The sequence below is a fragment of the Dermacentor silvarum genome, chromosome 6, assembly GCF_013339745.2.
Source record: "Dermacentor silvarum isolate Dsil-2018 chromosome 6, BIME_Dsil_1.4, whole genome shotgun sequence".
Taxonomy (NCBI): Eukaryota; Metazoa; Arthropoda; class Arachnida; order Ixodida; family Ixodidae; genus Dermacentor; species Dermacentor silvarum.
In genome coordinates this window covers 127,364,537-127,508,715 of record NC_051159.1, presented here as the reverse complement: position 1 = coordinate 127,508,715, position 144,179 = coordinate 127,364,537, and the positions used below count along the sequence as shown (strand labels likewise).

Sequence of the window (144,179 nt, the reverse complement as noted above, 5' to 3'; positions counted from 1 at the left end):
GCACGAGCGCGTTCGCGCGGTTGCACCGAGGGGCTCCAACCAACCAGCTGTGGAAGAAGACGACGACGCTCGAGCCCTTGCTGATGATGATAGTTTTCGGCGTACAGGCGACAGACGGACGAATCGGCTAGCTACAAACAGCTTGGCTGTAATATTCGCATTTAGGAATAGTGACTATTTGATTCGAAGACCGAATCTAATAGGACACTATTCGATTCGTTATTCGAAAGTACCAAATATTCGAACACCTCTAGCTGTTATGACCATTGCGGAGGGGATGAACGTTATCGCAATTTTGCTTTAATTTCATGTTCTATCGTGTACAGTCGACAACGTAAAGTATTCAAAAGCTATTCGAAAAATGTTCGCGTTTTCGAATAGCGATTCTTCGATTCGAGGACCGGATCAAATAGGACAATATGCGATTCGTTATTCGAAAGTTTCGAATATTCGCACACCCCTACTTGAAATGAAAAGTGGAACAATACCTGTTAAAAAAGCGTCATGGCTCCTTTCTTAACACGTATTTTCAAGGAAACGCAATGTTTCTGTAATTATAGTTTCTTGCACACGAAGAAGCATTTAGGATGCTAGGTCTTGGAAGGCGTTGGATTAAGAAATAACGGATAATTTCGAACCTTATAGAGAAATGGCAATGTAATACTGTTCTGAAATCTTGAAAATTAGCACGTTATCCGAGCGGTTTTTAAAAATTAGGAGTGAAAGTCGTCGCGGCCGGATGCAAGGCAGACGTGTATTGAAATAACTTCACACTCTCAGGGTAAATAAGTCGACTCCCATGTCCCCCCTCCAAAAGTGGAGGCAACGAAAGCAGACCAGAGGCGCGATGTTTACTATCTTCTCACTAACATTACTGACCGTCAACCGCTGTATCCTATTTCCCGGATATTAGGTGTAATGGTGAAGTACTTTAGCCTATTATTTCATCACTATGACCTCACGCGAGGCAAGCATCTCGCATCTCCTTGTACTTGCATGGATGCTCTTGTACCTCGGCGCCTTAGGACCTGAGCTGAGAAATGGGATTGTGAAGAAGCGGATCCCCGCCGTCAATGAACGCATCGTTACAAAAAAAAAAAAAAATTAGGTAGATCTAACGAACATAGTGGAACATGTGTAAAGTGAAGCTTCCGCGAAGCGGTTAAGAAAGGCTGTGAAACTGTTCCTCTTTTGCAACATGTGTTGCAGCATAGCGGTTACGTGCTAGTGATGCAAAACTATCGGTAAATTGACTATCGGTAATAGTATCGATAGTTTTTCTTGAAACTATCGATAGTGTAAAAAGACTATCGATAGTATTATGGATAGTGGTATCGATAGTGCAATCGGTAATGTTGCCATCGATAGTGCAGTCGGTGTTGCTATCGATAGTACCAACGGTAGTCGTTGTATGTCCTTGTATGTACACCCGTGAGCAAAAGTATACGGGGACCGTGGGGTCGCCGAAAAAAAAAACTGAATTTCTTCGTAATTAACATGTGTAAACTGAAATTGACGAGTGCACTGCAAAGTTTGCAATGCCAAGTTTGGGCTGCAGTCGTCAATTTCAAGTTGCATTCGCAGGCGGTTGAAAAAATCGGCTTCTTCACGCAATCCCTAGTCCGTTTACTTTTGCTCACGGGTGTACGTATGTACATTCGTGAGCAGACTTGTTTAGAGCGCTGGAGTTGTGTGCTGCGGAACAAATCATAGTGCACAACTGCTGTGTCAAGGGCAACGTGCTTGTTCCTTGTTTTTATGTATATGCAGCTTCGATTCAGTTCAAGCACTAACCTTGAAACCCAGCAAGCATACGCGTGCTGAAGTATTAATTCCACTTCAATTCAGCTCAGAAACAGGCGCCCCAAACGGTGCGTCTCGGGTCACTGTGACCAGCACAGCAAGGACATTTGCGACACTAACACTTTATCCTGCAGCAACTGTACGTAGGGTACATCTGCAGAGCTCGGTGAAGGGTAAACTGCGATAATGAAGATGCCTGTCATAGTTAACACCACCACCACCACCACGCACTCGGGGAACCAAGTTTATGCTGCAATGAGTTTGCGCGATTGATTTCATACTATCGATAGTACTATCGATAGTACTATCAAAATTACTACCGATAGCGCTATCGATAGTTTTTTTTACCATCGATAGTTCGATAGTGACTCAACTATCGATAGTATCGATAGTACCATCGATGGTTCTGCATCACTATTACGTGCCCACTCGGCAAATCACCACGACGTATATGTAAATATGAATTTGCTATATATAAAACATATACATTCATATATAAATATGAATTAGCTGTCCTGTGCGTAAGCAATTTCACAACACAACAGCAGGAGCCACGGACAGCGAAGTTAGGGAGGGTTCGTCCAGAAATTTTATTTTTATTGAGTAAATGATGTAATAGAAGAGGTTGATGCCTATAGGTGGCACCGGCTATATACTCTTTATTGTTTGGCAGAAGGAAAATATTGTCGAGTGACTGAGCCAGTGACGGACGTCAGAAATTGTTTCGAGGCATGCCACGAGATAGTTGCTGAACTGCTGGCTTCGAGTCCGAAAGTGTATGACGGCTTTGTGTATGGGCCCATTATTCAGTTTGCTGAGAGAAGCCGCAATAGCGGCGCTCTCTGCAATACACGAAGGGACTATAGGTAGTCCAAATGGCCAGATCATGGTAGCAAATTTGCAGCCGCACTGCTATCAGAATCCACGCTGATCGATCCACCCGTGTAGACATGGAGTTGGTTGGCCTAATTTGCTTGCAAGTCCAGGAATATTAAGGTTGCAAATGACGTCCTCAAGCATCCAGGGTGGATCTGTTTGTTGCCTTCGTTTCTGACTCTTTAGACTGAGTACTCCTAGAATATTCAGTGCAGCACAAAAGTAGGACATATCCCTGGTGCTGAGTCTTCTGAGAAGGGCTTTTCCGGGGAAAGACTGACCCAGCCGGAGAAATTGTGTTAACAGCACTCGAGAGGCCAGGAAACGAAGTTCGTTATTGTTGGACTTGTTTTCAAAACAACCAGTACATAATTCAACAAGGTGCAGAAGTGAAGCATCCTTCTAAAAAAATGACGCACACTACATTTACTGGCCGAAATTGGTGATTGAGCTTTATTTAAGCATATCTTTCACCCGACAACGGTACTTTACAAGTTAGTCAAGCTGTTGACACGATTGTAGGTAGAGCCCCTGGCTTATCATCATCATCCTATATTTATGCCCACTGCAGGACGAAGGCCTCTTCCTGCGATCTCCAATTACCCCTGTCTTGCGCTAGCTGATATTATCTTGCGCCTGCAAATTTCCTAACTTCATCACCCCACCCAGTTTTCTGCCCTGACATATATAAAAGGCTTAAACGAGCTACGAAACTTTAGGGAGACGATTGTCTTTCATGCGTATTTTCCGCGGTGTCACTTCAGCGTTCCTGTCACCTCAGAACTCTGAAAACAACGTTCTATTTATTCCGATCCGAGCGTATATTGACGGTCATCTCTTTTAATATTGTCTTCTTCAACCACCAAGTGTCAAAGTACTTTACCTGACTGCTCAACTTAACTATGGCTCCATAAATGGTATTAAATAAAATTAGCCTCCAGTGATACTAACGAATAAATTGGAGTGGGTGTTACAAGCATACCTTCACTCAGTTTACGAAGCATTGTATGCGCACGACTACTACGTTCACGACTAACCACGCCGTTATATAAGAAACAGCGGTCTGTTTTATTTCTAAGTGAAAAGTACGGACCGTTGAAAGCCAGGGTTTGCCTCCTGCATAAAGTGAGGGCCTGGTTAGATACAAGTTAAGAAAAAGTTTGATTGCAGATATTATGATAGGAACATTGCGGCACTTGTCAAACTGTGACACCGTGGTTGGAGCCGAAGCGCATGTATTTCATCGTAGTACTCCTTTGATTCAGCGCCACTATTTGCACAGGGTGCCTCTAAAGATGTTCTTGATATTAGCCGTACAAACTTAACATATGTATATATGTTTAAACCCTGTCAGACTGCAATACTGAAGAAGCATCGAAGTTTTTTTTAGAAAACCTCCTACTGCTGTCCAGTTGTAAAACAATATTTCCAAACCGATTAAACCTCATCGTACGCCCTCCAAAGTTCAGCCTCCCAAACGCCTCCGTGTTCGCTCACACGTATACACCTGGAACCAAAGTAGTTCATGATGTGAGTGCAAGTGAAAGACTCGTGCACCTTGCAGTCCCGCACGTCGCATTCAATACCTGATCAATAGCGACTCAGCTCGTGTCGCTGACCTAGCGGAATTTTTTTTCAGTGGCTTTTTCAACCTGCGCCTTCATCTCTCACCCCCCCCCCCCCCCCCTAACACACAGACACACACGCACCCCGCCTTCTCCGTGTGTGTATGTTCATTTTTTATGTGTGTGCGCCAACTTGCCAAACTGGGAAAAAAAAATCGTTTTAGAAAAAGTGAATTGGGTGGGGGGGGGGGGGGGGGGGATATACGCGAAGCATATTTCTCTCTCCTTTATTTTTTTACCGGTCTCAACAATAAGCAACCTGTTATTCGATCTATTGTGTAAAGGGCTTTTGATACTTGCACACTCCATGCATAAAAAATGTCCCCCCCGGCTACGTTCATAGCAAAAAAAAAAAATATGTGAGAGAGAGCGAACTTTAGCTGGGCGGTTTATTTTTTATGCGGCGAGAGACAGTTTTTTGTGCCTTATTTTTTTCTCAACGTCCAAAATGTTCCCTTTGAAGCGTCGGATCATGTCGTGCTCTTGCCGCTGCTACTTGAATGCCCTCCGCATCGGTGGTTTCGCGACTGTAACATTACTTGCGTTGTGCCTATATTATATCCACCCCACACATTCCTTCGTGCGACAAAAAGTGACGCGTGGTCTTGTTATTATTTTTTTTTCTTCTTTACTTTGAGTGAAGCTTCTCGGGCGCACCTGATTCCTTCCTCCCTCTCGGCACTTTTAATAAAGCCGGCTTATTTTATCCCGCCGTTTTTCTGATTTTTTTGTCTTTTCTTTCTTTTTTTTTTTCAGCCGACTAATTCGTTTCCATTTACCTGCCCGTCGTTGGGCTATATATCCTTAAGCGACGCTCCTATCGGCCGCGTATTTTCAGTGGCGGCAACCGTTCTTCGTGCCACCATGCGGTTGCGGTCTGCCGACAGTGTCAAAGAAATAAACTCAGCCCCATTATCTTGCAAATGAAGCCACCCTGGTATATATGGTATGGTGGCGCGAGCGGGTATTTGCGCCTTCACGAGCTGCCCGGCGTCTTTTGTGGTGTGAAACCACGCTTGAACACGCTTTCTTCTGCGGCCCGAGTGTGTTTTTCACGCGCGCGTTTCAGGAGTCGCAGGGTCGGTTGTTTGCAAGCGTTTTGACGCCACTTTGCATTGACGCTGAAGCGTTGTCGTAGACCGGAGTCGAAGTACACTCCAGCTTCCTTGCTGGAGGCCACGCTCTGTAATGGTATATGACGTAGGAACATGTGCATTAGAGGGATATCCCCAGGTATAGGCTTTGTTGTGCGCTGTTAGTGCTTAACATAGAGCAAATAAACAAAATTTAGTAATCGCAGATAAGGCGACATGCTTTAAAGAAAATTACAATGATAGAGTTTACAATGGTAGCTTACAGTGACAGTAGCAATTAATGATAGTTTAAGTGGCCATAGTCGGCAGCCATGACTTTCAAGGGTATTGGCTCCATGCAACGTACTTTAATCGCATGTATGCCAGTATAGAATATGTGGTTGCTAGCGGATATTTGAGAGCTTGAAATATACAACTATACAATAGAACACGAATTCGATAACAAGATCCGCGCTATATATTCAGAAATCTTGAATGTTCGCATAACTTCGTCGAAAAGAATGCGCTTGACATTGAAAGCAATCCCGCACAGCATGGCGCAGAATGTCAGAATTATCCTGCTTTTCTACACATGTGCGTAAAGTGCCTTTTGGAATGGTACATAGAATCCGAATGACAACATTCAGCGTATGTCAACTATACTTCTACCTGTACCGACGGAAACGTTAGCCGCACGACGCTGTTCGATATCGACCCACTCGTCGACGCTTACGTGTCGGCTTTTAAGCTCGTTGTGAGAGAACCGCGTCCGGGACTCCCGTACTAGTACTGTAGCGTTCGATTTGCACTCTGCTTTTGCAACTACAGTAAGCGAAGCTGTGCAACTATGCCATGTGTGATAACACTCCACTCACTTGTGCACATATACACACAAAATCGATCGAAAACTAGGCGGGCCGGAAGAGAACATGTAGATAAAGGGAGTGCAGGAATCACAAGATGCCCCTCCCCCCCCCCCCTCCAAAAAAAAAGAGCAACAACGACAAAGAGAGATAAAAAGTAAGAGAATAAGAGAATGCATTAGATCAAACCCAGCTGACGTTCGTTAGCTCTAATTGGCAACGCGTCGAGGTCCCTAATGGAGCCTTGCCGACGCCATGCTGTCTTTTTTTTTCTTCTCGCTTCTTCCTTGCCTTCCCTTTCCATCTCTGTGTTGCTGGCACAGACGCTTCAAATAGAGCTGGCATCTTCGTTCGATCACGCAAGCGTTGCTGTTGTTTCGGCATGCGCCTGCAGTTCCTGCATTTCTTTTTTTCTATTCCTACCGCTGTAGCCCGCTGTCTCCTGTCGACTTCAGTAACAAGGGGCAGCCATTCTCTCTCCCTGCTTCTCTGCGCGATCAAGCGGAGTTGGTTGTGGCACTCGTAATTAAAACTCGGAGTTCGTACAAAAACGCTTTCTGCATAAAATTTTCAGCTCTGATCTTTCCGCGCGATGCACTTGTGGCTACGCGTATGAGGAGGCCTGCAGCATCTTAGTTGACTGTCGGTGCCACTGATATTAAAAGACGCTGTTTGATACGCGACGCTAAAATCTAATGGTGCTGGACCGGAAGCCCTTCATGCCTCAGAAAAATAATATACTTTGATGGCCAACGGATACAATTGTTTACAAAGACGAGCCCTATGTAGGGGCCTTCCTGATATTTCTGGAAGCATGCTACATTATTGACAAACATTGAGTACAATGTGTGTAATCTAGTGTAAGTTCACAGCAGAATAAAATTATTACGCTGTCTTCCGTGTTGTTTTTTTATATATGTTTGCTTGCTCTCTTGCGTTTCCACTTTCTTCTTTGCCTACACTTACGCCGGCATCAGTTCCTGGTATTGCTGATGTGGTTGGCCTACATAATTTAAAAATGTAAAGGAAAAACAAGACTTAAATATGATCATGCCGTATATATATATATATATATATATATATATATATATATATATATATATATATATCGGGTGTTCAAAATTACGCTTTACGGATTTTTTTTTTCAAATCGCCTGTGGCAGGTAGCATAATTCTTATGGTTGAGCTGGGTTATTCAAAGAGCAGGACATTAGTAGCAGGAGATATCGAAACACATATTCAACTAATTAACAATATAAACTAATTAACTTCTTAGTTAATTACTTTACGACACATATTGCAATTTACGAATTGTAGCTGGTGAGTTGGCAAGACGCATCCACTTGAAATGAATTTCCAGGATGACACCAGTTTCGAGGTATTATTTCCCAAAGTGTGGGACGAAATAAATGGGCGTGCCAGTTCGTTTTGTGCATCAATGCATAAACAACATTTTGGTAAAAAAGTAAGTCGAACAACAGTGAATTTTTACGGCGAGTTTTATGGCGCATATCGCCAAACAGATGTCATTCTGGAAATTCATTCCAAGTACATGGATACGCCTGACAAGCTCACGGGCTACAATTCGTAAATTGCAATATATGTCTTAAATAATTAACTAAGAAGTTCATTAGTCAATTTTTGTTAATTACTTGAATATGTGCTTCGACTTATTGTACTGCTGATGTCCGCCTGTTAGAATAACCCAGCTCAACGGTAAGAATTATGCTACCTGCCACAGGCGATTTCTAAAAATTCCGTAAAGCTTAATTTTGAACACTCGGTATATACGGCGTGTTATTTTAAGTTTTACGGAGTTTTCAAAAATCGCCCTTTGAAGATAACATAATTCTAGTCCTTTAGCTCGATTAATCAGAAAGACGGACATTACTTGCTCGAAAAATCTAACACAGGTTCAACCAATTAACACAAGTTCACTAATAAACTTCTTAATTATACTTTACGACACATATTGCAATTTGCGGATTATAGCCAGTGAGATTGCAAGGCGTATCCACTTGGAATAAATTTCCAGAATGGCACCAGCGTGGGGAAATGCGCCATCAGACTCGCCGTAAACATGCACTGTTGCATGTTTACGGCGAGTCTGATATGCGAATATGCGTTCCACTTACTTCTTTTTTATGAAAATGCTCGTTTATGCATTGAAGCCCAAAAGTAACTGGAACACCCACGTATTTCGGCCCACACTTTGGGAAATAACTCGGAAGTGGTTTCATCTTGGAAGTTCATTTCGAGTGGGTACGTCTTGCAAGTTCACCGGCTGCAATTTATGTGCAGTATAGTAATTAATCCAGAAGATAATTAGTAATTTTTTGTAATTAGTCGAATATGCGTTTAAATTACTCGTGCTAGTAATGTCCGCCTATTCGAATAACCCAGCTCAAGGACAATAATTACGCTATCTACCACAAGCGATTATTAAAAATTCTGGTAAACCTAAAAATGATCCCACCTTATATTCTCACCGATTTCTGAACTTGGAGTTTATGCGTGGTGTTACTATACATCTGAATTAACACAGCAAGCTGGGCGAGTTGGTAACTGAACATGTTCTTATAGGGGTGGGCACAGCTACCCGGACAAAGGAAGTAGACGATACGAGCGCCGAGTGACAACTGGTGTATTTTTTCTAACAAGTGATTAAATATACACAGAATGGGATCATTTCACGCGTCAAAGTGGTGCAAGAGTCTCAATCTATCTTGCCACTCGAAAAATTAATTTCTTTATCATGCAGACAGATATAGGTCCGGCTGACGTATATGCGCCTGAATTAACATGCATGAAGTAGGATTCTACAATCTCTCGGTTAATTTGGCTTCCATTTTTTTACAGTATTTCAATTTCCTTTGTTCTTCGTCCAGATAGCACTGCCTACCCCTATATAACATGTTACTTACTACACTTGTACGTTTACTGCCCTATGAGCTATCCGCAATGGGTATTTACTAGCCTTCGGCTATTGGCCCAGCAGTTTTCTTGCAAATTACGTTGCATTTGTACCTTTGACACGCGGCGGGGACGTATATAGTCACCTATCCAGCTTGATTTAATCAGGTACACAATATATATATATATATATATATATATATATATATATATATATATTCTTGCATTTTGTATACATATCCTAAACTTTTTTTTCTTCCTCAAACCGTATCTGACTACCGTGTGCGGCTACCTGTGCCCCTGCTACATGGCGTTTCGAAGGGCATGCCATTAAATCATCAACATTATCAACAGCAACGTTTCAAGGACTGAGACATGTGCGCCATGTAGTCTGGATACCTGTGTTTACTCGTAGGTACACGTTATGGCGCCTCCTCGCAAGTTCGCTGAAGAAGCGAATCGTAGAGCTAGGCGCACGGCTGCAACCATACCTCTAAATGCCAGTAGCTCGCAGCTATAGCTGTAAAAAATTGAAGGCGCCTCTAAAGGTGATTGACGGCAGTTAGACGTTAATGGCGATTAGCAGTCTATCCTATGGTTGGTTTGTAATTGGTGATATGTTTATCGTTATGATGACTCTTACGAAGAGCGGCACGTACGCAGTGGCACGTATATCCAGTGACCAAAGCTAGCGTGAAAGGAAAGGGGTCAGATCCGCACATGGAAATGTACCAGAAAGCGAGTGAAGTACCGTAAGAATGCTAATCGCACTAAACAAAACAAAAAAATGTCCTCGAATAAGTTCCTGTGTCAAATAAGTTCTGTGGAACCCACCGCTGTAACTTGGTGTCTATGGCGTGGCGTCGTTGACCTCGAGGTCCTGGGTTCGATTACGACTGCGGCGGCTGCATTCCGGATGGAAGCGAAATGCAAGAACGCTCATGTACTTGCACGTATACTAGCTTTTAGGCGCACGATAAAGAATGCCGGGTGGTCAACATTAGTTTGGAGACCCCCTCACTACGGGGTGCCTCATAATCAAATCGTGGTTTTGGCACGCGAAACCCCAGAATATAATGTGCATTTTTTTTACGGTTCTGTGGAAATACGCAAGGCGGAACAAGTAGTAGTATAGTAAACAACTTTATTTCCTGAAACCGTTGGTTTCCTATGAGGAGATGGCTGTCAGGCCGTGCCTGGTCGCCACATCCTCAGCGCGTTTGATGGCCCGGAGCTGGGCGTCCAGGCTTGTATATAGTCATTAGGGTTCTGTCGCAGGCTTCACTCGTCGGTGACTGTCCTATAGGAGGTCTGGCGGGAGGGGGAGGGTCCTTGCTGGATCCCCAGATGATGTGGTCCAGGGTGGCAGTCTGTCTTGCAGAGGGTGCATGTTGACGTCAAGAGGGCGGGGTAGATGTGTCTATATAGATATACGGGGAAGAGAATAAGTGGGTTTGAAGTCGTCGCCAAGTTATTTGTTGTGCTTTGTTTAAGTTCGGGTGCGGGGGTGGTTTGGTTTGCCGTGTTAGTTTGTAGTGCTGAGTGATGTCGTGAAAGGTGAGGAGTGGATCGCGGTCGTCTGCTATAGGTGCGTACGTACCTATAGCATAAAATCGTATGGTGTAATGCACGTGGGCGTGTTGAGCCAATGCAGACTCTTCGGAAACAATACATCATTGGCGCAGTTCGTTCAAGATAACTTACTGAAACTTGCTCAGTGCACCGCGACAACTGGTACCTACCTACCTACTCTACCTACCTACCTACCTACCTACCTACCTACCTACCTACCCTACCTACCTACCTACCTACCCTGACCTACCTACCTCCTACCTACTACCTACCTACCTACCTTACTACATACCTACCTACCTACCTACCTACCTACCTACCGACCTACCTACCTACATACCTTACTACTACCTACCCTACCGACCTGTACCTTACCGATACATACTCCCTACCTACGCCTACCTACCTACCTACATACCTACTACTACCTACCTGCCTACCTACCTACCTACCTTACCGACACTACCTACCTACTACCTACCTACCTACTACTACTACCTACCTACCTCCTACCTCCCTACCTACCTACCACCTACTACTACCTACCTCCTACCTACCTAACTACTATAACTACCTACTACATACATACATACATACCTACCTACCTACTACCTACCTACATACATACATACCTACCTACATACATACCTACCTACACCTACATACATACCTACATACTACATACATACCTACCTACCTACCTACCTACCTACCTACCTACCTACCTACCTACACCTACCTACCTACCTACCTACCTACTACCTACCTACACCTACCTACCTACCTACCTACCTATACATACATACACATACATACATACATACATACATACATACATACATACATACATACTTTACATACACCTACATACATACATACATACATACATACATACATACATACATACATACATACATACTTACTTACATACATACATACATACATACATACATACATACATACATACATACATACATACATACATACATACATACATACATACATACATACATACATACATACATACATACATACACACATACACACGTACATGCGTACATACATACGTACATACATAGATACATACATACGTACAAATCAAGTTCATTAACCACAACCTTCTTGAAGCTTCTTTATGCCGAACGCCGGTGCACTCTACGCGCTGTCACTATCGCTTAAGAAAAACGAGACAGGAATGACGTTAATAAACAAATAGACAAGCGCAAAAAAAAAATGAAGACCGAGGGACGACCAGGAATGGTAATGACGAAAGCAGCGCAGGCCGCTTCAAAACGGGCGTGGCGGTGGGAAAAAAAGGAAAGGAAAAAGAAACACGAAATAAACAAACCGAGAAGGAAGAAAAAAAAATAAAAAGGTACTGGGAACAACGGGGAGGACACGGAGGGCGGCTGACTTACGGTCTCCCGTCCAATCGGGAAGCGCGTTTTTCCCGGGGCCTCTCTTTTGGGGACGCCTCCCCCGCGGCGTCAGCAGAGCTTGTTTTCGGTTATTACTTTACTCTTTTTTTTCTTGCGTGCGTATTTCCTGTTCCTCTAATTCCCCGCCTCCCTCGCCTCTGACTTAGCTCGGGGCTTGCATGCATGCCCGAAAACAATCTCCTCTGCTCGCCTCGCTGTCACGATCTCCCTCCCCAACTCCACCCCCACTTTCCCTCTTCGCGTTCTTCTTCTTGTGTGGTCTTTCTACGTTGTCTATGTAGTATTATGTTCAAACGAATGGCGCACGCCCGCGCGTTTTTCCTGTGCGCGTCTATGAGCTTCTGCGAGCTGTGCATGCCGTATACGTAAGACTGCGTCAGCCAGAGGCCGTTTTGTTTCTTATTTGCTCTGTTTTTGTTTATCGACCGTAGATCGGGTTGCCATTATCTCTGTCCCTTAGTTCTTCTAATGACGTTTTAATCCAGGCTGGAACGTTGCACCCGAGGAGGGGCTGTGGTGGACGCGGAGCGGGGGATAACGCCGAGAGATTGCTCGAGCGTCAGCTTTGAGAAGCCGATACGCAGACCAGGCGTGATTCTGACTCGGGGCGAAGAGGACTATCGCAACTGACGAAATGGTAGTGATTTTTCATGGGCCCCAGAGTTCCCCTTACACGCTTTGCTTCACATTTAGTTGGGATGAAATGGTGACAAATTCTAGAGATTGAGAGATACGGCGCAGGTTAGAAGAAGATAAGCGACGAAACAGCGATATAATTTTCGGTCAGTGCAGACAGCAGGCGTAATTATTGCCGAAAAAAAAAGGGTATTGCAGGTATCGTTTTGGCAGCAGGAGAAGACACGTGATTTGACAGAAAAGGACCGCGGAACGAAATGCCCGACGGCACTGCAGAGAAAGCGAATGCAAATGCAGCAGCACTATTAGTATATATACATGAGGCAAAATGAGAGAAAACACCGAATTGATTTTCAGGCATGCATCTGTTGCTCTTTGACATCTGCATTTGAATGGAATAAATGAGTTTGTAACGAGTAGTTTCCTGCAAAGTATATTTATCGTTGTTGAAGCTTGTTATGTTCGCCATCCATGGGGATCCGCAATGGGCTATCGAAGGCAAACTCGATAGGGTTTTCTCTAGTTATGTGACTTAACCGTGCGCCACAACCCCCTTCTCTGCCTAACCTAAAATCGTGGAAAGAAAAGTGATACAGAAAATCGTGAGAAATATCCGTTAAAAATTTTTCTTATCATCCTTCTTTCTTTGCTCGTTCGTGTGCATGTGCATCTGTCCATGATATGCAGTGGGAATTAAGACAATCACTGGAAGAACATTAGTCCATGTACATCAATCAACGTGTGTCTGAAAAGTTTCTATTGGGATCTTGGTCGGACCCTTGTCGTGGGCGCGGTATTCTAAAGGCTATCGTCAAATTCTTGCAAGACAATCCGTCCCTTTCCTCAGTGTAGAGTATAGCAGGCCAGAGCAAGATAGCTCAGGACGACCTCCCTGCCTTCGCATTAATAAATTTCTCTCTCTCTCTCTCTCTCCTTTCTGAAGAACATGGGTGTGGATTTGAGACTGAAAAAATACGTGCTGTTATAGTTTATGCTCAAAGCACCATTTTCGTAATCACCATTAACGCTTTTCTCATTTTGCTACAATTTCCCTTCCCCAATGTTAAGTGGCTGGCCAGAACTTTGATTGAGGCCGCCCTCTCAGCTTCTGTATCACAATAAATCTCTCTCTCTCTCTATTTTTGGCACAGTGCCGGTTTCTCGGAGCAGACACTGCATCAGCCGAATATTAAGTTTCATTTTGCCGCTATATTTAATGTCTTATTTCTAGATAAGTGCTGTCGTAAATAAGATGCTTATGTTCCGGATCCGCCTGCCTAAACAAACGCGAACGACACTGCACGTGAAACTATTTTCAGGAGTGCTCCCACGCGCGTGCTTCGTCTCCGTCCCTATATAGCCTTAATTCCTTTCATTGCCGCAGAAAGATGTCCGCCGAGTGTCGTCCAGCCTTCTCGCCGTTTCCTCTGTACTCGCATCTGCAAATTCGGAAGATTTGCCTTTATACTGTATATCCTGTGACTGGCAGCAGTATATACACGCAGGCTACCAACGCGTAAATATATACAGCGAGGACGCGGCAGGTCCTTGCTTGCCTCTCGGCGCCTGCGCCTGACACTTCCATTACGCCCCCACACGCAGAGTATACACTCAGCGTACGCAACGATCCCGGCCGGACGTTCCTTCGGCTCCGTGTGCAAAGCGCGCTAGACGTTGTTTAGAGAGCTATAGGCGCTGCCAGCGTGTTGTTATCGATCGGCCTGCCAACCCAGGGCCACCCGAGCCTACTGTGCGCCTCCTCTCTCCGGCGTGCAGCTTGAGCGCCCATCCCAGCTCGCGCGCGAGCTCGCGTTGGCTGCGGGAGGCGCGTGTATGTAGAGCGCGCACTGCTGCTGCTGCTGCTGCTGCTACACGTGGTTACTGGCCTACTGCAGTAGGCCTGTGCGTCAACGCGCGTTGGCAGCGGCGGCGGCGGCAGCGACGCTCTTCAGAGGCGCGCGCTCATATCGACCCCCTCTCGCCTCTGGCGGCAGTAGGTATAAATACGGCGGCATCGGGGCGCAGTAGGCCAACTGGTCTACTGCGACGACGACGACGAGGAGGCGAGACCCGGGCCCAGGGTTTAAAAGTCCCGGCGAAGAGCGACCGGAGAGAGACGCGCGATTGCGTGAGTCTGCGGCATCGCTGCGTAGTATAATACTTACATTCGCGCCCTTTGCTTCCACGTGTGTAGACGCGATAATGTTTTACGTGGCTTCGTTGACATATTATCCGTATTCGGAAGTAGCTTTCTTTTTTTTCTTCTTTTTTTTCTTTGTCTCAGCCTCACACTTACGTGTGACATTAAGTCATCCGCTACTTGTATTTTATTATTTTTTATTCACGTCGATCAGCACTTTTTTTTTCTTTTTTTGCAGTAATTTCCGTCACTCATAGCACCTCAGCCTAGAAGCTAAATGGAAGCATTTGCTTCCACCCCCTCCACCTGATCTTCCATCTAGGTATATCATAGGTATATCACATTTATATAGTATACTGTATTACATAGCCGGTGTTCCTATTTCTTTATGTCTACTATTATTATTTTTGTAGGTCTATTCAGCTCTGTTATTCCTTGATCCTGACAATCCCGCTTTCTCCTCCCGAGCGACACATATATCTCTGCGGAAAAAAACGAAAAGAAAAGAGGAAAAATGAAACGCGATGAATTCGTATTTTCGGTTTAACTGTGAGTCGACTTTCCTACGCCCGAGCCAGAGAAAATTCCTTTGTGCATGCTATCAAAACCCAAGTCGTATGAAAAGTAACTGCGGTGCGTCTTTCAAATGTTCTCATTTTATTTCTAATGCTGCACACTATACCGCGATTCTGTAACGCACATGCTTTCTGCCGAAATTTCGCGTTCTGTGGCGCCACATTCCTATTAGCAGGTGGCAGAAAAAGTGGCGAAGGAAAGCCGCACGTAAGCAGGAGTGGTGAATGGAGGAGGAGGAAACAACTTTATTGAGAGAGATTTCAGGACTTTGTAGATGGCCGCTTGTCTGCGGCGACCTCTTCCGCCCAGGCAATGATTCCTTTTTGTAGCTTTTCTTCTTGGGACCGTATTAGGGTCTCCCATGTCGTTTCTGAGGGAGCTGGCAGAAACTCTCTGGGTGGAGGAAGGCCCTCGCATTCCCAGAGCATGTGTATTTGGGTTGCTATGGCATTTTTGGCGCAGTTTTTGCATATTGGGTCAACCTTCCCATCTGTGAAGATCGCTAAGCGATGAGGACTGGTAAGGGTGTTAGTTTAAATTCGGCGGAGGATAGTAGAGAATGTAGTGATGCACTTCTTTAAGAAAGAAATCAAATGAACCACCCCCCCCCCCAAAAAAAAAAATAAAGCAAGAAAAACAATTCATATTAGCCGTTCTCTACTTTTTTGCCATTATTATTTAACTACCAGGCTTTACAGGATGAAAATACGTACGAGCGGTCCGGCTCATTTCATACGCATTGCTGATATAGCTGACGCCCTGGTGCACTATAGCTCGCTGTTCGAGCTGCCCCATATAGGTTCTCTGTCCAATGCAGAAAGAAGAGGCGAGGTAAAGTGAACTGGGTTCACATTTCAACGCGGTCCGTAAAGCGTTAACGATAAAATACACATACGTTGTCCTCGTGCAGCTGGGCTCAAATTCCGCCACGTTCGTCGACGTTTAGAATTCATGGCAACACGCAGACGGTAAAATGACGGCAGCGCGTAGCACCTTCCGATGGCAGTGCTTCCTTGACAACTGACGAGCAGTACGTTTTCAAAACCATAGCTTCACCTGTTTACGAAAAAGAGTAATTCCCCTTCTCCGACGTCTATATATTGAAGGCGTTCCTGCTTCAACAGGCGTTTGCTTTGAAGTCTCAGATGTACAGGTTAGACACCATGATCACAAATTTTCATGTTTTTATGCATTTTCTTGCCTTCCTTCTCCTGTAGGGCATTTCTGTCCCCGATCCCCTTTACTATTCAGAGATAACATATAGACACCTATATATAAGCTGGCGGAATTCTATGCACTTCATTTAAAAGCTTTCTCTCTATCTCTCCGATTTTGAGTCAAAAGTCGCGTTAGTCACGTAACCTAAAGACTTTTCCAGTCATCATCATCGTTAGCAGCAGCATCTTATGCCCACTGCAGGGCCGAACAAGTTTCCATTACTATATACGTCAGTTGACGCCGTCTTATGCGGGCAAATTGCCTAATCTTATCACACCATATTCCTCTGCCGTCGGCGACTGCGATTGCTTTTCTTTAGCACCCATTGCGTCGCTATAATATACCACCGGTTATCTGTCGCATTACATGGTCAGCACAACCCCATTTGTTCCTCTTAACGTCAACTAGAATATCGTTTACCTTCGTCTGCTTTCTATTTCACACCACCTTCTTCTCGTCTATAGTAATGTTATACGTCTATCGTTTTGTAATGCATTGATGCATGCCCATTCACATAGCAGCAAAGAAAGTTTGGGAAGAGGTGCTCATCATGTGGCTACGGGGTCAGCGTGGCCGTATGGGCCGGCTATTTCTCGGTTTGAGCGCCTCTTTCCGGGGCAAGAAGCTGTATCGCCTTGTTTTTATCAATTCAGTATTTCGCAGAAAAGTGAGTACGAAGACACGAGACTTTCTTGCGTGGTATACCCGCGCTAATTTATGCGGACCAATTTGACTGTGGCCTTGTCCTGGAGCAGCGCATGCGGTACCTCTTAGCGACGCTAGGGATCCTCTTTTTTTAAAGGTCTTACGTACACCATATTTTTAATTGAACTCAGTGAATTGTGCATTTAATACTTAATGTAACGGCAAGCATATTTTTTTTAAATAATGCGTTCTAAGGTGTCTTGATTACCAAGCACAATGTCGGTGGGCAGACAGTGAGCGTTTTCTTCTGGTATCATGGGGGCAGGCCTACTGTAACCAGGTTAGGAATCATGGCGTCTGGTTCGGGCTCACGTAAAGTATATAGGCAACATGTTTACTCATGCTGCATGATAGAATGCATTCTACCAACGCCGGGACGATGTTTCTATTGATGCTTGCCGTTTTTGAGCCTCCCGTGATCAAGAAAGAAGGAGGAAATAAGAGACGAAAGGCACAGACGTTCACCAAACTAACGTTGCAGTTGGCTACACTGTACTGGGGTGAGGGGGTAAGGGAAGAAAAGGTAAGGAGAAAGGAAACGAAGGTATATATGAGAAAGGTATGTCCACGTAAACGTGATGGGGGTGCGTCACGATGGTCAATATATTTTGAGCAGTCCAGACCCTTTAAAAGAAGAAAAAGAAACACACCAGGGCTTCTAAAGTAATTCGGACTGCTGAGGTTTGTCGCCAGGGGTCCAGCGATTCTGCTTTGCGTGAGGGGCCGGTTGTCGATTTGCTCGGCCGAGGTGCGAAGGGTTGTTCTTGGCAATACTGAAACGAGAACATTCACCTTGAAGTTGTGCAATTGTATCAAATATCCAGTTACAGCGAGGGCGTTGCATCCGCCCCCCCCCCCCCCCCTTTTTTTTGTTATCTGGGATCAATTTGGGCGATATTCGCATCGGTACACGGCCACCACTCCGAATCCGTTCAGATAGCACACGATACTGCTAAGCGCAATTGCGTTTTTATCTTGTTCTTCCATCGACTTCTTGTCGGAATCTGAAACGAAACTAACCTCACCATGGGCACACAATTGAATCTTTCGAGTGAACTTTTGAAGTTCATTCGCACTCGTGTATATGTCACTTTCAATATATGCTTCTATCCCGCTATGCAGCTGAGTAATATTTTGACAGCCGTGAACTCCTGTTTATTTAGCCTATCTGACTGTGTTCCAATGCTCGACAGATAGGTGGAAAGCGACCATCTTAAGTATCGTTCCAGTTCTGATGAAGCTGACAAACAAGACAGTTTCGCGAAGACAGCATCGAAATCGAAAACGATGCAGACGTACAAGATGGCAGCCGAACAGAATGCTTGGAAACTCGACGGGAGGGAAGCTCATCTGCGCGCAATAAAACACAGTCACACCTTCATATGCTCCTATTGTAATCTACGTTGTGTTTTTCATAGATTCGCACACGAAAAAAGTGTTTACAAATGACAATAAAATGTTTTTTTTTCTTTTTTTTGTCGACAAGAGGTGGCGTAAAGTCGAAGAGACGACTTCCAGAAGATAGATTTTGTTACTTGGGCTTGAAGATGTTTTCTTAGCTGTCAATGTAGGAGGTCTCCAATGCTGGAAAGAACTGGAGCACACCCTCTGTCTCCCCTCTCTGGTACCGTTTGGCCTCTTTCCTTTCGCGATTCTTTAATTGTCTCATTTAAAACAAAATTATTATTATTTTGATTTCCGAAATTTGCGGGAGCCTGTGGCACAAACTGCGTGACCACTGGTGCAAATTTGTGTCGACAAACTCATTCAGTTTGTCACACCGGAATCATCGAAGTGGCCTGAAAATTCTAATGAAATAGCTACTGCGTACACCCACCATGTTTATGAAGGTAAATAACACAATAAAATAAATTCTGGGATTTTGCGTTCCAAAACTACAATCTCATTATGAGGTACGCAAATAGCACAATGTCTCTTGTGATTCTAGACCTAGTGAATACGAAGATATTTGGACAGCTTAGTGCCTCGTGTGGATTGCTTATCCAAGGTGATAACTGAAATCGACATTAAAGAGAAGAGATAAATTACCTTCCACTATTAGGCTGCTAGTTTGAACCTATATGTATTTGTTTAACTCAAAATAATTTCTTATTGATAGACAAAATGAAAGGTGTGCTGTTATATATTTTTTAATTTCGCATCCAGACAGTGGCATCGACCACGTCACGCTGATTTGAGAAATTTAAGGGTATTTTTACTTGCTCTGTTCAGTTTCTTGTGCACGAAGAGTCGTCCAAGAGTTGCTAGCTTAGAGACGTAAATTTTCTTGATTTTGATTGAGATTTAATTATCGTTCACTGTAACTAACCTCGAGCATATGCTGGATAAATATATTACGTCACAGAGGGCCGGCGTAAGAATTTGGAGGCCCTATCATCGCCAGTCTGTCGTATTTACGTCATTTCTCCTTTTCCGAGCCTCTATTCAGTAAAACTAGCTTAGTTCCCAACATGGCATTCCAACTGCGCAATATAAAAAACTAGCAGACCTTAACATTTCTCTATGAGTATCCCTCGAGTGGAAGGAAAGGTTTTGATTAACTACGAACAGTGAGTAACTATAGACATTCAACCGACGAAAATCATATGACGCAAAGGTGCAGGCAGTGAATACTGCCGCTGGCGGTAAGCTATGGTTTTTTCTTCGTGGGCTCTTATCGGCCTAGCTGTTAATTTTTGGCATTTTTCCCAGCATGCTTGTAATCTATTCTTGTTTCCTCGTTGTATTGTTCTCATAGAAAATAATGAACATTCTAAAATTGTTCCAGCACGAGCACTCTGTCAAGAACTCTACGTTGACTTATATTGCTAGTATTCCACCACGGAATAATCCTATTACTGTTTTTGACGAAAATATTGTTTATGAGAAAGACATGAACAAAAGGAAATAACGAACAGTCCGCTACTGCTGACTGAAGTCCTGTGAAGCCGCCTTAAAGCTCATCGGGCACTCCAACTCAAAGCTCATATGTCATCGGGCACTCCAACTGCGCTTAATAAATGTTAGACGAGACGATTGTCGAAAACGGCGTGCAACGGCCAATGAACTGATTTTGTGGATGCTCTACACTACTAAAAACCACGATGGTCAATTCAAAAACTTGCGTTACGGCTCCCCTTATAGGCTATAGGGACAATGCCTTAACACCAAACTATAATCGTGTGCACAAATATATTTTCTGACGCTAGTTATCGCTGTAAACACTGGATATATATACATTAAATTTGGCCTTTTTCTGCTGCTCATATCTTGCTTACATAGCCTGCAAATCCTCGTCCTAAATAATACAAAATGCGGAAGTCCAAAACAAACGTCATTTCTCTAACACATTATCGTCAATTCTGGGAAAAAAAGTTATCTTCACACGGCACGATTTGATCTAAATCTTCTCTGCTGCGCATCTTGCCGCATTGCAGTCTCCTACACGGCCTCCATGTGCATCCCTTGGACAAACAGGGATCAATAGCGGAGCGATGGAAGAAGCTGAAAGTGTAGGCCGCGATTAAACGAGGGAAGAAGAAAACTGTGGGCTGTGTTCAATGTCCCTTAGACGAGACGCTGGAGGCGAGGGTGGTAGGTTTCCATGGCAACGAGGAAACGACTCGCAATCCCCGGCCACCCTCTAAGCCTGGGAAACTTTTATACACGGCTTAGTCCCTAGCTCGGCAACCACGGAATTCGTGCATCGTTTAGGTAACGCTACCAAATTAGCGTGTAAACAGTCGCCTCTATACGAACCTGCGCGAGGTTTATTTTTTTATATTAAGCAGATATGCTTAACGTAGAGAATTGTGAACAGTATTTAGGGCAGTAAAAGCCTATTAAGACTATTTAATGTGTATTTTTCTTTATCTGTCACTAAAGGTCTCGGATTCGATGCTCAGAAGTATGTTAAACATGTTTAAGAATGCCTTTGGTCACTGTGTGTCGTTTACTCGAAGCTAAATTTACAGTTGTGCGCATGTAGAAGTAAAATACTCTGTTTGTATTCTTGTTCATAGTCTTCGTACTCGAAAAGAGTCGTTATAGTAGAGCTATATAGAAAGAACAAACGCTCAGTTAAACCTCGAGTGTATTGGTCGTAAATAAGCAGTGATTGCATCGATAAACAACTACCCACTTGTTAGATCCCTTGAAGATAACCGTCTCGTCTTCTCGTTAAAAAAAGGGGGGGGGGGAGCAGCATTCAAATTACACTAACAGAAAAAGGCAATGAAATATTTGTTGTGAAGTTACCTTTGCCTCTTGCATTTGTGTCTAAAGGAGAAGTACTCTTTCGCGTCAAACTGAAAAAAAATCTTTCTGGCTTTTAATAGTACTGTCATCACACAATCTACGATGAACAACCTACAAATTGGCGCACTCCGTTTATCAGTGATAATAAAAATAGGAACATGGAGAACAATGTTTTTTTTTAGATTATTGCGCAAATTTTATTGCTGGTTTCGTACAAACTGACATCCTTTCCGTTTACATTTTCTTTTCCTAAACAGCGTTTACGAAAGGCAAGCACGTCCCGCAGTGTTCTTGGTGGAACCATATGAGGTCACTACCTTCGGCGCAGTCCTCTTCACTTAAAGTTTTGATTACTCCTTCGCTCGCAGATGCCAACGAGTCATCTTCCGCTTCAGCGAACTACATATATTGTCTCCAAGTGCATGGGCGCCTTGGCGCTTCGTTTGTGCATTTCGGGGCTTGGCGGCGGACCCGGGCCCGTACACCGCGGAAAAGGGCCGTCGCCATGGAAACGGGCGGCCACAGTCATCAACATAATTCGATGCTGGAGGCGTGGGCGGAGCGCTGTCTCCCCTTGTGACGGCCGAGCGCGCCATGCGGGGAAGCGAGAATGCGCAGGGGGCTCGAAAAAAAAAAAAAAAAGTCCTCCGTTTTTTTGTTTTTTTTTTTCCCCCTTACAGGCGTTGCGCGCCTCCCCAGTACTGGGATGATTGTGCTCGTGCGTCGTCCCCAAAAAAGAAAAAAGGAAAAACACCAAAAGAAACGAATAAACAAAAATTGCCTGAAAAAAAGCGTGGGTGGGCCTCGCCGCTCGTTTATGCTAGCTTCTGTTGGTAATAATGCGTGTCTGCACGGTCCCCGTTTGTCGTCCGGAGCATTTTTTATGACTCACTCGCGTGGGCGGGGTTGTCGGCTCTCAACTTTGACGGGATTATTTCGACCCCTTTCAGTGTTCTCGAGTTCATAGAATTTAATACTGAAAATACAGAGGGAAAATTCGGCGCGGCTGTGAGCTGAAGGTTAGGCCAGATAAGGAAATAAGAAATAATCTGTTTATTATGTTAATGATTAATCAAGCACCAAGCATTTTGTTCCTATAACTTTTATGATACGTTCAAGTTACGTTAGTTTGAGTGCTACTTAGGTGTACCTGTTAAGATTAGACCGTACTTTACATTGGTTCCATCAGTAATAGACCAGCACCGAACAACCTTATAAGAAAACTGCTAATTATATGTAACAGCGAGAAAGAATGCACGACAATCAAAGGGAAAAAAAGTTACAGACGATAAATTACTTTGACAAGATTCAATCAGTCCGAAGAAAGAGGCACTTGTTTGGGTAAGATATTTTACTGGAGCCGCATTTTGTGACGCTTATTTACCTTTTCCACTCCTTTTTGCCCTTCGTGATTGGCTGGAATGAAGCTGAGCCGCCGTTATCGCTGAAATCGGCCATTGGGCTGCGATGATGATAAGAAATAAGTACAAGCGGAGGAAAAGAATCCCCGCAGAATATTGCGATGGAGGCGTCATATTAAGAGAAAACTATCTAAAACTATTTGCATGATATACCGTGTGTATTTTTGTTAATGCTATGGACAATTTTTAAATATTGCCTGTTGCAGATAGCACAGCTGGATTGATTACTCGAAGAGACTGAAGTTACTTGCAAGAGAAATCAAAATACATAATTATCTAATGAAGAAAATAATACAAATTAGTTTTAATATTTTATAATTCATTACACAGTTCAACGACGCCGCGTGCTGTGTATAATTTACGAAGTGTAGCCAGTCAGTCACTGGGTTCAAGATATGCGCCGTCAAACTTGAGGTAAAAATGCACGTTGTTTCGCTTACTTTTTTTTTTTTTTAACAGAACACCGTTTCATGCAGTGAAGCACAAAAATAACTGAAACACCAGTGTATCTGGTCACAAACTTCGGGAATGAATATCTCTAAACTGGTGCCATCCTGAGAATTCGTTTGAAGAGGATACGCCTTGCGAACTTACCGGCTGCAATGCGTGAATTGCAAAGTGTGCCCTAACGTAAGTGGCTAAAAACCTAATGAATGAATTTTTGTTAATTAGTCGATTATGAGTTTTGTTTTCTGGTGCAATTAGTGTCCGCCTTTTTGAGTATACCAGCTCAAAGACTCGAATTGGGCTATCCACCACAGGCTATTTTTTAAATTTTTATGCAGTCTAAATAAACTCGCTATGTGCAGGTGCACTGCCAAAACGGCTCGTGGACAGCTCGCGAGGACTGAACGGCGTCTTCCTCGTCCCGGCGATCACTTGCTGTCCTACGCTGCGTAGCAATATGGCCCCTGAAGAATTTAGTAAAAAAAGAAAAAAAAAAGAGATAAAATGTGCTAATGCGGCTACGTCGCGTTAATACCTTTCTCTCGTAATTGCTTTCGGACGAGGAGGTGTGTGCGATTATCCGATACTGTGAACACGAACCGGATAGTATTCGCTATTCGATTTGTATTCGATTCGAGATTAGACCTTATTCCTGATTAGTAAATGGGCGTCTCTGCACTGCACATTTGCCGAACTAGAAGCGGCACCGGTTATGGTTCTAAAGTAGATGGATTCTGCAGGTTTCACATGGTGGGGTTTGTAACTTTCACATAGTTTCATAACAAGAGCCATGTCTGCACTCTCCATGCCATGAGACAAGCCAACTACGCTCATACGCGCCGATTGAAAGCCACTGACACTGTACCGCCATTAGTGGGGCAAACTGGATTGCGGGAAAGCTAACTTTACAATTGCGAAAAGGGACTATTCGAAGTCGTCAAATATTCGTTTCTGTTCGAACGTAACCACTTATTGGAGTCTCGGGGAGGAGAGAATGTGCAAACGGGGACAGTTCAAAATTATTTTTCTGCAGGGCAGCAGCGGAAGCGGCAGATAGACGTCAGTTTGCCAATGAGCGCATGGATCATCCAACTTCTGTACACTACGTTCCAGTATACCAGTAAATCAATAGGAATACCTAATCTCTAGGTAGCCTATGAATTTGTCGTCTCAATTTCGGCAAATTCATTCTTTGACTGGTCACTCTCGTCCCAGCTGCGTCTCCTTAAACAAACTTGCACAACACAATATACGTGTGGTCGCGTGCTGATCCCTTGTTTCAATCTGCAGTTGTCCCAGTTAACTAGGTAACAGAAAGCAGCCGTCTATATCTTACAAGCCTTTCAGCTGACCGGACGTCCAGTTGGGAACGGCATCACATGCATGTAAAATAACGTTAAAGAACATCCACGAGACGGACTCTGCGCAAAATTTACGTTTACCATTGTTCTGAAAAAAAAAAGGCAAAGAACCTGTTTGACATTCGATTTGATATTCGAAGGTCATTTTCCTCGAATATTCACACTCGATTCAGAAACCTCACTGTTCGAATACTCCCTACTGATAAATAATGGTACCGTTTCAGAAACAGGTTTCTGTCAATGCCGGTTTAGCTTCGGTAGGTTCCGACGCTGCATTTCGCGAGAAATTTTTTTCCTCGCATTCTAATTATTTTTTATCTATACGGCCAATTGTCCGAACCCTGTGATCGCTTGGTTGAAGCTTTGTGCGAGCGAATGACGAGTGAGAAAAAAAGTGAAGAAAAAGAAAGGAGTCAACTTATTTCATCTTACACATGCATAATCACTTGATAATGTATATGGGCGCCAGTAAAGGAACAGCGTGCTGCACGTTGTATACCATTCGTATACCGAAGCCGCTACTTCAGTAGCTTGGTTCGCAAAGCATAATCCGCAGTACACCTTGTCACCGGGTATAAATCTCAGGCACCGGGTGATGTTGGCCGCGTAGCGCGTGATTAAAGCGAAGATTTCATTACCTACTTTCCCGGGTTTGACGTGGTTTCCAATACTGTTGGGTCGATCGCTGTCTCCCTGCATATATTTGTGAATATAGACGCAAAGGCTATATGAAAGTACCAGCGAAGTGGCTTATATTTAAGCCTTGTATCCCTGTCCAAGCATGCCCACCTTTTTCCGGCTTAACAAGATATACCTTCCTGCATAAAACCTGAACATGTAATGTCGGCTCACAGGCATCTCTAAAGAGAATTGATCTGTTAATGAAATGGTGAATTAAATTTAACTGATTCTTCATTTACTTTACTTTCTTTCATTTAGCCACTCAGTATATATGTGGCGCTGGATGTCTGTGCCCGTCCATGAGCAATCCGCCAGAACGGTCGTGTCGCATTACGATTCCCTACATAAAATTCTTCAAACCAAACCAGTCGTTTCACAGCCTTAAATAAGCATCACCAATCCCCAAAGCTTCGCTCCACATAGATTCTAAAATTTTAATTGGCCCTGCATACCTCTTTATGCCGAGTGAGAGCAAAATTTTTGCAACATATCGCACATTTGTAGGCCTTACAACTCACGATAAATAACACTTTGAGTATGATAGATTATGTCCACTATGGCATATCCTCCTAAGACCCCTTGTACATTCCACATTGCCTTCAACTTTTTTTTTCTTTCGAAATTCACTCGCAAGTGATTGCGCAAGATATTGGTTCTGGGTATAGAGTACGGTGGATGTGTAGTTGTAAAGATGTGGTTTGCTCATATTCTTGCAATCCGCTATCAAGAAATTCGACACTAAATTTATCTAGACCTCTGTGTCGTCCCAGATGGTGGAAAGAGACGTTGAAGTGCATTTCTAAATCACTGAGATTGCGTTAAAATACCGGACGCGGCAGCAACATAACGATGTTGCTGCCGTGCCCCATTGGAATTTACCATTTGAAGCTCTGACAGCTTGTGGATATCAATGCGCGTGGTAATAAAATCGAAGTGCATGAAGACGCGTATAGTTCCATATTCATCTCTGCGTTTAGGCAATGAAATGCAGTTTTTACCATTGCAAATATGAGGAGATAGTTATTATTTCACGTACATGGAGCTTTTGGCATGTGACCGTGGTATTTAAATATTTAAAAAATGTTATTTTTTTTTTTTTACGTTCGTGACATAACAGTAGGCAATAAAAACCACCTTGAAGAGCGATTATGTTGCATAGCTGTATTCGAGTCTCAGGAGGATATATATAGTGAGCTCTCGTAAACGCGATCATTCAGGCTGGGGTGGACAAGCGTATATATACTGCTGAGATATACGCCTCTCTGAACGTCGCACGCGATGCTAAATTTAGCTCCGATTGCGTCATGCGTGGCGCGACAACATCGCTATCGGGGCACGCGCTAATGCATGATCTAGTAATGGCTTCTTTCCTCTACACAACCATATCAAAGTAAGCTGCGTGGATAGGTAAGGTTGGAAAGATATGAGCGATAATGCTATACGTATAACATGTTTTCGTTACATAGGTTTCAGCAAGTGAGCCCCTTTGAGCCTTCTTCAGGAGAAGCTCTGAACGGCCGAGCCCTGAGAAATGCTTGCCAACTGCAGCAAATATTCACAAGCGGTAATCGGAAAACGACTATCATAACCTGTAGTTCACGCTTGCTAAGATGTTCTTCAAGCCATTCGTGAAGATTAGCGCCTTCGTTCGCCCTTCGCTGGCTTCCTCTGGTGACAATCCAGTACCAAATATGCAGGTTATTTTATATCAGGCACGCGGTTTCGGTGGCGGTGTCGAAAACCCGTATACGGTTCCTTGATAACGTGTCGTCTATATAGCAGATGCAATCAACAGCCATTTCAACACAAGCGTTCCCACTAACACAGCTGATGAATCAGTGGGACCTTTTTAAAATTAACGTTCTCTCTTCTTCTATACCGGCGGACACGAATCACTGCACAAAGGAATCCATTATAATTCTTAAGCAAATTTCTCTGCATCGAAGCCCTTCATCATCATCCTACGTGCCCCATTGGAATTTACCTTTCTTTTCTTTTTTTCCTGCAGACATCTCAGACTGTAACGTTCGTATAGCGAAATGTCACGATGTCACGTTCTCCTGCTTTTTTCTCTTTTTCTTTATTCTTTCTTTATTTCTTTTTTTATTCACGCCAGCCGTTAGCATGACCACAGCTATAGAGAGTTCAAATAAAGACAAGCTGCATCATGGAAGGGGGTGTGTTGAATGAGCATTATCATCGCGGCGGTAAGACCACCTTCGTGCCCGGGGGCTGGAAGATTAATCTTCTATAAGACGATCCATCTTTCGAGTGCCACCTGCTCCTTTCGGAACCCCCTCTTCCAAAGCTTACCCTACGCTGTTTTTCTATCTGTCTCGTTGAGACGCGGCTTTATAGGCACCACTCCGCGCCAACCGTGGGCACTAATTTGCATCTCGCTGCCATGAACGTATATACCACGTGAGCGCGGCTGCCGTCGCCAAACCATAAGTTTGCAGATTAAGCTACTGGAAGCTCTGACAGCTTGTGGATATCAAAGCGCGCAGTAATAAAATTGAAGTGAAGAATAAAATTTAAACCGGTTGTGAGAGTGTTGGCGTTCCAAATACACTCTTGAATTATCTTTATATACATATATACAGCGGGATGTAAAAGAATACACTATAACGCCAATTGTTCGCGGATAGTTAAATATGTAAGGATAAAATTGCTTTATTGCTTCAATGCATTCAGTTCAGCTCATGTCTTTATTATGTATTTGTTGCAGTATTTATTGATTGTATATAGAAGCAAAAAACAATAACTTGATAATAGAATATTTAATGCTGTAGTTAGGTTACACGCTTGCACACGCCCATATGCAAATAGGTCTTATACCGCTTCAATGAGGACTGCGTGCAAGATTTCAGAAACATACCTGCGTGCCGTAATCTCATTGAGGGGCTACATGTTATACATTGTGTGGTTTATCCACAATTTGCCGCGTGCTATATTTGCCGTTCAGAAGATACTGGTTGCATTTGCCAAAGCAGAAACAGGGCAGGAAATGTCTCGGATTAATTCTGACTCGTTGACGTTCGTATGTGCACAAAAATGTTCTATGCAAGCTTTTTTTTTTAATTTGCAATCAGCCTCCATCAGATGAACGTGGCCGTTAAGAAAGAGAAATCTGCAACGTGCGTTCTCGGCAGTGCGTTCATGCCACCGTAGTTGATGCAGAACCAAACATAGTTTGCTGCCTCGCTACGTGTCTGCCCTCTGTTTTGCTACGATACCATGGAGTTTTAAAAATGGGGGACTCAAAGTTAGGGCACGCAGTCAAACAGGCGTACCAAAGAATGCAAAGAGAGTACAAAAGAACGTAAATGGCGTTCAAAGTCGTTTGGGTTTCTGCATACGTAAAGCCGCTTGGAGCCGGTATTTTTAAAAGTATATGTATACCTACTAAATTCTTCAGTGATTAAGTCGTTGTGGCAACTTCATGGAGATGAAATATAGTGAGATGCAATTGCACTGGCTAAAATTATTACTTATGCCTCTGTCAGTTAATGACTCGGTCGCTCATAAATGTGTACATAGTGTTCTTGCCGAAGAAAACGTTGTGTCACCTTCACGACATGCCAAACACATTATGCGCGTAAGCTGGAACAACACATGTATAGGAACATCGGCTTTCTATATCCACCTTGCCTTGACGCTGGCGGAAGTTTTTGACATTCGCATATAGGATGTATTCTATGGTAGCGAAACTTCCTTTCACACTTGTGGCTGTTCAATACATTCGATAACACCCGTCGCGGTTGCTTAGCGGCTTTGGCGTTTCGCTGCTAAGCAAGATGTCACGGGATCGAACTCCGATCACGGCGCCGCCGCATTTCGATAGGGGCGAAATGCAAAAACGCCAGTATACTGTGCATTGGATGCACTGTAAAAGATCCCAAGGGTCAAAATTAATCCGGCGTCCTTCACTAAGGCGTGCCTCATAATCATATCCTGGTTTTGGCACGTAAAACCCCAGAATTTCATTTCACATGCGATATCAGGTCCAGGCATCTACGTAGCCCTTACCGACGGACTTCAAGCCGGCTCTATCATGTTTGCTGAGACTGCCTCGATGTTATTCGAATGAAGTGCGGATTAATTGTGATGCAGATTAATTTTCACCACCTGTGGTTCTATAACACTCGCCTAAATTTAGGTATATGAGCGTTATTTTTTTTTTTTTTTTTTTGCTGATGCACGGCGGCTGCATTCCGCCTCCATCGGAATGCAGCCTCAGTGGTCGCGTTCGAACCCACGACCTCAAGCTCAGCAGTGCAACGCCATAGCCAATGGGCTATCCGTGGCTGGTTCCACGCAAATTCAAAACACTCATGTAAGGCACATAATGAATGGCGCATTTCAATAAGCAACGTGCAAGTTTCGACGATTTCTTATTGGCAGCTGTACAGCCAATGACTGATTAGTATTAAGTCTAAGGGTGATTTCTCAGGACCTAATGAAGTACATACTGCGTGGAGGCGATAAATATACTTCCAGAAAAGAAGAGCCACTAACTGTGACGGTACGAGAATTCCCGTTAGTTGCTGAACATGGCTTGTTGACGTGCATCGATTTTGTGCACAGCGAGCATGTATAACGGCAATCGTGGTATGGGATTGCGCTTGAATACAAATTGCTATGTCGCGCCACAGGTTAAGAAAATGTTATATGATTTATGCTTCACTCAAAATTCAGCACTCTTTCACAACGTAAAAGACAGGGGGTTTAAGAAGGGCCAGCAGTTAACGTCCGGTGTGATGTGAGCGTAAAAAGTGAGTGTGACTTGAAAATTTCAGTCTTTGCGTGGCCAAGTCTTCATTTGGCCGCTCGCAAGCCAGAGCTGGGTAAAGAATGACAGCGCTACGAAATGTACAGATAGGAGCACACCCTCAGTGCGTTGCGTTTATTAATTTTTTTCTTCCTTGCTTGCTTTGGGGAGGGCACCTACATCTCTCTGGGTCTTGGCATAGTGATTACGTAAGTTAATTTGACTGCTCTTTTGTGGCGGTAACAACATACATTCTCAAACAAAGGCATACATAACACTGAAACAATGCGCCAATTTGTACCATTCTGATCGGATCTTTTCGTTGTCTTCAAGTCTAATCTTCGAGAACTGCATAGGCTTTAGCCATCGTCAAGCCTTTAATTGGAGTACATGGCAAATTCAGTATGCGTGACATTTCGAAGGAGCCGGGGCACTATAGCATTATAGAAACTCAGCACTCATTTAAGCCCGTTTCTTTCAAAAACCTAAGTAGTGCCTTCGTTGCCTTCAGCTGCGATGTCTTCTGTCGAGTTCGTGACACTGACAGTGATGTCACGTATCACGAAAGAGTGACGGACTGTGACGGACGATGTGTGTGCTGTGCTATGTGCTCTCTGTCTTTCTCTCTCCTCCCTATCTTTCATTGTCCCTCATGCCGCTTCCATGTGTAGGGTAGCAAACCGGTTGTGCTAAACTTGTTAACCTACCTGCCTTTCCTTCTCCACTCTTTCCTTCCTTCCTTCAGCACTCATTTAAAAGAGGGTTACTTGTGGACATAAAAATCACAATATTTTTATTGCCACTATCTGTGCAATATATAGACGTCATAGGTATAGCTATAAATCTAACGTCTTCGCATGTTAAAGAATGTATCTGTTACACCGAGGTTTTTAAGTGAAGTTGGTCCGCGTGTAGATCAAAGCAATAACATGCAGCACATTTGCATACGACACACCTTTTTGCCAACCGCCGAACAGTGTATTGCTTTCAGCCTGCATCGAGCCCTAGATCGCTTGCTTTCACGAATCGCGCTCAGTTGAGCCACGAATATACCAGCATGCGCCCTAGTAAACTCATGTATAAACATAAACACCCGCTTCTGAAAATAGCTGCTCAAATAAAGCTGTTACGGCATCTAGGCTATAGACGGTGAAACTGTTCCATCTCCTGATATATTTTATTTCTACCGCTCGAATGGGCAGTTGAACTGTGCCCAAAAGAATGTTAACAAGTGTGATACATTCTGTAGGTTGAAGAATGTTGGATTGATTATGCTGCCATGAGGTACTGTATAAATAACAAAAGTGGTAAAAGCATGAACAATTTTTGTTGAGCGCGAAAGAGCTAAGGTGTAGGTAGCTGAAAAATTGCTGATATATCGTGCCAGAAAGCCCTGCCACTTATATTGCACTAATGATTGCCTCTCGAGTAACAGTCACCCTGCGCCCCTTTGACAACCGACAATGCTGAAACTTGGCGGCGGAAAATAGCATTTAGGGCGACAGAAGTTGCACGAGTGTCACCAAATCAATAACTTTTACTATATGGAGGAACGACATCGCTGGAAGCCAGTCATGATGCGCTGATGCCACTTCGGACATGCAAGATCTGTTCTCCTCGTTGCTTGGCCGGTATACGTCTGCAGAGTGCAGTGGGACAGTATGATGTGATCTCTAGATGCTATAGGTTTACGTATTACGAAGTAATCAAACAACTTGCCTTCGTTTACTGAGAAACTGTGGCTGGCTGCTGACTGTCATCGTGGAGTGAAAAAAGCGCCAAAAAGAAAAAGCAAGGCCGGGAGGCCAAGCGGATGCAGGCATATAGTTTTCTACGCTATACACAAATGGAACGACATGAATTGAAAGAAAGGAAACTGAGAATGATAATTGACCTGACACGCGAGGCGTGCATCACGCTTAGAAATAGTAATTGAGGCCAATCAACATCAGAAACTGCGGCAGTGAACCCGCGTTGCTTTATAGCAGCGACGCTTGAGGTCCTGCATGTTCCATGAAGCTTTTATTCGATCTGAAGATGGTATAGTGTGACCTGCCGGTCCAGTCAAGAAGCTCTTGTTGAAGAGCTACAAAAACTCCTGGCGATCGAGTCTGTTGTCCAAGGTAACGTGGATTTTATCGATACACCACACTTGCGTCAGACATACACTTCGCACCAATGGCGAGGCCTTTTCTTTTTACGTGGGAAGTCTGACCGAGCTTCAGGTATGGATGGATGGAAACAACTTCATTGAAATCCGGCGAAGTTTAACGACCCGGGCTCAGGTCTCCCATGAGGGGACTTCGAGTCCTTGCCTCCTCGCCGCCTCCCGGGCCCGCTGGACTGCCCACTCTTGTGTCTTGAGGTTGGAGCTGCGCAGAGCGGCGGCCCACTTCGACGCAAGAGCCTCCGGAGCTACTGCCATTTTCGCTGCTATAACAGGACACTCCCACAACATGTGTGAGAGTGTCGCTCTAGTTGCCTGACATAACTTGCAAATAGCACTCGGGTATTGCGTGGGGAAAATGTGCCGCTATCGCACCGGACTGGGGAAGATGTGTGTCTGCAGTTGTCGCCAGACGACTGACTGGCAACGCTTCATTTTGGGGTGAGGTGGGGGCAATATCCTCTTGCCTAACTGGTAGTGCTTGGTGATATCATTATATCTAACTAAGCATTCTCGCGTGTTTCGCACCAGGAGGTCCGAACTCGAAGAGGGTGTCTCAGACTGCGCGGTGGGTCAGTTCTCGCGCCGAGCGGTGTGCCACCTCATTCAAGTTAGGGGGGCCCTCGTCGGTTGGGGTGGCGACGTGCGCTGGGAACCACATGATCGCGGTGCTATCGAAGAGCTGTCTACCAGCTTTCCTTAGGACCTGAAGAGCTTCGGAGGAAATGCGCCCCCGCGCGTAGTTACGAACTGCGGATTGTGAGTCGCTAAGAACTACCTCGCAGAGGGGGTCGGTAAGCGCAAGCGCAATCGCAACCTCTTCCGCTGTATCTGGGTATTCCGTGCTGACACTACACGCGTGAGTAAGCCGGGAGTTAACGTCTATGACTACCGCCGTGAACTTCAGGTACAGCTTGCATTTACGTGGGTTCAGAAAAACTCTGTTACCTACAGCTCCACTCAAACAACTTAGTTTCGTGTTTTTGTAAGAACAGTGCCGCGACCCCCATATTCGACTACCTCATTCACTCGTATGCATTTGAAGGCATCGCTGGTACTATGGATATTCCGATGAAATCTTCACATACAGCGGCGGAAACAGCTGTGTAACTTCACTGATCGGGTGCGTCTTAGAGGAATGGCGCAATTTGGGACTCAAAGCCAGCCTGAAAATATATTTTGGCATAGTTTTCATGAGCATTTGGAATGAAGTTCTGCATCCGCTGCGGCATAATTCGAACTATACTGGCGCTCGATCATCGTACAAAGTGAACCACTTGGTTGTTCGTTTTTCAAAGACAAACACTGCGAGGTAAATTAGGTGGCTTGCTCTACATCCGCTCTCATTAGCCAAGTGGCATAGGTCAAATTTGACGTGCACCACGCTGCATTCTCTGGACCACGGTCCGCTGGATTAAAAAAAAAAAAAGGTTATGCAGCGGCCGTGTCTGGACCCTTCCACACCACTGTAATTTTCATACGGACACCTCAGACGCATGCAGGGCAGCTCTTCAAGTACAGGCTGCGGCTTGGAGTCGTCTTGACGAAAGTTCACTACAGTCTATTACGTCTTATTGATTGACAATGCTGCCTACAATGTATTCACGGGAGAATATACTATTGGTCCTCTCATGTGCTACAGTCTCTGCCTTCATATGCAAAACCGGTCCCTTTACGTTACATTATGACAATCAAATCTGGTCGGCTGCTGGTCGCAAAGACATCCTAGAACACCGACCTAGCCGTCCATCGGTTCACGTGTCTTTAATTGCGCTGCTATGTTTGGTTGCTTGCTCTCTTCTTTTTTTCGCAGACTCAACATGCGTCAGAGGATGAATGCAGTCTCTGCAGAAGCTGCCAAACTCATTGTCCAATTTGGTTTATAGTCGGTTCAAACGACGTTATACCGTCACACACAAGTCCAGATCATATATATGTGGAGCGTGCTTTCTGTTCTGCTGTGCTCATGCTGTGTATTCTGCTGTATACTAATGCTCTACAACTTCGGATGTCGTAGCACAGCTCACTGCCCCAACTGTCCGGAGATGATGGCAGATACAGAACACATCCTGTACTCATGCAACACTGCCATTACCTCTCCTTATTTCCCTTACCCTCCCCTCCTTCCTGGAGTGCTTGGCTTCACTCGGTCTCGGCGGATCAACAACGGGCCTTAGCGGAACAAGCGCTCTTCTTTACTGGGCCTTAGTGCTGGCCTTAAAGCTTTTTCCTCCTCCTCCTCCTCCTGCTGTGCTCGTGATGTGCTGTGCTCACGCTTGTCCTCCAGAGATCATGGATGTTTTAGAAGGCTTTCATTTGAATCTGCGTTTCGAAGAAGCGCTATCTCTCGGCAAAAACGTAGCGGGAGATAAAGCAGCAAAACGAGGCGAGGAAGCAAAACAAGCAGGATGTGACGGGCGCGCACCGGTTGTCAGGAGACCGCGGTGTTAGCCACGAGAGAACTCGGAAAAGGCGGGATTTCGCTCGCGCGTCGCTCCCACTCGGACCGCACTCCCGTGCATGCAGCCGGTTGCGCTGGCCGGCAGCGTGCGATAGATGAAGGGGAGACGAAAAAAAAAGTACATATCCCCGAAACGGTGCTTACATACGGTGGCGGCGCCCGCTTTCAAGCGCGCAAAGCGGCGCCCGTCCGCGTTGCTGCCGTCCAGCTCCGTTAGGAGATTTTGAAGGTGCTTTGGCTTGAATTTTTGCATTCAACGGTCTTTGTGGGAAACCGGTCGGGAGGGGAGAGTGGGCTGCATCGAGAGAGAGGCAGCCCCAGTGACATCATCGCTGGATAGAAAGGGTTGCGCCACGCTCTCTGTATGGTCGCGTATGTACGGCACCGTTCTGACGCGCATGCAAAAGTACTGCAGACAAACTAATTCCATCGAAAGCACGTCGCAAGCACGTAAAGAAAAGATAAAACTAGTGCGGCGAAGCTTTTCCTCCACTAATTTGTCTTTGTCCGCTGAACTTAAGTCCTGTGTATATACGTTAATGCTGCCTTTGCTTTCCCAACTTGCGTCTGTGGACTCATTTTTACGTCCTGCGTACGTTGAGCCTAGTTTGTGCGTTCGAGTGCGCACTTAACTTTGCAAGTCAATTGGGTACGCAGAGTCGATGAATCGGACCACACTTTCTCACATTTAAAGCTTCTGCCTCTAGTGACTGAAAGCCGCAGTACTTGCTTCATGTGTGCAACAATCTCTGTGCTCCGTTCATTTAACGGTTATAGGCGCACAATAAAGCACTGCCAAACTGTCAAATTTGTCACTTAACTCATGTTTCGTAATATATGCAGTCATACGGTAGGTGTATCTGCCGGCTATACGATAAAGCTATAAGTAACTGATGCAAAAAGTATACATATATATCCACAATAACACTTGACGAGATTCTACGTACCAATGCTGCAAGGTGTAGGCTGAGAGGTGTAGCGGGAAGGCCCTGATAAATTTGGCCACTTGGAGTCTATTACTGGCACGTAAATCTAAGTATGCGAGCAGTTTTGCATTTTGCCTCATTGGAATACGGCCACCGTTACCAGTAATCGATTTTTTGACATTGTACAGTATAGCTCTCATAAATAGATTGATTGATTCTGAGAGCCCTGCAGTATTGAGCAGCAGGGCGCCATATTGTATGCCGATAGTAAACGTCCTAAGGAAGCACTGGCCAATTTCTCGAGCCATATGAAGTTTCACTAGAGGTTAAGAAACTTGTCAAGCTCTTCACGTATAGAAGAGGGACCCTTCGAAAGCAACTAATGTTGCAGGGTTGGTAGCTAAGCCTTTTCTACTTAAGTATAATTCTTTCTTTTTTTTTTTCACGCGAGACCTATATACACAATGCCTTTTGTGAGTTTAGTGTAGACCAGTCACCGGTTTCTTTACGTCGATCAGGCGCAGTCCTGTGCCTAAATATACTCGTACATCGACTCTGCATTATAGAAGGCTCTCTTCCTTGTGCTCATTAAGACGTCAAAGGTTTCTCTCGTTTATCATTTGTAATACTTAAGATATGTCTCCAACCTGCGTAGGCTGCCATTGAGCAAGAAGAATGCAAGTTTAAGGCCACGTGTGTTTTTTGTTTGATCCCTTCCCAAACAAATAATTTCTACGCAAGAAGACGCTCTTCCTTCAAATGGGGCTTAATTATAAAAAGGACTTGCGCTTCGTATACCCAAGCGGCGGCCATCTTTGCGTCTTTGTTCAGGAGAGCTCCAGTCTAGCTGAGGATGACACCGCTGCCCGCACTGAAGAATTAACAAAGCAAAGATTTGTGCGAGGTATAGCTTGTCTCCGTAAAAGTTTACCTTTACCCGGCCTCTGCTTTTACTCATCACATCTAGTGGACCGAAAACAAAATCCCTGGCCTCTCGCAGCCGCACACATACTCCGACGACAAAGTCCGCAAAAAATGCATACCAAACGAGGCAAGAGGCGTTTCCACGGCAACACCCAGATCCCGGGAGGGGGAGGAGAGGGAGGGAAGGCTTCTTCCTCGTTCAAACCCTTTCCAGTCCGAAAGACTCGATTAGGCCTCAAAATGGCGCGCTGTGCGCTACAGTCGCAACAGGAGGCACATGGTACGTGGAGAGGCGGTGCCTGTTGCCGAGAGGTCGGCGCCCCATGCGTTAATTCCAGCGAACATTTGCAAATAGTAAAGACTTAACAAATGCTCATAGCCTCGTGCTTTCAGGGGTTTGGACGAGTAAGTAAATCTTGAGAAATTAAAAACTGCAGCAGGATGGCACTTGTGAGGTAGTTGATGACTTGAGATTGCTGAGGGGGGGGAGGGGGGGGGGGACAGTGCATACGTGGGACGACGGCAAACACGTGACGGCAACGCTGTCTCTCCTGTGTCTTTTAGCCGTCGTCCCGTGTTTGCGCTGCATCTTCGCCACATTGAAAAAAAAAAAAAGGTCCTGCGTGTTGTTGAGAATCATAATTAATTTCTCACTCAGTTGATGCATTTCTTCAGTGAACCTGTCTAAATTACACAAGAATCACGCGAGTCGTCACACCAGCAACCTGCCGGCAAGTAGCGCCGTTGGCGGGTGTTGATAAAGGCGTATTGCCTGACGGCCCTGTCACTGTGAACCACAGGCTTACTTCGAAGCCCACTGCGGTGGGCATCACAGGTGTTCTAGCAACCACAGGCGAAGTCTACGTGCACGTCACACTGACACAAAGAAGCTTTGCAGTCACGTTATTACTGGCCGACAATATTAGGCATTCCTTTTAGATGTAACTGGTGAAACATGTTGCATCTGCCACACAAGCAACGGCAGTGGGAAGTGGCTTCCTCCCAAAATTTCCCGAGTGCAGGTTTGGATTTCGCAGTAAGACTGCCACTCAAAGTGTCCGCACACTTGATAAGAACAAGTGAGGCGTCTTTCGAGTGGCATTATGCATGCAAAATAATCAGGCTGTGTTAAGCAAACGCCAACACTGTTTGGAAAACGGTGGAATCGGCAAAGAAGAAAGCATTGCTGAACCCTAAGCATGTTGCATCACCTAAAACACCTATGCAAAAATAATACAGGAAAGCTGTGAACACAACAGTTTTTGTCCTGCGCACAGCACCGTGTTTGTCAGTTGTCATTCCTTTATTCTCTTATTTTATGTATTTTGTAACGTCAACCCAGTTCGCATGCGCACTGGGTGTTCTCGGGGAAAAGCACAAATCCAGAACGCTTCGAATGTAAGAAAGAAAAGAAGTGAATGCGTCTGAAGAGCGCTCACGGGAAGTGTGTGGATGGTGGTACGTCTGCTCCATGCGTTTACCGGTGATACATCACTGTCGTTCGCGCATAGCTCCCCCCTTGGCCGCCCGGCATGGCCAGGCAGCCGAGACAGAAGCCGTGGCGGCATTTTTTTCTTCTCGCAACCGGGGGAAAACTCGCCGTCTGCGGCAGTAGCGCAGCCGGCATAAACAAGACACAAGTAAATAGCCACGGCTGCCGTGAGAGCTCCGCGCTCGCACACGCTGCGGGACATGGCAGTCGCCGGCGGAACCAATCAGGAGCCGCAGCTTGGGAATCAATGACGGCAGGCAACATGGCGTCGTCGGCTCCCGTGCGCTGCCGCCATCTGGTGGTGACTCGCGGAATTAGGCTACCGCATTTTCTCGCTTGCAACCAATGCACACATCGTCTGTTCTATCTACAAGCGCTGCGGAGAAGGGATATCTTGGCTGGAAACAGGAGGGGAGCTGTTGTCTAACACCTTTGGCGTTAAGTTTTGCGTTAAAATGAACCTTAGCGAGCGACGGATTAGAGTCATTCGGCTTATTGACCAATCTTTACAGATTTTTCGCAGCCTTCTTTCTTTTTTTCTCCTTCTCCTTTGGCATTACCGTTGACGAAATAGGCGGTATTGCCAGAGGAAACCAGATCACACTGTACGAAATGATTAATGCGATATTTGAAGCTTTCAGTAGCGTCTAATGAAAGAACATAGGAAAGAAGTCCGTATGCTGCGGAACAGTTCCGAAAGATAACCAGGGGTTGAAAGCACAAAAGCCTTTCGTGCGTAAGCGCTGTTTCGTATTGGCCGGCCGGCATCGCTAATAATATGTCCAACATCACGACGATTGGCTGGAATCTGCGTTTACGAACAGTTCTAGCATAAGAACTTTTTCGTTTTGTGTGTGTGTTTGTGCGAGTCAGGGTCAAGTGGCGCAGAGTGGCGTTTATTTCAAGTACACTTGACTTTCAATAAAAATTGACAGCTGGGCTTTCCATGTTTCACGTTATCTACATAGTAAGATGACAGCGAAAAAAAAAAAACATATCACCATGAGAGATTCCCAAGTTATGGGCTTTGTAACATGGCACAGCTAGGTGTGCCCTGCCACATAAGGTAGAGTTGTTGCTACATAATATAATGCTCTATTCTGTTCTTACCTAAACTACTGTTCATTAGTGTATGCGACCACTACAATTACAAACTTAAAATAGATATATGTACTACAAAAAAAATGATTCGTATTGTTTATGATATAGCATACGGGCATACAACCAGAAATTTGTTTAACGACCATAAAATTATAGATATATTCAATTTACATGCTTACGGATGCTGTGAAATTATAGGAAAGAACAAAAACAATCGCTAGACTCTATATAACAAGGTTAGCGTCTTTACAGCCTTTCAAATCGCCATATCCACCCCGCCAGAAAACAGCTTGGGTGTTGCCTACTGCACGGACAAATTACGGTTACGTGATGATTATTTACCAGTTACCAGTGCCTTTGAAATGAACTTACTAACTCGAACATTTCCCCTCACCAACGTTTCAAATGCACATCATGTTATCTACGGAGTTATGTTATTAGTCGCCCTGTGTCAGGAACAGTTACTTTATGCTGGGCTTTGGCCATAGACTCTGCATACAAACATGCATGCTGCAATTCTTAATTCGCTTGTCGAGGTAATGTTGCATCTTCGAGTGTTGTCCCTCTTTACTTATATTTTATTGGTTGCTGAAACGTTGCGAGATTTGGATGTCTTTCTGTGGGTGTGCTTGGCATGTACGAGGCCGAATGAAAGGCTTTGCGATGTTTTTCGATTATTGTTTGCAATTAGGAAAATATCTTTGTTAATTTGAGTGCAAAGTGTATGATGTTGCCTGCTGTTGCCTGTTGTAAAAGGTGGGAGACCCATGTCAAACGTTTCTCACTTTTTAGGCTCACGCCTTCCATCAACCTGTATCGATGAGAAATAAATATACTTACTATTATTATAAAGAACACGTATACGTTACAGTCCCCAAAGTTGTCACTGCATATTTTATTCTAGATACATAGTCAGTCCCAGGCAAGTTTCAGAGGTGCGAGAAACGTTTTAATACTATAGCAATACGCATGACACTCACCGAGCTTTGTTAGTGCCATTGCAAACTAAAGCTGCAATCGATAGCTCTGCCGACCCTGATAATGCTATCGCATTGCAGTCGCTCACCTGTGGCGTCATGACCTGTGAGTTTGTTTCCGGTCTATTGTGGATTAGAAGTCAAGACCAGTTTCACGTGAAAGCAAGGCCCTCACACACCGTGCTAAAAAAGCCCTGCGTATACACTATAGAAAAGGCGAACACCATCCGATTATTTCGCGCTAATGAACACTTAGCACTAATTTAATTCTCCTTTGTTGTATTTGTCCTTGCATTGTTTATTTGGCTGTATTTTTCTACTTAATTCTCAGTCCTGTACGATCACGATTACTCACCCTTTCATTATTATTGGCTTTCAGGGATGAGCATGATGTGTCCTCTAAACGCCTCATTTATTCTAGCCAACCGCGATAATTCTTTTGGAAAGAAGACGATCAGGTTCAGCTTACTCGTCATTGTCTTATCTATGACGCATGGCACAAACGCTTACTCACTGACGGTATAGTAGCAGCTGCCTCAAATATAAACACAACATCCCGTCTTAAGTGTGGGTGCCTGTCACACGTATGTACACATTTCCTGGTCGGCATCGTCTATAATGCTAATCTCACAATTACTAAACGAATGTTCGGTAACGTTTTTGTTATTTAACTGAATGACTTCGTACAGACACGGCACAATTCAATAATAGTCGGTTACACGGAGTGTACAATACGGATATTGCTATATTGATTCCATGTTCTCATGCAACAATTTAACCACATTTCTTTCTCAATGTATTTTTGTATCTAACTTTTTCGTAAATATTATGGTCTTAGTACTTAAAATTTACGAGGACTATAGTGAAAAGATAAAAAATATATATCTGAAGTTTTTCTCGCAAATAAACTTCTTAATGGAACTCAAGTGCAAATAGTGCAAATATGCAGAACCTTAAGAAAATGGGAAGGCCGTAGCAAAATTTCTGGATGCAAAGCCATCAGCCCTAAGCGCCATGAACTAATGAACGTCTTTTCTGCAAAATCAATGAACAGTTTTCCGTTGTGACGTTAATGGGCGTGACAAATTCGCGCCCATTAGAAACTAACAAAAGCATTTTACAAAAGTACTTATCTTTGCTGTCCAAATCATAAAGACAAGAAATCCTAATAACTGCACGTAGGCCCGTATTCACAAAAATGTCTTACGCTAGAATTGTTCATAACATTTCAGCCAACCCTGTTGCTAGACAAACTATTAGCGAAGGCGATCCGCCAATAGCAAAGAGAACTTACGAAGGAAATGTTTTACGAATTTGGGTAAGTGACCACCTCATGACCAAGTGCCATTCTCTTGATACAGAGCATGAAGAGACTAAAGGAAAGGTTTTGCATCACAAAGCGTACTGTGAGGCATAAAGAAACTAAGCAAATACCGGTTAGGCGTCTTTCAGATAAATAACCGTGAGCCCTTCATTTCGTGGTTTACCACAAGAGCTAACTCGCTTCATTGCATATTTCTTACCCTTATCGAACTTACAAGAACGTAGAACGGAAGGAAGCACAAACGCCAAGAATCGGCTTTTTGTTAACGTTCTAAGCAGGATACCTTCAAATGCATGTCCAAAATTGATTGCTTAAATAGCCGTTTCCTATGGAAACATAAAATGTGAGAAAACTTACTTGGTTAAATAGCCTCTGAGTTAAGCAGCGGAATAATTGACCTGCATTTGAAAGGGATGTTCGGGTTCGGCCCAGGCACATTGTTACGAATAAATTCACTAAGTATACCAAATACATTTTGGGTATTCCATCCACTGTAGCCAGCTCAATGTGCCCAAATGTACTTAACATTGCTTTGAAAGCTGCCGAAATGCCATTTTATTTTGAGAAGTACTTTATTTTTGGAAGGCGTCCCATGCTCGATTTTTCATGCATTCAATATATTATTACGCTAAAGCTTTCAAAAAGACTCGCCTGACATCCCAGGGGAAAACAATCTTCACTCAAAAACCACTTACAAAAGCAATCTTCCTCACCTGTCCTTAATACCCAATTTGCCTCAAAGAGTGTATATCTATTAGGTAATATTAAATGTAACCATGGAGACTACCCCACTGACCTTTCTGTCGTACTCTTATTCGTTCCTAACGAGAAACCCTTCACAACTAATGCGTTCATACGCACCTATCGTGCTTTTCACACCGTGTCACATTAACTGTATAAACCCCCAAAGTTCGTTAACGTGAACACAAACACAAGCTTAGTCTTTGTGTGTGTGTGTTCAGCCCCAATGGAGCGCGATCTCTGTGACCGACCAGGAATTAAACCAGCGACCCCGTGCTCATGTGGCAGGTTACACGACTGAGTTAAGTGGGCTGTTCAGCAACAGGCGAATCTACACATTTAACAGGGAGAAAGGGGGGGGGGGGCACAAAATATGGCTAAGTAACGTTTCACAACGGTTACACGTACATAGTCCCAAGTACTCATAAGGTTCTATAAACGAAAAAACCTGCTCATGTCAGACAATACTGAATGAAAATGTCAATTAGAAGAGAGTGCCCACTCAGGCATTGTCACCTTTTACAATCCTAAATGTTTAAACAGTCACACTTGAATAAATATTAATTTCAATTCCATTAGACACGCCGATAAAGACATGCGGTATATAGGTGCACGTTTCTGAGCTCAGTAGGTATAGGGTCTCGCGCAACTTCAGTTCGTGTTGAGCCTGGGCAGGTGCGCATTATAAATTGCCACTCAGGTTTAAGTAGCACTTAACTAACCGGGTTTCCTTACAGCGGTTTTTAAAAATAAATAAATTGGTGCAGGGTCTGGGACTTTGTATGTCAACGTCTGCGGCTAAGATGCACCGATGTGACAGGATTGCGTCGGTTCCTGTTTTGCCACAAGAAGTGACTTTGCTGAGTACATGTGCTGCGCATCAGGGCTAAGTTGTGTCCACTTCTCATTGTTTCTTCTTGCTTTTAATGTTTTTCTTAGTTTGTTTCATTGAGCCCCATGTTGTGTATATATACGTGTTATTTCTTTGAATGTAATAGTTGGAAATTAGCACTCGTCTATGTCCGGTTCCCTGTCCCCTGGGTCAATTTCACCCTTCTACTCTACTCGTAGTGTAGTATACCTCGTAAACTGGTGCAGAACGTGAATGTATAAAACAGAGCGCCTGTGACGACTAATAACTTGAGAGTGGACTTCTTGCAGCTGCGTTTCCGGCCACCAAAATTACATAGACACCACATTAGGCGTACAAGCCAAAAACGTACCGACGTCACAATAAACTGTGAAAGGAGAAACAGAACATAGTCTCGTTAGTCCTAACCTATTTAGCCTCTCAAACGTTCAGGGGAATACAATGCTTGAGTTATAAAATCAACACGGAATATTTGCATAGATGCACTAAGGCCAGGAAGCCGCATCACTTGGTAATGCCTATACAACTCTACAGTCTACTTTAATTAACTAAAACTGCAGATACTTGCAAATTTTATTCAGATCTATCAGTTTTTTCGCGGGCGTGCTTCTGTTTGGGGGACATTTGCACATGGTAGTATTAGATGATAACGAAATGACAACCTTCGGTTGCATAAACGTAGTTCTCGCAGCGAGTGATTAATACATTCTACACTTGTTTTTAGTTCCCCACAGGTAACAAAAATATCATAACTAAGCAGTGGGCCCTCGCGAAGACCTGTTTTTCATTCTAAGTTCGCTGAGCAACAGTCAAAAGAAACCACACGACGCCCCCAGCCACGGTCACGTTTATTGCCAATGCATCCTACCGGAAGCTCGCACACAGACCCTTGTAACGTGTTTAGCGGTCGCTAAAGGTAGCCGCAAGAGGCAAGGGAAAAGAAAGAATGCGGTTGTCGGTGCCCGTGTGTATTAAAGAAGAGGCAGAAAGGTAAACAAACAAACAACAAGCAGGCGATGAGGAAGAAGCATCCGAAAGCAACGCTAACAATGTTTGTTTACCCACTCATCTTCTTTATCATCTCGGGACACATCTTTGTTTGCTCTTATCATATGCACCGCAGCGGCAAGCTCTGACGATGCGAATAAGGTAGAGAATAAACAACAGATACAGACACCGCATAAGGAGGAAGGCGAGAGAGGAAGGGGGGGGGGGGGGTCAAAGGAAAGGCAAGAAGGATAAATGAAGTCAACAAGCCGAGGGCAAGGCGAGTAGAAGCAAATTGTTTGTTTTTCATGTCGGGGATCCTATTGTCGAGTTGCAGCACTGATAATTGCTTTCGAGTGAGGGCTCTTCGGGGGGCGGCTTCCAAATCGGATAAGCAAAACTAATTTGTAGACATGACGGTTTCGTCGTTATTCGTTATCGTCGTTTCTTTGTTGCTGCTTTTTTTTCTAATTCATGCGCACCCACTAGCTCTCCCGGCCGTCGGCCTCTTGTCCTTTCAGTCGTCGTAATGATGCCATGTCTCGATTGGAATCAGCAAGCGAGGACATACTATATAGACCTTAAGCGTAATTAATTTCATTAGTTTTGTTCAATGACTTTTTGAAATGTATAATTCATTATGCAGGACTTCTCTGTTGCAAGATACGCAGGAAGAATGTTTTAATTCCAGTGAGACAAAACGTATGGAACAAGAAACAGTCAATAATTTTTTGTTCTTTTGAGAGTTTATGCATCAATTATAAAGTATATTTCCAGCCACAGTTTGACGCACTAGTTGTTTAACACAGAAATCTTGCAGAATTGAAGTGCCGTCAGCTGAAACAAAACCGCGGAAGCTTCCTTATAGAATTTGCATAAAGTTCTCTTCTTGAGGAGGAAAAAATAGTAGCGTAAGAGAAACGAGGGCCAAACGGGAACAAAGGACTGGCGTTTACTAAGCAATAATATCTCTTGCTCGTAGTTTGAAGAAACTGGCACGGATCACGGGGCTTAATTGAAATTTTTCGCCTAGAGGTGCTGATGGTTGTACTTGCTGTTAAAAAAGAAACTCTGCTGACTGTAACATCAAGGTACTTCAAGCAACTACCAAACGTCTACAATCAGACACTGTAAACGAGAACAAATACACAATATACAAAGAGGAACAAACATAACAGAAAAGCAGCAAGTTATTCTTTAGAAATAAGTCCAGGCATATTTTTGTCATAAGCAAAGTGCCTAGAGCCTATTTTTACAGGGCGCATAATCTGTTCAAATATTTTTATGTGAAGCAAACGTTTATTTTCTCTTCGCTGAATAGACATATCGTCAGTCGTCACTGAAAGTAATCACTAAGGGAATATTGGTGAAAACAACTGGTGAGTCATGCTGTGTGATGTAAACTGTGATGATATCTGAGTTACGAAATATCAAGCCTATGATATTTAATGTTTCTTTTCATTTTCTTACAGTCTATTTCTTTTTCTTAAAAGCTGGCTCCATGTAATGTACCTACGTAGTGCGGTAAAGCTAGCTTTAAAAAGGTTAAAAATTGTTCGAGAAATTGTTCATAAACGAGTTTAGACTGTTTCACCTAACAATAAAAATATAACGGCAAAGATGGCATACGCTTAATAAATACGGCATCTCTGAATATTGATCAGTAAAATATATGCTCAGTCATCTTCGCCTTCTGCCGAAACTACCTACATTTCTACTATGTTCCAGTTCACCTTACACAACCTTTTTCGCACAAAGAGTCGAGTAAATTCTGCGCGCTGAAACATTATTCATGTACTTTAATGATTAAACAGCCGCCAATAGTACACAAAACCAAGAAACACTCCTATTCTTATATACACATACAAAGAAAACACGTTGTCCGTGTATTACAGAGTGTTTCTGAGAATTCGTTCGAAATTTCTCAGAACAGAGATGACGGGATAATAATTAAGTGGTTCCCTTGGGATTGCTTCTATTACTACGCCACATATCTTAAAATCAATCGAGGTGGTAATTATCCAAGTAAGTTTTAAAAGTAGACTAATATGCTTTTCAACCGACAAAGTCAGACGACAGGTCATAATGAAAGCCTTTAAGCTCGTCATCAGAGGAGTTTATAACTGGTTCCAGACATGCAAGAAGCTGGTGCTGCTAATTTCTACAACATTATTAATTCTTACCAAGTTCACGTAGTAAACCGAAAATGTCGGAGAATGGAATTGTCACACCCATAGCAGACACCAATGAGTGACGAGACAGTTTTAATTTCATCATTCGGCGAGCTTGAAGTGAGCGAGAGGACGATTTGATAAAGACGCTTGCTTCACGCTTGCACCACGACGAGGCGTGCGTAAACATTCACGTTACACATGAACGTCTGCTAAAGGCGTGACACTTGCACTCACTGGCAGTTCAGTTTAGATTTTATGGGTGAAATCGGCCGGAGTTCATTAAGATTCATAAATTAGCAGCCTCAGCTTTTTGCATCTCTGGAACCGGTTGGGAACTCTTTGGAAGATGGGCTTCCAGTTATGAACTCCTTGTATGCCAGTGTGCGTACAGTTTATTTGTTTGTACGCAGTCGTCTGCCATGCTGTACCGTAAAATAATGATTCGCTGACTGCTTAATGTTTGTAAGCAAATTTAATAATGAAACGAGTGCACAATCGATATCAATTCAGCGCGACAGGAGAAGGCGACGAGTCAGGCTTATGCGATTAGCCTATATCATGGTTATGTGCACCTTCTCCGACCGTTGGGCTCTTGTTATGAATGACTAACATGCGTGTTTATCATTATTTTTCGTTGTTTTGCAGGTAAGCTCAACTGCCACACTCCCAGGAATGCAGACGAATTCAACCGGTCTCCTGGCGGCGAGGCAACCTCCTTCCGACTCCCTAAAAAAATATTCATCACGTTTGCTGCTCCTTACTTTATTTAGGCGTAGAAAGGACATACTCGAAGTTGCTTAACATAAGGTCCCTGATGTTACTGCTTTTGAAGGCATAAAAAAAAGAAACGTGAAGCTTTGTCAGCACAACGAAGATGTGCTCTGCAGAAACGTGCTAACCAGGGACTGAAGCACACATTATTTTACTGCAAACAACATCTAGGAGCCTGCCAATAAGCCTTTTCCTTCAGGGGGGTAGCATTGCGTTCGATCGTTCTTTCCTTAGTGCATAGCACTTTTGTTCAGACGCGGCATAACGTGACGCAAGAAAAATAAAATAAAAAGAGATATCCTAACATAAGACCAACAATTTTGCGTCTTCAATCAAACCTCGCAATCTTACCTCGCTCGCAAAAGTGGAGGGCGCTGCTGCCAGCATGTTTCTTTACGATGCTTGCTAAGTCTCTTCGATTCGTCCAGGAGTTTTCTTGAGTTCTTTTTTTTTTCTTTTCCCGCTGGCACTGGTGTTTTCTCCGTGATATGCAGGAGTAGCCGAAGGTTATTAGATCAAGTGGGATTCTCTAAACTGATCCATGTGTCACCGACCCCTAACTGCTGTTTGCAGAAATTGAGTAAAAAATAGAGAGAAAAGAAAGAGATAAAGCAGTGGTGTTAACCAGAAAAGCGCCTGGTTGGCTGCCCTACACTGGAGGAGAGAAAAAAAAAAGAACAGGAAGAAGAGAGATAGGAAATTGATTTAGAAGGATTAGTCCTCGGAGTGTGGGTATATGGCCATCACTTTTTATTGAAAAGCCGCAGACACTTATTGCAAGAACTGCATGGTTGCATCTGGAAATAACGGTCTGCATTTTATTAATTTTTTTTTACTTTTCTTCACAAAAAGGCTCGATATAGTGAACAGTCAAAAGAAAACGCTGTAGCTAATCCCAGTGGCCTCGGCAGTACTATTGCAGATGATGGAAAAGCGTATATACCAGCATCAAGCGGCCACCTTACTAAAATGTAAGCCGTAAACCAACCGCACGACATAAGCTGAAGTTTAATGCTTACTGAACCGGAAGAATTCCTCCGTGGACTCACAATCAATGCAGCAGATATCCGCTATATCTATAGATTTGAAGCAAAAGTTATTTTTGAGCAGCTTGCCCTGGCGGCATAGATGCGTATATTTAAGTAAAAGCGCGGTGACTATTCGCGCGTAGAAATTGTAGAAGGGGCTTAGTGAAGTTATCGTCGATGAAACAACACTTATTACTGTTGGTCTGATCCTTTCGTAGCCCTTGACAGCTAATAGAATCCTCTCTCGAGCAACCCTCGTTTCTGGCTAGAGCTACAACAGGCTGCGCGAAGTGTCCGCTAGATTCCGAAGCAGCACACTTTGAACTGTTCACGGGGTCTTAAAGTTGCTAGACCCCATGAACAGGTGACGGAAGGTGTGAGGGTCACTCAAGCCCGTAGTCTTCAAAGAGAGACTTCCTCAACCCGAGAAAGACTAGGGGAAAGTGAGCAAGCATATCCGAGAAATTAAAGCGCGTGTGTCAAAATGGAGATGCGATTTTTGGGCTAAAAGCTATAGATATCGCGCAAGATCAAGCCTGTATCAGCGTATTCAGATTTGGAGCAATCTTCCGTGCTTCTGCAAGGTATTGGAGTCCTTTCACTTGTAATAAGGTTGTCAGTTTTGTAAGCGTCAAGCTTGGTACATAGTAGATCGCCATACAGCATCGCTAATACACTACAGTTTTAGATCTTTATCTTTAGTAAAAACTGTGAACAGTGTTATGCTGAACGCGCATTTTATAAGATGACTTTTGTGTTTGTGTGCGGAGGCATCCGAACTTACAACAGCGAGAACAGTCACATTTATTAAATAACGGACACAGAAGATGCAATAAAAAAATTAACAACAACAACAACGATGGAATTAATTGGTACAATTTGTTTGCCCTCCTCCTCGCACCCGCATTTTTCCTTTCTTCGTTTAAGCCACAAGCACTACTTCTTCGAATGGAATAAGGTTGCCAAGAAGCGCACTGAAACGGGCCCGGAATAACGGAACTATAGAATATGCTGGGCAAGTAACTGTCTTTCATGGCGTTCTCGCAACCTTATATGAGCGTTATATGAGCGCAATTTATATGAGCGCAACTTATATAAGCGCAACCTCATATGTGCGTTTTAAGTGTTCTGCTCTTCGTTTAAAATTCTATTTCGCTTTTTCATTGCCTTGCGCGCGTGCCTCCAATGGGCAGTATCACGAAAGAAAAAAAAATTATAATAAAGTGACCATAAAAATACGCCCGCGATGAAATTTTATTTCTCTAAACTTATGCTCGCTGAACTCAGGTGCTGTACTGGCTACCCGACGTGTTCCATTGTTAAACATGCGTGAGAGTTCCGCGCCGTGCTCGCAGAGAGAGAAGTTATGGGTGTGCATAACTTGGCGTGCGTCCGCAAGCCTCGAGACGCAACGACGCTGAATATATGTACATAAAGAGTAGCAGAATGCTAATGAAGCCATTGTCAGCTCTGTGCACACGCACGATTACGGAACGTGTGCTATGGGCGTGCGTGTAGGGCTGTTGTCTTTTGTTGCATCTGTCTGCACGCTTTGACACGTTTCGTGCATTTGAGATGAATGACGGGTTCACAACTTTACATCGTCTGGGAGACAACGGTGGTTGAGTGTTGAGACGCCCCACGCTTTGCAGTGCAAGTGAGAGTAGCTATTGCAATGTCTTGCTGGTTTCATTTTGCCTTCTTTGTTTTCTCCTACTAACTTGGGCAAATAAAAGGCACTGTATGTGCAATTTATGATATTAAAGAGTTTTTCCCGGTGATCAAGGAAGGCTCGGAATAAAGTTTAATATATACACGATAACTTCAAAAAAGATCTGACAATATGGTCATGGCCATGCATGCCTGAATAGTTAGATATGCGGAGTTACCATATTGGGAGGAATTGGAAATTAGCTTAAATATATTCGACGTAGATGTATTACAGGTAATTGCGCATGGGCCTATGTGTTTCCTGGGGATACCGTTGAGCGTTCAAGACGTTTCCGTTCCTGTAACGCGGTTGCACACACTGCCTTGCCGAGACAAACGGATAATGAATGAAGCATATATATATATATATATATATATATATATATATATATATATATATATATATATATCGTCAGCCTATATTTATGTCCACTGCAGGACGAAGGCCATGGGTCCCCAATTACCAGTCTTGCGCCAGCTGATTCCAACTTATATATATATATCACGAGCAAGAAAACGGAGGGGCTCGATTTTTGTTCATCACGCCCATAATAAGCCAGCGTGCAGTGCAGCTATGCACATCGCTTGGCAATGCAACACAACCTTAAGACAGCGTCGGCACGAACGAATCCCAACATCGCCAGCGTTACTCTGACCCTTAAATTTTCTGTTGAGTGCAACTTGAGTGGACGGTAAATAATTATGAGAAAACACCCTAGCGCATGAACCACGCCCCGCAGAACAGTTCTGCAGTAAGAGGCACGGTCCGTAGTTTATTCCGAGTTGAACTTAAAACATGCATTAAATCAAATAACTTAAGGAGCATAAAAGTTTAATCGGGCTACTAAATGGATGTCATGATAAATGTAATTTAGACGCAATCTTCGTCAGCACGCCGTCTACGCACCCATCGTAAATAGCGTCCCACGTCCTTTTTAAGAAAGAATAGTGTGATTGCATGACGGGTTCTCCTATCTCCATGAGAATTTCCCGTGCATATACAGGTGAAGGACTCACACGCCTCATTGAGTGGACGACGTCAAATACTACGTCCAAATTTTATGGGGGCAAAGATACTGTTGTTTACGTCCATCGCCAGCCATCAGGTTCTTGGGCCATATTTACAGAGTCAGAAGTTTGAAATACATACGTATTGTAGCACGATCAGAGCCCGGAACCATCACCCAGTGACTCGACATACTGACTACTGTGACATCGTTACTACAACATATTTACTACATAGCTACAAGACTAACGGGAAAAAGTGGGACAGGACAGGATTTCAACTGACAAGCTTTATTCAGAAAAAAGAACATGCAAGGAGGGCACCGTATGCTCAAAAAGAATGCGCAGACAAACGCAAAAGCGAATGTGTCTCGTAGGAGACAAACGCATGCGCAACGAAGCCGATAAGCGCCCACAAAACATTACAAAGCATTTACTGAGTTCATCTTAAGGTACGACACTTCTTTATGAGTGAGTACCAGTGATGGAGCGCTAACGCATTCATCAGCAGCTTTATAAATGCAAAACGCCTCACATATTTCTCTAATTGCCTGGCGAACCGGCTGAGCACACGCGTGTTACGAAAACGCGGGGAACAATTACATCTTCGGCAGTGGTCAGCTAAGTAGCCAGCGCCTGCATGCTAGAGCGTTTACCGCGGTCCGGTGCTCCCTAAGCCGATCATTCAGGCATCGGCCAGTCTAACCAATGTAGTACTTTCCGCATGAAAGTGGAATCTGGTATACCACCCCTACATTGCCGTTAACAAAGCGGGAGATATGTTCCTTAGTGCATGTACCTTTATTCCCGGCGTTGTTAACCAACCTGCACATTCTTGCGAGCTTTTGTGGCGCGGAAAAAACAACACCAACACCACACTTGTTCGCCACCTTTTAACAGCGAAGCTGTTCTAGCTAGCCGTAAGAGGTGGCGCCTGCTGTCGCAAAACCTCGCCGAGCTATGACGTCACTGCGTTGATTAGCAACCACTTCCCGGAGCGGCGTGTGCCTCGCCTCCTCTGCGTGCCAAGCATATGTTGCCTTTACATGGGACGTTAAGGAGAGGGAAAGAGAGCATGCGCGCGCCGCGCACAATCAACACCCCCTTTCTCGGGAGAGGGAAAGAGAATATGAGAGCGAGATAGAGAGAGAAAGAAATTGTAGTAGCACCAACGAGGCAACGCGCAGAGCTGCTGCCGACGCCGCCCGCGTTCTCCGTTTCCCGCGTTCGCGCCAGGGAAACGCGAGCGGCGTCGGCAGCAGCTCTGCAGGTTTCGACCAGCCACGCCCCGGCAAGTGTGGAGGCGCAGCTTGGCCGTGACGTCACCGGGGAGATTAAGCTCGGAGCCGCCCCGACGCAACTCTCGTTCACTCTGTGGTGAGTACATGTAGCCTTGACATGGGACGACCAAAGAAGATCCGGACACCCGAAGAAGCCGCTCATCTTGAAGCGCGCCGCGCGGCCAAGCGAGAATCTGCGCGTCGGCGGCGAGCCGATTCGGAATACCGTGCCTAGCAGCGCTTAGCATTTCCTAGCAAAACTTAGCTAAACCTAGTAAAACCTGGACTAAGCTAGGTCGATCACCAGCTCCGCTGTTTAGTCCAGCCTTGCACCACTAGTTTTTCGCGGTGGGACATCCCGTGTATGTAGGACACACTGTTGTACCTTGAGAAGAACTTGGTGAATGCTTTGTAATGACTTGTGGGCGCTTATCGGCTTCGTTGCGCATGTGATTGTCTCCTACGTGGCACATTCGTTTATGCGTTTGTATGCGCATTTTTTAACACGAAAGTGTTTTATTCCGGGGTCCACCAAGACTTCACTGACGTATTTCCGTCACGGAAATACGTCATAGAACATAATACAAAGAAAGAAACCAGAAGAAAAAGTTCCACAAACATGCAAAATTTGGGAATCGAACCCACGACCTCTCGGTCCGCGACGATAGATCGCCGAGCGTTTAACCCATTGCGCCACAAACGCATTCGCAGAGAGCTACACAGACGCGCCTTATATATCTAACACTCCTCCGTGTACCCGCGCTCTTGCTCGGGGCGGTGCCGCCGCCTATGAGCAGAAAAGAGAAGTACTGCATTATGACACTAAAGCCCGGGATACATGGAGCGAACTTTCTCGACGAACTTCACGCGTCAAGTAACGACGCGGCGACACGACGCAGGATGTTTGCTGTGTTGCAATACATGCGGCGAACGCCGCCGCGCGTTGGCCGCCGTGTTGGCGGCGGTCCCGGCCGCCCGCTTCGAACTGAATTTGGCGTTGTCCTTGTAGAATTCACTTAGTTGGAAGCAAATGACTGCGTAAACGGCTTTCGCTTAGTCTCAGGCCGCTTCGACGACAGAGTATTATGGATAACCTTGAGTAGTTTTCGAGATCGCTTCTCGTTTCGAACGCGTCTAAGCCTAGCGAAAGAAATATCCGATGCCAACGCCATCTATCGGGGAAGTCGGGAGATAGGCATGACGACAGCATGTGGCCTCTGAGATCAGAAGATTTCTGTTGAAGGTTGTTGTAGAGAGCTTGCACTGCTTGTCTGTTTCCTCGCAGATCAGCGGATATGGGATGTACAAATACAACGCGATTCCTGAGAGATCATACTAGGAACTACTCAATCGGTGCAGAGACATGCAGACACGGCAACACCAACGCGATTGCAGACGACGCGAAAAGGCGCGCGCGCGCGAAACACCAGCATGCATTGCGACCGGAACTAGTGCCTCCTGATTGGCTGTCGTCCACCGCTGCGCGCTAGACGCTTCCGGCGGCGGCGTTCGCCCGACGAAAATGTTTGGACAGGCAGATCGGCTGCGGACGGCAAATTTCTTGACGCCGGCCGTCGGACGTTCGCCGCCCGACGAAGTTCTTCGCTCGGACGCCGGTTATTCGCTCCATGTATTCCGGCCTTAACGCGCACCGACAGTGAACGCTTCGGTGGTCTCAGTACTACGACGCCTCGATGCCAGCATTCGAAGGGACGCTGGCATCAAGAAGCACTACCAACGCCACCTAGGTGGCGTTCACCGTACTCAGCACAGCGGAGCGTGGCCTCCGCAATTAGCTCTGAAAATGTTTCTGAAGTTGATCGCGGAGGCTGCAATTACGACGCGCTGTACGCGCTGATTTGACTCGGTGACGATTCAGTTACGTGCTTTGTCTTGCGCGTTGTATTAGTGTGTCAGTTACGTGCTTCGTCTTTCGCGTTGTGCTAGCGTGTGCAGCGTAGTGCAGCTTCCATATGCACGACGGTTGCTCATGGTCATCGACGTTGGTAGTCGTGATGGAGGAGACGTGCCACCAGGCGTCAGCGTGGGTGCATCAACGCCTAAGGGCGCTTTAGCCACAAAACACCAATAGACATTATATATCAATGTGCAATAAACATTACACTACTTCTGTGAAGACACGTTTCACTTTCGTGTTCTATACCGATTCCTATATAAGAGGGATCAACCACATTTTTTTTGAACATACGGTGCCCTCTTTGCATGTTTTTCTGAATAAAGCTTGTCAGTTGAAGTCTAGCGCTCTGTCCTGTTCCAACCTTTTTTCCGTTAGTCTTGTTCACGCTAATAACTATGTCACAGCATCTGCATCAACACCAACTAGCCCAACTTTCTTCCTTAATATTGGCTACGCCTTCACCAACTATAGCCACCGTCGCTGGCCGTTCTATTAAGTTCCGGTGGGTCTCGGAACAGTGTGGCCTGGGGTGAAAAGAAGCAGCTGATGAAGATGGCCGCAGCACGTCTCGCTATAAAGAGTTGGAGGAAGTTATACTACTTTACGTAAAAAATTCAGTGACGCATCAGTTAAGCGCGTCCCTCATAGAGTGAACTTTCACGACGAAGTTCGCTACATCACACCATATGTCAGTTCATGTGCCAATATACAGACGAACGTAGCTGCACCACAGTTCTTGTTGCTAGGCGTGAGGCAGCACTGTCATTGTCTTAGAAATTAACCCGAATAAAGCTTGGACGTGGTTGCACAGGAGGAAAAGGAACAATCTTCATGCAAGATGATAAATGTAATTCAGTGTTTAAATGTTAATCTGCACTTATTTGGATGCGAAAGGGTCAAATGACCCACTGAGCGAGAAAGCCGGCATGTGTAGTTTGTAGTAGTGGCTAAGATGGCTTTTCGCTTCGTGAAAGCCATCTTTATTTCGAGGTGTTATGCCTGCGCTGAAAAGAGCCGTCCTTGCGATCTCCTTTCACAGAAAAAGAATTCAGACAGAGCTCATTATTTGGTGGTGTTTATCGTCGTTAATGCGATCAGCATTCAAGTGGTGGTGCACATGTATATATCTGGTGGTGGAAGATTCATTATTCTTTTTCAGGATTCAAGATTCATTATGAAACTCATGTATGATTGTGAAAATGGTCTTGTGTGAGCTATGAATGTATGTGACGCCAAAACGTCACGTATGGGTCATGTGCTGCAGCCGGGCTCCTTTCTCGCGACTCCCTCTAGACAGGCTGCGTCACCTAGCGGCGCACGCGCGAAGTCCCCCTCATTTTGCGTTGCCTCCGAGATTGAGGCGGTGGCGGGCTGGTGCGTGATACAGCCGAGAATTAATCACATCTTGGCCAGCCCGTGATTACGACCGAGCGGACACAGCACCGGGATGCTGTGATCGGGAACCCAGGCTCAATACTTAACAGTATACCGAAGTGTTTCGAGTGCTTCTTTTTATTAGAAAGTAGGACGGAGTAAAGAGGCTACAAACACAATACCAAACCGAAAAGGGGCGAAGTAGGATACGAATGCCAGTTGCATTAAAGCTATTTTCCTTTGATGCAGTACATTTCATGTAATTAATCGTGGCGATTGACCAATCCCGATGATAACTGCAATCGGGCGGTGTGCGAGTTAGCCAACGACAAGGGGCAGAAAGAATGAAAAATGAAAACAATGTTATAAAAAATACGACCTATGGATCCAACCGCGACATAAAGGTGCCTTCTAATACATTCATTTCACTAGGAAACTTCCACATCAGTATCCACGACAGTTGCAAGCCACTATGTATCTGGAAGTTCGCCTGAAAGACGCATTTACTTAAAGTCACCTTGGACGAACCACAAACATCAACCCTTCCCCATTTCCCATTGTGACAACTGTGGTTCAATAGTAGCGGTAGAGCATATCGTATAAGATAACCAGCTTTAGATAAAATGAGCTGTATCTGTCAGAAATCATATAATTGTGAATCCTCGCGACGTAACAAAAGTTTTATATCTTTTCTTTCTTCGTAATTTTCTCGCGAATGAATTTTGTATTCCAACGACGACACCATCGGACACCGGCGGACACCGCAACGACCAGGGAAGTGGGCCCACGAATTTTATAGCAATGGTTGTAAAAAGTGGAAGCGACAAGCACTGCACGCCGGTTTTCAGGCAAGCGTACGGTATATCGCAGATCGGACATGCACACGGCCGGAATATGACGGGTGTTCCTGTTCCTTGGCAATGTTTTCACTCGTACTATTGACGTTTCGAATGTAAGCAGACATGTTATTAACGTGACCGTCGCGTAATGCTCAAGTTCTGTGCTTCAATGTGTCCTTCATTTGGCTTGAGTGCATGGTGGTCACGGCTACTCGTTCTCACGCTCAGAATTTGGTTAATAACGAGCGCTACTATATTCGTATAGCATTCTGATGCTTTCAAACACATCCTCTACATGGGCAGTTATCTATTTCTTGAACTTCAAGCCAGGAGTCAATGACGGCACGGTTGAGTTACAGGTAAAGGTGAGGCATTTGTACTCTCTGGTTGGGAATCCACAGCTTCATCACAGCCTCAATATCGAAAGAAAACGAGGACCTTACGGCCATGGTCACACGTTAGGTCATTTTGTCTACGGTCTTCACCGGGTTCTCAAGATCACTTCGCTGATTAAAGCTACTTTCTAAACTTTTTTTGGAGTCCTCAAATATCTCAGGCAGTATCTCAGGCTAGAAGTCCGGTCCCAGATGTGGATTAGAAGTATACATTCAAATGCAGGCTATAGGAGTACGGGCCCAAAGTATTTACGCTAAAGCTGCTCGTAAGAGCGGATTCCATCCACTTGTTATGTTGTAGATGTACCATCATCGAAGGCGGTCGGCCAATGGCAAACAGTAGTTGAATGAATTCGGCCCCTGAATTGTATGACATTCTCTTGAAGTGGCCATAGCTGCATGCCTCGGTGCCATTGTTTCTTGTAGGATGCTCGCTACTCAGACGCTAGCATTCGGTTACTTAGCTCCAATCAGTGCACCACGGGTACTTACACCACTTGTGTCTAAATACATCTCACCAGAACTCGTGTACTCTATCGGTAGACAGTGACTTGGTGGCATTACCGCGTGCCTTGACCATGCTCCCTACCCACGTCTCCCATATGCCTAGCCAGTTCCACCCACCTGGCTGCCTCACGGTCTTCGAGCCATAGCATACAGAAAAATTGAAAATGACGATAATGGAGAAGATGATTGACTGCTAATTTTTCTCCTTGTAACGCTGTGGATGCGGGTATTACGCCCTGGCAATGATTTATACAGCCGAGCATGCTGTGAAGCAAAGATATTTAGATAGTTGTGTACATGGCATCCAAAACTAAGTTCTTACTAACGCCGTAACCTGTCAATATAGCCGGCAACATTTATTTAGCTTGCCTATTCTTAGCGTGTGTCCGAGAGCTAAGCAACTTCTGTCGTCTAAAAGTGATTCTCTTGTTAGGATTCTGAGAAAACGTGAAGAGGCGGAAATTGAAATATAAAAAGAGCTATTGAAAGTTACCATAACGACTACCTTCATGACGGTTACCATGAAGCTAACCCCCCCCCCCCCAAAAAAAAAGGAAAAAGAACAACGAAAACAAAAAGTGAAACTGAAATTGCGCTTTGCAATAGCGTGAGCAGGGGCACGTGCGACGTTTGAGAATAATTGCTCTTCCCTTGCGAAATTTATTGCGCAAGACGCCCATGCAGGCGTCAGGGGTCCGGGATACCTCTTATTCACTTAGTTTGCTTTTGCTAATCTCGCCGAGCTCCAGAGCCAATCACAGACCTCGTTTACTAGCGGCTTCTGAAAGCTCAATCTGACCCTCTGAAGAAAAAAGAATATTTTCGTCCGAGAGAGCACTCAAGAGAAAAAATTTTCGAATCAGCACAGAAAAAAGAAATTATGTGTAGCTTAACAACGCGCACTGCACGGCTCGTTGATTCGTACTTTTCTGTTTGTACGAATTCTGCTGACGAATACAACACAGCAGTGATGAAAAATTCAAGCGTATCCTGTCTTCTTCTCTGTGGTGTCATCCTGATTAGCGCGAAGCACGATACAATTTAAAAAATGAAATGAATGTGGCTGGCTTATGCACCAGCGTCATCACTTTCGCGTACAACCAGCATGCTAGCTTGCCAGCAAGAACTATAGACGTTGTTGCTAGAAAGCTGTCACCGCACATCATTAGCTATAACTTGTCGGATGCCTGAGTTAGTACAGGAGTTGCCACGAGTCAGTCACCGAACGCCAACGACATCATTATCCAGAACAGGTAAGTTGAGTACAATGTCCAATAATGCCAAGTAATGCGAGCTTGCACTGTCGAAGAAACTTCTCAAGCAACGCGAACTCTGTTCACTAGGGTTCACCCGCTGTTCGTGCACTCTGTTCACTTCACTTTCGCATTGACACCCGGCGATAGAAGAGGCTAGTGTGATCGCTTCCCCTTTCGTTGGTCGTCAGGAGAGGAACCAGAGTGATGAAGGAGAGAGAGAGAAAGAAAGCAAAAGGAAGGAGTCTTTAGACGAGGCGCCTCGACTTACCGTCTTCACTGTCCTTTTTTTTTTTTCATTTATTTTCTCGCACTTCCCCCACTTCATTCACGCCCTTCGAAGCCTCCATGGGAAATGCCAATAGAGCGGAAGCAACTCGAACCGCCCGGCCACCCCACCCGGCGCCGTGTCGCTCGCGTTTCAGCCACCGCCCTTGGCGCTCGCCGTGAATTTAACCCCTTTGCTTTTTGTCTTTCTTCCCTGTTCGACTCTTTAGTTTCCTACTTCTTATATCTTGTTCGAATTCTTCACCCACCCTCGTTCTTACCTTTCTCCTTAAAAATATCTATCATGTTACTGTGGTTGTTGCTTTCGTTTTTTTTTTTCTTCCTTCCTTTTCTTGTTGCCCCCTTTCTGCTCACACTTTCTTTCCATCCCATCCTGCCCCCACGGCAAGCAGTCGACATGCCTGAAGGTATACGCAACGACTCTGCTTGCTTGCTGGGAACCCTGGGAACAGAGGTCCACTATACCTTGCGTAGCACTTTAAGTGAAGCTCGTGGTGGTAGTGGAACGCCGCGCATCATTCGCTGTTAAACTGCTGGGATTGTTGCGACGTTACACGAGGGCTGTGGTGGTAGCACTCGGCAACGCTGTATCGACGACTGTGCGAATATTTCGCACTATGCTTCGACAGGTTCAGGTAGGTCTTGCGCTTTGCGGCTCAGTTAACGACAGGGATGTTCTAACATGGCCTCCGAGGTTGAGGAGGCGCTGCGTGCGCCACGCAATAACGGAGACATTGGTTCGACTTCTGCGCGATATTTCTTCTGTAGCATGCAGTGTTTGTACACCGCATTAATGTAAATTGGTGTGCAGTGTAACATGTGGCAGCTAATATGAATATTGTCTGGCTGTTGCGTGACTTTTAGGAGGGATGTTTGTTTCTACGGTTAGTTCGCCGTCGGGCACTAGAGTCTCTGTTGCACTTCGGAGCACAGTTGCGAGTTTGAGAATTAGCAGCTGAAGATTGCGGCGGCAAAATCACGGCCTTCTGTATCACAGCATGCATTATTGGTAAGAGCTTAAAAGAACTTGTTTGTTTGATTGATTGGTTGGTTGATTGATTGATTGATCGATTGATTCTCCAAATAACCGAATAGTAAAACCTCCTCTTTTCGTAAGGACGGCTACCAGCGATTCAAAATCTTGTCACTTGCTTACAACGTTGCAAGACCGTGATCCCAGCGCTAGAATTGTTTATCTTTGTTTTCAGGCTATAAATGCGTCTCATTACTTGCTTGTTCATTTTAATGTGTATAAATTGGTAGAAGTCCATTTTTGCTTAATGGTGGTTTGAACCAAGTGGCAATACCACTTAGATTGAAGCGACCACGAAGCAGTTAGCGTGTACCCGTTTGTTTCTTATTGTATTTTTGATATTTCTCTTTGCACTTGTGCACAACCCCAATTAACAAGACGCTCAGAATTGTGGAAGGGTCTCATGTCTGTTTTGACCTTTGTTTTGTTTTCATTTGTTATTTTGTTTTGAGTGTTACTGTATCTGATCTCATTTGATCACCAAACGCACTTGTTCGCAGCTGCCGCGTAGGCACTTTTCTTATAAGAACATTTATTACATGTATCAATAAATATTTGCCTACGGTACTAGGAAGGCATAGCCTATCACACGTTTGCTAACTATATTAATCCAGTGCAGCGTCCGCGTCAATGTGGCTAACAAAGCTTCATCTGTATTATCTGTATCAAAGTGATAGACTTCCACTTCCTATATTTGTATCATATGCATTCGGCGAATGGTGACGTCGTGGCTCATTCGGGGTTACCTAATATGATGATTAGATTAGTACGGCCACCCACTTTTGAATAAATTCAATATACACTATACAGTTTCAAATTTCGAACCAAGCCTAACGTTGTCCCTCAAGTTCAACTTTGTACCATGCATAGCGTCAGCAAATTGAGCTGATATACGCATAGTTCATGTCTTTCACGGACAGTATTATATCAAGCGGTTCTTTATTTATCGAAGAGAGCACACGGATAGTAATGCCTAAGTTTTTAAACGTTCTTGAAGATCCGCAAGTAATGCCATTTGTCTTTAACCTAATCATATAAACACCCCTTTTGCCAACTACCATCAAGATTTCAATATACGAAGACGACATCTGTGTCTGAACTTCGGCTGTCACACGTCCTCAGATACGTGCGCGGCTTCAAAGAGCAGCCACTTTGACAGCGAGCTACTTGTGTGAACAAGGTCTCAGCATATCACCAGAAAAATGTGCACTAGTGGCACTCACTCGCAAACCAATGACGCCTTATGTCACCTCAATCAATGGGCGGACCATTTCCTATCTCAGAACCTACAGGTTGCTTGGCGTAATCATTCACCGAGACCTTTGTTGAAGCCCGCACGTGGCCTACATGAAACAACGCCTGACAGCAACTTCCCAGTTGTTTAAATACTTGGCAGGAAATACGTGGGGGCTGTCAGTAGAGGCAATGTTGAAACTCTACAGAGATTTTCAAAGATAAAGTCTATCTGTACTGAGCAACACTTGCAAGACAAATATTTGTTTCTGCAGGCAGCACAAGCTCAAGCACTCAGAGTTTGCCTTGGTTTTCTCAGATGCACGTCAGCAGAGGCAACTATTGCGATTGCTCGGGACCATCCAATGCAAACTCACACTACGGTGGAAGCCCTGAAAACGCACATCAGACATTTTGCACGTGCCCCCTATCACTACCTTGCAACAATACTTTCAGACAGGCGCCAAGCATCGTTCTCTAAAACTATCGTCAAGTACAACGACAAACTTCTTTCGGGCTTCACGACTGCATCTAAACCATCGATACTCACTTGGTGTCTTATTAGGCCAACAATACATCTCAGTGTACCAGGAATCAGGAAAAAAATTGAGCTGTCGTCGCCTGTGCTGAAACAACTGTCTCTGCTTCTTTTGCACGAGAGGTATGCGGACAGTGTACATATTTATACTGATGGTTCCACAAACCTCCAGTGTTCGTCCGGTGTTGTGGTTGTCTCAGCAAGAGCTATTACCATCACCTTTAGGACTGACCACCCAACGACAGCGACAACTGCGGAACTAGCTGCTCTGCGCGCTGCACTTTGTTCAGTACATCGGGAACCACCTCGACAATGGTCAATCTTCAGTGACTCAAAGGCAGCCCTACAATCTGTGCTATCAGCTCTGCGTCGCGGGCCATATGAACAGCTCGTATTCGATATTAGACGCCTACTCCATCCGTCACATGAGAAGGGACACCACGTGACGTTTCAGTGGCTGCCAATCACTGCGGCGTCATAGGGAAAGGGAACGAAGACGCCGATAATACCGCTCGGGCAGCTCTTGAAGACACACAGGAAGAGGCTATACCACTTTCACGGTCCGACGCAGCCAGCAGACTTCAAGTGCTTGCACAAGAGATCACGCTCTCTCTATAGTGTACACCAAGCAGCCAGACCAACCGGAACAGTCGTCAATACCACCTGCCCTCTTTGAGGCATCTCTGTATGCCAACAGGATTCCGCCGAAGAGAGGGCACTCTGCTTTATCGCTTATGGCTAGGGGTGGCATTCACGAAATCTTATTCATTTCTCATTGGAATTGCCGACAAGGCTTTTTGCAATGCCTGTCTTTGCGAGGAGACGCTAGAACACATTCTATGCGACTGTTCTGAATATAATGTTCAGAGACAGTTCCTGGCGTCCACTCTAGCGCACCTTGACAATATACCAATGTTAGTTGAAACAATTCTCACATGTCATCGACAAAAGACATCACAGCTGAAGGCGATGAAGGGACTACTTAGGTTTTTGAAAGAAACGGGCTTGGGCAAGCGGCTGTGACAGTCATGTCACGTACCACGCGAGTGACGGACTGTGACTGGCGATGTATGGGCTGTGCTATGTGCTCTCTCTCTCTCTCCTCCCCATCTTTCATCCTCCCCCATCTTGCTCCCATGTGTAGGGTAACAAACCGGTTGTGCTGAACTGGTTAACCTCCCCGCCTCTCCTTCTCCACTCATTCCTTCCTTTTGCGTTTAGGACGTTGTGATTTTTCATTAGATGGACTTGCATGCTCCTGTGGATCACATCGAGAGGCCAAGCATGTTCTTGTTGAAAACGATCGTATATACAGGGCAAAGGCCGTATAGCACGTGTATAGTAGAGCGTATAGAGCAGATTCCTGTGGAATCAGAGAAACTTTTCACAATCGCTTTTGTTCAATGTTTTATATCAGCTAACCAGGCAACTTATGCGGTATTTAAATGGTCAGTAAGGATTACGGATCACGAGTTTTTCGTGAACATATAGTGATGTATCATGCTGTAAAAGCAACATTTCGCGTACTTGTGGACTAATGGCGAACAACTATTGGTCGCCGGAGTACTACCCTGTACATCACCATCTCTCAGGCAACTAGACGATATTGGAAAACTTAAGTTGAAGTTCACAAGGTGGCATATATCAGGCGTGACACATATCGTCTGAACTTGCGGGCCTTGTTCATCAAAATTGGAATTCGGGAAAGCCAATATGTCCGTCGACGCTGCTTTACTAATTGAGGTCTTCTCGGAAGAATCTTCCATTAAGAAAGGAATTTGCTCGTATTTACACTTTAATTGTGCCATGCAGATATTGACTTACGAAAAGTGCATCGTGCGCATCTCCCTCGAGTGATCGTACACTAAACGCGAGGCTCACCGATGTCTGTCAAGAAAAGGTGAAAGTATAGCAAAAGTACCGTGGCGTCCGAGCGAAGAACAGCCCCAGACTATACAGGCCTCTCACTGATTCCGGTAGCCCTCCGACCTGTGCCAAAGCTTTGACGATTACAGCGGCCGCACCGAACAACGCGTTCGCTTTGTTAACGCGAGACGTGATGGCCGCCGCGGCTAAGGCGAAAGTCGTGCTCGTCTGGGCACGAGGAAAAGTGCTTGCCTCTGGCAGCACCACGCGGCGGCTCGCCGCCTGATCGAGCTCCCCACCCTAATTCGTGGCTTCCGTCTATTTATGCGGAGGAGAGGGGCAAAACTGGCGTTTCCGCAGCAGGTCCAGGTTGGCAGCGTCGCGAGGCTTGCTGCCCAAGGTCTCGCGCCGCTCTCCGATCGGGCTTCCGGTACCCGCCGCCCCGAAGGCACGGGATACACAGCACAGTCTCTGCGCGCTCCAACGCCGACGGTCAGGAAAGGGAAAGCACGCTGAAAAGAGCTGCACGAGTTATTGGCAGTTCCTCCTATTCGGAGTTTCTTGTTTCTTTTTTTCTGCTCACGAACGGAAAGGCAATCCAGGAGACGCCAACGGGGATGGGCGTAAGTATGCAAGCATGTATGGGCAGGCAGACATCACGCAGTGAGGAAGCTTGCTCCCCGTCCGCCGGCGGGGAAGGTCATCACTGTTGGATGTAAAGAGGGAGGAGACGCAGGTGAAGTACTGGAAGGACGTCGTAGCCAGCGAACGTGCATTCTGGTCACGACTAACCTCACCTGCAGGAAAAGGAAAGAATTTGTGCAACTCGAGTTTATTTCTCTGTCTCTCCGTATGTGCCCCAAGCGTCATTTCAGTTGTGCTTATACCGTGACCGGCCAACTTCACAACGTTCAGCCAACGCGAGACGTCCAGTGAACGCCAGGTCGGGCAGACTGGGCGCATAGCGTTGGTGGTCTCCGTCGCCCAGATTGATGGCTCAGGATGTCAAGACGTCGTCCTAGCTTACGTTACACTGAGATCCTCAACAAGCAACCAACGAAAAGCGCTTAAATGCCCCATCGAGGGTTTTATTAAATTTCTCGACGATTTTAGCTTCCTAGAAAGACCCAAGACAGCCGCTTTGAGCTAGCTGTATAGGCGAAGTTCTTCCTATTTGCCTGGTCGGTAGAAGCCCTGCACCCAGCTGCAGCTTATCAAGTACGGGAGAGGTGCATTACATGGCAAATTAGATAGATAGAGAGGGAGTTAAAGAGAGGAATTTTAATGAGAGAAGAGGGGAGAGGTCGGCCTGAGTGATGTGACTCTAACCTGCTACTCCTCCCTGTGGAAAGGGTTTGGTGGAATGACAGATACAGGGTAGGAAGACGAAGGTGGTATGGCGAAGTTGATGATGATAACTGCTCCATTGTCGACTGTTCCTGTGCAACCCACATGTGCATGCTTCACGGCGCATCCCTCTTGACCGAGAGGCGCCCAGGTACAGGAGTCTAGTGGCATGCATGATTTGAACAGCTGTTCTCGCCACAGGCACAATTTAGCGAGATAGCAGCTGCTGCAGGGCGTCAATTATGGAAAAGTAAGATGTGATGCAACATATATCATGTGCAGATCACTTGATTTGGTGTTACTCAGTAGCTCGTGACTTGTCCTGAAGTGGATCACAGTTCCTGCTAGCAAGATTCTCGCGAGGGCGTGGGTCATGCGAGAAAGCATGCCCTTTCCGGGAGCAATGGGTTCAGTATAAATAAAGTACACCTTTAAAGCAGCTGTAATGTTTATTTAATACTCAAGACATTCAAAAGAGCACATGGATGGCGACGCTCAGCAAGGTACGGATTAGCACTAAGTTGAGCACCCCACAATTAAGAGCCGTGTGCGTCGCATATTTCCGTAACACACGGAAGGAGAAGCCAAACTTCGAATCAGCAAACTTGTAAGACAATCTTCCTATATTATATACTTGATGACAATACAGCAAGAACAACATAAATAATATATGCATCATGGTTTACACCGGTTGTACCAAGTGCGAGCAACGATGTGTGGCATTGACTAGCATATGTTCTATGACTCTCCGTCAAATAGAATTTTTGCTGAATGGCATAACATTTCTAGCAGATACACATCTCAGCATGCAGCTGACTCCCAGAAGACAGTTTCCCCAACACATATATTCTTTCGACATCTGAGACGCACATTCAACATTGAAAAAACTAACTTTCTTCGGGTGTACTTTGTTGTATATGTCACTTTGAGTGTTAGGGAAGTTTCTAATACACGTACAATGTCCCGTTAGTAAACGTCGCTACAAGAATTCGAACATAGCAAGGATAAAGTGTGTCCACTTGTGCACACAGACAACGCTAACGACAAAATAGGGACGTATATGCGTTTGCAAGCAAAACAAATTCGGATGGGGGTGTACTAAGAAGTTGACATTGAACATCATTCAGCCCTAAGCAAGACAAATGGTCACAGGAAAGTGGAGACGAAAGTCATCGACAGTGTGCAAACAAGGGAAGCCTCAGCATGGAGCCAAGGCTTCGACAAGTGTGACTTGTCCTTGTCGAAGCGTTGGCCCAGGTAGAGCCCTTTCTTGTTCACCCACTGTTCGTCGCATCATTCAGCCCGCTTTGCGTTCTGAAGTACTTTTGGTAGTTAGGTCCGTTTTCCGGTTTTATTAATTTCTGCATTATGTATCACTTTATTTTTACATGTCCGCGGCACAGAGCGCTAGCGAATCAGCGCGCAGAGTTAATCGACCTATGGTCAAGTCAGTCCACTGTCATTATTTTGCATGACATTCACAGCTCTGACGTGGTGTGAATGTGATACAGTCATTCTAGCGGGCGACTTGTAGAACGTGCTGCCTCGTCGCTGCTTCGTGAGGAGTCAAATTGAGCCAATCAAAACACCTAGAGCTCTCGCGATGCAAGGGGGGTAGAGTAGTTAGTCAACCTTCGATCATAGCAGCCACAAACTTATCGACGTGGCCATCTTGCTCCGGCGACCCTTGCGAAACAAACACGATATATAATGTCATACATATGCTGAGCATCTTCGGCCATTCTTGATTTCTGACCACCCCGTATAAGTTTTCTTCTGTCGCTTTATGGTACAATTTCGGATGCATGACAATTTTCTATTATATCACGCATTGATTCTATTAGTCTCTGTGGTAACCTTGCAAGCATACCTATACAACTTAGAAGCACCAAAATTGAAGGCTGAATGCGTCGAAGGGGCAAGGGATGACAGGCCGAGTGCAGGCGCAGCAGGGTGTACCGTGCACAACCCAGAATGCGCCGTGCGCCTTGGGTATACAGTTTCCTGAGATGCGCTTAACTTGTGTTCGGTTTAGAGTGGCGGAGCACACAGAGAAGACATGGTGAAGCCACACGGGCTCACTACAAAGAATGGACGACACCACGTTGCACAACAGCGGTAATTACGACACATTCCAGTGGTACAAATATTTCACAGCGAATGAGCTTTGTCAGATGTCCTCTGCACGCTACAGAATGTAGGCTGGCGGTTTTCACTACTTATACAGTCTTAGTGCTAATATGCTAGCTTTATGAGCATAACAGTGATACACACATACATATTTCAAAAAAATAATATATTTTAGCTATCAACCTTGTTCGTGATTTCTTCTGCCGGCTGGCAGTACACTAAAAATTTGAGCCACTTCAAAAGTAAGATAGTCGTAAAGAATCGTTGAACGTCATTAAGCTTTTCTCTGATGTGAACATCAACGTCGCGGCTGCATTCTGAAACCACCCAGCTACAAAATGCGCGAGTAAGAAATGGCAGACTCAGTCTGTCGTTTCTTTGAGTCGTTCCTGCATGCATACACTAAACATATATATTACTTCATACCACTTACATGACGGCCACATACACGATGGCCACATACACATCTGACGACCCAAACAGTCTTCTAATCATACACTTTACACAGGGAACATGGCGCATCATTAACTGTAGCATGCAACACAGCATAAGAAAAGTAAGCTGAAGGTTGCAACAGTCGGCAATAAATAGAGACCCTGTACAACATTTGTGCACCATGAGACATTTGGGAGCATGCGCTGTCGAACGTTTGTTCGCAGCGGAAGCATGCAACCACGGAAGGACCAAAAACGTTACTATGAGTGTAAAAGCAGTACAAGATGACGACTTCAATTATGGGAGGTGGTGAAAGATAGAAGTGAATTGTATCTACACAGCGATATTAAGTTGTGCGCAATGCATTGACTAGGAAATAAATTTTAAGGTATTGCTTCTTACGACCTATCAAGGGCATTTCCACAGATTGAAAAAGGATATCTCAAAGGGATTTGAAATATATAGCTTGTTCAAGACTTGTAAGAACTGGTACACCACACTATGTCTGCATAAAATTCACGATCAACCCTAGGTAAGTGCATTATTTATGAACAGGCCGATCAGCATCGTTTGCAATTTATAAAGTCAATATTCGTCCTGATCTTTCACTCGAATGGAAATGTTTTTGAACACAAACAAAGGTTTTTGTGGAAACCTGAGAAGTGCGTTTCGATGGTTACAAGATTCCTGGGAAAATTTAGCCCTTTGCAATGAATATACCGGGAAAATGGCCTGCAATGGTTCAATACAATCTATAACAACACTTTTCGCCTACTCATCGTAAGATAAATTATGATGTCTTGTACGCAGTTGTCAAGTGTACGCACGAAGAAAAGCCTAGCGGTGATGTTGGAAAATTCGCACAAGACTGTGCATGCTAGTGTATATAAGCAATATATATGTAAAAATATACGCAAAGATGCGAACTCAAACATGTGCACAAAATGTGGTTGCAAGTACCTTAGGTACGATCAAAGTGATAAGTACTAACACTAAACAAATGAACACCTACGCTTGCCGATATCTGCATCTGTAACACAAATACTGTCAAATAATCTTTGAGCACCTCCTGATGGGAAATAAAAAACTTTCTTCTGCTACAGCTGAGTACAAACCTTGCTTTGTGTCTAAAGTTCTTAAAATGCTGTCTTTACTTTTGGTATTTATACTTATCGGCAAAAAATTGCCCTTCTGAGCGGTGGCGTCAGAATATTTTTGGAAAATATGAATTTCCAACTTTATGGAATGCTACGTGATTTCTGTCATAATGAATCTTCCACGCCATGAATAAGTTTCGATTATTTCCCGTCATCTATTAATCTGTCATTTAATTTCTCTCAACTTAGAGTTCGATCGCCAGCGGTTCATCGCCCGTGAATGTTCCAAACTCCTGCAAAAAATTATTAAATGTATTTTGTCATGGTTTGATAATTGCTTTAATTAATATTACCTGAAGCGGACACCACTCTTGAAGCTTAATTATAACATGAAAGCGGCTCGCAGCTGAGATTGCTTCGATCAAGTGTTACATCCTCATTGCTATGGACAAAATAAGTGCACCTACAAATATCTTACTACCATCCATGTTGGGGCCTTGGCCACTCACAAAACGAATTTAGGGAGGAGAACTAAAACTCCGCGTGGGGTATCGCGTTCCAATGACTGATACCTGTGAACTATAATATGCGTCATTGTCGTGCACCGAGTGATGGCAGCGAAAAAAATGGACCTTTATACTGACTTGACTACGGCAGCAATCCTAATTATATCGCTGAGATTGTGCCCCGAAGGTGTGGAATAAACGTTGGAGAAACATAACTAATACAGCACACGAGAATTAGACACCATGCAATTTCTTTCTATCTAGAGTGCTTATATTCGTTCGAGCGTTTTAAGTGTCTAGAAACGAAAGCAGTTTTCAACCCATGACTAATCGGTTTGCCTTGTCGAGCGCTGCACGCCGATACTCAGATCTAAGGCTTCTTTCACGAGTGGTCCACGTGGTGCAGACACATTCTGCTTGTCCGACCGTGCACCTCGGTTTCTTTCCGCTGGCGCAGGCCTCAGCGACGACAGTGAAGCCGCTGTTCGTGCCCAGAGTCGAGCAGTCCACGTTCTCGCTCGAACTTTGTCTTTTCATCTTGTGCTTCATCCTTGAAGTTGTAGTCCTGCAACGGGTCCACGAACGCAGGCCTCGGTATCCTGAGCAGAAAAGGATAAAATAAAAAAGAAGAGCGATTTAATCCAATTTCATACTAAGAACAGAGGCATGAACACAGTGCCCTCCAGACCACTGAAGTAGACGTCACGTCAGTGCAAGTAATGCGACGGTGGACAGCTTGTCCCACATAATTCTGTGATTGTAGAGCTTGTACAGCTCCACTGTACTTTAGTTGACTGGAAGCATAAGCATATAGCTGAGTATATATATATATATATATATATATATATATATATATAGCAATACCCCCAATTTCTCAGCGTAACCACGGTGATGCGTGCAATACTGTTGCTTATAGCACCACGTTTGCGCTGAGCGAATAGAAACAGCGTACACGAGAAACGGGGTACATACGAAGAGCTCTAAGCTCTAAATGAACGACGACCAACACGGAATCGGGGTTCGGATGGGGGGGGGGGGGGGGGGGGGTGGCGTGCTAGAAAGGTTTGGGGATGGGGCCGCAGCTCTCACAGGAGACCGCATCACCATACACGTACAGTAGGCCTGTTCGGCGAAGACCGGCCTTCTCTTTATTTGTGCCAGCCCGGCTCGTTTCGCATCTGTTTTGCATAACGCGCGCCCGTGGAAACAATAGTGGTCACCCGTTCCCCGCTCCACCGACGCCATTCCCCTCTTTTTCTCCTTTTTTTTTTAATGTGGTTCCCCTCATGCACGGCCCGTTAGCTCCAGTGCATTGGGGGTCTCCAAATTGCAGGGGGAATAGAGTGAGCCCGAAAGGGCTTCCATAAGAGCGCTCAACTCTTTGTTCGCTTGTTTCGTGTGTACGTTGCGAAGGGGCTCGTTTCCGCCCGATATAGCGTATAAGAAAGAAGAATGTTTTCGGGATGTTGCTATATTGTTCGGCAATCTGCATTTTGTTTTATAGTGAATCCATGAGCAGTGCGGAATGTGCTCTCTGCTGCGCGTTCGCGACAATGATGTGGCTGTTAAGATATGTGTGCATGGCTGCGCACACCTAAGATGATCAGCCTGCAAGTATTGTTAAACAATCAAGTTGTTCAGCGACAGTTGCTACTTCCTAGTAATTGCAACAGCAGGTCCTCTGGCGCAATCTGTTGACACAGACCACGAAACGTGCAAATGCGTATAGGGCGCGTGTGCCTCTGTGTTACACAACGTAATTAGAGGATTCGATGTTTTGAACTGCACACAAGAGCATCGCCATAGCTTACAGGTAACATGTACGCTTATATCTGCTTTACTGTAGTCGCACGACACAAAGCTTTTTTTTTGCGTGGCGTCTACAAAATTGAATATAAACAATTAGAATTGAATTCTGGGGTCTTACGGGCCAAAACCGCGATTTGCTTATGAGGCACGCCATAGTGAAATGGAGTCTCCAGATTAATTTTGACCACCAGATAATCTTTACCGTTTCAATCCGGATAGATACATCGCAGGAACATTTAATGAATGGCACGGAGACACGTCATGGCCAGAGACGCGGAGACACCTCCAAGTGCTGTCGGAGGAGATGGTGCTGCTATAGCGTGTCGTAAGGCACGTGCAGAGAAATAAAAAAAGAAAATCGACATGGTAAGATGCTACTTTGTACTACTTGCGCTAAGTAACTATCTACGAGACTAAAGCGCTCCACCAATTTGTCCGTGCATTTCCTGTATCTGTGAAGTGCGTGGAGTAAGCACTTGAAAGCTCTCCGCCTTCATCGGGCTTTTAAGACGTGCCGTACAGAAATACAATATGTGTACACCATATATAGAGCCACCCTCGCCAAGTCATACACGATAAAGTACACAATGCCTACAGCCGTATAGACGGTGAAGACAAACATGTACAGTCGAACAAAGGGTGACGTCATTGCACTAATACATGAGCAAGCAGCCTAAGCGTCAGTGAATGAAACGGCAAGTTGCAATCTGAAATACTCTACAAATGAACCTGTCATTAGTGACTTGTGCAAGAAAACGCCTCGTGCATTTAATACGCAATTTTCAGATTGCAGAACTGCACTTATTACGTCGTGGCGATCCGTGGAATTTTTCCTTGTCTTACGCACATGCCAGAGTTATATGAATTATTTATTGACCAATAACTTGTGTAATTAAAAATGTGTGGAACGATCTTGCTTCTTGACTAATGTGTGCAATAGGGGAAATAAATACATTATATTGACAAAATAGTTTGGCAAACATACCGTGCTGTATGCAAATTTCCTGCATGATCTGACAGATTTGTTCAAAATTCTCACACCCTTTCCGGCAATCACCACAGTCTCGTTCTGCTTATCTCCACCTTCTGCATTTAGTTTTTCAGTAACTGCATATAAATTCTAATGCTACTTGGATCTCCGCACTTGCCTCGCTCTTTTGACACTGAAGTGAAGTATACACTTCATCAAGATAAGTCCTGTCGTTTCTCTGGATTGCATAGAGCGATGACAAATATCAATGTCATGATCATAATTATGTTTTCTAGTGGCATACGCTTTGAAATTGGGCGGCGACAAATAATCACTTATCTTGCTTTAGCTGATTAGGCTTTACTATACCTATTGCAGTCTAGCATATTGCCTATCTTGATCTTGTAAAATTACCTATATCTATATAACAACCGCGGCTCTATCGTTTCCCTGTATCTTTTTTTCAGCAACACTCTAAACGTCTCTTGCTTATCTCTACCACCAAATAAGACTCCCATCAGCTCTGAACCCTAGCGCTTCTGGAAGCTGGCCGTTCCCTACGGTCCTGACTGCGTGAATATATTGTCATTTCATTACAATTTGCTGACTTTTTTTTACTGCGCCATCCTATTGATCATACTTGCTCCTGTAAGTTTTTGTCCTCAGGCCTCAAACAGCAGGGCACTTCACTCTGAGTTATCGTACAAATTCCCCGATTTCTTGCTTGAAGTCTGTATAAATCTCTCCAGAAATTAACCATAACGACCTTAGCGATTGCTGTACAGTTGCTTTCAACTTAAGTGTAAGGAACTCATTCATTTTTTTCTGATACCATGGCAGCAATTGGATTTCGAAACCACGTTAACAAACTCTACACATATGTTAGCTTATTCATTTTCGACCTTGCAAAGGGGCTCAACGCTATGTGTGTTTCGAGAGAGAAAGGGGCTGTGTTTAATGATGAGTGGCAACGTCGTGGCAACGAAACTGGAGCCAGATAATGCCTTTAACCCACATTGTAATCACCGAATGCATCTTGCTCTCGGCAGCGTGCAGCTGCTGCAGCTAATAGACGGATAATTAACGCGATTAACGCAATCGAGATAGCCAGGCAATATATCTGCGCACGGGGACGGCATGGTCGACACGTGCGAATACGAGCACAGGATCATTACGCCCCCCCCCCCCCCCCCTCCCCTCCCTCGGCCACCTGATGATTTATGGTGCACGGAGCACCCATCAAGCAGAGTTTACGTTTTCTTTTTTTTTTTTTCCTGGCGAAGGATAAATCCTTGTTATGCTCGAAAAAAGAACTGACTCGTGTACGATATATCAAACATCTCGGTTTAAGTCCGAGTCGAGAAGAAACGATTATCAGGGGTGCGAAAAAAAAAAAAAGTGAGGCGCGACTGGGTCAACGTCTTTTTCGTTGCATGTCTGAAAATAAGAGCCGTGCTGGCTTTTTATTAGCGGTCATTATCTGCGATGAAATCTGTGACACTCGGCGCCCGACTAAGTACCCCCATCGGAAGCGACAAAGCTAGATGGGCGAACCATACAGTTTTCTAAAAAAAATTTACTAGAGAGAACTTTGGCGATAGTGTCTATACGAGCCGCAAGCATGGCGGTTCAGCAAGTCTGGGAATGATGGTTAGTGCATGGATTTGCCTAAACTTCGTCATTCTGGTTTCAGACGACTTTCTGAGTTAGAAATATTTGTCTTGAAAAGAAACATTGTGTTATAACTACAACCATGCACAATAAGTATGGGTGTGCGCATTGTGTTATTGTCTTTTGCGTAAAAAAAAAGAAGAAATCGGGACACAGAACCACAGCGACGTAGCTGTTCCTGCAATCGGCACAAGGAAACCTACTTCGTTCAAAGTCCCCTGCTACCACTGTAACGGTAAGCACTATCCAGAATCTTGCAAGATTCGCAGGACGACATGTCACCACTGCAAGAAAACGGGGATATGAAGGGACTCGTCCCTTCAGAAAACGCCAATGAAGGGGCGAGTCTAGTCAAAAGCCAACTGCGGCTCGTGACCAGGATTCAGGAAAGCGGGCGGCAAAGCAAGGCCAGGCAAGCAGACCGCTTCATGAAGTTGAGGAGCTTTATTCTATCTACTACGAACAGAACATGTTCATAGCTACTGTGCCGTGACACGGTAAAGCAGTGAACATGGAAGTATACTCCCGGTCACCTGCGTTCTCTGGTCAGTCAAGAAACTTTTCCTGCAATCGAAGGCTGCGCAGGCAAAATTCCGCTTCAGAATTCCGGAACACAGCTCGTAACTTGGACGAAAGAACCACTTGAGATTCTGGGAAAGGCAGTGCTCGAAATGCGCTTCAAACACCACCGCGCTGCATTGTCTTTACAAGTATAGCGAACAAGCACGGAAGCAGCTTCCTCGGTAGAAGTTGTCTCAAGGATTTAGGAGTCCATATTCATGGAATAAAGAAAGTGTCTGATGGGTCAAATGTCGTTAAGCGCTTTCCGTGAGTATACACGCAAAGGTGGGGTGCATTCAAGATCCCGTGCATATAGACCTGAAATAAAACGCACAGCCTGTCTTTCTGAAGAGCAGGGCAATACCCTTCGCCATTTGGGACGATGTGGCAGCAGAGATAGAGAGACTAGCAGACAAGGAGTTTGGAAACCAGTACTCTTCCACTTGGCCAACGCCTATTGTTGTCGTGAGGAAATGAAACGAATCCATACGCTTGTGCGGTGATTACAGCAGCACAGTGAACAAGGCTGTTCAAAGTAGCGTCTATCCTTTACCCAAGAAACATGGGATGTTTTCAACGTTAGGATCGAGCTAATTTTTCACAAAGCTGGACGTGGCCCAAGCGTACCAACAGCTCGTCGTAGATAACGCGTCAGCGGAAAGATTTAGATTCTTTCTGGTTGGCCTTCGATGAAAGCGAGCACGTTTGCTGCTTACGAGGTGAAGGAGACAGAATTGTCGCTGCATCGCGATTGCATTCTCTGGGGCAAGGTATTAGTCATGCCAGAAGTAACATGAAAATACGTTCTTAGTTTGCTTACATGCAAATCATCCTGGAATGACTGTTATAAGGGCATGCTAGGCCTCTATAATGTGGTGGCCGAAAATGGACGAGGAAATCAAAGATTTCGTGCTTCAATGCGATAGATGCCAGAGTAGCCGCCAAAGTGACTCATTAGCACCAGTTCATTTTTGGGGTAAACCAGATCGGCTTTGGAGCCGGTTGCACGTAGGTTTTGCTGGACCACTGAAGGGCGACGTTTTTCTAGTTGTCGTGGACGCATATTCTAACTGGATCGAGGTACAGATCATGCCGTTAATTAAAACATCAGCAATAATCACGGCACTGCGTGCGCTCATTGCAACGCACGGGGTTCCAGATCGTTATCGTTTCCGATAACGGAACAGGTGAAAGTTTTTAACGAGCGAACAGGCGAACAGATGAAAGTTTTTCTCAAGCATAAAGGTGCTCGTTCGTTGTTCACAGAGTCTTACCACGCCGCTAGTAACGGAAGAGCCGAGCGAATGGTGAGGGAAGTGAAAGAAGCATTGAAGAAAAATTGACTCGCCATCCCGGCCCTACGAAAGTGGATGTCCATCGAAGCTGTTTAACACCACCACTACAACTGCTGAGGGAGGGGTATGCAACGCTTTATTGCTTTAGAGTAATGGTAGTAATGATAATTTAGAGTAATTGTGGTAATGGGAGTAATTGTAATTTTGACAGCACGCCGCCGCCCGTAGCGGTGCTGCAACAACAATGAAATCAGTTGCTAGGCTGGTTCTTTTATATACGAAATGCTAGTGACGTCGCTCCCCACGTCGCAAGCTGCCGTCGCCGCGGCCGCTTGCGCAACAGTAATCTTTCTCAGGAAACGTATGCGGAGAGCGCTATGTGCTTCACATTATTATCAGGAGCGCCTTATCATCAATTATGTGGAAGCGATGCTTGTTTTGTGCCTGTTCTTTATTGAAACGTGTGCTGTTCTGTATATTGTATGCGTGATTCCAAAGAATGTATGCACTTTTTGCTTCACTTTGCTGAGTCCTTGAAGCCTGCTTCACCTCCGCCGCAGGGCGGCCCGCTATTGGACAGCCTCCGGGATCAGCCCACATTTTTGCCCACGGACGCCGGACACGAGAAATGCCGACCAAGTAGAGGCTAACAGCTTAGCTGTAATATATGGTTGCTTCGTAATGTAGGTACGCGCCGTGGTTGCTTAGTGGCTATGGTGAATTGGGCTGCTATAAGCCCGAGGTTGCGGTATCAAATCCCGGCCGCGACAGCCGCATTTAGTTGTGGGTGAAATGCAAAAAGCACCAGCGTACCGTGCATTGGGTGCACGTTAGAGAAAATAAAACCAGGTGGTCAGAATTAATCCGGAGTCCCCCACTACGGCGTGCCTCTTAACCAGATCGTGGTTTTACCACGTAAAACCTCAGAAATTATTGTTACTATTATTATCGTAATGTAGGTCGACAAAGGCAGATGAAACACAGTAAATAAAGCCGCAAGAACGTTCGAAGCCACAAGCGTGAAAATCAGACTAATCCATGTTCCACGCTTCATTGCCATGCTAGCTGAACGATCACAGTGCCAGAGTTAGGCAGTAATAGTAATCGAAAGATAGTAACATTATAGAAAAGTTTACGGGATAAACCTCGCTAATGCGCATTGCGAGGCATGCAGGCTCGCCACCTCGGCCTGTTAGTTGATCCGTGACCATATGAGCGCACAACAAATCAAGAAAATGGAAAGGGTGAACAGTGGCCTTCTCATGGCAACTGACAGTAGCATTTTTACGGCGACGGCTTGTGTTCGGGTCATCGTCATTGCTGCCGTTCGGTTCATAATGTCAAACAATCATTCCACTTACTCGATTGCTTCCAAACATTGGGAAACGTCCATTCATGCCAATCTGCAGAGTTAAGATGACAAACTAGAGGCTCTGATTATGCTTACTTTAGTTTAAGAACAAAGCGCATTGGGTAATAAGTTTGCAATGGCAATACACACGTATATACGCGAGTTCTTGCTTCGCGTGCACTGCAATTTTTTTTGTTCTCTTAGTTCCTTTCGTTTTTTACTGCAATAGATTTCAAGACAATCGCTAAAACATTCACCGAGTCCAAGCCTGTTTGTACGATGACCATTCTCTTCACTATGTCTCAACTTCGACAACCGTCGCTTTTTCACAACTTTTTGTCGCATATATTTAAACATCATCATATACGCGTGTGACTGGAATTTTCGGCACCGTTTCCTTCGTTGTAGTTCAAGCATAGCTCAGCAGATAACGAACTAGCAAATCGTTGTTTCGAATTATAAAAAAAGAAAGAAAGATTCGAATGCAAATGAACGCGCCGATATACCCGGGTCCCTGCGACGGAAGACAATATGAAACGCAAGCGGCCAAGGAGACAAAACAAGAAGAAAAAAAAGATAAAAATAAACGAGGACCATTTCATGTCCTGTTTTGGATACACCTACGATATTTTCACTGCTTCTTTTCAGCTTCGGGAAACAGAGGCTTCGACTGAACAGGGCGGCTTCCCTCGCACTGCACAATCAACACAATCGATCGCCTTGCATGCGCTGACCAATCAGCGGAAGAATAAAGTGCGAGAGTGAGCTATACGCAACAACGCGTGCGCTCTTCCTGCAAATCACGCGTGTATGTATAAAGTCACTGTCGTGTATAGTGGCGCGTATGTGCATCCACAGGCACGGCCCGCGCCTGACAAGACAGATAGATGCGCGAGCCAGCTCGCATGCACCTCTATATAGGCGTGCGTGAGTGCACGCGTGCAGTGGCTCCGAACGCGTTTGCAGGCGTGCAACGGAAGCATCGCCCGCCATCGTTGGGTTTTCTCGCGTGCACTCCACAGTATAGAGGCAGATGCGATGCATCAAGCCTTTGGCGCTTTCTTGGGCCGGACGACGAGGAGTTTTGTTTGTCTGGTACGCGCTCGGCTGTGAATCACGCCGCGGTCGCGTCCGTGCCGCTCAACTCCTCTCCTTCCAACGCGTGCAAGAATCGATTGCATGCAAGGCATGGCGCGTGCAAGTTGCGCCACCGTTCGCAGTGTCTCGCCCGCTCACGTGCTGCCTGTTCTCGCGCACGCGGTAGACAGCAGAGGGCGATGCACTTGACTCCTCGTTTGTGTTTAATTCTCTGAGGGGCGCGGTACAGATCGATTGATGGCGCTCGGCGGTGTTTTCCTATTCCCGACTGTGAAGTGCATCACGCTGAAATTCACTCATAAAGTACTGATCACACCGCGAGCTAGCTGTACACGGGTCACCACCACTGCACTTCCCTGACGGCCATCTGCATTGCCAGAAGCTATACAGGAATGTGCCAACCACACAGGTTAACTTTGTTAAAGCAATCGCCATCATGCCATTTCATCTGTAGTATATGGGACAAAAGCTTTACAATAATATGAAAATACGGCCGGTATAATGTAAGGATTCGTTTCACTAAATTCTATCCATTTCTTATTAACCACCGTTTATGGCCGCCCAATTCTTTTCATGAAGCCGCAGCTCGGACCAGTGAAGAGAGAGAGAGAGAGAGAGAGAGAGAATACACATCTTTATTGAGAGAATATTTTAGGAGTTTTCTTCGGGGTGGTCTCCCCTTTCCAGGAAACCATAGGCTTTTGCCGCGTCCACGGCCCTCGCTACCAGCTGGCGCTGTCTTGCGAGGGTGGAGCTGGCTACTCTCCCAAAGCTCAGGTGTGGGTATGGATTGGGTGATTCTCTGAGGGGTGATTCTGTACAGCCGCCCTACCATGTGGTAGAGGGTGCCCTGTGCTCCACAAAAGTGGCAAAGTGGAGAGGACATGTAGGGGGTGAAGTGGTGGTTTCTATAGATGGGTGGGGGAAGGTGTTGGTTTGCAGTGCTCTAAGAATGCGGTCATTACCTTTGGTTAGTTTTTTTTATGCGGGGTCGGAAATATTCTTCGTTGCAACCTATAGTGCATAGTGATTTCCTGATAGAGACAAGAGGGTGTGGTCGCCAGGGCTCCTCCGTTGTGCCAGGGGCTCGGTTAGTGAAACTTCGAGCCGTGACATGCGCCATCTCGTTGCCTGGGATGTCATGATGCGCTGGCGCCCACACGATCTTTACTCGTCTCTTGGAGGGTTCCCTCTGGAGTATTTTCCAGGAGGTTCGGTGAATTCTGCCGTAAGAGAAATTGCGGCACGCTTGTTGGGAGTCGGTTATGAAGAAGCGCAAAAGGAAGCACTGGAATAGAATTGATGCATTTTCCCGCCGTAGTTTTTCGGAATAGCCCGAATTTCGGCAGTATGCCAGCGCCCAGCAGTTCAGTGGCTACACCGGTTAACAGTACTTGAAGCTTCAAGCTGCAATTTGATGCGTCACGATTTAAAATTAGAGACACGCAAAGAAAGCGCCAGATGGACAAGGACGCTGGTGTTATAGCATTGCTTGTGGGCTTCGTTGCTTCTTTGTGCGTGTATTTCCGTCAGCAGAACGTATACCCGTTGAAAGTTAGAGAAGCCCGGTCTTCAATGGGTGCCGAGTACAACTGCGCACTTCCGAGACTGTCTAACGCTTACAACAGCGCTGTGTCCGCGCAGACAGCCTCACTAGGACCCCATAATTCCAAGGCCGCTTTTCAAGCATTGCATGCTGCTTTTGATTTGGGGGATGAAGAGAGACAACAACAGCCACAGAGCTCAAGGAAGTGTCTCTCGATGAAGCGAGAACTCGAACGACAAGACCCAAGGCTGCTCAGATGGCGCTGTTGGATGGCGCTGCTTCGCATTAAAAGCCGTCGTCTCCATGATATACCATTAATACAGTCTCTACCTGTCCTCACCTGTGAACTCGACCTTCCTTCGCCTTAACATACACCCGTTGATTCCGCAGTCATGTACGAAGGTATGCATACTGCGTTTCTATAATACGTTCCTGATTTTGTATAATAAAGCAGTGGCTGAGGCAGTAACCTCTTGGCTATAGTGTCTCTGGTAAAGCTGGATTCACACGACCAGACTCGTCTGGAATTCACAGACGAGTGCGACGCGCCTGAGCTGCAACGAATCGCGCGGCTTCCTTGTGTGCGTCGTGATTCGGTGGCACCGAGCCACGTGATGCTCGTTCGCAGACTGAACCAGCTTTCTGTCCCTTCGTGTGAATACAGCTTAAGTGGACACTAAAAGAAAACGTTAAGTTGAGCTAGACTGAAAGATTAGGCTACTGTAATAACGTAGCGAGAACAGAGTTTATTGTAAGCGAGAAAATGGCAAAAACAAAACATCAAAGTGGCGCCATTTCGGACAGTGGTATACCTCGCAGGTGACGTCAGCCCTGGCTAATTCAGAAAGAGCGACAGACAGGGAGCTCACGTGATGATTACGTCAACTAGTCTGTCTTGGCGCGGGCTATTCAATTCTTCTGGACATCTAGACGAATAATCTATCGATTTAGCCAAAGAAAGGTGCGCGTGAGGACCGTACACACATTCCCTCTAAGGCATTCGATCTGGCCGTCCTGCCAAGACGCGCGGGACCCTATACGTTCTTCGACCGTGCATGATGCCGTATCCGGGACGTTATGTGTCACGATAACTATAGAGATTAGGGTTATCCATGTGGGAGAAACGAACGAATAACAGTACGAGAACACCGCCCGAAATTAAGTCATATAGCTACAACATTGACAGTGTGATTCGTCGACAGGGCTGCGCAGGAAAGACAAGGAATCATAGCATAGACGCGCAGTGTCTACGTTAGTCAAGGCAAGGCATTCCTAGATCTAATTCGTTCTCTCCATCTATTATTTTTTCCCCTTTTGCAGAAGAGTGCTGTGCGGCCTTCACTTTTCATTACCGAACCGTAGAGACAGTTATCAGTGACATCGTAAGTTCGTAACTGCACACGTAAATCTCTGTGCTCAATGCAAGGCATGTCCGTACGCGATGTATCTCACAGATATTGAAGACAAGGAAGAGAGGGTAGGGTTGGAGACGAAGGTCACCGTTTTCATCACTGCGGGAGTTCGTATGAGATAAAACGTTTCGATACACGTTTCATAAAACAGGCCGCATTCTTGTCTCGTATAATCAGCCCGTTAGCATTCACCTAACGTATTGGCACCGCATGCAAGTTATACGCGACGTAGCTGCACTAGAGATGCCTGTTACTTCCAAGGCCAACCTGGAAATGCAGCGAAGAAAGGAGATATCCGGGAGGACAGCGCTGCGGGTAAAACGATTCGTTAGAGATATTGCGGTTGTGTAGCGCAGTTGTTATCAGCTATCCACGAAAATTTTCCACTCCCTTTTCCTGCGTCGCTTACGTAACTATGTTACGTCTACCAGTTTTCCTTCCATCAGTCGAAGCGCTGATCTAAGTTATTTTTTCTTTTTTCTTCTTTTCTGAAAATTTGGCTTCCTAAGATTCGCTTCCTAATGTACTTACGGATAATAGTTCATGCTATCAGCCACTGGGCTGTGCGAGGAAGTTGCAAACAATATCTTGACGTCGTTGGGAAACACGAAGACGAACGCGGAAATTAGCGAATACAGTGAAATTGTCACGAGATTTACCGGGTTTTAAACGTATGCTGTTAAACGTCCTGCAGTGGACATAGATATAGGATGATGATGATGATGATGATGATGATGATGATGATGATGATGATGATGATGATGATGATGATGATGATGATGATGATGATGATGAAACCTATGCTGTGCATGTGCGGGGTATCACAGGGATAATTTTGTGAACGACATCCCTGATTCGGTGATTGTACTAAAGATGCCATTTGGTATTTGTGCACCTTCGCGCAAGTATACGTTATAAACTCTAAAATCTGAAATCCAAGTCCTGCGTCTTGAAAGTAAACATTAGAGTTGCTGTTTATACCTCCATATGGCATATTACAGTAATCTTAGTAAATGAGTGTGTCACGTAACCAAAATAACCCATGCGCTGTCTTGCTGCCCTAAGCTCATCGATAAAGATGAGAATGTGTGTGGCATGCCGTTAGTGCTAGTGAACACATTAAACGAGGAATGTCGGTCAATCACACGCTAAGGCGGTATTTAGATATCGGAGGGTCTTGCTTCTGCAACCATGCAATAATTGTGATACTTGTGATTCCGATACGAGGCGTGAATTTTATTACCAAATTGTCCTCATAACAGCCATACTGCGTGATTATGAGCCCATTCTCGAGCCATGCAGCGTATCCCTCATTCATGAAAGCGAAATAACTGTTACTTGCGTTGTTTTGATCTCCCAGCAAGGAGGGCTGGTTGAGGCGATTAAAACTCTTTGCAGATTATCTTACGTAGACGAGAATCGTGGAGACAAAATTGTTCGTGCCGTCATCTGCCGACAAGGAGAAGCAGCAGATTTTGTTGCGCGAGCTGACTCGTCCACGACCAATTTAATTCTTCCAAGGAAGGAAACGGATATAAGATGGTTTTCTTCGTGCGACTAGAGCCTCTCCGCATAAGAAAAGGTGAACTTGAACATGAACTGAGTAGCAGGTATCGCGCCCTACTAGGTATTTCGTCAGACAGTCCTGCGGTTCAATAACGATTTGAATGAAGTGCCGCTAAACGGAGATAGTGTGCTTATATGTACTATGAGGTCATTGATAATTGGACGTCTACACTTCCGTATAGATCGTATTTTGTATGAATGTAATGAGAAATGAGAGAAAAAAATACAAATAGTACGTGCCAACAAAAAGAAAGAGGGAATTCCGCATTTAAGGACGTCTTTTTATTGGTTGAAATAACGAATTAGAAACACAGTCACCTTAAAATCAACAAAAAACTAACCCATTTACTTGCGGCCGGTACTGCCCCGTATGACAGAATCTGTTCTTATATACAACACAGTTCCCTACAAAAAAATACTAGACGAAACTGCGGCGCTACATCTTTTAGCTCTTTTAGATCTTTTAGCTACATCGGAAATGATGGATATAGTTCATAGATTTGGTCTAATCTTCGTGCTTGTGGTTTGAGATGTTCTTGCGATATCATTTATTACGCTTTACTTTTCCCGAATTTCCAAGCAATCATAGTTTTATGAAGGCATGCAATGAGTTACCGCGTACATAATGGTAGTGAAATGTTGTACTTATAACGCAATATTTTACTGATTATGATCAATCTGAAATGTCACAAATGCGTTTGAAGACGAAAGGACGAAGTTTAGACAAATCCATGCACCCACCCATCATTTACATGCTGAATTCTATACGTGCAGCTCCCGTAGATACAAGCGCCAGAGTTGTCTAGTCATTTTTTGTAGGAAACTACGTGACATTCCAGGCATGCCAGACAGCGGCATGTAAAGAGCCATGAAAGATTTCACGACATTACTTCGGGCTGGTTTCAAAACAGCAGTTTCAGAGTTCGGGGCCACTGGCTGACCCTTGAATATCTGTCCTCGCTGCAAAGTAGCGCAAGTCTGTAAATCTTCCTAATTCGGGCCAATCGCACGTGTCTATACTGCATAGCGTGCAGCGGTAAATGGTTGCTCGAATAGCCGGCCACGAACAGCAAGTAAGTACACCCGAGGAATGCGGTGTGCGGTTCGTGACCCTCAGTTTGCCACGCCTGTATAGTGCGTGGCAAACTGAGCTGGAACCCGTGCTGGAAGAAAAATCGAAGACTATATGGTTAGCAGCAACGGTCCTGCGAAAGCCGCTGAGATATTACATCGATGCTATCGCGTAATGTGACTTCGAGGTGCCAACAGCGCTAGTTCGCATTACAGTCCTAACCATTTGTGCGATCATTAATAATGTGTTCGAATAAAACTCGTTTGACGCTCCCCACGTACTTGCCACCGCATTGTCTTTCTCCAGTGTATTTTTTAAAACTCTAAATAGATTACTTCGCCGTTTAAGTAAGCTATGTAGTGAACAAGAAAAAGCGTGCTGTAGGGGTGCGGGAGGCAGGATCTGGGGACATTGAAGGGTTTTTGTCCTCACCTGTATATTTAATGGGGCGTGAATGGATTACCTCACAAAGCCGCGTAATTAAATTCACAACGGAAGCATTAAGGGGTCTTGGCACCGACGTCTTTCTTTATTCTTCCATAACTGAGAGAGGAACAAATTTAATTTCTGCTCTTTCTCAATACTGAGTACTGAGAGAACAATTACCGGCAAAAAGAGTAACTTCAGGCAAACTACTAGGTGAACTTGGCGCGGTGATGATCAGGAAAAAAGATTTGCCAAATTGTTAACAAGGTGCTTCGACGGTACTGCCCTAGGGCTGGTTCTTTCTAATTGCTTGCACGTGCAAGATGTTCCGTAGCGGCGTGCAAGTAGCAATGTACTAATTCCCAATGGAAGTCAGGAATGCGAGCTTTTTTTTTCAAATATTTAGCTCTTACGATGGTTCGTTAAAATGGAATACACCAGGTACATGGAAATATCTTTGTGTTCATGCGTAACTTGCGCGGCAAACTTTTAATCCGCGCCGTTGTCTCGGGAACAGTAAGTGAAAACATATCCACAGACAGGCATTGGTCATTTCGCAGGGAGGCATTGACAGAAGCTCTTGTCTTTTTTTGTGCACGTTCTACGCTAAATGTTGCGGAAAAGTCGGGACAGTTACATTCTCAACTCGCAATCTTGGCAAACGCGTAATGGGTGGAGGTAAGACAACATCAACTTTATTTATCAGCCTGCATTTCATGAAGTGCCTCAACATGAAGCAATAGAATGTAACAGCTTTTGTCGGAAAAGTGGTAGGACTGAGCTCGTAAGAAACATTTATTTAGCTTACCGAATGATTACTCCAGATCATCTTAAACTAGTTCCCTCAGCTATCTACGCACATCTGCAGTTACAGCTTCATCGGGGGTGCTCTTCAGCTCATTATTCACAGCAGTTTCAATTGCTGCCATATCTTCATGACGCTTTCCTTTCAGCGGCAATTTCACAAGGGTAAATAAAATATAAATCACACAGCGACAGGTCGGCTGAATATAAAGAGTATATGGTAGAGCAGGAGTATGGTGTTAGGCCCCACATTCCTGGGCTGATACAGCAGGGTGAGGCCTCGCGTTGTCGAGCAACACTAACCACTGTCCAGATCACGACAAATTAAGACGCTTTAATGCTGAATTGCTTCGCTCAAACGTTCTAGCATGTCACCGTAGAAGTTACGGTTTATAGTTTGTCTGTTAAGCAGATATTCATGGTGCGTGATGCAGCATTCCTATTGAGCACAGCTAAAGGGAACACATAACTTCGTACAGACGGATTATTCTGCTTCGAGAGAAGTGCCCCTCTTTTTTTTTTTCGTACGTACCCGACGTTATTAAACTAAACATGCCCAAACCTCCCAGGCGTTCTTTGTTTAGACCTCCGGTTGTAAAACTTGAGAACATTTCCACTAGAGGCGCACACTTCCTGACCAGACGCTCGCAAATAGCGTATTCTCTTGAAGATTCAGGGCTGGGATGCAGTCTTCACGATCGGGTAGGGTCCGTGAAATTTCTCTTTTGAGCACCCAATTTATTTTCTTATTGGGACTTTGCCATCGACCTGTACGCGTGGTATTTGGTTGTTGCGTCTCCTGTAAAGGTTTCTCCTAATGCGTTGTCTGGGGAACTCCTTCTGCGCACTTTTTTTTTGTCTCCGTAAGTTCAAGCTTGCCCAGGAGGCCCAGTTCGCGATTCCCAGGAAGTGTCGGCATAACTCCTGAGGCAGCAAAAAGAGGACTAAAACCCACACCACTTGTATATGAACGACTACGGTGCCTCACTGCAGCCTCCAGGCAGCATTTTCCACCGACCTGCAAACTTTGAGTAGATCTTGATATATCGCTTCACATCTAAGAGCGCACGCTCTGCAAGGTTGGCTACTGCAAGATGATAGGGCAAGCAAAATTTATTAGTCATGCCGGAATCTCGAGTTCACTTCGCTAGCTTAGCACTATACGGAAGGCAGGTCCATTGTCGGACACTGTAATAGTCTGTGTTTCTAAAACAATCGGTTTGAAGAAGACCAATGACACTGTTGCCATGTTCCTTTAATGCCTTCGCCGTAATGAATCTGTTGCATTCACCTATATAAAATAGAAAATACTGCGTTTTCGGGCGCCTTCGCTGCATTTGTTTAGCTCTGCAAAATTCAAGTGAAAGTTTTCAAAGGAGATTCCCGAATGTTGCAAGATTAAAATAATGCCTGTCGCATGTTTACTGAGAGTTGTGGCACAACTCGTTGTTTACTCGAGATTTGTGGCACAACCGTAGATAGTGATGTATTATTTCTTCCCTGGCCTTGTAAACCTCTTCAGCAGCTTGTTTCACGTATGCTAAAATCCACCATATAAACCTGATTGTGGAGTATCACGGTGAAGGGTCTTTGGAACCATTGTCAGTGGAACGTGGTACTTTCCATCAATGTATTTCATTTCCTCTGTCTTGCCACGGTTTCATGTAAATGATCTGTTCGGGAAGTTTGTTTGTTTGTTTCACAGACAAACAAACTTCACAGACAAACAACTTTCACAGACAAACAAACTGGACAATGCGCCTGCAACGGAGAACATCCTACCCGGGCAGGGTGAAATGACGAAATTGAATTGTTGCAGGTAGTTCACACACCTTGCAGCACGAAGTTGTGCCATAACGAGGTGTGCCTGATGGTTAGTGAAATGTGTGAATTTCGCTCCTTCTGGGTATTAGGAAATATACTGAAGAGCTTTCAAGACGACAAGTTCTCTCTTTTTTTTCTTTTTTTTTTTTTGTACTGTGGGGGTGTAGTTAACCCATTACCGCGTGGTTTATCATATATAACACACATAGAACAACCTATCCTAGCGCGATAGAATCGAAAAGGAGGAAAACTCCACATATGTGCCCGAAATGTATACCCACTCTAGCAATAAAATCATAGCGGCTGTAGCACTACAAATAATTTCTTAGTTGTTTTTGTAATGTGTGCAGAAACTTGTCACACCACATGCAAAAGGTTTTCAAATCAACATTCTATTTTAACAATTTATAGAATTCCCGGGAATCAGCGCACAAAGCATATCAGTGCATTTGTTACCTCTTTATTAGCCTACTGCGGAGTTTTGATTAAGAAAGGCGTGTCTCATAATCAGAACTAGCTTCGGCACGTAAAACCCCAGAAATGAGATGATAAGAAAAAGCATTCGGGTGGTTTTTCTTTTATTATTATTATGTAGTACATAGGAGACGTTGTCGCTTTTAATTGGCGCTGGCTACTCCGCTTCAAGTAGAGACATGAGAAACTTAAAAATAATTAAAAAATAAAATAAGAATTAACATTAGGGCATTAAAACTAAGAGTCGACTCCAAATCACAATTACAAAAGGTCCAGACACACTAAAATTGAAAGTCAACTCATAAACACACCAACGCAAAGTCCAGTCACGTGGGTGCACGAAAGTAAGCACAAAGTCCGGTCACATAACTGCATTAGAATCAGGGCACATAAGAAAGTTCGGATTAGATTCAAATGAAGGTACATGAATCCAGGAATTGAAGTAGCCAAAGTCTGGTAAAAATAAAATCCCATAGATTGAACTTATCACAGATAAGCACCCTACTGAGTAGTGTCCAAGAATATTGCTCGCTTCTAGAAATCTTCGAAGGGCCAGTAACGCTCCTCATTGCAATGAGTGTGTTGGCCAAGGACCTAAGATCTTCCTGAGGCTGAAAGGGACTGCGGCCTAATGGCACTAAATCACAGTGCTAAACGTAGCCTGTGTATGTCGTGTCGCGGACATTCTACCAGAACATGCCGTACATCCTCATCCGCGTGGCCACAAGTGCATACCGGACTATCAGCTCTTTGAAATTTTATGTAGAAAGTGTTTTGTGTACGCGGTACAGAGCCGGCAGACTGTGAATGAGCGTTTCAAAGGCTCCGGTTGTATCCATTGTGGACGGTATTTTAAGTTGAAGCGATGGGTCAATGTGAAATAAATCTGAAGATTTCGAGTTCTGATCAAAACCATGTCGCGCATTCGGGTGGTTCTGTGAGGCGAACTGTATAATTAATTTATCATACATGATACAGCAATGTGTTTTGGGTTCTTTTGCTGAAAAGAGCAGAGATTGGTTTTTTCGCGAATTAACTAATTTGGTGGCAAAATATAACGTTTCTATCAGAGGTGTACTGTTCATTAACACCATTATTTGGGGTCAACTCGTGAAGAACCCAAATTCAAGCAGCGTTTACGATAAAGATAGCTTGGGGTAACGATGTTCCAAGCGATAATGACAACAGCAGTAACAAATAACTTTTGGAGGAAGAGGAAGAAGATTTCTTTTGGGTTGCGTCAAGTTCTTAAAGATGACACAATTTATAGAGAAAAAAAAAACACACAGTTTACAAATGCGTAACTCTGCTCCAAAAGCAGAAATAGCTGTTTTGTGAACTGCATCGGTTAGAGAATCTAAAGCGTACAAATTTGATATATGAATTATTAGCTTACGTAGATGTTTTCCTATGTTTACGAGTGTTTTGCAAAAGTCGTATTCACATAATATTGGTATAATTCATAGCAGTGTGTAATACACCAATTTTGTCTGATTTAGATGTATTATTAGGTGTTGTTTATAGAATTCATGTCATTTTTCATTGCTCGGTTACAGAGTTGTGCAGGCGATAGTTTCGTTTTTTGAAATCTTGCAATTTTTAAGAATTTGTATTAAAAAAATCACAGCCTAAATCGAGATTCCGCTTCCAACAGTCACTATATTTTCCATTTTCTTTTAAATGCCCCAAACCTAATCAATTCCGGCACAGGGGTTGCCGAGAAAAACGATTTATCTGTTTCCATGTATTTAGATTGGAGCCTCCGAGCTGAAGCTTACTCTTAATGTGAACTCTCTGCACGGAATTTGAGTCCGTCACGTCACAGATGCGACGTACAACTAAATGCGCCAACAAGCCGAGCGGTGGTTTACTGAATGAAGCTCTGTGTCGTAGCGAGTTCACATGGCAACCCTTCCAAGCTACTCTAAGCGCACACAAAGCGACTCAATAACACCTATTTCGTGAGCTTGAGTATCACAGAAACGGTTATAACAAATCAGTCGTTGAACTTTTCCGACAAACAGTACAATTACAACAAGTAATTTGCAGGCGCAAGTTGGAATCAGCATATCGCAAGACAGCAGTAATTTGAGATCGCAGAGAGAGGCCTTCGTCCTGCAGTGGACATAAATATAGGCTGCTGCTGCTGCTGATGATGATGATGTTAGAAGTAACGATACTATCGCACCTCAATCACGGCAATCTTGCAAACATGCAGACGGCTGAAGAGCCTAGAACTAATAAGCATTTACGAAGGTGAAACAGCTCATCAAATGACCTGTTGCACCTTGAGATATTGTACCTCAGTCCTCTTTTCATTTCGCTCTACAAGACATTATTCATTTGGGCACGAAGTTAATTCAACAGCGGTAACTGAAACAAACTAATCGACAGGCCGCGGTAAACGAACTGGACTGTTGCAAAATAAACTCGGTTGTCGATTACAGCAGCTGCCACGGCAGTTGCCGATGAAATTTAAATAATGTGGCCCATGTCAACTATCGCATTCGTTTGATCATCGAAAACGTTCCTTCTTTCCCTTAATACATTTATTTCTTTCTTGCCTTCTTTCTTTCTCTCTCTCTGTCCTTCATTTTTTATCTGTCTCTTATCCTTTTGCGTTCAGTTTCTGTACAGTTCACAACGGCAATGCAGAAAAGCCGACCGGCAGCGACGGGTCGTGTTTACGTTTCCTACCGACGCTCATAGATGGCGCCAGGAGTCGCGCTGTCAATCTTTATGATCGAGCCACGGTGTGCTCGCTCTCCGCGCGCGCGCGCTCGTGGCGTGGCGCGGTGTGCATCCTCGCGTCCTTGAATTCGAAAACGCGCCGGAGGAGCGACCGTTGCGGCGGCGTCCGCTCCTGGAGACGACGACTCGCGTCTCGTTTCCTCCCCCTTGTTTCGCGTCGCCTTCCTCGAGCATCGTCTGGGTCTGCCTGCGCTCGCCCTCTCTCGTCAACGCCGCAGCCAGCCTGGAGATGCAGCCAGCCATCCAGAGAGACCGTTATATTCAAATTTATGCGCCTCCCTTGCCGCCCTCTCCTTCTGACCCGACGCCTCGTGGTCGCCTCGCCCCACTTTGGTTTTGATCGAAGCGGGCAAATACTTGTCGGGGTTTTACGAAATACGTCGAAAGTGGAGGAAGCCCCCAAGGCACCAGTCGTCTGCGCAAAATATGTCGCCTCGTACGAAGCGGAGAGTGGCGGTCATAAAAAGCACACTGAAAGGAAGCGTGAAAGAGCGCGAAAATCAGCGTAAACGTGGCGCGGACGTTAAAGTTGCGAATAATGAAATCTGTGTTTTAGAACTATTAATTTGTTAACCTATGACTAATAATTTTGTTAACTAGGACTATTATATTATTAATATTAACCAAACTAGGTTACCGCAGAAGCAGCGGCAGCTGCGTGCCTTAGCAACAAGAATGTAGTAAAAATGGCTTTGCAATGGTAAACCATTGAAACGTGCAGTTACATGTGAAAGAAAACATTACGGCGCATCTCAGCAGGAGACTCAGTCTCCTGTTGAAGCAAGAAGTAACGCAAGTCGGAACTAGACCCGTAACCAGCTCCCCCCCCCCCCCCCCCCCCCCCGGAAATTTTGATCTTTCTGTGCCCATGTCCTACGGCGCTGAGTAACGCTGTTTTATTTTTGTTAATACAATCTATAGATATTGAGACGAATCGTCCGTATGAAAATATTGTACTATTAGAAAGTTTCAACTCACAACTAACAATATAAAACCATTAATTAAATAATATTTAAAAAGTCACATAATTTACATACTGCGATTTTTACCGAAAATAATTACTGAAAAATAGATGCCCCCCCCCCCCCCCAAAAAAAAAAAAGAAAAAAAAAGTTCTGGCTACGTGCCTGATGGGAACAGTAACGGCGACTTCTCAGCGTAACTCCGGCACTTCCTCGTTTTTCTTTTGTTTTCCCTGATTATCACACCGTTCAGCACACTCCTTTATTCGAAATAAACATTACAGTGGAGCAAAACAGTCGCAATTTCACCCGAAAGGCGAAGCATCGATTGCGATAGCAAATTAGGGGACAGCTATACGAATTAAGGATCGTAGTTTTATCGGCCTTATAAGCTTGTAAACATAGCGATATGAATGAATTAATTAATTAATGAAAAATTAATTCAGTGAGCTTTTTCAGCGCATGCGCCGGATCGAAGTGGTCCCTACTTCACAGGAATCCATATGCTGCTCTCGCTGCCTGGCCCCTGGTTACGATCCAAAGCTGGTCTTCCAGAGCGGGGCTGGACAGTAGGATCTTCCATCGCTCTCTAAGAGGTTGGATGGGGGGGTATCATGTTGGGGTAAGGGTTGGTGAGGAGTGGTGGGTGTTGTTGGCTAAACCTGCATTCTGCAATCCTGTGTTGGATTGTCCTTAGCTCCTGACACATGGGGCACTCCTGCCCGTACTGGCTCGGGTACATATGGTTTAGTATTCGGGGGTGGGGATACGACTCTGTCTGGATCTGTCTATATGCTCTCTACTGCTCCCTCGTTAACTTGGGGTGTGGCTCGGGGAAGCTCTGTCTCCTGTTTCTGTAATACTCCCCTATGTATTTGTACGTGACCAGTGGCATACTCTTTGAACTAAATGAACAAGCATGGTGTCATGAGCGCACAAACATGAACACATCCCACTCGATGACCGCGGAAACTCGCTGTCAAAACGCTGGAGTGAAGAAGCGCGGTAGCGAATTGACCTTCGTGCTGCGTCTCGCATCAACGCGAACTAAGCCGCAAAAACACATCGCACGGCAGACTGTGTCCCCGACGCAGATGGCTTTCAAGATACAGCGGCCCCGGCAGGCATGCGCGGCCGCCCGGTCCGCACGCAGTAGAACGCCCCTTCCCGTCACGCGTTGCTTTCGAACGAAACCCCGGACAGTCCCCGATATGGATCACGTCACTGTGACGTACGCGCTCTTCTGTCAGGGCTAGTCAGATCGGAAACCGCTGACGGGTTGCGCACAGTCCGGGACTGCATAATCGAAGAGGCCCATTGTAACAGCCTTCAGGCTTAACATTTTTACCCGCGAAAGTCAATCTACGCATGAATGTTATTTATCACGTGAATTCACGCCAGCAAGGGTATTAGTATGGGAAGTGATCTATGTGCCAGACCAGCACTTTTCAGAGTAGTATAGTTTGACCGGGCTCTGTCAGCATTGTTACAGACTATAGACTTAACATTTTTTTACCGCGACAGCCAATGTGCACATGTCAGTTGTTCATCGCGTGAATTCACATCAACACGTGTATTAGCATGGGGAGTCAGCTAAACCAGGACATTTAAGAAAGTGATTGGGCCTGGCTGCGCCGACAATGTTAAAAGCTATAGGCTTAACTTTTTGTTTCGCGAGAGCTAATCTGCCCATCTGCGTTCATCATCGCGTGAACTGACATACGCCCGTGTATTGGCATAGGGAGTGATGTATGCGCCGAACCAGAGCTTTCCAGAGAAGTCAGTGAGCCTGGCTGCGCCCACAATGTATTAGGCTAAAAGATTTGACTTGTTTTTTAATGCCAAACTGCAAATGTCCTTTATTGATTGCTTGAATTGACGTCAGCACGTGTATTAGTATGAGGAGTGATGTATGCGCCAAAACACTGCTTTCCAGAGAAGTGAGCTGAGCTAGCTGTGCCCACATTGTCACAGACTCAGTGGCGCACCGACATGGGGGTGTTCGGGCGATGTAACCTCCCCCCAACGCGTCCAGCCCCACCAGTCCAACGTGTACCCTCAGTGCTCTGTTCACATTGTCATTACAATTCAGGAGGTGGCTTGGTCGAATTTGCCCCATTAACAAAAACACTCTATCACTGTCTTGTATTTATTCATTACTTTGAGTAAAACGCCAAATAAATACGAGTAAACATCGTCATCATCCTTGGTGTCATTATATTATTATAATTATTAGGCATTTTATTTTCAGTTGGGTTCCTCTGACTAAAGCAAGTAAATTGCATATTATTCAAAGTGCTTGCTCCCCCCCCCCCCCCCAAAAAAAAAAAAAAAAATTCAACCTCCCCCTGGCAGAGATCCTGGGTGCGCTACTGAACAGCCTATAGGCTGCACTTTTACGAAAGCTAAACTGCGCATGTCCGTTATTAATCGCGTGAATTGACGTCATCAGGTGTGCAAGGGGAGTGATGTATGCGCGAAACAAGTGCGTTCCAGAGGTGAGCTGACCTGGCTGTGCCCACATTGTAACATGTTATAGGTTGACTTTTCAAGCGAAGCTTGTATTGCCTCACAAGTGTCGGTAGTAGATGGTGGTGGTGGTGTCAAGCTAAAATCCTATCGAAAACCTGTCGAAAACTCGCGTCTCGTTCACTTGGTATATACCAAAATTGGCATAGAAGGGTACGAATGTATGATTGACATCACATGTTTGTAAGTTACGTCACGATTAACGATTATAAAATCACGTGTGGCGCATACCCGCATTGGATATGCTGGTATGAGCCAAGTATAAGAAAGAAAGAAAGAAAGAAAGAAAGAAAGAAAGAAAGAAAGAAAGAAAGAAAGAAAGAAAGAAAGAAAGAAAGAAAGAAAGAAATCACGTGTGGCTCATACCGGGGCCGCCCATTTCAGCTCCGCTGGTTTACCACCTGTACGGGGTGCAGTTTCGGTGAGCGGATGGGAAGGCTTGCGTGGTGCGTTCCGTAGAGGAGCAGGCTGCGTTTGAGCAACGGCGCCGCAAACTCGCTCGGGAAAGGGCTCGTCCTCGACGTGCCGATTCAAGCGCGAGAGCTTCCGAAGCCCAGGCGAAACGTCAGCGAAGAGCTGCGGACCCTGAGTTTGGGGCAAACGAAGCGGAACGCCTGCGACAGCGTCGTCTTGCCACAAGCTTCACTAACGCCCATTTTCTTCACAGGGGAAGCTGATTTTTTTCCCTACGAAAGCTAAACTGTGCATGTCTGTCAACGCTTGAATTGACGTCAGCACGCGTATTAGCATGGGGAGGGATGTAAGCGCCAAACCAGTGCTTTCCAGAGAAGTGAGCTCACTTCGCTGTGCCCACATTGTAACAGACTATAGGCTTAACATTTTTTTCTATAAAAACAACACTGCGCATGGCCGTTATTGATCGTGTAAATCGCGTTAATTTTTCGTGCAAGCCAAACTGTGTGTTTCCGTTTATTCATCGCGCAAATCAGCGTCAGGAAGTGCATATGGAGTGATGTATCGACAGATTTAGCACTTTCTAGATACGTGACCTGACTGGGCCATCAATTTACAGGGCTATATAGGCTTAACGCATTTGCAATTTTTTGAGCAAGCGAAGCTGTGCGTATCTGTTTATACAGTGAGTAAATCGGCGTCAGGAAGTTCATGTAGAGGGCTGTATGGACATATTTACTGCTTTCCAGGAAAGTGATCTGACTGGGCGAACAATTTCATGGACAATGTTTAGCGCTTTCGAGCCGTACCGTTCTTGCAATTTTTCGGGCAAGCCAAACTGTGCGTATCGGTTTATTCAGCGAGTAAATCGGCATCAGGAAGTGCATGTGGAGGGATGTATGGAAAGATTTAGCGCTTTCTAGAAAAGTGATCTGACTAGGCGAACAATTTCATGGGCTTACGGTTTTTGCAATATTACGGGCAAGCCTAACTATGCGTATCTGTTTATTCAGTGAGTAAATTGGCGTCAGGAAGTGCATGTGCAGGGATGTATGGACATATTTAGCGCTTTCGAGAAACATGATCTGACTAGACCAACAATATAATGGGCTATAGGCTTACCATTTTTGCAATACTTCGGGCAAGCCAAACTGCGCGTATGTGCTTATTACAGCGAAGCTGTTTTCCTCTAGCCCCCGTATGCATCCCCGGCATGCGTTGACCTGGCCGGTCTATCCCTATCACGGCGCGTGGACAGGAATGGCCGACAGCGCAAACAGTAAAGACAAGAAAGAAATGTTCGAATTCACGTAAAGTTTCTCAGGGAGGTTTCTGTAAACAAAGTAATTTAGTGGCTTTGAAAAGAAGACTTGGTACATTTAGGTCTGGCTGGGAAACGAACCCGGGTTTATGGGTTGCGAGACGAGCACGCTTACCCGACGCCACGTCGGGTCCACGGTTCCAAGGTGGGGTGATGAAGTTAGGAAATTTGCAGGCGCAAGTTGGAATCAGCTAGCGCAAGACAGGGGTAATTGGAGATCACAGGGAGAGGCCTTAGTCCAACAGTGGACATAAATATAGGTTGATGATGATTATTTATTAAGTAAATCCGCTAAGGACGATCGGTCGTTTGTTTCTGCTCGATCATTTAGCTCAGGAATCTCCGGTGTGGAGTGTTCCGTCTCGATCGGCCGGCCTCGGTGCGACATGACACAAACTGGCTGGTATGCACTGGGTGTTTTCAAGTGCTCATACCAGAGGAAGCCTGAAGTGGTAGTCTGGCAAAGGCTCTAACGGCTTCTCTGTAGACTACGCGCGTCTCAATTTGTTTCGGTACCTGCGATGCACGTCGCCGTTGGTCATTCTGACCAAGTAGGAGACTAGACCCTTGACTTCAGCGACTTTGGCGTGTTGCCATCGAGGTCCTGCAGCAAAACTTAGGACGTAGACAATCGCCATTACCAAATCATTTAACCCCAGAGAGGGATAACTGCGTCGCACAAACGGTTCGGGAGCAATTTGTCGAACGCGGAGTGCAGCCGACGTCCCATCATCAGCTCTGCTGGGCTCTTTCCCGTAACTGAATGTGGGGAGGGATGCTGCTTCCACAAGAAGTGAGACATCTTGCACTGGGCGTCATTTCCTGGCTGTTTCTTGAATGCTTCTTTCATTTCCCTTATCATTCGCTCGGCTCAACCGTTAGTATACCGCGGGGATAACGCTCTGAACAATTTTTATTTATTTATTTATTTATTTATTTATTTATTTATTTATTTATTTATTTATTTATTTATTTATTTATTTATTTATTTATTTATTTATTTATTTATTTATTTATTTATTTATTTATTTATTTATTTATTTATTTATTTATTTATACATACTGCAACCTCAATGAGGCTATTGCAGGAGTGGGATGAACAAACATATGAACATGCATTCATGAACCTGAACAGGCTTCCAAGAATTCTTTCAATGGTACTGAACGGATGATTCCCGGCAACGAGTTCCAGGCTTCAATCGTTGACGGAAAAAAAGCTATATTTGAAGAGGTTGGTGCGAGCGAAAAAGGCTGAAATGTTAAGGGTGTGGTTGCTCCTCGTAGATAAAGGTCTGGAAAAAGTAATATAGTTATCCAGAGTATCGAAGCGAGGAGAATTGATTAAAGTGTAAATGAATTTCAGGCATCCAAGATGACGACGCATTACAAATGTAGTGAGACCAAGCTGGGGAAGAAAACTGGACGGTGAAAAATTCTTGTCATGTCTTCTACAGACAAAGCGCACTGCCCCTTTTTGAACGGACTGACTCTAGTTTTTTAATATCACATTTTCTATACAGGTTCCAAACAACGTAACCATATCCAGAATGGGACGAATGAGAGTTTTATAAGTAATAAGTTTGGCTTCTTGAACGAACACCCTTAAGGCTTGGGAAGAACTTTCAGCAGTTCGCTCGTGAAATCTGTTGCGTTATCGGAAACGATAACGACGTAACCCCGCACGTTGCAAAGAGCGCGTGCAGTGCCCTGACTACTGCTGATGTTAATCAAAGGCATGACCTCGGTCCCGTTGGAATATGCGTCGAGAAGAAACACGTCGCCCTTCACTGGCTCAGCAAAACCTATGTGCAACTGGCTCCAAGGTCGATCTGGTTTAGCCCAAAAATGAACTGCTGCTTTTGAATCACTTTGGTGGCTGCTCTGGCATCTATCGCATTGAAGCACAAAATCTTTGATTTCCTCGTTCATTTTCGGCCACCACATTAGAGACCTAGAATGCCCTTTAATAGCAGTCATTCCAGGATGACGCGCGCGTAAACAAGATAAGAATGTTTTTTCTTGTTGCTTCTGGTATGACTAATATGTTGCACCGGAGAATGCAATCGAGATGCAGCGACAATTTTGTCTCCTTCACCTCGCAAGCAGCAAACGCGCTGTTCGCTTTCATCGAAGGCCATCCAGAAAAAAATCCGATCTTTCCGCTGACGCGTTATGTACGACGTGCTGTTGGTACGCTTGGGTCACGTCAAGCTTTGGGAAAATTTGCTCGATCCTAACGTTGAAAGCACCTCATCTAGTTGGTAAAGGATAGACGCTACCTTGGACAGCCTTGTTCACTGTGCTGCTGTAATCAACGCGCAAGCGTATGGATCCGTTTCGTTTCCTCACGACAACAATGGGCGTTGGCCAAGTGGAAGTGTACTGGGCCGGTATTTTGTAGCGATGCCTTTCCGGTAATAATGCCTTTTCGCGCTTATAGCGCTTTGTCAGTGGTCAGAACGACGGTCCGCTCGCGTTATCAACGGGATCAGCCGGCCGTTAGCGGTGGATCATAAGACTAGTATATAGAATAAGTCATAATGGCATCGCTACAAAATCGCGGCCCTGGAACCCACACTCCTTGTTCTGCTTGTCTGTTTATGTCTGCTCCCACATTGTCCCGAATGGCGAAGGGTACTTACTGCTCTGATCTTCAGAAAGTCAGGCTGTGCGTTTTATTTCTGGTCTATATGCACCGTATCTTGCATGAATGCACCCCACCTTTCCGTGTATACACACGGAAAGCGCTCAACGACCTCTGACCCAACAGACACTTTCTGTGTTCCATGAATATGAACGCCTAAAGCCTTGAACCAACTTCTACCAAGGAGGCTGTTTCCGTGCTTGTTCGCTACTTGTAAAGGCAATGTCGCGCGGTGGTCTTTGAAGCGTACTTCGACCACTGCCTTTCTCAGAATCTCAAGTGGTTCTTTCGTCCAAGTTACGACTGGTATGGTACTGTTATCGACCGGACTGGTATCGTCCAAGTTACTGTGTTCCGGTAATCTGAAGCGGAACTTTCCCTGTGCAGTCTTCAATTGCTGGAAAAGTTTCTTGACTAACCAGCGAATGCGCTGCCCCGGAGTATACTTCCAAGTGCACTGCTTCTCCATGTACCAGCGCGGTATCTATGAACTTTTCCGTTCGTGAACTTAGTAGATAGAATGAATCTCTTCAACTTCATGAAGCGGTGTGCTTGCATGGCCTTGCTTTGCAGCTTGCTTTCCTGAATTCTGGTTCCGAGTCGCAGTTTGCTTTTGACTATATACTGTCTTCCTATCAGAAAACGACAAGCTTTTGCGATATGCCCTGTTTTCTTGCAGTAGTGACATGTCGTCCCACGTAAGTTGCAAGATTCTGGATAGTGATTACTGTTACAGCGGTAGCAGGTGGCACTTCTTTGAACGAAGGCGGTTTCCTTGAGCCGGCTGCGTAACAGACGCGTCGCTGTGGTTCTATGTCCCGATTTCCTGTTGCTGCCGTTGAGTTGCTTCTGCTGTCACTGCCATGTCGTAAGCTACGACAAATGTCAGGTCCTCTCCTACCAGTAGGCGTTGCTCTACCGCTTAGTTGGTGATGCCGAAAACGAAACGGTCTCGTCATCTAGTCCAACGGAAGTACCTTGCCTCCAAACTTTTTCGCTAGTTTTTTCAGCGCTGTCACGTAATCTGCGACGGATTCACCTTGGGCTTGGTACAGCTGTAAAACAATCTTGCACTCAGTACCGATGGCTTCGGGGGCGTGTGTTCACAGTTTTCTCGATGTCTTTCTAGGCTGCAGCTGTTGGTCTCTCGGGTTTGACTATAGTGTCACGATGAGACTGTATGTTTCTTCTCTGCAGGATCTGATCAAGAGTGCGCGCTTTTCTTGTCCTTTGCGGGCTTGCCGGCTTCGCCGTACATTTCCAGTCACTCTATGTATCCGTCCCATGACGCGCTCGTACCAAGGCGATACTCCCTGATGCCGCTAACCGCCATTGCGCCGAGCGCCTATAGGTGACTTGTGCCGCGGTCTGATACCTGCCTCATCGCCAATTGTAATGGACGTGACTCGGGTCCTGGCCAAGTAGGAACTGATAAAGAATTCATTCCGCATGAGATTATATACACTGAGAGATGGTGACGTACTTGTCACGTGACGTCAGTAAAAATAAAACGTAAAACAGCATCTATTGCCACGTCATCACCTAATGCGGCGCTCAGTTGGCCGACGCTTTCAATATTTTTCTCGCGAGTGTGGCTGTTAACGCAGCCTCGTCCGATGTATCCGTTTATTTGGAACAGGGAAATCAGAAATCTCTGTTCTTTCGCCCTGTGACATTTACTGAGATTTTGGTAATAATTAGAAGTTTGAATAAAAGCAGTAATAATGGAATCGATGGTATGTTGGTACGGCCAGAAAACTTTGTTGCCGATAATATAGCACCAATTTTTGTGCACATATGAAATTGCTCTTCAGCTACGTCCGTTTTAACAAGTAAAAAGCGGATTGCGATAGTAATAATGTTCTATAAAAAGGGCAATCGCAATGAAAAAGAAATGATAGGCTGGTATCTCTCCTGCCAATTATTTTAGAAGCCTTTGAGAGGGTAATACATTACAGGCTATCAAATTCTCTTGAGAAATGCAAACTTCTCACAAAATGTCAATTCGGTTTTCGCAAAATACATCTACAGAACTGACATTACTTCAACAAAAAGAATACATTCTGACACAGCTTGAAAATAAATCTATGAATGAACTGGTTTTTATTAAACTAAGGCGTTTGACTTATTTGTGATCATGATCTTCTAATATAAAAGCTTAGTCATTATGCATACCTGGTTGTACATTGGAGTTAATAAAATCTTACCTATGCCATCGGCAACGAATCATCGAAATAAATAAATCAAGGTCACAGGTTATGAAGGCAGCTTGCGGAATTCCAAAGGGGAGTATATTAGGTCACCTATTGTTTGTTCTATATGATAATTGTATTAGTAGTATTGTTGTCTTAATTGCTCTCTAGTACTAATTGTAGTGCAACGTTTATGATATATGCTGATGATGACACCGGCATTTTATTTTCTGGTAATAACATACACGGCCTTACTTCTATCTGCAATGACACAGTACAAAACGTAGCAGTATGGTCGCTATCCAAAGGCATGAAAAGCAATGAGAGCAAAACAAATGCGATTATTTTAGACCAAGGAATAAATAAATCCCTCAACATGCAAATATTGTTTTAAACGGTCGTACAGCGTTGAGGTCGTTGACCATTTTAATTGCCTATAGCCGTGGTGCTGTCTGCAGATATTTCCTGGGATGAACGTAAATCTTCTAATCCAAAAGATTGCCCGCATAACTGGAATAGTTTGTCGCCTCAAACACCTTGTCTCGACACACGTGAAATGATTTATTTATAAGTCCTTGTATAACCCCGACGTTTTCTAAGCTGCAAAAAATACATGCAAGAACGGTTCATTCGGCATGCTAATGCTCATTTTGAGGCACCAACTGCTAATTTCCTTACATATGCTCATGTCATTAGAATCCACCAGTTAAAGCACTCTAGATTAAGTGTGGGACTTAAAACTGAAATTGAATAAAGCCTAAAGTATTTGTCAGCGATTTCTTGTTTAGAAAAACAAAATCTGGGGCGTGAGACAAGGAGAGCTGAAACATGGATGGTACCAGCCACGCGCTCAAACTTAGGAATACAACGCTTGTCTTATGTGTTGCCGTGTCTTCTCAATCATTCTGAATTAATTCTGATTTGATTGGTCGTGCTTCGAGCAAGTTACGCTTGAACATTCCTAACGAGAGACCATAATTTGATAACATCGATACTTTCAGCATTGTGGTGTTTATTTATCTTGCTATTTGAATGGCGTTATCTGTAAACATATATTTGTGCGGCGGTGAACCCTTGTAATGGGGGCTGTAGGCTCGTCAAACTGCTGAATGGCAGCTTTTATCCACCGCTTCTCTGTATATTATTCAAACAGACGAAATAAAATGATTGGTTGATTGATGGACTGATTGACTGATTGATCGCATCGCCGTTAGTTGCATAACATTTAATTCGCCGCTTTGCTAAAGCTTGACTTTACATTGATTCGAACACGCGCAATTTATCTGCATATATTTTCATCAACAGTACCCCGCAACTTGATTTCTGAAAGACTCTTGTAAACTGTCATTCACTAGTTGATATTTAAACTTATTCCTCATACTCAATGCTGAGTAGTATAGGTTAGAATTTTAACATTGGCCGACCGCTCAGCTTTTCTATCATGATAAATGTCTCTGTCTCTCTATGCCGAGGGCAAATATTAGCAAAAATTGAGCTGCTACTGTGGGTTATTGTGTACATGCTAAGTTACAACATGACGGCAACTTTGATAAATGAAATAATGAATGAATTAATTTTTTTCTTGAACTCAAAGATAATTTATGGACGCTGTGCGTTCACAAGCGGCTGCTGGTTGAGATTGTAGCCATTTTTGGTCGCATTCTTCTTGAGGCGTGTCGCGGTTGCGTCGAACACTCAACGTTCTGACATCAAATTCAAACTTCGTGTCGGGACGTATGGAGCAGGCGACGTATGAGCCGCCGCCGTGGGCTGGAACTCACTGGCTGTCCGGTATCGCGACAATCGCATATGCATGTTACGGCTTATGGAAAAGAGGAGGAGGAAGAAAGGGTAGGCTCTGTGTAGGAGAGCTGTGGTGACACACACTGTGCGCCCACATAACCCGAGCCACCACACGAACCCTACCTTCTGTTCAGGTTTAAGTTATTACTCGCAACCACGCGTCATTGAAACACAGAAAAAAAGAGTTACTGGCGAATTTTATACTCTGAACAATGTTTTTCGTGAAACCCCGAGACTGCTGTCGTAGGTGCTTGCAATGTCAGTGGTAAAAGGTTTCAAGTGTCTCCGACACTTCAGAGCCCATATGTGCCGTCCCCAACGATCAACGTGAAAATGCTGGTCGTTGATGATGATAGCATAAACATTATTGGCGCCTCTTTCTTCGGGACGACGCACCGCTTTCTAGTGGCTCAGCGTATTCGAAAGGAATCGTAAGCCGGCATCTTTGAGTCATGTCGGGCATGACGCAGGCGACAAGACACGCATCCTTTGCCGACTAGAACCCATTCAGAGAGCGGCGCTGCAGCCTTACCCCAGACTATTTTCACGTGCAACCAATCGAACAGAAACATGTGCTGGTTCCAGTCTTCGGTGACTCAATGCATTCAAGTTGCATAGTGAAGATCGCGCCGCAGTACGACTGTGCAAAGGGAGGGGCTCATTTCACCAGCTACTAGAGCAGCAGCGCGCAGGTCTGCATTTAATTTCGCTCCAGCTAGGTTCCACTAAGTGGAACGTATTTCCACTTGCTTAGAGCAACCTACGTGGAATGATATTAAGGGCGTACACGCGGCCTGGCTAGGGATATACAGTGCGCGAAGCGCGAGGACTCGCAAGCGTCTATACAGCGCGCAGGAAAGGCGAGGATGAAGTAGCGTGGTTTCTCCGGTGCAGTGTTCGGCCGCACCTGTGCAGCGCTGTCGGCACACACACACACACACAAGAGGAGGCTGCGGAGGCGCGAATGCACTGCTTGCCACCGTCGTCTGGGCCTGTCTGGTGCGGTGGCCTTTGAGCGAGTCGATGGGCGGCGGCACCTGATCAGGCGAGGAAGGAGCTGCAGTTGCCGCCGCCAAGGGCGCGGCAGAGGTCGCTCGCTCGGAGGTCAAGGTCGGCGCTGGGCTCCCTCCCCCCCTACTTCCCCACCTCGTCTGGGCGCAGCAACCGCCAAGAAGCCCCGTCGTCTGGACCGCCGACGACGGAGGGTTTGCTTGTTGCGACGGGGGATGGGGGGTCGCAGACAACCCCCTCCAGCCCTCCCCTCCGTACAGAGCCCCCGGGGCCAGCGAACCCTGGCCGGCTGCAGCGGCCGACGCCTCCTCCTCCCTTTTGCCTCGTGTCCTGATGTTGCCTGATGATGAGTGACAGCGCGGGCGGCTGCGCAACCGCAACGCCACAGTGCGACCCAGACCAGACCACCCTCCTCCTCCTACTCCTCCTCGGAGGAGGACTGCACTTCGGCTAATTCGCACATTTGCACCGCTCGGTGGCCTGCGCGCACTGCTCGTCGCTGACGTGACGGGCTTACGGAAGGGCAGGCCGATTGTCGACTGCCTTTGCACGGCTCTGCTTTGGCTGGGCTGCCATTCCACGGCAGTACTATGTGGATGCGCCTGCTGCATTGCGTGACCAGACAAAGCTGAGATGTTTTCCGTGTCTATCGGGGAGGGAAGGGGAGCGGATAATTCAAAAAGTGTCTATAGAAGCAGGACCGCACGAGCTTCGCCGCAAACGTCATGCTTCGTTGGCCAGAGATGCACGAGAGCAGTATCGTATACAAAGGGGAACTGCGCGCGGCCGTAGTTCGTACTGCCACACTTCGTATCCTATATAACACCTGAATGACCACAGATGTTTTCATCTGCGCACAGACAAGTAATGAAGACGTATATCAGGTGTGCGTATGCAGTTTCAAAAATGCGACGTGTTACATGAGCGGGGCCAGTCTTGGCAACGCCTTTCACTTCTGCCGGTCGCATTGCAACGTGCCCGTCTGGTACATTCTACAGTGAACACGGGACAGTTGAGGCCAGTATTTCTGCTAAATAAGTTTGCTGCATATCATTTGTGCAGGCGTTGAAAATGCGACGTTGAAAATGCTGCATACGCTGACAATATGCACCGAACTGCTATTAACGCCTTCCCAAGTAGGTGAGAAAAGAATAAACGGCAGTGTGAAAGCGCCCGACACCATCTGAGGCGCTAAAAAGCGTAAAAATTGTCTCTAGACAGGCATTTGTCGCTTGCTGCCGTACTGGGGCTTCGCGGAGCAAAAACTTTGCATTTGAATAGCACAGCCGGGGACTGGGGGACCTTGTACGACGGCGGGACGTTAAAAAGGACAAAAATAACGGAGCCAAATGCATAGCAGAGTTGGCGGGGTGGGAGAAAGGGAGGCAGGGAGCGAGTAGCTTCTTCATAAACGAGCGTCGCTACAGAAAGTCAAGAAACGAATGAACGATCGCAGCAGCAGCCCGAGACGCCGAGCTAAACCCGAAACAAGAACACGCGGGGATCAAACTATTAACCCGTTGAGTGCAGAGACTGGCTGAACACCGAGCTCGAGGTAAAAAGGCGGCAGCTAGGCCCGGCCGTCTGCAACGCGCTCGTCTGGGTATTCTTTGTTTTTCTTTTGATAATGCGGGCTTCTTTTTTCATTTTTTCCTTCCTGTTTTCTATACGCTATAACCCCAGCTACGGCGAGCTAGCTATAGTGGCTCGAACTGACCCATCCGACCAGACAAACAGGTTCCGAAACCCCAAGAAAGGGAAAAGCGAGCAGCCAGGCAGGCAGGCAGGCAGGACGGGGGGAACTGGAAGGGGGGGTTTGAAAGCGAGGGTCTGCAAAGAAAAGGGCTACAGCACAGCACGAACGAACGCCGTTCGGTGCTGCCGCGCAGCAGATTTATTTGTACGGCCCTTCCCCCCCCACCCTTCCACCGCCATCCACGCCACTTCTCTTTTCTGTCTTGCGCGCTCACGCAACCGCCGACGGTTGTGTAAGCGAGAGAAATGGAGGAGAGAATCAGTCTCCCTTCCTCTGTCTTCCTAGACCACGGCACTGCAGTTGTCGGCCGACGCAAAATAATACAGACCCATCTACCGCTGCTGCAGCCGCTTCGTGAGCCAGCAGCAGAGGACGCAGACGACGACGAAGAAGAAAGAAAAGAGGTTTATGCACCGAAACGCAGCCGCGATATTTATTTCTCCCCTCGTCTACTCCACCAAGCCGTCGCGCCGCAGGAGAGGCGCGCGCGACGGAGGGGACCCGATAGCCAGGGCGGTGGCGATCCCAGACAAGCCGGTCGATGTTTATGTCTCCTCGTTGTCCTGTCCGCGGCTGGCTTGAACTTCGCCTTCTGAAGGCTTCCCGTGAGCCGCTCACCCTCTCCTGCCATTTGATTCTTCTTGCCCATCCTTCCGACTACTTATTTTTTTTTCCCGGTCGTATACCTGTCTTATCTCTATTTTTTTTCCGCTTCGTCTGTTTTTTATACTTCACCTTGTTCCTCTTTGCCTCTCCACACTGCTGGACCATCCTCCCGTCTGCTCCATTAATTCACCCTCCGCGCATTGAAGTCTGTGGCGAAGTTTCATTTGTGGCGCAAGTGAGAATCGGTTGTGACGCGCCACTTTAACACGAGCGCGGAACACACCCGCGAAGGCTGCGAAGCGATGGAAATAAAACGGCTGGTGTTCCATGAAGTCGTTCTGTTAAGTTAGAAGTCGCGTGGAAGCTCGTTTTACAGATGCGGAAAAAGCATCGCCACAAACAAATGTTTTCTTCTTCTTCTTCTTACAGTGTAATGACGAGATAGCCGACTGTTGACAATCGAAATTTATCCTATCAAAGGCACGCGATGCTACAGCACTGCTTAGCGATTCCGAGCAGGACAACTGTTACAAGAAAGGACAACTTAAATTAAGGTACCATTAAAGGAGTGCTGAAGGATATTGTAGTCTGTATAACTATAGCTCTGTTACAAGCAAATAACGTTTTCAATCGCAACGCCAGCTCAAAATCACTTTACAGAGCTCAAGGAGTAGCTTTCTATACAGTCGCACCCGGATATATCAAACTCACGTATAACAAATTATTGTGTATAACGAACAGCAGTAAATCTCCTTGAAATGTTTTGTATAAAATTTTTATTTTATATATCGAATTACCTATATATCGAACTTTTTTTGTGATCCCCTTCAGATTCTATATATCCGGGTTGGACTGTATTTGCCTACTTGGTGCTTTATTCAGTTAACAGTTTCGCTGGAACTGTGGATTGTTTCGCTGTTGTCGCACTGACCCCAGCTCTGGTCATCGCGACACCAAAACACGTGACCGGGTTGCTACGTGTCAATCGTATATATACATATAAGCTAATGACGTAAGTGCCAACTTGAACATTAGGTGATATGTGTGCTGTAAAGGAGTACTCATTTTCAGATGAGGATTACTGCCTAACACCCTTTCATATACGTGAAGTTGTTTAAGCCTATTCGCTTATTGTTTCCATAACAGAGGATACACAATGTTATCAATATATATAGTCGGAGTTCCCAAGGTTCCAGAACTGCCGGGAAGGACCTGTTCACTAATTGCAAACGATGGTAAAGTGGAAAGTATACATCAAGTGGTGGCAGATATCAGTTTAGTACAATCTACAGTTGTAGTGTTTCTTATTCAGGTTGAGCAGAATGTGAGGGCTTTTTATAGTGATGACTTGTGCATATAGCTTTATGAGCAAGGCAAGCATATATTGTGAGCCATTGATGCCGTGTTGACGGTGTGGAGGTGTTTGACGGTGCGCTTAGGTAACTTAGCGGGACATCCTTAAGCTAAAACTGGCGCCCACGGTGACTCCACTCAAAATCTAATCTGCATTCAGCCGTCTTTCTTGTTGGCTGTGTCATGTGCAGTACGTCAGAATGTCTGAAGAAAAACTATCACTGACACCCATATTTCAGTCCACTGCAGTACAAAGTAACAGAAACGTCATATTCATCAATCTATATTTAATGCTCAGTGCAAGAAAAAGTCTTCTGCTCGCATATGTTTCCAATTACCCCTGTCTTGCCTTGACTGAAACGAACCTATAGAAACGCCTTCAATTTTTTTTCATCCCTCCATCTAATCGCCAGCCACTATCGATTTCGGTGCCATTCTCTTGGCGCCCCCCTACTTACACTCAATAGTATACCTTTATTCGTCAACCTATATCTATAGGCTCACAGCAAAACAAAATATTCTCGCGGAGCTTCCCAAATACATCTTTGTTGTCCTAACAGAACCCACTCATGTGTTGCAAGCATTACAATACCAGCCCTGTATTTTTCACTTCTTAATCTCAATTAAACTATCATCGACCCGGGAATACCGTGCTTTACATGCGCAAGCAAACTAAATCATGAGTTACTCTGCTCCTCGACTGGAATTTTTCGGACAGCCGCCAGCATGGCCTGGCCAGACACTCGCGATGGTATAATGCATCCACGTTTGTGTCTCATACGCAGGCGTGGTTAAAGTCCGCTTATAATAGGCGTTCTGGATCCAAAACGCCCATCTCGAGTCAGTTTTACGTGGGCGGCCGTTCGTTAAGCGTAATCCACGAGGAGAGACGGACGACGCAACGATGTGGTGTAGGCGCAAAACCGGATCCTCTCGAAAGTGCGAGCACAGACTGTATACGCGGCGGTTGGAGCTGTATGCAAAAGTCGTGCTTTATGACGCTCCTTAACTCTCGTCTCGGCCGCGCGCGCAGCGCTTTTACAGGGGCTTAGACCGACACGCTGGGGGCGGTTATATAGAAAGGCACGCGAAGGATGAAGGAAGTGAAAAATAAAGCGAAATGTGAAGGTCGTTGCCCGTCGTTCCTTGAGCCGAGCGAAGCCTGAACGTCCTATTTCAGCAACTTTTTGAACTGCGGTGGTCGGCGACGACGTTTCCATGGCCGCCTTCATTTAACACTACAGAAATCATGTAACACTCATTGAGACTCCATCCGTGTAAAGAGTGGGCGGTTTATGAAAAGAAAGAAAGAAAGAAAGAAAGAAAGAAAGAAAGAAAGAAAGAAAGAAAGAAAGAAAGAAAGAAAGAAAGAAAGAAAGAAAGAAAGAAAGAAAGAAAGAAGAACGCAAGGCCGAGATTAGCCGAGGCCATGTTCTCGAGTGGTCGCATGTATTTCTGTCGGAAGTCTTCGTATCCGGGGCAGTCCCACAGCAGAAATCCGTGCGACCACATATTACCTCGCTTGAAAACTGGACTACCCCGCCCGACGACCATCGAGCCCGCGAAACCCCACTCTACCCTCTGGGAGTTTGCACGCGAGGCGGGCATCTATCGTCGCATGTGATTCCGTTAACTGATGAACACCTACCCTATCCATTTTTAGGCAGTAGATCCATCCCTTTCCTTATAATAATTTTAATTCCTTTATTCGTTCTCGAGTGATCCCTTTCTGGGACGGTTTCACTTTTCGTGACCTAAGGTCCATCTCGACACGTTACATGAATTGGCCTTGACCTTGCCTATGAATGTCTTCTTGTCTGCAAGTTGCTTCCCTGCGGAGACATTAAAACATATCCAGATCCCACGCTAAAAGAAATGTATGTATGCTTGATGGTCAAACTGTAATCCGCAACGATATTTGAGAAATGAAAGTCCAACTATGTAGCGTCGAAACATTGATAAGTAACCTTCAACAGATGTTCACTCAAATTGACAAAAGGCTGTCTGGCCTTCTCCGGCTCAAGATGATAAGGTTCAAACTACCCTAAAGTCTATAGAACACGTTATTGGCTTCCAGGCAAAGAAACTTACTGATCTGCAGGACAGAAATAGGCGATCAAATATAATTATTCATGTTATTTCTGAATGCCCCGAGGAAACAGAAGCGCTTCTCAAGGAAAAAGGTCTCACAGAAGTAATGATGAATAAGCTGAATGTACAGTGCGAATCTATCGGCTGCGTTAAAGAACCCCAGGTGGTCAAAATTAATCCGGAGCCCTCCACTACGGCGTGCCTCATAATCAGAACTGATTTTGGCACGTAAAACCCCAGAAAGAAGAAGAAGAATCTATCGGCTGCATTCACAGGCTTGGCCAACAAGACAGAAAATGTCCTGTTATCTATCTGAAAAATCTGCGTCCTGTCATCTTCTATCTGCAAAATTTTAACAAAAGGAAGCTGATATTCGAAAACTGTAGCAAGCCTAAAGGATCAGGCACGTCTATTCAAAATGACTACTCGCAAGCGACGCTGAAGAAACGGAAGCATCTGTGGGAAAGTGCGAAAGCCGAGAAACTGCAGGGTAGGAAAGTACCCTTACATCATAACGAACTAAAGGTTGATAGAGATCTATTCTTCTGGGATGAGACAAAAAACATGCGCGTCAAGATAGTGAACCAACATTCCCAGCAGCCTGAGACATGACGCCCTTTCAAAGAATGTGACAAGCACTTGCGTATAATCAACTTAAACGCTAGTAGCGTAATCAACAAAACAGAACCTCTTGAGACCCACACATTGTCGTCATAACTGAGACGTGGCTGGGGAATGAAATAGGCGACGAGGATGTTTTCCCACACTGTTATCAAGTTTTCCGTAAGGATCGGTCTTCCAGGGCAGGTGGCGTGGCAGTCCTTATTAAAGACTATATAGATGCTGTTCTCTTGGAAAACATTCCCGGACTGGAATGTTTATGCATAAAAATCTCGTGCCTCAGCACGAGATTTTTACTATGTGCCATTTACAGACCTCCTGATGCCGCTCCTGAGTATCTAGTCAAGCTGGAAAAGCACATGTCTCAATTCCAGAGAAACAATCTACTACTGATAGGGGACCTTAACTTGCCAGGCGTTAATTGGGAGCGCGTTGAATCACTTCCCCACAACAGCAAACATTTAAGCAGTATGCTTAACATAATGTTAACTCATGACCTAATCCATATAGTTCAGGAACCAACATGCGTGCAAGGAACTTCCAAATCGATACTAGATCTGGTATTTTTACCTAGACTATTACCTGGATATACTATTCAAGTTGTAGAAGAATTTCTTATCACTTGCTTGTCGGTGTTTCCTTATCCGCTGTCTCTTTTATCAAATCGAATAACCCTGTGAAGCGTTGCTTCAAAGACTACTCACGTGCAGACGATGCATCCCGTTATAAAACATTTGGAAACATGCCGTGCTGATTTTACCGACAATGATGTGAACACACTTTGGCGTCGTTTCAAAGATATGTGCCATTATTGTTAGATAAGTTTGTGCCGAGCAAACGTAAACTAGTTCGTAGGCAGAAGCCGTGGATGACACTTGAAATAATCCATCTGAAGCGAAAGATTAAAAAAAAAAAGTTAAAGAAACGGCACATGCATATCTGTCATCTAAAGGAACTAAAAGAAAATCTTGCACGAGCGGTGCACTCTTCCAAAGAACACTACTTTAATACAGTGCTGCAGAACTTCATTGTAGAAGAGCGAAAAAAGTTTTGTAATTATGTAAGCGAAAAAAAAGAAACCTGCGTCACAAATTTCTATTAATAGTTCTATAGTTACCGATCATGGTGATATTGCGTGTCATTTCAATGACTACTTTCACAGCGTGTTTGCTAACTCTGGTATTTGTCCATCGAGTGACACAGTACTTCATCCTTGTGATATGAATTTTATTTCGTACCCTGGCGTAGTTTCTATGCTACTAAATTTAAAACCCTAATCATCATGTGGCCCTGACAACCTTCCTAACGTGTTTCTGAAGCGATATGCTAAGTACATCACAAAGATTCTTGTTATTATGTATCGTATTTCATTACTTCGTGGAAAATTACCGGGTGACTGCAAGATAGCCAGAGTTGTGCGTGTACACAAGACAGGTGATCGGGCTTTATTACAATATTACCGTCCTATATCGCTTACATTATCATGCTGAAAACTAACCAACGATATTATTGCCAATCAGATAAATGAATCTTTAGATGGACATTCAGTCCTCTCTAATTACCAACACGGGTTTTGAAAAGGCTACTCAACAATTACACAATTAGTTACAGTAATACATCCGCTCGCTTCATGCCTGGCTAAGAATGGTCAGATTGATGCAATATTTCTAGGTTTCAGCAAAGATTTTTATAGAGTTTCACATGACAAACTAATACTAAAACTCAGACGCATTGAACTACCGGAAATATTGATCATATGGATAACGAACTATTTAACAATCGCTACTAATTTGTAGCAGTTAATCAGCGGCGGTCAGGCTGTTTTCCGGTCGGCTCCGGGGTCCCTCAAGGGAGTGTGCTAGGACCAATATTGTTTTTACTGTATAATAACGATATAATGAATAATCACTGAAATTGTTCCTAACGTGCTAATCAGGTTGTTTGCAGATGATTACGTGCTTTTTCAAGAAGTCATTTCAACTAACGATCAGAACCATCTTAACTCCGCTCTTGCTAACATTTTTAATGGTGTGAAATATGGGATATGAAGCTTAATAATGATGAGACCATTTTTCTTCGCTTCTCTCGCCAAAAAGCTCCACTCTCTTTTACGTACAGGCTAGGTTCCACCACTGCAGGAAGAGACTCAATACGAGTATTTAGGTGTTACACTTACTAATACTTTATCCTGGAATTTGCATATAGAGAATATATGTTCTTCTGCGTTCTATAAATTATATTTTTATGGCGTAAGCTTAAAAATTAACCTGCGAGTGTAAAATTACTTGCGTACAATTCAAAAGTTAGACCAAAACTTGAATAAGCATGCGTTGCTTGGAACCCGTTTACTAAACACAATATCACCCGTCTCGAAAAGGTACAGAGGAAAGCTGTAAGGTTTATTACTCAAAGTTTTATCTATAGGACTCACCCTCTGAAATAATGTAGGCTAATGGCATTTAATGTCTGCAACGAAGGAGGAAAACTTTACGTTTGCAATTTTTATTGCGATAGCAATTATATGGCCACTTCAACAGGATTTCTGCCGTCGGCGTCGCCGTCGCCGTCGCCGTGAGGTTCCCTATAGATAAAATCTTCGCCGCGCGCCGTATGCCCGAGCGGAAGCGTGCGGGTACGCGCGCTATCACGGAGAGCGAACGCACTCAATCTCCCACGCGCAAACAAGAAAGCGGGAAGCCAGCGCCGGAGGGAGCGGGGGGGGGGGGGGGGCACTTCTACTCTGTCAACAACCGCGCTCGTCGCTCGTCCGCACCGTCTCTTATCTCCACACGGCTCTGACCTTTATACGTCGTGCATTCGCCGCTCAGTTTCCTTTGAAGCGATAGACCGCACGTACCTTCGCCGCTGCGGCGTATGTGCTGCCAGAGTTTTGACAGTCGTTGTCTGCAGTCATTCAGTGTGATCTATTCATGTTTGTTTGTGCGCGCTCACACCACGCTTGTTCATTCAGTTAGTAATAGTCGGGCCACATTTTCCAACGCACGCTACATATGCAATGCTGCCCGGATCGGCAGTGCAGCGCTACAGGTGTGTCCCTTCGCACGCGCTGCCCACGGGAAGCGCTTCTCATCAACACCACCGTTTCACACGCGCCTTCTCGTGGTCATGGAGTCTCTCTTCATGTCGGGCTACTTACGCCACAGCACACCTGCTTACTTAATCAGCTCATGTTTACTACAATTCATATTGCTACCAAAGCCGCTCACCTTACTTCGTATGACATTGCTGTGTTGCTATCGCATTCATTGCTTCGCCCTTAGAGCGAAACTGTGACATTTTTTCCCCTTGCTTTGGAATCGGGACCTAGCAATTAACTCATCACCCTATCTATCGTCTTCAACATCAAGGCATACTTGCTACCATCATCCTAATTCGCTGACACCGTATTTTGCACGAATAGATTTATTCAAGTGTTCATTTTTTCTTCGCACTGTAACCGATTGGAATGATTCTTTATTGCCTTTCGCCACATTTTGATGCTTTGAAATTTTATTAGCTTTGTTTATACTTGCTTTGTTTATCTTTTTACCCATCATGCTTGGAGCTGTACAAGGTTTGTAGTATTGGGTAAATAAAATAAAAAATAAAAAATTTGGCAGCGCCCTGTAAATGCATAAATTTGGGACACACACAGAGAGAAATGGGGTGGGGAAGGCATGAAGATTAACCGGGAGAGCTTCTGGTTTGCTACCCTGCACTGGGGGAAGGGTAAGGGGAAATGAAAGGCGGAATTAATAGCGGATAGATAAAGCAAAATCACGAAATAAATACATAGATGAGGTGGGGAACGTCCGTGAGAACCAGTAGTATCTCTAATAGGCCACTCGAACACAAGAACTTCCACAGTTCCTTGACCGACTTGTGGTGAGACGACTGTATAGGCCGGCGTTCCAGGACTCTCTGCTCCGAAAGCGGGCGGTCGTCAAGACGGGTCATGCAGCGCGGTCGCGAGTGACTGCCTGTTCGCGCTGTATCGGGGACAACGGCTAAAGAACGTGTTCATAGTTTCCTCGCAGCCGCAGTGGTCACACGCAGCACTATCTTCCATTTTGATGCGGAAAGCAAAGGATTTCGTAAAAGCGACGCCAAATCTCTTTTCGCTTGATAACATCAAAAACTGCTGACAAAACAAACGGAAATGGTAGCAATGGGAGAGCTGTACGACGTGAGAACAGCGCTGGCGGTAGGTGTGTGACACGTTTCGTCATATTCGCTTCTATTGACTTAGCCAATCAACATATGCCGAAAGCATACAGTAACTCTGAAAGTCATCGATCAAGAATACAGCCCCACTGCGCTGTTACCAACGGTGAAGAAGCTTGCGCAAGGTACCGACTTCTATTCCGGAAGGTGGCTAATCATACACGTAGTCGATGGCGTCTCTGTTGACGCCACGTCATTATCAAAATTTAAGCACACACAAAAAATGCCTATTGAATACCACTAAAGGTGTGTAAGCACCATAGCATTGTATGTGTACACACAATGACGATTCACCATCAGGTATTCGAATTCATGTTGAAAGTTTCAAGTGGGCGAACAGGCGCACTCTGGACAGCGCTAATACAAAGACTCGCTATAATGCAAAGGCTCGCGGTCGTCTGCGCCACTAACAGACTGGAAGGAGTTTGAGGCACTCTGTAGTAAAGCTGTTCGTTCAATGGCAGGCGCCAACAGATGGCGCGCCATTGTCGACCATCAACAGTAACTCGAGACCATCAGTCATGCGGTGTCACTTTCGCTGAATCTATAAAGGTTTATTCGGTTTTGATTGTCATCATAATCAAACTTTCCCAGAGACAACTCTGACATCTCGTGTATTCTCCTTGGGTCGTGCGTTAAGCGTGCTATCCGCCGCCAGGCACAGCAAAATTTGCCGGCGCGGTTAAAAGCTCTTTTCCGAACGCCGATATATTTCGAGCGGAGCCCGGCGCCTCAAAGGTCTGAATAACTTATTTCGTTGTGAAAAAGCCGTAGGAGACGTGCTGAAGCCAGCCTAAAAGCAGCCAATTGCTACCATTTCCCGGCTTTCCTGTTCGCAGTTTTTGATGTTATCAAGCGAAGAGAGGGTTGCGCCCACTTTTATAACAAAAAAACTGTGAACTTGAGCCAGTACGCGGCTGCTAGCTACAGCTAACCACGGCACATTTTTTTGGAAACACTTCAAGGACGTCCCTGCGGACGCGCACACTGCCAAGAACGCTGAGAAGCCCACTTCCAACTCTCGTTCTTCCATTTATACTAGACGATAGCAATCTAAACCGCTCGGCAGCGGGAAGAAATTTCCTAGACACCACGTGGCACTCACTTATACGATAAGGCACGGAAAGTTTGTTTTGGTTAAAAATAACCACCGCCAAACAAATATCGGCGCATTACGGCACATTCTCGTAGAAAACGAAGAAAGAAATGCGATGAAAAAAAAAAAAAGAAAGAGCCTTGCGTTCAGAAGACGCAATCGCTGCGCAACGTTCGTCGCGCTAAAGGCACGGAAGCCAGCCTTGCGAAATTTCTGGCACAGTAACGAGCGCTAACCTCGGCGCCAGTGTGTATATTTACAGGCCAGCGAGGAACGCGAAACCATTCCTGTTAAAGAATTTCGAGAATGGCGCGAAGCTGAGAAAAAAAGGCAGGAAGCGAGGCGCCCAGGTGTTTAACGTGGCGTTTGAGTTCTATACTAAGACAGAACCGCAGGTCTTGAACACTGGCGTTATGGGGTTCGTATACATCATTCAATAAATACAGAAAGGCTTATGTGTATTCGACTGCGCACGGCTCCTAGCTGCTAACAGAGTATGAAAAATATAAGGAAACTTTATATTTATATCAGATATTGCTTTCTTTCTTTCTTTTTTCTTTTTCCTTGGCCGGACGTCACACTTTAGAATGCTTATTTATGTTCTGAGCATGTCAAAAAAAAAATACTATTGCATCATTCGCTGCTTAGGGGCTCATTACGATATAGTGAGAGTATGCGCGCGCACAGACATGTACACGACGCACACATGCGGGCACACAAACGCAAAATGCGTTTATATCCTCACCTTCTTTCATCGTTTATATAGTGTCCTATATTAGTTCAACGACACGGAATAAGTACCTGCTCCTACCAAGTTCCCAGCCATAAGGTTTTACATCGCTACCAATTGTGTCTGTAAATTATGCTGTTTCTTAAATAACGAATATAATATTGAGGCACTGGATTCGCTCTTTGAAATCCGGCGGGCCGTATTCCAGTTTTCCAAGTATGCATCATAAACATATTGCGTATAAAAATTAGCAGTGAAGTTGCTAGTAGTTCCGAATTACAGCAACGTATACATAGACACCGATGAACACCGAACGGTAGTTGGCCTGCAGTCCCGTTCGAAATATCTCGGTGCGATTAAAGAAGAGTAACGTACGCATAGTGGTATATAACGCAGCAAGAGAGTAGAAATCGTAGCAAATCTGGCAGTGTTCTTGCGCAATAGCTTCAATCAAAATGGCAAGTGAAAGTATGGCGAGCTTCAGTTGCTAAAGCACGGTGACAAACATCAACAAATCATTTTTTTTCGACAAATTTCCAGTACGGGACCTTCTTGCATGCGAGCCCAAGAAACGTGTATATCATTCTTCTCAAATAAATTTTTCAAGTTATATATAGCCCACGTAATATAAGTGATGCAGCAACATGTGTTATTTTTTTAAAGCGAAGCTTTCCACGCCCCTTCCTTGCGGTTTGGCATTCTCCGTGGTTTCCTCGCCTATAATGGACAACTACCAAGTAGTAGTCTACTTGATATGTGCCTCTGGGCGTGTGTGACTGGGTACGTGTGCGAACCACAAAGTGCATGAGTATGTGCAATGTGACACAATGGTTATGGAAGCCTTAAATGTATTTAGATATGTGTCGTACTTCTCTGTGCGTGCACTTCTCGTCAACATTCTAACCTCGACAATCATAGTGCATCGCCTTCGTCCTCGCGACGCAGACAGCTAAGGCGCATTCACACTTGCGACAAGACGACGTCCCGCGTCCGATTGCGACTGGCGACCAGAAAGCTACTCAAGACGAACGATGTTCACACCGCCAAATGCGACCGACGAGTCGCTAAACCGAAATGTCTCGCGATATGCCGTTCACGTCTGCTTGCAATGTCATCGACGCGTAAAATAAGCGTCAGCGTATATGGACGTCCAGTTCCTTCGCATCTGATTGGTTCAACAGTTCTGTGACTGCGGTCGCGCGACTGAAAAATCGAGCAGTGAGCGACTGGCCCGAAACGGTCGCATTTCGAGAAAAGCGACCATTTGCGACTACTTGCGACTGGTCGCTTTGCGACTAACTTGGTCGCGCGACCTCACCTCGTCGCAAGTGTGAATGAGCCCTAACAGCTACAGGAGACCTAAGTTGTGCTCGAATCATCCCCTGCAGCCGCTATCACGCTAACTCAAACTAGCTCCGCGTCATTTGGATTGCAACATGGCGTTGGATCTGCGTATATTTTACGCCCTACCGCTTATCGACACTTCCCCACATACGGCCGGACTCCACTTTATCGAGAGCCATTAAATGCCAAGAATCCGCGATTCTGTCATAATTTGCCCCAGCTGACCTTCCAAATGTACCCCCATGGGTCATGTCCAAACTACGGGTCTTTCTATTAATGGCCTTTCTAAAAAATCGCGAATACCCACCGTGTGCCTCGTATATTTACCCCTTGAATATACAGGCAAGGAATATGGGTATTAGGTGAAGGTATGTATACAGACGTATCCGTATCGCCGTATATGCGTCAGCTGCAGTGCCTGCGCATCAAGTCATTCGACGGTTCAGTCTGCGTAGCAAGACGCCACAAACATCCACGGAGCTATAGTGGCAATCAGAGAGGAAGCTCTCTATATTTCACGACAGCCTCCTCGAGTATAGACAGCCTTCAGTGACGTGAAATCGGCTCTGCAGAGTTGTAATGAAAGAAAGCTTCCTGGCCCTTCAGACTGCCTAGCTGTATACACTCTAGCGGAAGAAAAAGACGGCCGCCACATTATATTTCATCGGATTACAAGTCACTGTGGTGTTCATAACAACGAAATGGCCGATGCCGAAGTGGAGAGGGCACTGGAAGAATGAGAGCCACTGCTTAAATTCCTTCTTCAAGAGCGGACGCCAAATGCCTTCTCTCAAGTATATCACACGAAAAGCGGCAAAAAAGCACTGTATAGGAGCATCCGTAAAATCGCCACAGACGACTCCAGAGATTGGACCCTAACATTAAATTTAGACTATAGATACCATAGAAAATTCAGCGCAGCTATGCCAGTCTTCCGCACAGACTTAGCCTGGGGATGGCATTTACGCGTGTCTACGTTCACCTAATGCGACGCACCGATTCTCCAGACTGTGAGCTGTGCCATGTGGGCGAGACCAGAGGGCATGTGCTGTGTGACTGCCCTCAGTACGCGGAAGAGCGACAGAAGTTGACTAATGAGCTTGCGCGCCTCAACCGCCCACCGTTGTCGGAGGACGTTATTTCTGGCCCTTGGCATGACGTTGAATCTAGTTTTCAGGCCTTACTCGACTTCTTAAAATGTAGGGGTCTGGACTATATCGACCTAATTGCGTGTTATATGTTTTGTATCTTCCTTCTGTCGCCATCGTCACCCATCATGCCCCGCTTTCGTTCCCTCTTTTCCTTCCCCCGGCGCAGAGTAGCTGGCTAGAGGAAAGTACCTCAGGCCATCCTCTCTGCATTTCGTGTAATTATTTTTTTTCTCTCTCTCTTACGCATAAATTGGCTTAAAAGACCACGTATAGCCACGTATATACAGGGTGCGCAAGGTATTTGAGAGCACAATGTTGGCTTCAGGCAGGAAAGAATATCTCCAGCAAAAATGGACATATTTTCACCAAACTTTGGGAACTACTTTCCTTATGGTTTATTTCCACAATTACTCAATGAATACGCCATCCGCAGCATTAACCGATTCAATTCGGCTTCGGAAACGGCTGCATGCACGGATCAGGTGGTCCTTAGAAATGTTGTCATAGAGTCAGCAATGGCGGCCTTCAGCGAGTCCTTTGTATTATGTGGCTGTTTGTTGGCCTCTCTCTCAACGATGCCCCAGACATAGTAGTCGAACGGATTTAAATCTGGAGAACTAGGAGGCCACAAGTTGGGAGTGATGTGGCCGTAGAAGTTGTCAGCCAGCCACTCCTGGGTGACGCAGGCGGTGTGGGCGGGAGCCGAATCTTGCTGAAAGACATAAGGTCTTCCATTCAAAGCAGTCTCTATCCAGCGCTTTACAACGGTGGCAAGCACCTCCATGTACGCGGCAGTATTAACGCGGAGTCCTTCTGAAAAAAAAAGTGTGGCGGCATGACGTCACCCTCGTTACTGACGATGGCTAACACCATTACAGACGAGGGAAATTTTGTGTGCATCACTGTAGGCACCTCATCAGCGCTTGCGCAAAGCCACCTGTCGTTACGGCGTTCAACTTTTTGGTCTTGGCCAAAGTTCTTTTCATCTGAAAAAAAAAAAAAAACAGAGCATTCCAGGCTCCTCAGGTCTCTTCAGCTTGCTTAGCAAGCGCTTGGACCAGAGCAGACGATTCTTCCGAGTTTTATCGGACATGAATTGCCCCCTCATCATGACATACGAATGGTACCTCAAGTCATCGTGCACAGCGAGCCTGACAGTCGACTCTGCGACTTGGAGCTCCTTTGCATTGGCCGGCATTGACTTTTCTGGGTCGTCACTCACGATGACTTGCAGCCGCCGGAGAAAATCAGGGGTTCCGTCGACGTCTCACCGCTGACTGTGCTTTTTCCTTTTCGCCATAGATGCCATGTCACCGCCAGTATACGTCATTTCTGTCCGCACCTTGTAAACGAAAGACTTCGCTACGTCCAGAAAGGTGGCAATTTCCAAGTCGCTGTGATGTGTGGCCAGGGCGACAAGGACATGCATGGCGTTTCATTTCCTGCGTCAAACTGTACGCTTCCATCTTTGAACAAACTGCGCAGTATGAATGATAAGGGGTCAACCAACAAGAAACCGCACGCCTAGATAGATATGATGAGCCTGCTGGTGTCTTTGGCGATAAGAAATAGTGTTCTCAAATACCTCGCGCACCCGCCCAAGAATTGTAAGCAGCTTTTATTAAAATCCGTCGCGCACGACCCGTAGATATTTTAATGATTCATATGAAAACATAAGAACGCGATGTCATGTTATTTCGGTGATACATACGCGCCAACGTATGAGATATTCATTGTATTCGGAATGAAATGCGTTGCTTAATGATGCAGGCAAACAACACCGCATTTGAGAGCTAAATAATTGCTTGAAGCTTTCCCGCGGTTGCTCACTCTATGATTTTCTTCCACTTAAGTAATTTGTGTTAAATCCACGATACATATATGCCTAGCGAGCTCAGACAAAGGTCACCCCAATCTTGCATACCCAAAACACAACGTTGTAACTATACCATGGTATATGCACTTGGAGGCGCGTTCGTTCAAAAAAATTGACTAGTGTTGCTTGAAATTTTGGCCTATAAAAGTTGGCTATTCTAAAAGTATTGAGAAAACTGCAGTAAATATTCGCGCACCCTTAGCTAACTCGAGCGCTATGAGAGGAGGAGAACACATTAATTAACTAGAAAGGGGAAGAGGTCGATCTAGAGAGCGTGTATCTATAGCCTCATACTCCTCACAGTGGCAAGGAGAAAAAGGGCGTTATAGAACCATCATTGTTTTCTTTAACTCCCTCAGCAATTTGGCCATTATGGATGCCTTTCTTACTGTTTTAGTTTGTATTAGTTATTACAGTTAGCACGAGTTAAGTCGCAGGCTCGGTTTCAGTGGTGAATTAAATTTTATGCGTAAGTGTCAAATGACCCATTGAGCGAAATGCAGCTCCACTCAGGTGAAACCTGGGGAGGTGCGAAGCATGCAGTAATGCACCTCTAATGGGCTCATACTGCCTTAAGCAATGGTTCATAACCCCGTAAATGCGGCCTCCCCATTACGACGACAGAAGGGAAGTGAAATTCTACGCTGGAATGATGAGCGGCAACGCATCCAGCCGTAGAAGAAGGCGATGAAGACGACGACGACAACGAACGCGGGAGCAGTGGCACGAGCGCGTGCCTATAGCGCGAGCACGAGCCGCTTGCTTTACCGTGACGACGACGACAGGAGACGCCGACAGCCCGAGCGTATGAGGTGCACCTAATATTCCTGTCACAGGAAGCCCCGATCACAGTATACGCACTTGCTCTGAAACATATTGTTACGAGTCGTTTATTGAAGTAGAGAAAGACGACGTTCGGCCAAGCGTTGCTCACGCCTCGCTTCCGCCATCTCGGATGCTCTAGTGTGTAAATCGTCTGCTACATTTCACCCAATCACCAACCTGTTATAATACGAATCGGCCATTTCCCTTGAAGTACAGATAAGTTCACTATCCGAAAGAAATCGTATTTGTATTCCAAGCGCCCCCCCCCCCCCCCGACTTTTTAATTAGTTTCAAATTGCATGCAAAGTAGCTTAAGTCCAACATCAAGCTGCTTGTTCTGCAGAATACCCTAAGCAGCTTGCATTTATGACCAAGCCGCTTATTCTGTGCCAATAACAAATTATTCTCATAACCTGTTTTCTTAAGCGTACGTACAATACAAGGTAACAGATACTCTCCCAAACGATACTCACAATTTCGTAAGCTGCAATATCGCAACAGCCGGCGCGGCCACTAGACGAAGCTAAACGCGACACTGTGGTCGTTCGGCTTCGATTTCGATCACGCTTCTTTTAACGATTTCGCAGCAGGCGTCTTCTCCCTTGTACAGCCGGCACTGAAGCCCGTGTTTTTCTACGCACGTGGGGTTGGCGACCGCAACTCCTCGCGCGTGGCCACGCAGAGTCAGCGGCGCGTGAGTTGTCGTAGGCGGCCCTGATCGTGACCGGAAAAAAAGCGTGGCGATAGCGACCCCTGCGTGTTGAGGCGCGAAAGTGCCGAGCGGTGGCCGTCATCGGCGTGGCTCCGTCGACGCGTGCAGCCGCACTTGCGTATGCGTATATAGTCATCGACTCGTACGGGGCACACGGAATCCACAGGTACACTACAGAGACAAAGTTAGCCGAGCTGTATCGGTCAGTTACTCATCTACAATACAAGAGAACATGTATATCTCGCTCTTGCCGTTATAGGAGGACAGGCAAGCCAGAAAAGACGCAGAACCCAAAGTCAGGTGGCGACGCCGTCTTCAAGTTCCCGCACTAGCTCGCCGTGACGTCATGGATTTTACGCGGCGTCTGCTAGCGCTCAGTTAATTTATTTTATCGGTAATGATGAAATACGTCGTATTCTAAAGTAGCAAAAGACTCAACTTAGCAAGTGTTGATAACATATACTGCGCCCCATGCAACGACTCAAATATGAGAAAATACACTGATATCCATGACGCCACATTGGCGTCTAGGGAGCGAGGACTTCGGCATGGAATTAAAAAAGAAAAAAGTGAAAGTTTGGCCTGCATCTTCTCTTTTAGTAATCAACGTCTCACTGCGAAATTAAAAAAAAGTAAGAAAACGAAAATAAAAAACAACTTCAAGAAGAGAATTTTATCTTTACCGTAGTAGTAAACTTTGTGTTACCAGACAAATGAAGATATGATTTTGAAAGGACACCTCACCAGTCCAACCAAACTACCATCTCCGCGTGTTGACAAACTATAGCCTTCTTCGACTCCACCGAGAAGGATGTGTCAAAGACAGGGCTAAGCGAGGGCGAGCGCATCGATGCACTCTACCACCACGCTGTTTCTCAAGTGTCGCTATTCCATAAATGCTCCTTACATCTCCTTTTTACCCTTTGCCACTTCGTACCTCGCCTAATGATCATCCCTACGCATCCACTTTTCAGCGAATCAATCATTCTGTTGCCCCCTTCCTAGACAAAATTGCCAATAACAGGCGGCTGCTCCGAATCTTGTAGATTCATTTCAATCAAGACACGCACGCTATTAGCTTCGTATTCTGCTGCGTTTGAGTTTCGATCCAGCCATTTATTCTGCTTGCGACCATCCTGCATTTTTGTGTCACGAATTATACGGTCTTTGTACTTATTCTTTGTGCGTCGGGTATTAGCTCCTCGTGTTTTAATTCAGTTCATTCCTGGTTGTAGGCTACATTTAATACTAAAAGCAACCTTCCTGAGTGCCTCGGGCCCGCTAAAAACACTGCCACCGAGTGGAGCACATCTACACCTCGACTGAAGAAGACACTGTGTATCAATAAAGCTCCTCATTAACGCATAAGACGAATCGCTTGAGAAACACTCCCTCATTATACAGTGCATTGGAGCACACGTCGAGAGTGCCTCGTTACATAAATGTCGCTAAAGAATCGTCTTGTGGTGTCAGTGAAACGCAGTGGCCACATCAGTCGAGAAGTGGCTCGGCTTTCAATTTAGTACGTTTAGGAATGTTCCCGATAACGTGCAAATCGCAGTGTGCACGGTGCAAGAGTTTGAAAGACAGGGGTGTGATACTGAAAAGGCGCGCACTGCTTGTGGTAAACTGGGAAACTTGGACGCCAGGTAAAGCAAGGAATTTTACGGTCACTGGCAATTTGTCACCAACCGAGAAGTGCGCCGAGCCGGCCGCGACGGTGCTTTTGTGCGTGACGAGATACATTTTAGCAAGCGTGTAGCATGCACCGGTTGGACGTCGATCCGCAAAAGCTACTCACTGCCCGCGCTGGAAATTGCCCCTTCCGCCATCCGTCGAACTTCACCGTAATGCACCAGCGTAACTCGGTGGGTCGTAGTTATACAAATTTAAAAAGAAAAAAAAAAAGGATTTAAAAGATTGGTCCAATTTCGACAACTCTCGACAAACGTATTTACGGCACTTAGTCGTGACTTCGCAGCTGCGTTATGCCATCATTTTCGTCCTGACTTCGCAGCTCCATCCTAGTATTACACGTGCCCAAACAAACAGAGATCAGTTATCAAAGCTCTACGGAATTTTCTCGTGTCACAGTGACTTGATTACTTCTTCTTTTCGTGTGTTTTTTTTTTCTCTCTCTTTTTTTTTTCGCTTGGGTGACTTGATGACTTCCCTGGGAACAGTATAGCTGATTTACAATTTTATTTTCATTCATGTTCCCATGCAATACTATTTCGCGCCTTTTGTTGTCATTGTGCTCGTTTACCCTTTCTTCTAGTTTTTCTTTTTTTTTTCTCTCCATATTCTCCGTAATCCATGGACTTGCTTCGTTAGCTATTTGTTATTGTGTTTGTGCCTCTTTTGTTACGGGGCATACTTCTCATAATTCACAACTAATCAAGATGAAGAATGAAACAAGCTAAAGCTATCCAATATCAATTCGTTTCCTAGCGGCCATCTGTATATATAGTTATGTGCTCACTGAAAAGCTTTGCGATTACGAGCGCGTTGGTGCCAAGTTCCAGATATGGCACGCGAATCGCTTTCTCAAGAAAATCATGTTTCCTGTATACCTTCATATACTGCCTGGAGTCCGAGTGTCATGCAAGCACATTTGTGAACAAAATTCTTACAGCCGTAAATATTAATCACTTTCCAGTGTAAGTGACGCAGAGCCATTGTTAGCTTGTTGCATCACAGTTGGTTACCGAATTGCACAATTATTTATCACCTGGGGAGACAGTGAAAATACACCTTATCCGCAGATACCTGTTCCGTTAAAAGTACTTAAAAAACTAAATTATGGGGTTTTACGTGCCAACACCCCGATCTGATTATGAGGCACGCCGTAGTGGGGGACTCCGGAATAATTTGGACCACCTGGTCCAAATTAACGTGCACCCAAATTTAAGTACACGGGTGTTTTCGCATTTCGCCTTAAAAGTACTCTCTCGTGTAATTTAGTGGCACATTCTTATTCAGTTGCAATGTTTTATTTGTGATCTGCGATTTGCAGTAAAAGGTTGAAGCTTTTATATACGTATAGGTGCCCCTCGGCTGCTTCATTTTTTCCCCTCTCACTCTTGAATACATCAGAATCTGCTTTTGCTCATATTCTTTCTTTGCTGTGGGTTTCTATTTTGTTCTCATTTCCAAAGATTTTCTGGCTGTAAATACTGTTACTTAGAACACTGTGTTATTTTCGTGCCTTCTGTATATATTGTTCTGTTGTCGCTCGCTGTACTCATGGTGCCGGGAGCCCCGTCAGGCGTATACGACATTTCTCCTTTTGCTCCAGCTCCATGACAGTCGAGCAGCTGCCTCATGTATTTTCAGAACTGTAAACAAATAAACTTGACTAAAGAGCGCTAAGCACAAGACGATGTAATCGCATTACCATCTGATAGTGAGAATAAAGTTGAGGCTAGCGCGTGCAAGTGATATTCAATGAACAAAAGAGCCAAATTCAAGTTCAGTGTCCTGTGTTTTTCTTCTTCTATGGCTCGTGGTTGAGGTTTTGTTTAGGGTCTCAGGCCCAGTCGAAGAATTCCGTGAAGCTGTGACAGAGGTTAATAAGGCAATGAAAATCAATACTGGCGTCCATCGATGCCCCATCATCAATTGCGAGTTTCCCAGTATACTTGTGCGGGCAACCGCTAACGCTGCGTCGACTGCAACTGTCACAACTCGCTTAATACTTTGTCCCCAGAGCCGGCGGCTATGCCGCTGTGGGAGACGAGGTGCGTTAGACGAAAGGAGAGGGTGATTGGGTAGAAGAAGGGGAGGAAAGCGGGCATATCGGCGCGTGGGAGTGAATGTCTGCATCGTCGGGGCGCACATTTTATGGCCGCACTATCGGCGGAAGGTCAAGTGCTTTCCATATTTCTGGCTGATAAATTCCTCCCTTTTCCTCCGCGTCGGCGGACACCGTTATGATAACGCGCTGCGGGCGGCGGCCCGATAGGGAAATATCCAACCGCGCTGTTCGCGCTTTCGCGTGGCAACAGTTGCGAGAGCGCCCGCGATAACCGCGGAGCGCGAAGGAGCGATTTTTGCCGCCTCGGGACTTCGCTGCACGTTCGGCCAGAGATACTTATCGAGCCTTCCATTCTAATCAATGAATCGCGCGACCCCCGGCTGCACTTATCGGCAATTAATCACGCTGGAAACCGCTGAAAACAAAACGATATAGTAATCTTGATGGGCGCTCAAAGAACGTATTCCGTGTCGCAGCGCGAGGCAAGATATGCAGGTTGTCGATTGTCTCGAATGACTTAACAACCACATGAAGGCAATGTGCGTTGATGCCAAGGAAAGCATTGAATAAATGAGTCGTATTCTTGAAGGGACGAAGTATAAAGAGAAACATCTGAAGTCACCTATGGGACTGATAAATTATTCTCTCAAAACGATTTGTTTTTGCCTCGTTTAGCGGTAAAGCGTTGTTTATCAGAATGGGAAATGAAGGGCAATGTTCAATTTCTTGAATTTCGCGTCGAAATCCCAATGCTTTTTCTCAAATCCCAAAGTTTTTCTTTATTTTGGCTGTTGTAGCTCAGGAAATGTTCTTGAAGCTTGCCAACTCCACTATGTGTGTGTGTGTGTGTGTGTGTGTGTGTGTGTGTGTGTGTGTGTGTGTGCGCGTGTGCGTGTGTGTGTGTGTGTGTGTGTGTGTGCGTGCGTGTGTGCGTGTGTGTGTGTGTGTGTGTGTGTGCGCGTGTGTGCGTGTGTGCGTGTGTGTGTGTGTGTGTGTGTGTGTGTGTGTGTGCGTGCGTGCGTGCGTGTGTGTGTGTGTGTGTGTGTGTGTGTGTGTGTGTGTGTGTGTGTGTGTGTGTGTGTGTGTGTGTGTGTGTGTTTTAGAATACAATGTAATCCATCTTTACAGATAAACAAATTAACTATGCCCGTGCAAACACCGTCAAAATCTCTGAGGTCCCGGTGAGCTGGTGCAGGAACTTCAAGGCGGCGTCGCCCCCCGTCCTGCCTTCTTGAGGCTTTACTGGATTACCAAACCTCTTATTATGGTTAAGGTAGCTCTCTTCCCTTTGTATTCTAGAAGGGTAATTTACTAATACAGGTAAAATATTTTTTTTCCCATTTATTGTCCCTTTAACATACTTGCATGACCATAGGACTACAAACGATCACTAGGGCCGGTGCACCGCAATAATTGCACTAGTGCGCGTCAGCGATTGGTGCATATTGGTTAACGACGCGGGCCAGGAAAATGCGATCATGGTGCGAAATCTGAGCGAGAACAAAGCAGCGATAAGCTCAACATCCTGTTTTAGAGTTGGTCTAAAAAAAAAGAACAAAAAAAAAAGAAAAAGAAGAAACGATACGAAATGGAACAAAACGCCGAAGTGTGAACCACTACAAAGCGTCACGCACCATCAGCCGCAGGGAGAAGAGAAGCGCGGCAGTGCCGCGTCATCGAAACGTGCCCGTGCCTGCAGCAAAGAGGGTGGCTCAACGCGCCTGCTCCGCTCGTGCGGGTCCAGACGTCTTTACAGAAAAACCATTACGCGCGCGCGCGCCAAGCCAAGCCAAGCCCAGCCCGGCCTGTTGCGGAGACGCGAAGGAGGAAAAGTAGGAAAGGGGGGGAGTCAGACATGATGCACGCGAACGAACGAGGTGGCGCAGATCAAGGGCGCAGCGGACTCCGCAGGAGCAACAGCGGTAGGGTGGCTAACAGCGGGCGTTTTTTGAGCGACGGCGGCCCCCGCGTTTTTTCGACTGGGGGCCATTGGTGGTCACTGACCTCCTCCTCCTAGACGGGTGGCACACGCTGGACACGCGCCTCCCGCGCTTTTTTTCCTCCTCCCTCCACCTCCAGCGCCCCCGCCACGCCTGTCACAAACCACCCCTGTTTCCGTGCAGTGCACGTGAGCGAGCGGGCAAGTTGCGTGCACTGCGCGCGTAGCAGGCGATGTCGAGCCTGCATATGACGAGGAGAATACGCGGATGTTACAAAACGGCATCCTGCCCTTAAAAGTATTTATGGAAATTACGTTGCGTTTACTTCGAGTTTTTGTGGTCTCAGTAGAATTACGTAAGAGGCGATTGTATATCACGGATGATTTTTATAACGGTGTACTGTGTCGCGGAAGAAAAATGCGTGGGAGCCAGATACTTTAATAGTTTACATCAACGTATTCGTCTACTGTCGTATACTGTACAAACAAACTGAAATATCAGTAATTCAAAAGTAAACATAAATGTGGAGCCTAAAGAACATGAAATGGAGCAGTGGCAATATGAATAATCCTAAAGGTACCTACATGGAAGCAGCTCATACAGAAATAAAGTAATGCATGCAAATGAAAAACATGGCAAAAGTACTCAACATGCAACTAGCAAATTTACTACCAACGGAAATAAATAAAACATAAATGGACAAAGCGAAACAACAGCCATGTATGGCAACTTGCAATATCAGTGATTATAACGCTTAAGCGTAGGTTGTCTCTGCGATTCTCGTTGGTTTTGCCTGTATGCGCGGTAACAATATCTGTACCATTAAGGGTGTTAAAAAACGTTTATCGTGTTTTCACTTTTGATTGCACCTATTTAGTATCCATCTATACTCATAACACCAATACTAAAGGTGTGTGCAAGAAAAAATTCACCGACGATTACGATACTACCTAATGCGAAATTTGAGCGCGGCTCTATAGGTGTTTTCATTTCGCGATATATTGGCTGACTCGGACAATCTGTCTCCTGCGGCACGTTGCAAACGGAGCGAAGTGTGGCGGGACTGCCTCGCTTCTCTGGAGATCGCGAGAGCCAGCGTGTGGGTGACGCGTGGGCGCGCTTCACAGCAGCCGCCGCCGACAGACCTGTACCAGACGACGCGCGCTACTCTGGCGCCATCTCGTAGCCATCGTCGCCGCACTACGCTTTTCTTCTCACGCTTTCGCCATACCCTCCTCCGCTTTGCGCCTCATGGTCCCACTGCACCCTCCTCTCCACTTTCCTCCTCGCGTCTTTCATCCCCCGCTGCGCTCGAGCCGCGTTGGCTTTCATCTTTCTCTGTGCTCGTTCGCTCGGTTACGCCGCCGACGCTCGCCGCAGGAACGGGCGCCTGAGAGCTGCGCTCTAAAAAAATAAACTATAAAAAGATTGACACCCACAAGGCCGCTGAAAGGGTGCCTTAAAATGTACACCTGCTGTTGCAACGTCTACGCAGAGTGCACCCTATGAAATTGTTTCCTTACACCAATTAGCGTGTTCGCTTATATTGAAATGTGTCTTTGCAGCTACGAGGGGTGTCAAGGACAGGCTCCAAGCGGAACGAACGTATTGCCTCCGATGCAAGATGCGATTTGATGCAAGATTTCTTATGAAATGAAGCACCTTGATGATAGAAAAAAAGGAATAACTATAGTTTGTGTTATAACTAACAATCATATTGCATGACATTTTTGCATGTCAGCACATTTATTACGTTGCAGGGCCGTTTATATTTTCGGGCTGCGGCCGTGCTTGTTCACCCATTGCACACGTTGAGCGCTGCACAACAGCAGTCGCGCAAGGGCCCCTTCAAGCGTTATTTTTTTTTTCATATTTCGCGGCCTTTTTGTTTTTTTTTTCTCGGCAAAAACAACCAGGCAGACTTGAGCAAGAAAAAAAATGCATGAATCCCAGGTTATTTGAGGGGCTCTTCAACTTTATAATTGACATGCTAGTGATTCAAGCAAGAATTAAGAAGTTGATCAAACGAAAACAATTATTTAATACATATTCGGTGATGAAAAAATTGATGTGGTTTATAGCTTTGGTTAACCCTGGTTGATAGCGAAAGCTTCACTGCCCTGGCTATAGGCCCATTGTAGAGCTGTGGCCGAGGTGTGGTTTCGCAATGATATACAGACATGTTTGCAATGAATACAGTGTTTATTCATCATTTCTGCGGTGACACATCATCAGACACTGCGGTGATCAGTAAAGTAGTGAGACTTTGTTGCAATTCGCAGCCGGGCCCAACTCTACTCGGGCAACGGCGGCAATGTCTCCTTTCAGTGCTCCGTAAAGGCCTAAATATAGTCCGACGTAGCGTGAACGTTATGTAACGTTATGTCACGTTGGGGAGAACAACAGCGGCTATAGTTCGACCGATGGTACGACGTACTGGCGCCGCCAACGTAACCGGAAGCGCGGCCAATGCGCTCCGACGCGCACGGCGTCTGATGACGCTCGCCCGCGTGCCGATAACGTCGGACTATAAACGCGCCTTAATGCTCTCTGGTGGTTTGACCTCTAGCTCTCAAGGTGAAAACTGTAGAGTCGCCGACGGCTGCCCGAGGTAGCGTAATGAAGCTTTTCCTTCAGAAATACTATATTTGTACGTACACACGACTACCGCTAATATGCAGTTGGTACGATTTCTGTAGAGCTCTTGGTTTTTTTTTTTTTTTTTTCTAATCTTGGTTTCAGTTAGCTGGGACAACATATGTGGGATCACCATATGATCATGTTAGATCATTCAATATGGAGCTTGTGGAGAATTTCGGGACCTTATAATAGTGTGGGCGTGCGCTAAAAAGACCTAATAAAGAGTTTTAGGTATACAGGCGGATGTCATTCCGGTATTCCGGTATAGGCGGATGTTAAGCGCGCATGAGCGGCTGGATTGGTGGCGCCACCTGGCTGCGCGGATCTCAACCAGACAAACACTGAGCTATTATTGCAGTGTGTTCTACTTCGCTGTGGGTGTAATTTTCGATATTTGCGTAATCGTGAACACGTTGCATGTTTTAATATTTTTTCGAGACCACTCGGGGAACACGAAAACGCGTTCATAAGGCACAGAGGTTAGACGAAGCGTCCGGTAAACCGGTATTACGCAAACGCCATTGCGTATATACCGGAATACCGGACACGCTAACACTGTAATGCCTCGGACACGCTAACACTGTAATGCTAACACTGTAATACCAGTGCGGTATGCGAGCGCCTCAAGACGATTGCAGCGTCTATTAACAGCATGATCTTGAGACACATGGGGCGGAGCAGAAGTGCTGGAAGAGAGCACACGCCAAAACATTCATAGCTGTGGCCTAGAACACCTTAGCTAAACGTTATCGCAATGAATCCCGGATATTTCTTTTACAAATGTTGCTTTTCATATTGTGTTACCTGCATGGGTTTAGCGTTTTCTGGAACTTACGCAAGAGTATATATATTTTTTAAATTTCACCACGGTCAATATTCGAAGATAGTCGCCCTGCCTGGGAAATATAATCCCGCAGCTCATAACCACCCCACAAATCGACAGAGCTAGCTGCTATGCCTCCGAAATATCCTGCGCAACGGGCTGCTCCACACCGCAGATGCCGCAGGCCCAGTTCCGCCGCTCTCCCTCTTTACAACCGCGGTTATCAGTGGCGCAACAAAGGGGAGGGGGGGGGGGGGGGAGTTCGGGGGTTGTAACCGCCCTTCCCCCTCCCACGCGTCCAGCCCCACCAGTCCAACGTGTTCCTTCAGCGCTCTGTTCACATTACCGTGTCAATTTAGGAGGTGGCTTGAGGTCGAATTGAGGTCGAACAAAAATTTAAGCCCCCCCCCCCCCCCCCCCCTGGCAGAGATCCTGGGTTGCACTACTGGCGGTTATAGACGTCAGACATCTGGGCAGAAAGGTGCTTAAGCGCCCTTGTCTTTGTAGCAGCGATTTTAATGACGGCGTTTGTAAAATCACGGATCGGAAACAAATTCCGAAAGGCCATTTGCTATACTCAGTTGTGCAATTTGCTGAAAGCTGGACCAAACCTAGAGGAACTTCACAAGAGTCGTTGCCGCACTTGGAGCCGCCCCCATCCGTTAGCGAAACTGTTCTAAGTCGACCCTTCGCCGTCTGTCCAGCGTCACGCAGGTCACGTGACCAGAAGAGGAAGAGAGACGCGGCGGGGAAGGGCAGGTCACGTGACCAGCAGAGGAGGAGAGGCGTGCTGGGGGAGGAAGCGACTCCAGCAGTACGAGTTAGTTTCCTCTCCTCCTCGCGCCCAGCGCGGAGGCGACCTATGAGAGGCCGCGCTGGGCGCGATGAGGAGAGGCGATGGGTATAAGAGAAGGTGTTTCTGCGCGGCGCGCCCTTTCAGATAAAGCGCAACACACAGAGCTGCTGCCGACGCCGTCCGTGTTTCTCCGCGTTCGCGCCGAACGTGCGCGGTGTCTTGACTGCAGCCGATGCCTCTGGCGGCGGCTTGGCAGGGTTCGACCAGAGAAGTGGACACTGGTCGAGTAGCGTCGGAAGTCGTTGCCTCTTCTCGCCTCGCAACGTTTCAATATAACTTCCTGTTGTAGATCTGTGTTTACTTATGTTTACGCCATTTTATCACGTGCAACACATGGAAGGGGCGGATGATCTTTTTAGTCTTTGCCTTGAACTCTTTTTCCGTTCACCTCTCGATACTTTAACAACATCACTCGAGGCGCTGTGCTCGAAGCCATGACGGGATAGTACTAAACTCGCAACGAAGTGAAGCCACGTGAGTCATTGATTGATTTAGGGAGTTTAGCGTGCGACAGCCACAATGGGGCTAGGCGCCATGGTGGCAAGCTCCACATTAACCTTGACCACATGGACTGCTTTACCCCGCAAGTAAATCGAAGTGCACGAGCGTTATTTTTTTTTTCGCCTCCATGGAAATGTGGCCGAGGAGTCCAGGAATCGAGCCCGCGACCTCGTGCTCAGCAGCGCAACGCCATAGCCACTGATGCTGGTGAAGCGACGTGGCAGCTGATCGCTGTATTTGATATGTAGCCACTGCGACTGAAACTGTTGGGCAAATAAATCGAAGATAACCGAGTTGTGCTTCTCATCCTTCTAAATACGCTTGGACCATTGAGCAATCCCGTCAATATACAGTATATAGATAAGCAAGGACCTCTACTACATCCGACGACACTGCACACAAGTATAACGCCGGCTGCCGAGACGGGCTCGCGCGGCAAACGGTGCGGCGTCTTCGACGGGCTCCCTGACCGAAGGGCAAGCGCACGTGAATGGCGTAATGCGGGGCGGCCGGCCGCACATGAACTTGGAGCACGACTGGCGCTTCTCTCGCAGATCTCGGCTCCCGCCCCCCTAGGCCTGCTCTTCTTTCCATCGCTCTGCCCTTCCGCCCATAACAACCACCCCCCTCGTCCCCAAGGGGGTGAAGTGAATTGCTTGGAAGCTCGCACGTGCGCGCGGTTTAATGTCTCGGAGATCGTTTTCTTCCGTCCACAACAAGGTGTACACGCAGGATCTCTGAAGCGCTTGTAAACGACCGCATTATTTGCTTTCAAAGAGGTCGGGCTTGCCATTTACGCTCGAGCCTGTCGTTTTTTTTTTTCTTTTTTTCTTTTTACGTGCGCTGTGCCACGAAAATAGCCCTCCCTCGGACACCCCTTTCTATTTCTTTCTTTGTGTTTAGACGAGCTCTCCGTCGTTACAGAACAAGCATGGCGGGTTGCTTCTTTTCATATCGTTAATAAAAGTGAAAGCAATTTAAAAAATGAGCAAAAACAATCTAGTTGCCTTTTCACAAGCGGGAAGCTCGATCCTGCACGAAATTTGCGCTTGTATGGCGGACACAAGGAAAGTAAAAGTAATAAAACAACAAAAGGCGCAAACATGGTTGTTGACTCGACCTTCCACTATACTGGCAAGAACAGTGTTCTTGCTTTTCTTTTTTTTTTTCCCTACATGGCTACGCGAGGCGACCGTCAAGAAGCAAGCAAGGGCGAAAAAAAATAACTTTGATGCGAATAACCTTGCTCGATGTTCTCTCGCAAAGCGAAATAGTATAAATGACCACGGCGTAACTACCGTGTACACTGGGAAAATAACGAAAGAAATGGGCCCGCAACGCCACACAGATAGCAATTTTCTAAACTACTCCGATCGCCACTTAACCCCGCAGAACGATGACTTCGTCTACAATCACTGCGCATATACGTGACCGTTTTGGCTGAGCCTAACCATCCGTCGAGCGGTGCAAAACAGTGATTATGTTTAGCGATTCCTCGCCCAATGGCAGGCTCCTTTCAGTTGTATGCGTATATATATATATATATATATATATATATATATATATATATATTTCTCTGACGCTTCCCTGTGTTATGAACAATTTTATAAGAGCACTTATGCTAGTCATGCCGTTGCGGGGAGAACTGCGGTATAATTTCGACCACTTGAGGGTCTTTAGTATGCACACAAAGCACCAGTACACGAGCGTTTTTGTATTAATCCCCCCATAGGAATGCAACCGCCGCGACTGGGAATCGAACCCACAGCCACCGCCGGTGTGTGTGCGTGCGCATGTGTGTATGTGTGTTAAATCGACTCGCTCATACCGCCATCCTATGCGTATACACGCGTTTTCAGCCGTAATCGAAAGTCGTTGCAATTTGTAACTCGACTAAGACCTCATGCATGTAGACGAAGAGTTGCAATTCCTGAAAGAAGCGAGTTTCCCTTGGGGAGGAACATATACGATGATAGCGCTGAATGGCCTCAGAAACGGCACGTGTGACATTCGTGTTGCTCTATTATTTTAAGGCGAAGCATGCTTCTCCTCCGAGTAAGCACAATTTTTGGCGCGTATCTCGACGTTTTCGTGGGCCAATCACGGAGATAGGGAAGTCTAAAAAAAATCACCGGCGATTACGATACTCCCTAATCCGAAATTTTGAGCGCAGCTCTACACGTGTTCTCATTTCGCGATATATTGGCTGGCGCGGGCAATCTGTCTCGTGCGGCACGTTGCAAACGGAGCGAAGTGTGGCGCGACTGCCTCGCTTCTCTGGAGATCGCGAGAGCCAGCGCGATGGATGGCGCGTGGGCGCGATTCACAGCAGCGGCCGCCGACAGACCTCCCAGACGACGCGCGCTACTCTGGCCATCGTCGGCGCACTGCGCTTTTCTTCTCACGCCATCGCCATACCCTCCTCCGCTTTCCGCCTCATGGTTCCGCGGCACCCTCCTCTCCGCTTTTCTCCTCGCGTCGTTCATCTCCCGCGGTGGCGCTCCGCGTTCGCTCTTTCATCCTTCGCTTGTTCGCTCGGTTGCGCTGCGGGACAACACCGACGCCGACGCCCGCCGCAGGAATGGGCTCCTAAGAGCTGCGCTCTAATATATGCCACCGGGGCCACTGGCCGTTGGGTTGTGCTCCTGGGGCCAGTGGGTATATATGCAACTGGGATCATTGGGTATACTTTCACTATAAGGAAGACGTACGTACACTCGTCCGTCCTCTTACAACAGAAGACAATATGAACACGACAAAGCGTCCCGCTGGGGCCCCACTATGGGGCCCACGCTGCAATGATTCGCGCAACGCTTCGCATTACGTAGATGTCTGTTGAATATGCGCCAAATTTTTATTGATTTGTTTTCCGTATGTCTTACACGCTGAAAAGAGGTTCACGCACAGCAAAGTACACTATCGGTAATAACGTATGACCTACGATGACGCATGACGATGACACGCGCCATCGTCACGCGCGAAACAGCCTACGCGCTTAATGTGGCGCGAGTGCCTGTGGTGAAGGGAAAAATGTATAACAGAAGTTAAATGTCGAGCCCCTATTTTGCGCCGCACCCAGAAGAAACTTGATTTTACGTGACGTGACGGAAATTGTGCGCGTAGAAATTCATTGCGAGTTTCCCAGCGTCTATTTTGCGCCAATCCGCACTTCCACTGCTACGAGACGGCAGCCGCGTTACTCATATACAGCTGGCGTTGGTCTTCGATCTAGCCATTATTATGAATTTCCTTCAGTGACGTGCCGTGACCTTGGTGAGGAGAATGGGCTCGGACGAGGCGCACACTCTTAGCATTTACACGACAACGTGTGTTTGTATTGGATGGTCCTGAGTTATTGTCATAGTTGCCGTTGTTGATGCACATCATTGCAAACTACAAGGTGAACTCTGAAAGCCCGTGCTCGAACAGCGTACGGTGGGCTAAGATTTGTCTTGTAAATTTTCGCCAGTCAAGGCAAACTGTATATCAGAAAGCCACGTAAGACTGCCTTGTACAATTCCTACATTGCAATTCCATCGAGATCTACTGACTTCTGCCATAATTTTACGCAGCTACAGATACTACGCTCGTTGAAGTCCTTAGGTTGACTTTGGAGAATTTCGCAATGAGCGTGTCATGATCAGGGAAATGCCTGCGGTTCAAGAATAACTTTATAGATTGAAAGGACGCAAGGACGGGACAATACGGGGGACGACGAAAAATTCCATACCCACAGGAGCATGCTTCTACTTGCGCAACATGCGAGTTGTGACCAGAAGCACTGTCGTGCAAGAGTAGGACGCCTTTTGACCGAATGCCGCACCTGCTGATTTTGATGGTTTCCCTTACTTTTCTCAGGAAGTTAGCATAATAGGTCCCGTTACGGTGGCACCTTTCGGCATGAAATCTCTTATCGCCGCTTCTTGCTGGTCCTAAAAAAACTGTCAGCACCACCTTGCTATCTGAAGGCTGCGCGGGTGATTTTGGGCGGGGGAGGTGGCGAGTCGTAGTGCTTCGATTGTTTAGGCTGGACTTTAGCTTCTGGTTCGTAGTAATGAACCCGTGATTCATCCAGTGTAATCAATCTTACAAAAACGTCTTTTCAGTTTTTAAGGCACGACTGCAGGGCACTCATTCCTCCTTGTGAAAAGCAGAAAGCAAGCGAGTAACCTAATGTGGTGACACCTTCGTGCATGTGCAGGCGTTCCTGAATAATATTTACTATGGACCCTGCACTGATCTTGAACTTTTAAGCTAGTTCTTGAATCGATATGCGGTAATCTTCTAAATGATGGCCTCCAATTTTGTGACAGTGTCCTCATCGACGGCTGAATGAGGTCGACCGGGAGTCGGTGCCGTTTCGACCAAGTTGCGTCCACATTTGAACTGCCAATGCTAGTAGTTAAATACGTCATCATCCGCACCTCCACCAGAAAAAAATGTCACGTTTAATAGACAGGCGACTTCTAAAAGAAGCCGTTAAAGTCCGAGTCGTCAAAGGGGCAGCGCAGCACCGACAAAAGACCAAGGTGCTAGTTCGTGAACTAGACCGTCCTCGTATTCTTCTAGGAGCAAGTGGCACAAGCGCGTGGCAATACGATGCGGCATCTGTCCCATACACCGTCCTTATTTCTTAAACTTTTTTTTGCGGTGTGCTGCCTCTGAGAATGGGGAAGCTATTAACTGCCCTGTATTCCACTGGATCCTCCTTCCCACTTTTCTCAGTCCTCAGATTGTTAAAAAAACAGAAAGAAAAAAAGAAACCTATTAGGAAAGAGCTGAATATTTTTTTCTGGTCTATAGAGGTGCACGCCTAGCACTGCGTGAATTTTCTTTAACGCACCTATAGTGAAGTGGGTCAGAGGAAATCTGTATTGAATGACCCTCCGTGGATATGCTCATGGCAATGACAACTCTTCGTCGGCATTGAGACTATCGACAAGTTGATACAGGTGTGCATAAAGGTGATGAGGGAAGGAACAGACACACGGTGAGATAAAAGCGTGTACGTGTGGTCTGCCGAAGGCTGGCCTGCCGACTTTTTACGTGCGAGGAGCAGGGAGTGTGCATGGCTGAGGAAAGAAGGGCATTGAAGGAGGAACTGGATTGAGAGGGCTGTGTGCCCGCTGATTTGCAGTAATGTTGTGAGGCTTCGAGCATGCATGGCCTTGACGCAGCTATACCTGTATTGTGATTCAGGTTGCGTATCGCCTCGCAGACTTGTATTGCCTTGCATGTGAGCGTTCTTCTGTTCTCGATTGACTGAGTGTATGTGAAGCTTAGGGGAGTTGGCGCCTCCGAACTCCGACTGCCGCAGGAAATATCTCGAATACTGCGCAATAGGTTAGGAGATTAAAAGAGAATGAAACTTTCATCGCCGCTAGTTGACGATAAATTGAGCAATCAAAGCCTCGCGTCTTTTGTGAGTCTGAGGTGAGACAGAGTACGACCCGCAAGGCTTGCGAGCGGGCTAGTTAGCATTATCCCCGCGGCAGTTCCCACGTATTTAATCCCACCGTTTCACTTTGTTGAAACGGTGGGATTAAATACTTTGTTTGCTAAATTTTGTTGACGTTGTCGCCCCCGTCTTCCTTTCGCGCTCGAACTGTGCTGGTTATTTGTTACATGCCTCGAGAAACGCAACAATCCACCCCGAGAACGCATTACGCGTCGCCACATGTATTGTCTTTCATCCCCTTCTCTGAATAAGATATGGTGCAACATCTGGCCAAATAGGGACAATGTAGATTAGAGTGAAAAGTAATATTAAACTTCCACGCCGTCTCTCGTGCAGCCTTCGTCCCCATATCAACGTATGCGCGGCTTTCGCTTTGAGCATCTCGCATGTGCCAATGTTCCCATCATAGAATGTTAGCTAGCGCCGCCTAGGTTCGTCTACGAACAGCTTCGAGATGAAACAACGAGAGCGAAACGGTTGCTCGGAACTCTCAAATTCCTGCACAGCAGCACATACCGACCCTGCGTGATTGGATTGGAAGCGCGCGTCTTTCTACGGGCCGAGTCGCGCGAACGGGCCAAGTATAGGGGGTGACATCGCTTCCCAATAACGCCTCGCAGAGATACCGCTTTTCTCGCATGCAAGAGTGCACTCGTATTGGATCCGCGGACATTATCAAACAAAGGAGGGGACTCGGCATTCGGACAAGCCTTTCAATGCGGCTGCCTTTTCTTCGTCTCTCTATGGGATTTGTGAGAACCCTTGTATGTCGGCTGCTCCCGCGAGGTTCTCAACTCGTCATGCGTGCGCAAGTGAGCGGCGGCGCCTGATACGTGCGAGGCCGATACGACCAATTTCCGTTGTCTTCTGGCCTTCCTATTCGTGGCAGCCACACGCTGTATAGGCCAACTCGGAAAGTTTCTGGGTATACGACAAGGAGAAGGGAAGACAACGTGTGCCTATTCCTCTTCTTGCGCAATATATTCGGGCAGCTCGGATAACAACGTGTAGAACTTTATGGGAAGCTCGCGGCGCACCGAACTGGAAGTAATTGGAGCGACGGAGCGGATAGTGTGAGATTCTGCGCTCCTTATTTCCATCGGCAGCGAGGAGATCCACCGAGACCGGCAAACCTCAGGACTCCCAATTTCCGCAGGAAATACCTCGAACCTCGTGCAATGGGGCCAGAGATTAAAGGAGAATGCAACTATCGCCGCATGCATGTGCAAAATAAATAGAAAAAAAAAATCAAAGCCCTTTTTAAAGTTGCTCAGTGTTTACGTACTATAAAACCTTCGTATGCAATCTGCATTACAAGGGAAAAGTCGCGGCTTATTCTCAGAAATATCGCATGTTCTAACACGAAACGACGAGAATGCTCTAATATTCGTGCATGGGCACCGAAGTTCAATGAACACATTAAATCCTATATAACCCAACGTATACGGACAAGACAAGCTGTCAGTGTTTCACGTTTTCGCCATTGCTGTCTATTACAGGAGCGTGCATGTCGCTTTGCAGGATGGTGAAATTGCTTTACTGTCTCAGCAAAAGTGGCGAACTGGGCGAGTTGGTGTGGGTTCATAGTTAGGAATAGTTGTGTGCGTGTGTGTGTGTGTGTGTGTGTGTGTGTGTGTGTGTGTGTGTGTGTGTGTGTGTGTGTGTGTGTGTGTGTGTGTGTGTGTGTGTGTGTGTGTGTGTGTGTGTGTGTGTGTGTGTGTGTGTGTGTGTGTGTGTGTGTGTTGCTTCATTTGCTACTGAGTTCCAATGCCGCCAAATTTCAAATATCACATTTCTATCGACATGATCGCACTATCACACTATCGACTGTGTCTAGCCCTAGACGCATTATGTACAGTATTGTTATTGTAACCTAAGAGGGCATAAGGGGATACTAAATACGCATAGGCATAAGCGGCTTTCCGCGAAGCAATTACGTGACGACTTTTTAGATAAATATTTCATAGATCATTACAACAATACTCCAACGCAAATATATCATTGTATCCTATTGCAGGCTTGTCTAAGACCTGAAACGTCAGGCTCAATGAGACCAGATGTCGCTGGAAATATTGCACCTTCGAAGTATATTTAACACTATATTGATGTATATAGGGGGAGAGGGCTTCGTCCTGCTGCGGCAGCTGCTGCTGCTGTTGTTGTTGTTGATGATGATGATGTATATTTCTAAAGCATATTGCTTATCCCGACGAGCGCTCATGCGTCAGCAGCCGCTACATGCGGTTACACGCATGGTCTTGTTATCAAAGCGATAATGGCGGAGTCAATCACATGCATCTTTGTTTTGCTTTTCCTCTGACTACGCGTCGCTCTTCACGCGCAACTTCACCGCGCCTATTTCAAATCGACACTAAAAGGAAAAATAAGTTGGGTTGTATTGTTAAATTACTCTTCTACAATACCAAAAAAAAAAAAGCAACTTTTACCACGAAAAGAGGCTTGTCAAGCCGGCAAAGAAGCAAATACGGAAGTTGGGTAGTACGTACGATACCGCCTTGACGTTTCCGCACCATCTCGCCGTGACATCACGTATTTTGAGGGCATCTGCTGAGGTCGTTACATTTTTTTATCGGTAACGATGGACTACGTTGTATTCTAAAATAGCCAAAGATCAAAGTTATCATGTTTCAAGAATATTTACTGCGCTACAACGACCCAGACATGCATGGCCAAATATTTTGAAACCCGTAATGTCACACTGGCGTCCCGGAATCCATGGAGCTTCAATGAAAAATCATAAAGAAGAGAGAGAAAAGAAAAAAAAAGGAACTTTGGTCATTATTTTATCTTCTACTAATCAACATATCATCACGAAATTAACAAAAATGGCTCTTGGGAAGTATACTTTGCTAGTGTAAACTGACTCTGTGTTTATTTCTATAGCGGGGACAAAGCTACCAACTGTGCTTCTTATATATAAGAGCCACAGTTGGTAGCTTTGTCCGCTTAGCATGCAGCACAGAGGTTGTGATCATTCAATACTTCAAGCTTTACCCAAGACAAAGGCACAATAAAAGTTTTCATTTTCTGTCCCATTCTCTCTTGTTTCCCTCAAGCCTACAGCCGTACGCGCGTACCTGCTGTTTAAAGCAGACAAAAATATATAGTCCACGAAGAAGACGGAAGCCCGATTAAGCAGCGAGCATCGCTCTTGCTGAATGAATCGCCTCGGCTGAGAAGAGTTCCCGCTGCATCATTAGCGGCGGGCGCGCTCAGTAGAAAACATTCGCTTAATTTGTACGTATACTATATCGTTACAGTATAGCGCCTTTGCCAAGACGTAGTAAAATGTGCGACAGCCATTAGCCAACGCGCAGTTAAGCTTTTTCTTAGATGAAGTATAGCATGCATGTGTCGTATTATCGTATCGATAATTTTCGCTAACAGTTGCTCACCGATTTCATGTTTCTATAACTCATCGCTGCTAAGCATGACATCAACTTCACAACGCGTGACCGAAAGCACTGCGTCTTTCGGATGTACCGATGTCTCAGCCGTAAAGTGGTACAGTCTATATAGTACAAGGCTAGCTCCTTAAACGGCTTTGGCATGTGGCTTTACCGCCTCCATATGTCTACGTCATATGTCTACGTTCGCGCTGTCACACATCATGGATCAACATCAACTAGCCTGGTGGCATACTTTACCGCCTCGTCATTACCACGTATGCATGTGTCATCTTAGGCACTATTCTCGAGCTATATGACTGTGCGGGATACTTTAGCTTTTGCGCACGCACCACTGCAGCGACGTCCCGTCGGTCCACCTGACCTGGAGGAAGGAAAAGGAGGGAGCATCGTGTAACGCGATTGAAGTCAACAGTGTCGCCCCAACACGTGGTGAAAACGTCAGAGCCCTGAAGAGACGTGAGAGCGCGCGGTAGGTTTTAGTACTCCCGGTTGATTTTTTTCGATACCCATTAGCATTTTCCTTCCTCCATGCCCATTCGAAACTAAACATCTCGGAAAATCTCGATCCTTGCTCCGTTATCTCGACGCAAGAGGTCACGTGTTGGGCCGACGCTGAGCAAAGGGACTGGCATTACAGAGCGTTCGCTTGCCAAGATTGGCTGCATGACGTAATGCCCTCTCCTAACTTCTTCCTTCCTCCATGCCACCTGAATCTGCCCGACGTGAAAATAGCTCTGCTGGGAGACGCCTCTCACCAAGCGCTGTCGTCATGTCCGGTTCCTTTAGATTCAGCCAATGCTAAGCTTATTGAAATGTGCGGCACCTGTTCGGGGGGAGAGGGTGTGCTTTACTACGAAGCGCGTTGCACGCTCCGCATCTGAAGCTGCGACAACGGTAAGACGGCACAATTATAACAGCCGTGACAGGTGCTCCGTGGGGTATCATCACAACGTTGCAGGCTTAGGCAATACGAGCGTCGAATCCTAAACTAACCATAATGTGAAGCCAGCCTTTAGTCGTAACACTGTAAACACACACGTCACAACCGCATTTGCCAACAGAAAGTTGCGACGCCTGCATGCAGACGCTCGTTCAGAGCGGCTGTAGAGTCAACGCGCACGTCGCTCAAGCAACGCACACTCACCGGCTGCGCTTCGAGACGGTGGCGACGACGGATCCCACTGATTTCGAACGACGCCACAGATGCCGCCGACGCGCGCCGAAGCGCGCGTTCCCGAGCCGTCCGTGAAGCCGCCGCCGCCGCTCGCGAGTCGCGGCCCGATGCAAAACAAGCCAGCCGCAGCGCCATCTTTGAATCCGGGAGCCACCGGGAACAAAACCCGGAGCTCTCGCTCTCTCCTCTCGCTTCCCCGATCTCGCTAAGGTCTCTTCAATACTCGTCGGCGCCTGGAAAGCGCGCCGTCTGCAGATGTTCTCGTCGGGACGCGGCAGCAGCAGCGGCTTCGCGCATCCGGACCGTCGGCTTGCCGTCGAGCCTCCTGGTAAACACATCGCCGACGACGCGGGACATTCTTTTTCGGCGGGAACGCCGACGCTAACGGCGTCGCGCCGCGCGTGCTCAGGAGGCTGCTCCTCCTGCAGCACGGCGGCGGCACTGTCCCGGGCTGCGCTAGCGACAAATTAGGAATATTAATTAGACCGCGCCTGCGTGTTCGAGCCGCGCGCTTTTCCCCTCGCCACAGCGCGTTGCTGCCGCAGCTGGCGCCCGGAACTCTCTTGCGAGGGGAGGAGAGGAGCGGTTCTTTGTCGATGAAGAGCGCGTAGGCCAAGATATCGATCGTACACGCGGGTAATGCAGAGACGCGGAGGAGAAAGGATGGCACAGACAGGGCGCGTGTAGGCATTGTGTAGGCACTAGACACACGCAGTGTGCAGCTAGGGGGAAGACTCTTCTTGCACTCAGGGCCCGCGAAACGGATGATCGGAACGTTCTCCGTCTTATCGAAACTTTCAGCTAGACCCGTGATGCCTTAAGTTTTGTATCCATGTAAACGCAGTTTGATATCGTTTGGTTCAGTGCTACTATCGCTTAGCACCATTTCAAAGTTCGCTCCTTGCTCCTAATCTATGAAATAAGCTTCGTTGTATAGGCTCCGAGTAGAGATGCACCGCGGTGTGCGCGGTAACGTGCGAACGAATTAAAGACGTAAAGACAAAAACCTTGCACCACTATACATATAAGCACCACGGGCGATCAGCAGATAGCTTGGTGCGGCTTGATTGATGTACTGATTGACACAATCAGTCAAGCGTTTTCTTAACGCGATTAGCATTTGGAAACTTCACCCACTTTGCAGTCTGTCTGTCTGTATCTAACCTCTTTCACGCCAGCTGTGGTGACTGGGCACGTCGCATTGGGCATGTACGTCCACTGGGCATGTAACGCTCTAAATGACAAAAAGAAAACACACCCTTTAAAATTTCTTCGCTGCTGGGCGCAATCCAATGCGCGTCATATATATTCAGACAATTTTGTTTGAATGCATATTCGTGCGCGCCATGCGCGGACTTCGCGACAAGAACGATGCCGCCACCGCACCCATCCCTCACCAGAGCTGAAGCCACGACCTGGAGGCAACTCCAGACCAACACCTATCCTCACCTCACGCTCCTTCACGCGATGTACCCCACCCTTTATCAGCCCCTTTGTCATTTTTGTACAGAGCGAGCTACCCTCTATCACACCACATGGCATGCCAAAATATCCCCAATAACTCCCCACATCGAAACGCAACGCACGAGCAGTGGGAGATGGTGCTGACCAGCTCGGCACTGGAGGATCAGCGAAAGCTTATCGCCTGAGCCGAAAGTGCTGCCACCGCCGCTGGGGCCCTGGACTGAAGGCTCCACCCACCACGGAGATCGACGCTTCTCCGTGCCCCATCAAAATAAAGTTTTCTCTCTCTCTCTCTCTCGCGACGGCGCCGCTAGATTCCACAGCCGGCCAGGAAAGCGCGAGAGAGGAGCCAGAGTGCAGCACACGCCTCACGCATGACGTCGGCAATACGATGTGTGTCGCTTTACATTGCTTCAATGCTAATCGCATTAACGTCAACATTCATCGTGAGATGGCCGGGTCCTGCCGGAAATCTTTATCTATACGAAGCTGAGAAAACCTATTATCAATCTGATTCAGTTTTTACTCTACCAGCAAGGCCGATTGGGGTGGGTCCCCAGAACGAGTAGGTTGTAGGAGTGGTCCCTGCAGTAAATGTTGAGTGACCGATTGGTCGATCGATTGGTTGAATGATTGATTGATTCGCCAATTGGGTTTAACGTCCCAGGCAACACAAACTGTACTGCGAGGGACGCCGCAGCGAATGATATGGAGTAAGGGGTGGAGGCTAAGATGTGCACCTGGTAAGTTTTGACCACTTGCGGTTCTCTGACGTTCCCCTTTCCGTTACAAGCTTTTCCGTCAGAAAGTGCAGCAGCAGAAGTGTTTATTAGCAATGAACGCAGTCTTTCCTCATTGATTCGTTGCCACCATGCGTAGCTAAATTGTTATAGAAAGGTCACTTAGCCATCTGCAGATCACGTATTGAAAGCTGAAACACCGAGTCCATACCCATCGGGTCTACTCTAATATAATACTTACTTTAGCCGACGTGATGAGCGCCACTGCTGTCCTTACGTATTCGATGCACGGAAAATTACCGACAGAAAGTCAGCATCCTCACTGTGGAGAACACTTCGCCGTACAACGGAGGAGCGCCAAAGTTCCCATCTCAATGAATGGCGACAATGAAAATTAGTGGAGGATGATGCGTGTTCCCACCGCTGACT

At 45.7% G+C, this 144,179-nt stretch overlaps 1 long non-coding RNA gene across 1 annotated transcript; it reads right to left on the bottom strand.

Moving 5' to 3' along the window:
• Positions 1-65,337: 65,337 nt before the first annotated feature.
• Positions 65,338-142,367, bottom strand: LOC119455953 (uncharacterized). Its single transcript, XR_007467556.1, has 2 exons — positions 141,517-142,367; positions 65,338-69,674 (listed from the first exon to the last, which is right to left on the bottom strand). It is a non-coding gene; the product is annotated as an uncharacterized LOC119455953 (long non-coding RNA).
• Positions 142,368-144,179: the final 1,812 nt, after the last annotated feature.